Raw genomic sequence first — 144,179 nt, 5'->3', positions numbered from 1 at the left:
TCCAGCTATGCTCAGGATTTCCTTCTGTTATGGAGAAGAGCTGCAAATGCTAGGCCACTCCCTGCTCTTGGTATGGTTTTCCATAAACCAAAACTTTGGTCCATCATGTGCAGATTATGAGGGGCTCTGTGGAGAAGCAATGCTTGTTTTGTTTCTCAGGGAAGAGGCTCATCTCCCAGTTAGTTGACTTCTTTTTGTTTTCTAACATAGAAGTTGTTTTAACCAAAAAATTCTTGAGGAGCACAGCAGTACTGGATAAAGAAAACCCAATCCCCATTGCTCCTTTTTTTTGGGTAAAATTTCTCTCCTCAGTATTTTCACAAGAATTGGGAGACTTAAAGCATTATCCCAACTAAATTCTCTTTTGAAGCAAATTTTACGTTAGCTATCAGAGGTGGAGAGAAACATCACAGGAGGTCTACATTTGCCATGATATTTTAGCACCTTCCATTTTAGATTCTGAAAACCATGCTTCACTGGAAAGAAAAATCTCTGTTTAATTTGAGGATTCTGTCAGCAAAAGAAATGCAAGAGCTGTAAGTCTCCTTGACACCAGGATAAAATGAACTTTTAACAAAAAAGAAAAGAAAGGAAAGCCACAGACCTACAGAAGATACAGTCAATGCATTTAACTATCAAAGAATTAGTATAAATCACATGTGTTTTAAAATTCCTACAGATGTATAAGAAAAGAAACAACAGCACAGTAGAAAATGGGCAATGATCAGGAACAAGCAATTCACAGAAAAGGAAACGCATGCGGTAAAACAAACGAACAAACAAAAACCATGAAAAGACCTACTTAACAAATTGAATAATCAGAGAAATGCTGAACACATTAAACCCACTGAAGGCTTTTCAAACCTATCATACAAGCAACAATTTTAAAGCCTGATAACACTAGGTGTTGGTGAGGATGTGCAGAAACAAGAAGTCTTGCACGTTTCTGATGGAAGTACCAATTTCTGCAACCATTTCAGAGAGCAGTTTGGTGGCTCGCTAGTATCTAGTAAAGTTAAAGGTCCCCCCACTTTATACCCAGCAACCCAACCACGCACATGGAAGGAGACACACACTGAAAGGATGTTCCCTGCAGCATGGTTTGCATTCATGGAAAAAGAGGAGCAACTAAACTGCCAGCATTAGGAGAATGAGTAAATAAATTAGTAGATTTGTACAGTAAGATTATTACACCTGAGTGAAAACAGATTACCTAGACCTAGAGACAGATCAACCTCAAAATTAAAAATTTAAGTGAAAAAGCCAGTTGATACGATTTTTAAACATTTCGAACACAGACAACACAATAATCTATAAGAATACAACTTACGTGGTTAAAAAAAAAATGTTTAAAACATCCATGGGAATGATGTGTACTATCTCCAGGATAGTAGTTACCTCTATGGAAAAAGAGGGAAGAGATGAAATAGGAGAGTCTTAGCTATTAACTGGTACCTTTGATTTATTTTCAGAAAGAGAGATCTATAGCAAAATTGGTAAAATCTGTTAAATAGGAGTGGCTATCATATTGCTTTCTATACTTTTACATATGTCTGAAATATTTCATAATTTAAAATTTTTATGTTTTGTTTTAAAATTTGAGGCACTGTGCCTAGTCCCATATCAGAGCAGCAAGATGGCCTCACTGAGGTTGGGGGCTTTGAGAAAAGTCTTCCTAACAATTCATGAGAGAGTAGAGGGGGAATTCCCCGGAGGTCCAGTGGTTAGGACTCTGCACTTCCAATTCAGGGGGTACAGGTTCGATCCCTGGTCGGGGAAATAAGATCCTGCATGCCCCGCAGTGCGGCCATTGTCAAAGAAAAGAATTCTCAAGTCCCAAGAGAAAATAATTTTTAAAAAAAGAGAGAGGGGAATTTTGGAGGTCACAGTCCTACAGAGAGAGATGAGGGATGAGACCATCAGGTACCCCAGGCAGGGCTCTCGCACACCTTGACTAGCCCAGTCCGATCCGTGTTTGTTTCTTCAGAGACTGGAGATCCCAGCAGCTACAGCCACAGGTGCTGTGTCATGGAAGGAAGCTCCTGGTCCCAGTGAATGACTCAGCCTGGCCAGAAAGTTGGCAGAGACTGAGCTGGTCCTTCTCACCTCTGAAATGCCAGTGGACTGAAAGGGTTCAGTTCGATTTGGTTGTTAATTACACACTGTGTGAGACTGGAATCTCACCTAATAAAGCCAACCATAGTCTGGCCTCCCAAATTCAAGAGGGGAGGGGGGAGGGGGGGAGAAACTCCGCATGTGTCAGTTGAAACTATTTGCTTGTTTTATAGCCCAGGTATTAGAATTAGTAATTTTTAAAAAAAAATCTGTGGCATTCAGCTAGAACAGGGATTAATCAATAACCCATTCTTGAGTCAAGCAACCTAATTAGTGTTCAGGGGTGAAAAATTTTTTGCTAGAGAAAAGGAAGGAACAAAAAATTACTCTGTGAAGGCTACATCCCTTACATGAAAACAATTTTTAAACTGGTCTAATGGTAGGCATGTTAAGGTGGCAGACTATAATCTTCTTCCTACTTTCTAAATTCTTCACAATGATAGTTATCAATTTTATAGTAACAAAGTTTTTAAGAAAAAAAAGTAACATTGTATTTCTGAAATCAGAAATACAGTTCTACTGTATTTCTACTGATTGAGAGAAATAGATCTTTCTGGTACCCGGAAGAGAATCTTACAATCACTTAAGAAATCAATTTGAATTAATGACATTCCACCTTTCTAAAAGAGAAAAGAATTGCATTCTATCTTCTCCCCCTGAACAAATTTAAAAATTGAAACAACCCTGTGAAATCACTAATGTTCTGTTTCAACAGGCCCTTTATCAGCATTAATACTAGCAATTGGTAGGAACACATTAATTAGTAATTTTGTGAGGTACAAGTTTAGAAAGCACTATATGTCACTTGTGGTTTTTATGAAACAGACTTTCATGCAACGAGACTCCTATATAAACCTCCCAGGGCCGTCATTTAGCCAGGCAGTTACTAGCATGAAAATCAACAGTTCCCCAGAGGAAAACATAATTCAAAAAAACACATGCACCCCAATGTTCACTGCAGCACTATTTACAATAGCCAGGTCATGGAAGCAACCCAAACGCCCATTGACAGATGAATGGATAAAGAAGATGTGGTACATATATATAATGGAATATTACTCAGCCATAAAAAGGAACAAAATTGGGTCATTTGTAGAGATGTGGATGGACCTAGAGACTGTCATACAGAATGAAGTCAGTCAGAAAGAGAAAAACAAATATCACATATTAATGCATATATGTGGAATCTAGAAAAATGGTACAGATGAACCTGTCTGCAAGGCAGAAATAGAGATACAGACGTAGAGAACAAACATATGGACACCAAGGGGGGAAAGGGGGAGTGGGATGAATTGGGAGATAGGGATTGACATATATATACTAATATGTATAAAATAGATAACTAATGAGAACCTGCTGTATAGCACAGGGAACTCTAGTTCACTTCACTGTACAGTAGAAACTAACACAGCACTGTAAAACAACTATACCCCAATAAAAAAGAAAATCAAAGCTCACATCCTTTAGCTGAACAGGGCCACACACAGGGAGAACTATTTATATCAGGACTAAGCACTATTATAACAGGAAGGAATTGCCACCCCTTCTGCTTAGGTGTAAGGAGAAGATTAAACAAGCCATTCTTATACTATAACCTTATATTTATAGCCAGTGAACAAGCCCAGTCATTGAAATCCAACTTTGTAATTCTCCGTTGAGAATGACATTATAAGAAAAACATCATGTTTAACTCTGTCATTTGACATTTTCCATACCAAGTGGGTGTGTGCCCTATATGAATTTCAGCCACACAGTCTTATTACTGAGCTACTCACATCTACCATGGTGATCTGAAAATAAAACTGGCTATTTGCCCAGATACCTCAGTGTGCAAAACACAGCAAGTTAGAAGTAGAATGGGGATTTAGAACTTGAGAATTGTAAACCTGAAAGGGAATGTAAACAGTTAATCCCTCCCACCCTGCCTTTTTATTTTCTAAATTGAGAATACCAAGGTTCCCAGCAGTTCTGCCTGAATTGGGTTGGTGCAGTTTCCCAGTGACTTGAGCACAGGACAAGGTAATATGATATGCCCTAGGGGAGCTTCTCCCTGTATTCCAGACTTATCCGTCTTGCCCCCATTGTGTAGTACAACCCAATTTCCCCTTGGCTGTCAGGACCAATCAGCCCAGCCAACACAGTAACCCCCTTCCTTCCCTTTTGATTCAGAGACATGAATATTACCCAAGATTATAAAACTATTCAGTGGGAAAGAGAGGACAAGAATTCAGAATTCACTCTTGTCTCTCAACAGATAGTAATTAAACAACATTTACTGATGCTTACTCTAAGTCCTGCATTTTCTAAGCAAGTTCCATGGAGCATCTCATCTAATCCCTACAATAGCACTTTTAGGGAAGATGCTATTATTACCCCCATATTACAAAAGGAAAAACTCAAACCGAGATGTGGAGAGCTCAAGTTACAAGGTCACACAGCTGATCACCGACAGAGCTGGGATTTGAATGGAGGTGGTCAGATGCCAGGTCTCCACTCTTATCCACTAGGTCTTACTACTTCCTTCCCACCTATGTCTTCCAACCCAAGGCCACTTCCACTACACGGGCTCAAAGGGTCCCACCGCTTCATTTCCGGCCTCAGCACCCAGCACGGAGTCTGACACAGAATAGGCGCTTGGTTAGAGTTTGATAAATAGGATTGAACTATTCTAGGTAACAAAATTAGGCAACTCCAGAGGCACTGTTCTTAAAATCAATATGGAATTACATAACTCAGGAACAGTGACAAATTAAGGCTGATTGAAAACTTCCTGGCCTGAAGCCATGATATGATAAATCATAAAAGGTTTGGTTTGGGGGTTTGTTTCTTTTTTGTTTCTTTCTTTTTTAATTAATTTATTTGTTTTTGGCTGCATTGGGTTTTCGTTGCTGCGTGCAGGCTTTCTCTAGTTGTGGGGAGTTGCTCCGCGGCATGTGGGATCTTCCCAGAGGAGGGCTCGAACCTGTGTCCCCTGCATTGGCAGGTGCATTCTTAACCACTGCGCCACCAGGGAAGTCCCTGGGTTTGTTTCTTTAGTACTTCCAATGTGCCTGGACTGTACTAAGCACTTCACGTACATCATTTTATAGAATTGCTCACAACAACCCTGTAACGTAGGTGCTGTGATTATCCCCAGTTTGCACAGCTTGGCGGGCTGGAGTAACTTGCCCAAGACCATGCACTAGTATGGGGTAGAGACAAACTTTTAACACAGAAATGTTTCATTCCAAAGTGTGCACTTTTCTACTATAAATATAAAATGTGTGTTAATCCAGCCATTTTGACTATTTTTTCCCATGTGGTGACTCACCATTTACTGCGCTTATGTTGAAAAAGAGGGTTAATGTCTTCCTTGAAGAGCAACCCTGTTATATCAAACTTGTGTGGCATCATCAGGGCACTAAGTGATTCACTGAAATGTGTATTACAAAAATAGCATGACAATTAAAACCCACCCCTACAAGGAGCCCTACATACATTATCCCTTTTGGTCCTCACATCCAAGTAGGGATGATTAATAGTGTTTACAAAAGAAGATCTGAAATCCAGAGAGGCAAAGGTGCTTTGCCCAAGGGCACCCAGATGAGCAACGGAAGCCAGAACTAAGGGAATGCAATCCTGCGGACTTCCCAACTTGCCATACTGCCTCCCGGCATCTAACCCCAGTCCTTATACAGCCTGCAGGCTGTCCTGAGCCCCATGGGACATTAGTTATCTATATGAGAAATGGGCTGTGATCCCAACTATTTATGAATATCATATCTTAACTATATGTTATTAGCTAAAGTCTGAAGGTACAGAAACTTTCGAATGGCATGCCTTAAAATAATATAATTCAATGCTTCCATTTTACAAATGAAGAAACTGAGATCCAGGAAGGTGAACTGTCTTTTAATTCAACCAACAGTTATAGTACACCCACTTCAGGCAGAACTTTGTGCCAGCTCGCACAGGGTAGACACATGTTAGTAAAGGAGATAAAACAAATACGCCAATTATTAAAGTAATAGGCAGAAGAGTTATAAGTTGCCATCCTCTAGGAATCTCTTCTGAGCAAATATAAAAAATGTGGTCAATAATGTATATGCAAGCAAGTTCATTTTGCATTATTTATAAGAGTAAAAACTTGACAGAAACCTAAATGCCTAACAGTACCAACAACAGATGAATGATTATGTTAATGATGGTACAACTATATCATGAGACACTGAATAACCATTCAAATCATATTTTATAAGACTATTTAATGATCTGAGCAAATGTCCGTAACATAATAAGAGGTGAAAACAGCAGAATCCTATATTGTATGTACAGTTTGAGCATAACTTGGAACATTTTGCACCAAAATGTTAACAGTGGCTAATTCTAGGCAGTGGGATATGGGCAATGATTCTTTTCCTCTTTATTCCTTACATTTTCAAAATTGTCTACAATGAGCAGTTATTACTTTCATAATTAGCTAAACAAGCAATATTTTTTCAAAGTGCTTGGCAGCCTCTTCCAAGATTACTTTCCACTGGAGCCATCTGAGAGTAACAGAATAGTAGGCTGGAAAGGCAGACTTGGGCAAATAACCTGCTAAGGGCCTGAACTTCATTCCTTCTGCATCAGGACCCTGTTAAAGGTTTCTGAGCAAAAATGTAATAACTAGGGCTGGGCTTTAGGAGCAGCATCCGCCGTGGGGCAGAAGATAGAGAGGAAGGAATTGGAAGCAGAAGCCAGTCGGCTGTCAGAAGTGGTTAGGGCAGCCGTAGCTCATGAAGGCTGAAGTGCATGAGGAAGGAGGGGAGCTGTGCCAGAGACATTGCACAGGCTTAGTGCTGCCCGTTTGTGGAGAGGAAATTGCTGAATGTCAGTTAAAATGCGGTTTCAACATGGTCCTTTGGACTTCGTACTAAACAAACGAAACACAGGCATAGAAGAGAAAATACCGAATCAATAAACCCCGACAAAAATCATTTCTCCTTAGCTTAAAAAGCCAGGAGCTGCCATCTGACTCATGGTTAATTTCGTTCTGGTCATTCTGAATTGTGTTGCTGACGTCACGGCTGCGCAGTGCAACATGTAATACAATCAATACTCTAATCACTCCTAGCCATGCCCAGCACAATCCTTGGACAGAGGAGAAGAGTTTATCCTCTTCTTGCTCTTGTCCTCTTTTTTTTTTTCTTTTTTAGCTCTGAAATCTGCAGTTTTCCCCAATGACTGACTATCAAAGTCACACCACAGAGGGGTTAAAAACACCGGAGGGAAAGTTACTGGAAGCATGTGCACCAGAATGTTCACAGTGCCGTCTGTAGGCAGTGGAATTCATGGTGATGGATGTTGTTTCTTTTTATTTAACCATATTTCTTATGATTTTTCCAACTAGTGTGTGTTAATTTTGGAATGAAAAACATCATTTAAAAATGTCAAATCATGCAAAAAAAAAAAAAAACTTTTATCAGTGGCTTGGGCATCAGAGCAGTAGCAGGAGAATTGGTGTCCAGGGTTGACTCTAGTGCCAATGTCTGCAAATAAGTAATTTAAACACAGCAGCTGCCACTTCAGACAAACTTATTCTTCCTACTGTTCCCTGCACTCTGGCTGCTTTTAGTTCCCCAGAGCTTCCTCATCTCTCCATAGCTTCTAATCATTTTCTATCAGACATTTCCACTTTCCTTGAATATATCACATGGGGCATTTGGGTATTAAACCGCCTCTTTCCTTATGGAACAAAAAGGCTTTGCCCCATCATAGAATTTCTAGCATTTGGAAGACTTTACACATACAAGACCCCTGCCTGTCTTCTCAAATAAAGGTATATGTGTAAATAAGTGATAATAAATCTTTATGAGCTGCAAAGCTAATCAATGCCTCAGGAGAAACAGAGCAGTTAGTTTCCTGAGGCATAAGAACTTAGGGGAGTACCCTGAGAAAACCATAATTCAAAAAGAATCATGTACCAAAATGTTCATTGCAGCTCTATTTACAATAGCCAGGACATGGAAGCAACCTAAGTGTCCATCAACAGATGAATGGATAAAGAAGATGTGGCACATATATACAATGGAATATTACTCAGCCATAAAAAGAAATGAAATTGAGTTATTTGTAGTGAGGTGGATGGACCTAGAGTCTGTCATACAGAGTGAACTAACTCAAAAAAAAAAAGGTCATGAAGAACCTAGGCGCAAGACACAAACCTACTAGAGAATGGCCTTGAGGACATGGGGAGGGGGAAGGGTAAGCTGGGATGAAGTGAGAGAGTGGCATGGACATATATACACTACCAAATATAAAATAGATAGCTAGTGGGAAGCAGCCGCATAGCACAGGGAGATCAGCTCGGTGCTCTGTGACCACCTAGAGGGGTGGGATTGGGGGGCGGGAGGGTGGCAGGGAGATACAAGAGGGTGGAGATATGGGGACATATGTATATGTATAACTGATTCACTTTGTTATAAAGCAGAAACTAACACACCATTGTAAAGCAATCATACTTGAATAAAGATGTTAAAAAAAAAAAAACTTACGGGAGTACTGAGGATTCACTCTTGCAACAAAATTCACTGATCCCAACAGTGTACCAGGCAGTGTGCTTCGGACTGAAGTGGAACCAGAGATGCCAAGATGAACAAAGCCCAAAGTCTAAGCATGTTCCTTGGGAACTCAAGGAAGGGCACTGCCAGCTGGAGAGGGGACCCACAAGGCTTCCAGAGGAGCTGATAGAGCTGGTTCTGGAAAATGAATGTGATTTCCTAAGAGCTGTCAGTGTGCGCAATGGAGGGGCAGCGAGTGGTGGCAAGGCCAGTTCCGTAGGCCAGGTGGCGTGCAGGACAGGGATCTGGAGGGTAATCGAGCAGATGAGCTATGCTGGAAGGCTTGAACTTCATTTCACAGAGCATGAGGAGCTATTAAAAGCTTTTGAGCAAGGAATAACCTGGAAAGACTCATATTTTAGCCATGTGGGAGATGGGATGGAGAGGCAGAGAAGGAAAAAGGCTGAAGGTACAGAAGGTGCCTTTAGAGAAGTGGTTCTCAATGGGAATATTGCTTCCTGAGGGATACTCTAGAAAGTTATGAGACATTTTAACTGTCAAAATGACTGGAGGGCGCACTGGCATGTAGTTGGCAGGGGCTAATAATGCTAGATGTACTGCAATGGGCAGCATAGTCTCACAGAAGGAAGAATTGCCCTGCCTCTCACATGACTTGCAAATGCCCCACTGGACAAACATGCAGGTGAAAAACCTGTTGACAATTGTCTGAGCCCAGAACATAATACCATTTTACATGGAAATACTATGCATAAATTTTATATATGCCATAAAGACAGGCATACAGATCAATGGAACAGAATTGAGAGCCCAGAATTAAACTCTTACATTTATGGGCAAATGATTTTGACAAGGGTATCAAGACAACTCAATGAGGAAAGTATAGTCTTTTCAACAAACGGTGCCGGGGCAGCTGGATATATCCGTATATAAAAGAATCTTATCTCAAACCATATACAAAAATTAACTCAGAATGGATCAAAAAAAAGACCTAAATGTAAGAGTTAAGACTATAAAAGTCTTAGACAAAAACATAAGTATAAATGTTCATGACCTTGGATTAGGCAATAGTTTCTTAGATATGACAACAAAAGCATAAGGAATAAAAGAAAAAATAGATAAATTAGACTACATCAAACCCAAAATTTTTGCATTGTAAATGATACCATCAAGAAAGTAAAAGGACAGTCCACAGGATAGGAGGAAATATTTGCAAATTATATATCTGATAAAGATCTAGTATTCCGAATACATAAAGAACTCTTAGGTCTCAATAATAAAAAGACAAATATTCAATTTTAAAATGGACAAAGGATTTGAGTAGACATTTCTCTAAAGGAGATATGCAAACAGATAATAAGCACATGAAAAGATGTGCATTAGTTATTAAGGAAATGCAAATCAAAACCACAATGAAATATCAATTTATACTCACTAGGATGGTGGTAGTAAAAACGATGGACAGGGTCTTCCCTGGTGGCTCAGTGGTTGAGAGTCCGTCTGCCGATGCAGGGGACATAGGTTCGTGCCCCGGTCCGGGAAGGTCCCACATGCTGCGGAGCAGCTGGGCCCATGAGCCATGGCCGCTAAGCCTGCGTGTCCGGAGCCTGTGCTCTGCAACGGGAGAGGCCACAACAATGAGAGGCCCGCGTATCACAAAAAAAAAAAAAAAAAAAAAAAAGATGGACTATAACAAGTACTGATGAAGATGTGGAGAAACTGGAAACTTCCTATGTGCTGGTGGGAAAGTAGAATGCTGCTGCTGCCTTGGAACACAGTCTGGCAGTTCCTCAAAATGTTAAACATAGAGTTGCCATATGACCCAGCAATTCCACTCCTAGTATATACCCAACAGACTTGAAAGCATATGTCCAGACAAAAATTTGTGCACAAATGTTCACAGCAACATTATTCATAATAGCCAAAGAGTGTAAACAACCAAAATGGCATCAACCAATGAGTGGATAAACAAAATGTGGCATATCCATACCATGGACTATTATTCAACCACAAAAATAAATGAAGTTCTGATACATGATACAACATGGATGAACTCTGAAAACATCATAAGTGAAATTTATGACAGAAAAGGCCACATATATTATTGCATTTATATGAAATACTTGAAAAAGGCAAATCCATGGAGACAGAAGGTAGATTCGTGGTTTCCAGGAGTTGGGGGAAGAGGCAATGAGGAGTTACTGCTCATGGGTATGCGTTTCTTTTGGAGGTGATAAAATGTTCTGAAATTAGACAACTGTGATGGGTATGCAACTAAAAACCACTGAATCATACATTTTAAAAATGAATTGTATGACAGGTGAGTTATACCTCAATTTTAAAAATTTATATGTGCTGAATTTTTCAGAAAGGCAACTAACATACAAATCAAGGGCAAGTGGTATTAGGTTTAATTTGGAAGTTTTCAGAAAATCGCTTCACTCACAAACCCTCATCGGTAGTATTTGGATCACCAACAGCCCACAACTTCGTTACTTGTGGCTGCTGAGATCACCCTGGGCATAGATGCAAGTGTGCTTCATTATACTGTGCTTGAGCATTTACAGTCTGAAGAGCATTTTTATTATAAATTAATTGCCTTCTAGTTCTTCATACTGTGAGGGCATTATATTGATTTTTCTTAAATAATGTTTGTGGGTTAATTATATGACCTATGAATTTCATGTCAGTATAGGAATGGGTATGATTCCCCATCACATTAATAATGTAATGTGTGCTATAAAAAAGCTGGCACTGAGGCTAATGGAATTGAGGACCTTGACCTATTTTCAAATCAACCCCTCATTACACACATACCCAGTCACAACCATCATTTAATTATAACCCAAGATCTTCCTCTTTTCTTCATTGAAGCCTTCACCCATTAGGCCTCTGCCCTTGCAATTAAAAGATTTCCTGCAAAAAGCTTAAATTGCTTTTCTATCTTGGCTCTCATTCAGACTCCCCATGCCTCCGTGGGTTTGGGGTAAGGTGATTTTTCCTGATTGATCTACATATGCTTTCTCCCCTGCTCATGTTTTAAAGTATAGTGTGGAAGTGACCACAGGCACCATTGTTTATTCTCAAAGGATGCAATCTTCATGTCACTGTTCAAGCCAAGTGCCCCTCTGTAGGATGTCAGGTGGGGATAACTGTTAGTTTTCTTAATTTCTGAGATCCTAAATAAGTGTCACATTGGGGACATTTAAACAAATTTCCTCAGCTCTGGCTGAGTATAAAACCTGTAGAGGAACAGCCTGGAGAGGCAGAGAAGGGACAGAAAGCCAATGTCCAAATCTGGACCTAAGCTGTGTCATCATTAACAAGTCACTTTATGTCTCTAAACCTCTTTTTTTCATTTTTAGTTTAGGGCTATTAATGCCTTACTTCCTGCCTTACGGACTTACGACAATTGAATGTGAAAATATTTACAAAGTGTTTTGCAAGGAATGTCAACTCATGTATCCATTCCTGTGTTGCCAGAAGTCCTGGCTTGGTGCTGGGGACACTACAGTGCCCAAGACAGACACAGCTCTGCCTTCATGGAACTCAGAGACTAAAAGGGACAAACTCTAATGAATAATGACACAATTAATTCATTTACTCCATGGAGTGTTCAAAAGGAGAAGTGTGGGGTGCTATAACAGCTTATAGAGGTGGGGGATAGGACCAAACTCATTCATAGATCAGAAATGATGCTCAGGTGAGGCCTGGGGGTCAGTAGGAGCAACCTAACCAGAAGTTTCAAGAGTCTGGTCTGTGATTTTGTTTAAAATACGGATTCTTAGACCCCACTCCCAGAGATGTGGAAAAGCCTGAGGAGCTGTGTTTGTGCTTTTGGTTTTTTGAGTTTCCTGGGTGATTTCTCATGTGCAGCCAGATGTGGGAACAACTGACCTCAGCAAAGAGTGGGGAGGATCAAAGCAGGTAAATAGAACAGCTACTGCAAAGGTCCAGAGGTGGGATTGAGTCTTGCTGCTAGACGCAGACCAACTGCACAGGCAGAGGCATTTTCTGAAAGCTTCTAAGAAATGCAGAATCTCGGGCCCCATCTCAGACCTACCGAGGCAGAAACTGCATTTTAACAGGATGCCCAGGTGATACTTACATACATGTATGTACCCAGGAGCACTGGGTAGGAGAAGGCAAGAACTCTGGCTTATATATCTTGGTATTGTTAGCACCCAGTACACATTAGACACTCTGTAAATGCAGCCTGAATCAAGTTTTACTGATGCAAATTTTTATTTTATGGGAACTGCCAATTTCAGAAGCTGTTAATACTGGCGGGAAATGGGTACAGGCATATGATACTGAGGAGTGTGTAAAGTGCCACAATCTTTTGAAAGGACAATCTGGCAAAGGCATCAGAACGTAAAAGATGCATACCTAATTAACTTGGCAACTCCACTTCTAGGAACTTAGGGTAAGGGATTATATGGAAATGTCTGCAAAATATATGTCCACTGTGGCATTGCTTATGAGAGGAAAATAATGAGAAGAGCTTCAATTTCTATTAAAAGAAGATTAAACTAATTGTTGAATATAGATGTTCCTCTATGATAGAATTACATCCCAAGAAACCCATCATAGTCAAAAATGCATTTAATACACCTAACCTACCAAAAAATCACAGCTTAGCCTAGCGTAGCTTAAATGTGCTCAGAACACTAGACTTCCCTGGTGGCACAGTGGTTAAGAATCCGCCTGCCAGTGCAGGGAACACGGGTTCGTGCCCTGGTCCGGGAAGATCCCACATGCCGCAGAGCAACTAAGCCTGTGCGCCACAACTACTGAGCCTGCGCTCTAGAGCCCGCGAGCCACAACTACTGAAGCCCGTGTGCCACAACTACTGAAGCCTGCACACCTAGAGCCCATGCTCTGCAACAAGAGGAGCCACCACAATGAGAGGCCCGCGCACCTCAACGAAGAGTAACCCCCACTCACCACAACTAGGGAAAGCCTGTGTGCAGCAACGAAGACCCAATGCAGCCAACGAAGACCCAACGCAGCCAAAAAAAAAAAGTGCTCAGAACCCTTATATTAGCCTACAGTTGGGCAAAATCATCTAACACAAAGCCTAGTTTGTTATAAAGTGTTGAATATCTCATGTAATTTATTGAGTACTGTACTAAAAGTGAAAAATAGAATGGTTATGTGGGTTCAGAATGGTTGTAAGTGTATCAGTTGTTTACATAGCGGCTGACTGCCACTGCCCAGCATCAAGAGACAGTGTTGTACCACATACCGCTAACCCAGGAAAAGATCAAAATTCAAAAGTTGAAGTATGATTTCTACTGAATGTGTATCGCTTTCACACCATCATAAGTCAAACCATTGTAAGTTGGGGAATGTCTGTACACACAAAATGAGCAAATCTTTGCAGCTCTTTAAAATGATGTACATCTACATTAACCGTCTCGATATCTCTGATACACTAAGTGAAAGAAGATCATAAAATAGTGTCTCAATTTTGTAAAAATATATACATATGTGTGCATGCATGTGTGTGTGGTTAAAAAGAAATAGTAGTAGTTTTAACTTTCTTTTTTAGATCTCTCTAAATTGAAATTATAATAGGTATATATTGTTTTGTTTCCAGGAGATGGAAAATATTATCACGTTCATAAAAGAAAACAAAATCCTCCACTTCAGAAAGTGGAACCAACTCTATCTGGCTTGTTGAGTCACCGCAGGAGATAGAAGAAGGAGCAGGACAGGGTTCTGATGTCTTGAGGTTGCTAGTTGCTCCATCCAGGGTCTTAGTGCATTGGAATCACCAGGGATCCCCCCCATATCACTGATGCCAGGTTCCCAACTCAGACCAATTAAATAGAAATCTCTTGGGAGTGGAACTGACTATTGTTAGTTTTTGAAGCTCCCCAGGTGACTCAAATTGTTCTAAAAGATTCTAAGGCTGAGAATGTCTGGGGGTCTAACATGAAAGGCCAGGGAGATGTGTGTATCATCCACCTGCATGTGGTATTATTCATGGTGCTACAGCTCTCACCAACAATACTAGTTCAAGTCCAGCCTTTAGGCAGAAAAAAATGATTTGACAAGTAAAAGCCTGAACCAAATCACCTTCTAGAGCCAGCTGAGTATCGGTGTGAGGGGGCCCCCCTCTGATTGCCTTATTGGTGGACACACCAGGAAACAGCATGGTTTGACAGCGGAATTGCTCCCGGAGGTGGCTTGGAGGTCTGACTGGGAATAGAAAAAGCTTCTGTTTCAAAGGACAATGCCAGATTTCATATCTTGAGAAGTTATAAAATGCCTTATCCCTTTCTCCTTCTCTATTTGCACTACCACGTGAATTTGTTCCCTCTAAAGCAGTCAGTGGAAATGAGGACACTAATTGACGTCATCGCTCTGAATTTTTAAGTACCATCAGGTTGGCTGTAGTTGCATAACTCAGTCATCATTTGAGATCCACCGAGTCCAGGGTATGTCACAGGGGAACAGGAAGCAGCAAGGAGACTCAAACACAGATGCCCTTCCTCCCCGTACCTCAATGTCCTAAAAGAGTCCTCCTCAGTCTCTTCTCAAGCTGCTTTCCAACGAACTCCTACTTTCCAGGTCATTGGAAATACTGGCTTCCCCCTCCCCACCAGGAAACATTAGATTCTGCCTCCTGTCTGGGAGTTGGATGAGTCTTGTCTCCAGATAAGACAGCGATCGCATTTTGTGATCAGATGGGCAGACTGTTATCTGAAGAAGTCACAGCATTTCTTCTCTTCTGGTGCCAGAAAGGATTGCCTGGGTGCTTGAGACCTGGGTGCACTAGTATTTGAATTTGGGCTTTCTTTATTGAATAGAGTTCTGTTTTCTCTGTTCATGCCCAATAGTTAAAGTGGGGTTTCCTATTCACATAAGTCCTAAGTCACTAAGGTAACGTAGAGGAAGGCAAATCAATGAAATGTTATTAGTTATTGAGAGGTTACTGGGTACAAGACACGGTGCTTGGCTCACCATGGGTCAACATAAAGTTGGTTTATTCAAAACTATGCTTTAGAAACATGACTGTCTCCCAAATCATACATGATTGTCTATCTTTTCTTTAATAATACTATTAGCTAATGGGAACCTAATCGAAAGAAGTCTTTGTTCTGTTTTGTTTTGGGGTGTTTTTCTTCGTGGGTGGGTGAGGAGTTCAAATTAAAGAGCAAAGCTGGAGGTTAATATAACTTTAGTACTTTTAACCAAAGGCTGTTTTGATTTAGGGGCATATATTTTGTTACCAATGGTAAAAGAATTAGGGGGGGTTGAAAGGAGGAATAACCAAGAAGAAAGAGACAACAAAATAATAATTTGAGGTAAGCCCTTACGAATGTTAAGAATGAGTACATACTTATTACCAAGCTGCTCCAGTTTAGTCAGTGAAACTCTACAGGGCCATCCACATCCCCCAAACACGTAGCATGACGTTCTGTCTCAAAGTGCCGTTCTACTGTTACGGCATTAATAATGAAGGAAGGGAAAGAGAGACTCTTTGATAAGGGTGGAGGAAGAAAGATAGGCTTTCTGATCCGGTTTGGAAAGAGATGAAGAGCCAGGAGAGTGGATGGGGGTCAGAGGTGGGGGTGTATCTCTGGTGACCGCAGCACGTGGTTTTAGGGGCTGGCGGCCTGGCTCTTCCACGTTCCGGCTTCAGAACCTCAGATAAATCCTCAGCTTTACTGACACTCACTGTCCTCTTCTGGAAGGGATACCACCACCTTTCTGATGTTTTTTGGAAGTTATTAAACACAGGTTCTACAGCTATGTTTTCCAGTATAATAGCCACTAACCACATGTGGCTATCTAAATTTAAATCATTAAAATGAAATAAAATTTTAAATTCAGTCCTTCAGCTGTACTAGCCACATTTCAAACGCCCAATAGCCACGTGAGGTTATAGCTACCATACCGGACATCACAAAGAACACTTCACCACCACAGGACTCTGCTGGACATTGCTGCTCTAGATGGGCCACTGCTCTGGAGATACAAATCCTGGGTTCAAATCCCATAACTGCCACTTAGTAGCTGTGTCACTTTGAATAAATGCCTTAACTGTTCTGTACCTCAGTTTCCTCATCTTTCATTTAGAGATGGTTAAAAATAAATTTCCCTCACAGGGCTGTTGTAAGAATAATATACACACACATATATATATATATATATATATATATATAAATCAGTTACAATTGTGCCTGGTACATAGTAAGCATCATATAAGTGGTGCTATTCTATAAGTGAATTGTCACCCAAGATAGGATATGGGCAGCATCTGGCACATAGAAGGAGATGGGCAAATATTTCTACCGGACATGTGATGAACAGAAAAAGCAGAGAGGGAAGACCCTCTTTTTTAAGCACTATGACTTGCATTTTAGACATATAACCATATGACCTCCCCGTTTTTAGCCTCACAATAAAAGACTCTCTTTTTTGTCTATTTTACCCTATATCCATTTGCAACAGAATGAAATCCAGAGTTCAAAATAACAAGGGGGCTGTTTTAATCCTTTTATGTGTCCCAAGGGGAGCTCACCCCTTTTTACTTGGAGATTTTCACTAACTAAATAGAATGGGGTCCTAGTCAGATGCAAACCACAGACAGGAAGGAATTACACTCTCAGCCCTTGCCTATGACAGGTGAGACCAACTAAGTGTTCTCAATACCTGGCTCTGAACACAGAGGCTCATCTGTTGGGATACTCATCAGTTGTCAAAATATGACACAGTTTGACCCACCCTACCCGGCTTGGTGCTAGGGAGACTGTACTTCTTTATGTATCTCACTGATGCAGAATATAGTGAAATGGGTCTTCTGGGGCTGGGTCTGAACACCAGACACCATGGCCTTCTCTTCTGGGGCAGACAGAGAAGAGAGTAGGTCACATCTGGGCTGGCGTCTTCCGGGGAAAGGGGAGAGGTCAAAGGCTCCAGGGCAGCAGGTCCACCAGCCTAGCTTGGAAAAGGGACTTTACACTTTCTACCAAGCTTCAGATCTCAGAGAGGGCAACAGTCTCAGACACATTAGTTCCAAGTACAGGTCAAGGTGCATGGATGACCAATAGCCCAGATGGACCTGAAAGTTTGTAAACCATCTAATCCTCTACCTCAAGGAATATTTTTATTCTTGTTTATATTTGTTAAGTAGATTCTCCCATTTCTTTGTCCTGTTGAATGAAAGGTGTCTTTTCCCCTTCTAAATCATTCTTTCAGCCAAGACATTCCAGCATGATGGCATAATGGTTTCTTGATGTTGACTCACACTGACCAATACATGGTTACTTGTAAATATCATTCTATGATTCCATTTAACAGTAGACCCCATATTAAGGACTAAAAATGTACCAGCAGTGAAGATCTTCTAGAGGATGCGTTCTTCCTTTTAAAATCCCATTACACTAAAGAAGAAGAAAATCACAATAGCTTATTCCTAATAGGAGGTCACCATCAAGCTTGCACACTACTACACTCAACCCATGGCTCTCACTGCTATAAGATGAAATAAGAGTGTTTGAGGAGGACGTGAACAACAGTGTTGAATGCCTCTGACAGGCCAAGGGAGGGAGATGAGGGCTAGAATATGTCCATTGGATTTAGCAACACAGAAGCCACTGATTATTTCAGCAATGCACTTTTGGTGGCAGGGAACATACAGAAGGCAGAACAGAGAAGGCCAACGACTGACAAGATATGAAGAAGTGGAGACAGCCTGGAGGACAATAGCTGAAGTGTGGCAATACCTAAAGAGGGCACGGCAGTTTGGGGGAGGAGGGGTGTTTTTACTTGTTTCTTTTGTAAGATGAAACTATCGAGAATAATTCGAATTCTTAGAACCGTCCAAGAAATTATCAGAATTAGCTGCCTTTGGGGGATGGGGGATGGTCAACCTGGAAAGAAAGAAAACCAATCTAAGAGAAGCCAGGGTCATAGGACTGAGGTATTTGCTTTGGGGGCAGATTCTATCTTCCTGTATTGGCCTGAGCTTTGTGTAGCAACTGGGAGAATCCTGACTCCAGGCTCCTGGTAATTCCAATCTGCTGTGTAAGGATGATTCTGTAACCAAGTCAGAGCTTTCCTTGGAAATTCTCTGAAAATTCTATCTCCAAAGTGAAAAGAGTGATAATGATAATATTGGCTAATCTAATTCCATGAAGGAAACAGATCCTAAAACAGTTCCCCATAACGGAGATACATGGAGACATAACTACAAAAACCAAGGATATATCTTCATTGCCAGGAACAGAAGCAGGCTGTTTTGATTTTCAATTAAACATTTTTTCCTGATTTAAAAAAAAAGATACATGCTGACCACAGAAAAGATGAAAATAGAAATCATTCCTAATTCTACCACCTACTGATCCCTCCTTTTAACATTTTAACACTCTGCCTTCAGAAGAGAATGAAATTAAATCGTACACTGTACAGTTTATATCCTTTATTATTGTTATAGTTGTTTTAAATTAATATATTCTGAGTAATTTGTTATGTCATTAAATATTATTTTAGAAAATATTTTATTGGATGCTTAAAATTTTATTCTTTGAATGCCTCATAATCCATTTAACTCTGTCCCTATTTTTGGCATTTACATTGTTTCCAATTTTTACCACGATAAATGATACTGCAATGGCCCTTGAAAAAAAAAAAAAAGAACTTTTTTGCACCTGATTATTTTCACATGATAGATTTATTTTCCAAAAACATTTATGTCAGTTCACACTCCCACCGTCAGTGTACTGAAGTATCATTTCTTTGACCCATTTCTTTGATCCATATTATTGAATATTTGTATTTGCATTAACAGTTGCTATTTAATGTGCTCTATGAGGAATACATTTGAATTCAAGAACTTGCAGTTTACAAAAATTTTAACTCAACAGCTTGGAAGCAAGCACTTTTAAGTCAAATAGCTTGTAGGTTGTAAATTCATTTAAAAGTCCCCAAATGGAATCTGGCGCTCCTCTGTGAGTTAAGTGCTGTTGGCATTGAAATGTGCTCTCCCAGCTTTCAGATTTCCTAATGAACAGACATGCTGATAGTCAGGAAAGAAACCTGCGTCCAGAGAGGAGGTCTCTGGGTTGTGGATCCAGAGTATACCCCAAGGGCCTGCAGATCCACGAACCCTGAGTGGGTGCTATCTTCCAAGTAGACTCAGAAGCTAGAAATGAACAGTATACCCACAGGGCAAAGTGATCTCCATTTTTCAAAAACATATTAAATTCCAGGCTGTCAAAATGCTCAACTATTTTCCTCCCAGATGAAGGAAAAAAAAAAAAAAAAGCAATGAAGCAAACTAAAAATTATACCTTCTCTTCTATGGTGCATACTCTATATGTATGAGATATTCACTGCTCTGATTGGGTAAAAGACTGAAGTCTCCAAGGAGCTATTGTACATGAACCATCTATACCAAAAAGTACAACTGTAACCTTAACTAGACGTTAATGTTTTAATGTTAAATTTTTTTTTTTTTTTTTGCGGTACGCAGGCCTCTCACTGTTGTGGCCTCTCCCGTTGCGGAGCACGGGCTCCGGACGCGCAGGCTCAGCGGCCATGGCTCACGGGCCCAGCCGCTCCGCAGCATGTGGGATCTTCCCGGACCGGGGCACGAACCCGGGTCCCCTGCATCGGCAGGCGGACTCTCAACCACTGCGCCACCAGGGAAGCCCATGTTAAATATTTTAATATTATAATATTGTGGATTTTTAATTCAGTCTTCCCTTGACTTAATTAATATTAAAGGATCGAAAACACAGAAATATAATTTATTTATAACTAGGTAATATAGATAATTTGGTTTTCCAAAGGGATTTGTGAAGGCAGTCAATGAGTTTAATCATTTGTAAAATCTGAGACTTGAATTAAATGGTTTCTGAGGTTTTGTGTTCTTTGATGTTATGCACAAAGGGTACTCAACAAAGGAAGTCATCTTACACTGTAATAGATGTCTCAAGAGAACACAGATTATTACAAACTCCTATTGTAAATTATATCTTTTATAAAGAAATATTTTATGCCAAATATTCTTTTTAGCTGTGGAAAAATCTTCATTCTACAAACAACTGTTGATTACCTACTGTTTGCCAGTCCCTGCTATGGTCCCTGGGGATTCGAGAAAGAACGACACAGACAGATCCATACCTTCAAGGGGTTTACAGTCTAGAGAAAGGATACAGACAATGAAAACATAAGTAAATAAATGTCAAGTAGGGATAAATTACTCAAAAATAAATGGATGGATAAATACATAAGTAGAGGACAGAAAGACAGATAGAGAGATAGACGATAGAACTTGAGAGAAAGAGTCTGAAAGACCAGGGCTACTTTTAGCCCAGATGATCCTGGAGGGCTTCTCTCTGCAGAGGTGACATTTCAGCTAAGACTGGAATCAGGAGAAAAAGAAAGCCATGCAAAGACCTGAGATAGGAAATTCCAGATAGGGGAAATAAGTGCAAAGGCCCTGAAGCAACAGAGAATTTAGTGTGTTTCAAGAACCGAGAGGAGGTCAGTGGACCAAAAGGGAGGGTGGCAGGCAATGAACTCTGAGAGGAAGTAGACACCAGGCCGCTTACGGCCCTATAGGCCATTGTAAGGAACTTGGATTTTATTTTCTTTCCAAGACAAAACCATCTGGGGGGCTTTAAAGAGATCCAAGCCTTCAGGTGTATAACAATCTGTGGCAAGACACAACTTAACATATGCTGAGTTGGGGGAAATCAGAGAAGAGGAGCCAAGTGGTTAACATACATTTAATGACAGATGAGATATGAGCTGAGTGCCAAAAGAACATGAAAATATGGATAGCTTTGGGGAGGCAAAGATGGGGAAAGAAGCAAGAAGCAAAGGCTAAGAAGTAAAATCTTGGTAGTCAGTGTTTACTTCGTCGTCAGGCCTGTCTTCCTGGCCAGCCTGGGAGCTCCGAGAACAAGGGGGGCAGCTTCCTCCTCTTTCTGTCTCTGCATCTTGCACACACGATGCCAGACATTTAGTAGGTGCTCTGAACCCATTAAAGCAGATGATGTGTATTGAAAACAGTACAAACCGAGAATAAAGAGGGGTTGGGTATGTGGTGTCAGGCTTTGCTGAGAACCGAAAGTTCATGAGGCGTGTATAATAACCTACATCGATAAAATTAAGATCTGTCCACTTGTCTGTTTATTGTTCTATCACATACAAGTGGCCATTATCAAGATTTGAAGGATCTGCCTGAAATTATCTGACTTAAAATGCAGACTCTTTAGAATAGTAGAAATTTCCTTTGGGGGCACTGGAAGGAATCTCAGAGACAAGAATCTACAGAATAACTGAATCAAAGTACAAAGAGGCCTGGCTATGGGTTAAGACACAGTGAATAGGGAACACAAAAGGATTTCAAATATGGGCTCCAACCCCAAAGGCACAAAGGTATCCAAATTGCAGTTATGGATTTGTGAGGGAGCTTCTCATGTGGGCAACTCTATTTAGCATATGCAGGGAGAGAAGCTGCAGGGATGTATCTACTTAAGGATTTTCCTGGGCGATACTGAGGAAGCCAGCTGGTTAATAAGGAAAAGTGTTGATTAGACTCCTACAAGACTCTTGCTTCTCCAAATTAGGATGAAGAAATTCCCACTGAAGCCAAGTCAATAGGAAAAGTTTTGAGGAACATTAAACACCCTCAGCTCCTTTAAAGGAACATTACCACATAGACAACTAGGTAAATGCCTCGTTTTCCTTTGGGGATCACCCCAAGCCTGGCATGACTGTGATATCATACAAAGAAAATGGAGGCAGCTCTGTCCACCTTCTTAAATATGGAGCAGTAGGAAGAGCACTGGCGTGACGTCAGGGGGAGGAAGGAGGGGAAGATGATGTCAGGTGGGGATATCCTCCCTGCCTGGGTGTTGGAGGAGAAAGTGACATATGTGTGTGTATATATATATATATATATATATATGTACAACCGAATCACTTTGCTGTACACCTGAAACTAACACAACGTTGTAAATCAATTTAAAAGAATAAATATATATTTTAAAATATGTATCAGAAAAAAGATAGATGTCATTGTTTTAACACATTGAAATTTAAGACTGCTTATTACTGCAGCAAAAGCTGATTAACACAGTCAATAACTTTTTAGAAACAGAAAAAGAAATAGCAAGCTTTGTAAAGGAAGCCAAAATGGTACCACCTCTTTTGCATAGCTATTCAGCTGTCATAGATTCAAACTCTCCTTTAAAAAGCATTCCAAGCAAAACAAAGCCAGCTGTGTCTGAGATCTCAATCAAACACTTAGCAAAGACATAATTGGGAAAGTTGGCAATCTGAAAATCAGGAACCCTGGTTTTAAAGCCAGTTGTACATCTGAGTGAATTTGTCAGGCACCAGCACTGTATGATTTAGGAGGTTCATGCATGTGCGCGCGCGCACACACACACACACACACACACACACACACACACACACACACACACAGGGCCAGACTGATCAAAAACATCTCCCTTACCACTCTTTTATGGTCCAAAACTGTCACCATGATAAACTGCAGCCTGCCCAAGAAGTACAAATCAGAATGTGATTGATCTAGAAACCATACCATGTGAGACACTGCTGATCACTGAAGAAATTGAAGATGTTTAGTCCGGGGAAGATAAGACTCCAAGAGATATGTTAGTTGCCTTCAAAAACTTGAAGACTTTCCTATAAACAGATTAGCCCTGTTAATCAGTACAGATACAGAGAACAAAACTGGGGACAACAGGAGAAATTTACCAGGACATAGATCTCAATCCAATTTACTAGGGTGTTCTGTTTGGACGCCGCAGACCCTGGGATTCACATATATCTGACCTGTGTCTGGCCACCCCGTGTAAAATCATAGTGACTGACAGGCAAGTGACTCCACAGTTGGGATACGAACTTAGAGCCATAAGCGGCAAGTTTGGAAGAAATAGAAGAGCAACGGAAGCCAGGACCTCAGCAGAGAATCTGCCATCAAAGGCTCCGGCTAAGTGAGCCACCGTAAGCCACAAGCAAGAAAGTCAAAAGGAGCTCGTGCTTTCAGGGGTAGGGTGGTGACTACAGGTGAATCCACCATGCCCTAGCCACCTTTGTGTGTGTGCATTTGGAGCAGAAAAGTCAAGGGTGTAAAGGAATGAGAGCAGATATAACATCCAAAGGTCCAAGCAAATCGGCTGAGGATACCCCTTTAGATAACAAAACACGGGAAAGGAGAAAGCCCTTCCCTAAAAGCATGAAAAAGGCAAGCATGGACACCTAGGAGTGAAATACCAGAGTGTACAGTCTGCAGCCATAGAATCCAGGGGAGCTTCAGCAGAGAAGAGCCCTGGTTAAGGGCTGGGCAGCAGGCCAAGGACCCTCTTAGAGCTGCCTAGGGAGGTGGGAGGGAGTGTCAGCAGTCAGGGACAAAAAGACCTGGTCATCGGCCAGAGGAGGGTGATGCTAGCAGGCTGCCACTTCCTGGCAGTCATGTATGCCAGACACTGTGCTAAAAGCTCCACACACGTTAACTCCTTCACTCCTAACTAGCCCTGTGAGCTAGTTAGCGCCCTTATTTTCCCATTTTATAGATGGCAAAACTGAAGCATGGAGAGGCTCTTAGCGAGTAAGGGCAGAGCCAGACTTTGAACCCAGGGGACCTGGCTCCTGAATTAGGTTCTTAACCAGGAGCCAGGAGCTCAGCCCAGAGGAGAAGCAGCGGGGCTGGTGGGGAGGAGGGCTAGCACACGACACAGGGTACAGGAGTTGGGGGCGGGGCCTCAGAAGGCTCCTTCAGATCCTGCAGTCACCTGGAAGGGCTCATCAAACCTGGCACTCTCAACTGCAACCTCCTTTTGCCTAGGGACATCGATTAGAAGAATTTTGTTGCAATCCTAACTGTTCAACCACGTGAAGGGGCAGCTTCCACCAGCCAATGTTCCTGCTGCTCCAGATGTTCCAGCAAAGGCCGGACACCAGCTCATGGGAAGTGTCAGGAAGGGATTTTTGTAATCCCTTAGCGTATTTGCAAAATCAGGCAGGAATGATTTGAGGCTGTTTACTGTTTTGTTAGCCTTCGTTTCCTTCCTGTCTTCGCCTCCGAACGCAGGCTCCAACCTAATTCAACAATCCTACCTAGACGGTGAACTTCCAAGCCATAATTATTTTCATCCTCACACAAACCTGCTCTTTCTGTCATTATACTTGGAGCCCACAGAACCCTCAAGCATGTCGGCAAACACCACAATGATGACTCCCTTCTCCCAGGGGCCCTGCAAGCCTTCCTTAGCTATAGCTGTGAAGTATTTTGAGAAACTTGAATTAAAGTGCTAGAGAAAGCACAACACACATTTATTGCTCATCTTGGAAAGACAACAGCAATAAGCTTCCAAAACTCTCTTTGATTAACATAATCTGGGGGTAATGAATATGGATATTGTCAATAGTCACTTAGAAGCATGTTTTCTTTTGTACATTTTGTTCTCTCCAGTAAATTTCCAACCAAGGAAGGAAATGCCCCAAGCCCCTGTTTGCATCAATAAAGCAAGCACTCAGAGGAATTACATGGAGGGAATGGAGCCAGGAAGGAATTCTACCACCTTCAACTTTTATTCTAGTTGATTCTCTATGTTTTCACCATGATTTCTAATTATCTACCAAAGTGAAACTGTCACGTCCCTAACCAGCCTGGTTCTTTTCTCAGTGTCTCTGTGACAGTTTCTGATGAAGGGCTGATCAGGACAAATATCCCAAAGGGTATCTCCAGATCCACAGTCACCGCCTGCAGAAGACTGCTGCTGAAAGGCCCAGTTACCTGCCCAGGAAGAGAAACAGGAAGTACCTGTCGGCCTTGGGACCCCACGTGGAAAATGGCAATGGCTCAGTCAAAGTTGTCCAGAGAAAGAGAACCAATAGGATTTATACAGATACATATGAGGGGATTTCTTACATGAGGAATTGGCTCACATGTTATGGAGGCTAAGAAGTCCCATGATCAGCTGTCTGCAACTCGGAGAACCAGGAAAGCTGGTGGTATCATTCAGTCTGAGTCGGAAGGCCTGAAAATCGGGAGGGGCAGGTGGTGTGAGTCCCGGTTTGAGTCTGAAAGCTCAAGAACCAGAAGCACCAGTGTCCGAGGAGAGGAGAAGACGGGTATCTCAGCTCAAGCAGAATCAGTGAATTCACTCTTCCTCTGCCTTTTTGTTCTATTCAGGCCCTCAACGGATCAGATGATGCCCACCCATGCTGATGAGGGGATCTTCTCTACTCAGTCCACCGATTCAGATGCTAATCTCTTCCAGAGACACTCTCACAGACACTCCCAGAAATAATGTTTCACCAGCTATTTAGCATCACTTAGCCCAGTCAGGTTGACAAGTAAAATTAACCATCACAGGCAGTATCTGGTTTTCTACACCAGCACGTTAGTCATTACTCACAGGGCAGTGGACCCTAACCCTGCTGTGCTAGAATCACCTGGGGAGCTCTAAGGATCTAAGGAATCCCTATATCTAGGCCACACCTCAGACCAATTAAATTGGGATTTCTGGGGCTGAGGCCAGGCAGTATTGTTCCTGAAAGATCCCCAGGTAATTCCCCCGTGCAGCCAAGTTGGAGAACCATGGCTGCCCTCAGCAGCAGGTCCACACCTCACTCCCCTCTGTACTGATACATCTGTCCTGGCACTGACTCATCATCGGGCACGAGTCTTCAGTTAACTGCGCAGCAGCTACAATGAGCCTTTAAAAATGTAAATCATATCATGTTGCCCACCTGAATAAAACCCTCCCATGGCTTCTCATGGCTCTTAGAGTAAACACAAACCCCTTGTCTTGGCTTGAGAGATGCTCAGCAGTCTGACCCTGTGCCCCTCAGGCAGGAAAGCCAGGAATAACAGCTTGGCAAGTGGAGCCAAGGCCCAGCTCTGCACTTATGGGCTCCATGACTTTGGAGAAGTTACTAGACCTCCCCGGCCTTCTCTGCCTCACCTGTAAATGCGGATTTAACTAGTTGACACATGTAAAGCTCTCACGTGGTACCTGAATCCTCCTCGTCACACTGTCCCAGTGTCACTCAGTTCCCAGAGCAGGCCACCCCGTCTCCCCTCTGGCCCAGCTCTGCAAGACCCTCTCCCCTGACACCTGGCATGACCGGCTGCTTCCCGTCACTCAGGAGCCAATGCTGTGACCACAGAGACCCTCTCGCCCCTTCATCACCCTGTCTGACTTCCTTTATAGCCTGTATTCATTTGCTAGGGCTGCTATAACAAAGTATCACAAACTGCAAGGCTTAAATAACAGAAATTTATTGTCTCACAGTTCTGGAAGTCTGAGATCAAGGTGTCAGCAGGGTTGGTCCCTTCTGAGGGCTGTGAGGAAGGATCTGTTCCAGGGCTCTTTCCTAGCTTCTGGTGGTTTGCTGGCAATCCTTGGTATTCTCTAGCTTGCAGATGCATCACCCTGATCTCTGCCTTCATCTTCACAGCTCGTTCTCCCTGTGTGTGTGGCTCTGTGTCCAAATTTCCTCTTTTTATAAGGACACCAGTTGTATTGGGTTAGGGCCCCATCCTACTGCAATGTGACTTCATCTTAGTTAATTATTCAGTACATCTGCAACGACTCTATTTCCAAATAAGGTCACGTTCTGAGGTACTGAGGATTAGAGCTTCAACATATAAATTTTGGGGGGACACTAGAACATACCCCTTATCCCTCTCTAGAATGATCTGGTTTTTATTTTTCTGTCTGTGTGTTGAATTGTCTTATCTATCTTCACTGAATGTTATTGTTGATACTGTCTGATTTTTCTGCAATGGCCATGCTATATACATTTGTAATATGAAAAATAAGTAAAGACAAGGTTTTCAGAAAAAAAAAAAAAAACCTTCTCCCTTGCATTGTGATTTGGGTGACCATCATCTCCAGTTCTAGACTGGAAACTCCACGAGAGCAGGGACCATGTCTTTGCATCCCTGAGCCTAACATCATGCCTGGCACATAACGGCTGTTCAGTACATGCTGGCTGGGTTGAAATTAAATAGATATGTACACTGATTTCCCCACAAGAGCTCAAGAGCTCCAGTAGAGCAGTTGTTCTTGCAGCCTTCCTGGTATACATTTTCTCACAAATCTGGAAATCTTAAAAAAAAAAATGCTGGCACTCTAGGCTTTTGAATGACTCTGGTACATACAGTGGCACTATCTAAATGTACTGATATCTAAGATGTCAAGAATTAACACATAGCAGGAAGCAACGCTGCCAAATTTAGGAGGAAATTAAACCAGTAGGTCCATCACCCAACCCCTGTGAGCCAAACTGCTACATTTCACCTGATTCTTCTAATTAGGTTGTATCTACAAAGCTTTTAGAAGTGGACAAGTGTTACATTAAGTGCTAAGTCGTATTAATTAATAATATGGGTAGATTACACGGGCTGGAACTTGCTGTAAATGTAAATGTCCTAGGCTTATCAGCACAGTACTTGGAATCAATGTTCCAGATGTACTTTAAAAATTCTTTATAGAATTTTATGAAGCTTCTGGCTTCCAAAGAAAGTAACTTCATATAATCTTGGCATTTTCTAACTTGACAAAACTTTAGAAATCATCTAGTACAGTAATTCTCAAGTCTATCAGACCCAGCACCTCTTTTTTGTAATACATGTCTTGATACACCCCTCTTTAATATCCTAAAGCAAAATTCATGGGTAACCTGCCTGTATATAACATATTTCAGTATTTAAACACTCAGGCAAGTACAGCCGTCATCATGAGATGCTTGCACTCTATGAAAAAGTACTGTAAACGTGCCAGTTTCAAATGGCAGGCTGGTACAGGTGTGCTGAACGGGTGATGCAACACCATGGGTTGCACTGAAAGGGTGTCTTGGTTTTCTAAAACAGTGATGAACTCCACTTAAGTTCAAAACTAAAGAATTTACAATCTTCCTTCAATTTATTCTATAATTGCCTTCCTGGAAAAGCCAAGGTACTTGTCTATTAAAACCATCCAAAATAATCTCATGTGCTTATATGTAAAACAGTTAGGTTTTAGCTTCAGATCATCATAACCAGAATTTTCAGCTACAAGAATGTCCGGGGCTTCCCTGGTGGCGCAGTGGTTAAGAATCTGCCTGCCGATGCAGGGGACACGGGTTCGATCCCTGGTCCGGGAAGATCCCACATGCCGCGGAGCAACTAAGTGCATGCGCCACAACTACTGAAGCCTGCGTGCCTAGAGCCCATGCTCCGCAACAAGAGAAGCCACTGCAATGAGAAGCCCATGCACCGCAATGAAGAGTAGCCCCCGCTCACCACAACCAGAGAAAAGCCTGTGCGCAGCAACGAAGACCCAACGCAGCCAAAAATAAAATTAATTAATTAAAAAAAAATGTCCGATATCCGAAAATGGTATGACACCATCCCACGCGTTTAACATCTCTGGGGCCCACCAACCAAATGCCATGAACACTCCCCCTACCCCAACCTCTGAGAGCGAAAGATTTCTCAAAACATTTTCATTTCATTTGAGAACAAAGTTCGAAGACAATCCCGTGGGGTGGCACTGCCCCTCTTGAGAGTCACAGATCCAATTTTACATCCTTATATAAAAAATGAGGACTTGTGTCCCCAGAGATTATGCCCAAGAATCACAGACCAGGTCTCGGCAGAGCCAGGTAAGAAGCACTTGGAGTCTGACAGAAGAGCATTCTCCACAGGCCAGGCATTGTCTTAAGCTCTTTTTAGACAAACACTAATTTAATTCTCACATCGACACAAGGCAGGAGGCTTGATTATCCCCACTATGCAGTAGAAACTGAAGCACAGAGACATGAAGTAACGTTTCTAAGTTCCCAGAACCGTAAGTAGCAGAGCCCTGACTCAGACCACCCTCTTCATAACCACTATGCCACACAGTGCAAACTACGGACTGTCATTTAGGACTGGAGGCAAGACAAAGGGGGAAATGCAACCCTCCTGCATTATAAAAACACAGGTTAGATCAGTTCTACCAGTTCAGTACACTGACCTCCATCAATGCCTTCAAGCCATAGTTTGTTTCCCACTTGGTCTCATCTTCCTTTTTCTTGTGTTTTTCCTGCAGACATTCATTCCCAGGAGAAGTCTGCCCTGGGGACCTCTCGACCTTTCCTAAAAGGGAGATCCCTGGTCACTAGATGAGCATCCACTAAGGCTTCTGCAGCCCTCTGCCATCAGTTGATCTTCACCACAACCCATCTCGCTCAGGATGAGTGGCTTCCTCGCCTCCCTGGACCCCCGGCGAGTGCAGTGGGGGGCTGCCTGGTACGCCATGCACTCCAGGATCCTGCGCACCAAACCGGTGGAGTCCATGCTAGAGGGAACTGGGGCCACCACAGCACATGGCACCAAGCTAGCCCAGGTGCTCACCACCGTGGACCTCATCTCGCTCGGAGTTGGCAGCTGCGTGGGCACTGGGATGTACGTGGTATCTGGCCTGGTGGCCAAGGAAATGGCAGGACCCGGCGTCATCGTGTCCTTCATCATTGCAGCCGTTGCATCCATACTGTCGGGTAAGCATCTTGTGCAGGTGCAGGCCTGTGGAGAGTGTGCCTGCAGGCCTGTTACTGTTCGTCCCGCTCTCCTAGAGTATTTAGTGGTGAGATGAGCAAAGTGGTCATCATGCCCCCTTTTTGCCTTGACTATCAGGGAGTTCAGCGCTAGGTTTGGGCTCATTGTAGTAGCTTCCTTTTTCTTTGGTTTTTCGATCCAAATAAATATTCTGGTGCCTAGCCATTGCCCAACTGCTCATTCCCTGTCATGTCCTAATGGCTCTATTTTTATTCTGTCTCCCTTTCAGGAGAAGAAAGGTCAGTTCTTTCGTGGGGGGTGGATAGAGCCAGGATATAAATAATAAATACTGGATCGGCAGAGTAGCAAAATGACAAGTCAGTAAATCTGATATGATTGGGATTTTATGAGCCTCAAACTGGCATTGTGATCTCCAAGCAGGAGGAAAGCAAGCTAGGAAATAAAGCCATCGTGAGAATCACAAAGCACCATCTGCCACAGCACTGCAACAGACTGATGTTCTGCAGAGGTAGCTCAGCCAGCGCCTTCTCTCTCCTTGAGAAAGAATCATAAAACGCGTTTGCTTTTTTTAATGAAGTACCAGGACTTACACGTTGATAGTTTGTGAAATAGCTCTATTTCCTTTTTCTCCTTCCTCCTCTTCTCTTGAGTTGGAATCCACAGTATCTTCCCAGATGCTGGGGACGGGTCAATGGATACCCTGAAAAAGAAAGAAAAGGAAAACTTACTGCTTCTTGATGGTTATACTGCAAAAGCATGAGGCTTTGCTGGGTTTGGGATTGGCAGATCACGTGGGTCAACTCATGTCTTGGCAGTGAATGTTGTGGCCTCTTCAAATGTTTCTGGAGAAGTAAAGATGCTAACCTACACTGGGAGTTCTGTGTACTAATGCACACCATCACAAGAAGGGTCTACGTTAGTATCGTACATCCAGACTAAACAGTCTCCATCCATGTGGGATGCACAGACTAGGGAAACGCCATCAGAAAGTGCACTGTTTATATCTGACATCGTTTTAATGTGATGAGGAAAATATTTCCAGGACCGATTTGATTTATCTCCTGTCATGCCTTATATCCTTGTTGGTCTTACCACTATCTTTTCCTGAAGTCATTCTCTAATATGCATGAATATCCTAATATTTGAGATTCCTGCAGAATAGAGGAGTTTTTCCTTATATATGAATAAATTCTGTGGATGCTTGAAATTCTATTAATATTAACCTGATTGCAATCATTTTCAAACTTGTTTGGCAAGGAAATTATTTGGGGGAAGGTGCCAGATTCTTACACACCATAAATTTATAAATCTAAAAATGTTAGCACATAGAACAGAAGAGCAGTGGTAAGACAAAAGGCAGGCATGTAACCAGGGAGTCCTACAGAGGACGTAGGGCAGACGGTTCAGAGTCCTGCCTGGTCAATGCAGACTGCACAGTCTCCTCTAGATCCCATCCTATTAAGGCCCAGTCCCCCAAACCATGACAATTCCCACAAATGAATCCTTCCTTCCTATCCTTCAAGGTGCTTCATTACATTTAGAAATTAGAACAAGGCCCAGTCACATTCTGGTAGCCTGTCCCCCTGACAGCGTGCTCATGGGCACTGTGTAACCTAGACTGGGGCTATGGAGGGAGTATTTACACCACAGAAATTTGCAAATGCTACAAATCAGAGTTTGTTTGTTTGCTGTTTGTTTTCAGAGAGTGAGTTGTTAAACTTTTACCAGCACATCACTGAACCAGCTCCACCGAAGGCTCCAGTACTGGCCAGTAATTGGTGCCTTCACCACGGCACCAGGCACCAAAAGAAAGCCCTGCTTCTGTCCCAGTAGGGATGCCCCTCTCTGCACATGGCCTCGTCCATAACACTTCTCTACACTTTGTAACTGACATCTCCCAGCTGAGGCCAGCCAGAATCCTCCTAGAGCCCCCAGCCAGGGACAGGACCAAAATAACTGTGCCAAAGTTAGCATTTTTATATCAGGTTTCTTCAACCAGGCCTCTCACTCTATGATCCTTTGCCATTAAACCAAGGAAAGCCTCCCTCCACCCTCTTCTTTCCACTCTCCCACCATCATCTCCATATAGCTTCTCTCTGGACCGAACTTCCCACTGCTTCTCCATATCTGCATCTATCTTCAGCAATAACTGCTGCTTGGTTGCAAGAGTAGAATAAAGAAAACGTTGGGATTGACTAGATTTAGCTTTTCCTAGGCAGAGAGAGAGGGGGAAAAAAGCCATGGGGCTAGGAATACTAGAAAAGGAAGAGGAACTACTGCTGGACCACACAACTTAGGTTGGATGAGAAGGGAAGTGAGAACATGAAGGTAGTGGTGATTTACGAGAAGTGGTAGGATCGATGAAGACTGGTGTTCTCAATGAGGTCAGGAAATCACTGAAGTAAAAACACCGAGAAAGTGAATTAGAAGACAGAAGTGAAGTTGAAGAGTAGGATGCTTGAAATTAAGATTTCAGAGTGGTAAAGTAATCAGTAACGATAACTTTAGACTTGGAACCTGCCTCAGCCACTGACCAGCTGTGAGACTCTGAGCAAGTTCCATAACTTCTCTGAGCCTCAGTTTCTCCACCCTGAAAATGGTGACAATAATACCTACTTCATAGAGCTGTTGTAAAGACTAAATGAGGTATCTGTAAAATGCCCATACAACACCTGGCACGTAGCACCTATTAAGTGGTTATTATTATTTTGTGCCAAACCCTATATTAGGAGTTTGCCATATATCATCACGTTTAAGATTCATAATATCTCTTCAAAGTAGGTTTTATTATCTCCAGTTTTACATATGAGGAAACTGAAGTTTAAATAACAGAAACTAGATTTGAATGTATTACGCCAGCAATATCTCTCAACCCTGACTATGAACTTAAATTGGGGAATTTGCTTCTGAATAATGGATTGGGGAAGGGAGGCTCAGCTTTACTGAGTTATAAGTACATACAGTAAAGTTGACCCTTTTAAATATACAATTCTATGAGTTTTGACCAATACATACAATTGTGTAACCTCCACTACAATCAAGATACAGAAGAGTTCCATCATCCCCCAAATAATTCCTTCATGTTACCTCTTTGTGATTTTCCCCTCCTGCCACCCCCAACCCCAGGCAACCAGAGACGTTTTCTGTCTCTATACTTTCGTCTTTTCCAGAATGTTATATAAATGGACTCATTCAGTATGTAACCTTTTGAGTTTAGTTTCTTTCACTTAGTATGATGCATCTAAGATTCATTCATGTTGTGTGTTATCAATGAGACATTACACTTTATTTCTGAGTAGTATCCCACCATATGGATATTCCACAGTTTGTTTTTTTTCTTTTCAATTTATTTTATTTTTTATTTTTATTTTCTGGCTGTGTTGGGTCTTCGTTGCTGCGCACAGGCTTTTTCTAGTTGCGGTGAGCGACGGCTACTCTTTGTTGCTGTGCGCGGGCTTCTCATTGCGGTGGCTTCTCTTGTTGCAGAGCAGGGGCTCTAGGCATGCGGGTTTCAGTAGTTGTGCCAGGCGGGCTCAGTAGTTGTGGCTGGCGGGCTCTAGAGCACAGGCTCAGTAGTTGCGGCGCACAGGTTTAGTTGCTCCACGGCATGTGGGATCTTCCCAGACCAGGGATCAAACCCGTGTCCCCTGCATTGGCAGGTGGATTCTTAACCACTGCGCCACCAGGGAAAGCCCCACACAGTTTATTCATTTACTAGTTGAAGGACAACTGGGTTGATCCAGTCTGGGACCATTATGAATTAAGCCATTATAAATATCTGTGTACAGGTTTTTGTGTGAACACAAGTTGTCATTTCTCTTGAGTAAATACCTAGGAGTGGAATTGCTGGGTTTTGTGGCAAGTATATGTTTAACTTTATAATGAACTGCCAGACATTTTCCCAAAGTAGCTATCTTATTTTTGATTCTCACCAGCTATACATGAGAGTTCCAGCTGCTCTGTTCTTTGCCAGCACTAAGAATTGTCAGGTGTGTTTTTTTGTGGTTGTTTTGTTTGTTTGCCATTTTGGACGGGGTATAGTGATATTTCAGTACAGTTGAAATTTGCATTTCCCTAATTACGAATATTTTGAGCATCTTTTTATGTATTTATTTGCCATGCAAATATATTCTTTGGTAAAGTGTTCACATATTTTTTTCATTATTTAATTGGAGTCTTCATTTTCTTATTAACTTTTAAGACTTCTTTATATATTTTGGATACAAGTTCTTTATTAGATATATGGTTTTGCAAATATTTTCTCTCAGTTTGTGACTCATTTTAAAATTTTCTTTTAACTTCTGTTTATTCCTTTTTTAAAATACCGATGCTCAGGCTCTACGCCCTAGAGATTCTAATTCAGTTAGACTGGGGTAGAGCCCAGGAACTGGCATTTAAAAAAAATTCCCCAGGGAATTCTAATGTGCAGCCAGGGTTAAGGACTACTCCACTATAGGAACCAGGAGCTACCTCTGGAATAGCCATGACCTACAAGAAGAGGAAATGTATGTTAAGATAGGAACTACTTGGCCAGCAGATTCTTAAGAGACTTTTGCCCTTGTGGCATCATCTCCCATGAGATGCAAACCAGCTTATAACATGAAGCAAATCTAAGAGAGAGAGCCACTTTCTCTATAATTTGACAAGACCCAAAGTTACAAAAACTTCCCAGGGACTTCCCTGGTGGCGCAATGGTTAAGAATCCGCCTACCAATGCAGGGAACACGGGTTCAATCCCTGGTCCGGGAAGATGCCACATGCCGCGAAGCAACTAAGCCCCATGCACCACAAAAACTGAGCTCTGTGCTCTAGAGCCCGTGCGCCACAACTACTGAAGCCCACGCGCCTAGAGCCTGTGCTCCACGACAAGAGGAGCCACCGCAATGAGAAGCCCACGCACTGCAACCAAGAGTAGCCCCCGCTCGCCACAACTAGAGAAAAGCCTGCGTGCAGCAACAAAGACCCAACGCAGCCAAAAATATATAAAATTTAAAAAAGAAAAAAAACTTCCCAGGCTCCTCCTACTGTTCCTGCCCCAACACCATAACTGCCCACAGCCCTATCACAGGTAGAGGGAAATTTATCAGAGGAAGCAGCTTGTGCTGTAACCTTTACCCTTGTCCAAAAGGTCTTATCTACTCTTGAATAGCTCAGCAGCCCACAACCAGACCCCGTGCCCATGCCAAACCTTAAAACCCTTTTGTATATACCAGACTGTATAAACCAGATAGGGGAAACAGTTTTTCTTCCTGGTTCCCACTGACAGCTTTGTTGCAAGATGAGGGATGGAAGGAGGGTAGTTTATAGAGGTTCTTTAGTTCACTGGCTTGGGATGAAACACAAAGTAAAGCCTCCGTGTCAGCGACACCTGGCCATTAAAAATAATCTGCCCCAAGAGGCTCCTATGCATGGAACGTGAGTGGAGAAATAAAACTTATTTCCAGTTCTTTTAATATTAATGAAATTGAACCTCAAACAGAGTGTAGGTCTGAATGACTCCTAAGCTCTTGCACTGTCTACAACTACCGTTTCAGCCCATTTCTCAGGTGGTTTTGGTAAGGATTAAATGACAGTAAGCATGCATAGTATCAGTCCCCTGCCCGGTACACTATACCAGTAATTTTTATCACCTGCTCATGAGAAATAGTAGCAAAAATCTAATAAGATATGGTTTGGGAAAGCTGTATTGGGTATCTACCATATGCCAGTCCTGAAGCAATACCAAAAATAAATAAGAAATTGTCTCTACCCTAAAGTACCCATCATCTCCATTAATGGAGATGAATACTAAACCTGATAAGTAATTATGGCAATAATAGTCATGATAATAATAATGATAGCAGCAGCTACCATTGAGCACTTACTGTGTACCTAAAGAGTTCTAATTGCTTTACACATTATTTTACTCAATCTTCACAACAACCCCATGTGTAAGTGGTGTTATTTTCCTCATATTACAGATGAGAAAAAGGAGGCTTCTGAAACCTTTGGTAATTGGTTTAAGGCTCTTGTTTAAGAGGTGACAGAGCAAGGAACAGAGTGAAAGCAGTCTGACTCCAGAGCCCTCTCATAATCACTCTGTTATTCTGCTACTGTATTAGCAGACTAGGATTAGGTTCAGTTGATACAGCAGAAAACTAAAAATGAAAGATAATTTCACTTCTCTCTTGTATAACAGAAGTCTGGAGGGAGGCTGCTACTGTGGCTCTGCAGTCATGGGTAATCAGGCCCCTTGATCTTTCTGGTCTACCATCTGGATACTTGGCTTCCATCCTCAAGGTGACTGCAAGACCCACGATGGCTGCTGTAGCTCCGGTCAATTTGTCTGAGTTTTGGAAGGAGGAAGGAAACAGGAAGTTGAGGCAGGTCATTTCCCACATTTCTGCCCCTTTTTAAAGAAGCTTTCTCATAAATCCTTTCCTATAACTTCCATTTATATTGCTTAAAACCTGCACACTTAAGATACAGCAAGTGAGATTGAGAAATGTAGTCTTCTGACTGGGTACATTGCCAACCCAAGTATTACAGGGGTTCTATTGGTGGTAAAGAAAAGGAAAACTAGCTGTCACTGCCACATCTATAATCGATGCATAGCCCCTAAGCCCTCCAGTTTGCTGAGGTCAAGTTGTTCTGAAACATTTAAGTAAAATTTGTTCTGATTCCCAGTAACGTACAATCAGAAAATCTAGAGTCTCCCTCAATAAACCTAGAGAGTTGTGAAGCTTACTTCCTCCAGCTCTGAATCTCTGCTTCCATAGAGTCTCTGTCTCCACTCCATGTTTCATTGGCTTCTTCCCTTTTCTTCACTTCATCATCCAACTAGATGATACCCCAGTCCCTCCTGTCCTCCAAGTAACAGCAAGGTAAAGCTGTATGTGCAGTGAACTTTATGGAAAGTTTGGGCCAGAGATAGGAGATATAATGCAGTCCGTCCCAGCAGACAGCAAGCTTACGATGGAATATAGGCTACTCCAATTCTCCCTGGCTTTAGAGAATGTCCACAAACCCTCTGTTCTTCTTGACTTCGGCCTCCAGCCCCATTGATGGGCAGCCTTCCTCCTTTAAACTGACCTTCTACTCCCTCACCTGCTCACTGTCAAGCCCTAAAACTCTTGTTCGTATCTTATCCAGAGCAGTCTACATATCTTTCTATTGCCCTCCAAGTTCATCCTGGCCATTCTCCAAAGACTATCATCCCCTAATCAAAATGGTCCACCAGGATCATTCATTTAAACAAAGTGAGTTCTAGAAGGAGGGATTTGGGGGCCAGGGCAGGAAGGTTAGACATCATTCTGTAGTCATTGAGAAGTTCGGTGGCGTGACCAGATCTGTATTTTAGTAACACAGTGGGGAGAGAACAGAGGTGGGAATCTGGCTGTGTGCATATTGTACAGAACAGGCAAGAGACCACGGGGCTCTAGGCCCTGAAGTGGAGGCTGACAGGAAGCCTGGGATGGAGAAGAGTATTTGGGCATGGCTGGATGACGGAGGGTGAGGGAGAAGGATAAATGCTCTTTCTAGCTGAGAAAAGGCACATAACAAATGAGAACGTTTTTGAGATAATGTCATTTGAACAATGGATTTACAATACCATCCTGGTGAAAGAAAGTGAAGGCAGAAACAGAAAACTCTAGTAAACAGCCCCGCCACAGAACACCACGAGGTACAGTAAACTAATCTTTGTGTTCAGAACACTGCATACGATGCTCTAGTGTAGCGCCTCCTCTCCATCCCCACCAAGCCAGTGCAGGGAGGGGTGATTTTAGTTCTGCCCTCAGATGAGAAGCCAGGGGGTCAGAGGTTAAAGTAACTTCCTGAGAAGCAGGCAGATATTTACTGGCAGAGCCAGAACTCAAATCTAAGATTGCAGGACTCCAAAACACACAGTCCTCCATTTCAGCAAGCTGCCTCTGATATCTTTAAAGCAAAACACTTTTCGCATTAGATGGGGATTAATAAATTGCAATAGATGAAACGGTCTAAAAGGCAATAAAGGCCCGTCACACCGAGTAGTACATTTCTTGGCACTCTAAGCTTATGGTTCAGCACTAGGGTTGATCATTGTATTTCCTGCCACCCTCACTTGTTCTTTAGCATCTTCTCAACCAACATTAGGTGAACCCTGGTAACTGAATCCCTGGAGAGGCGGTAAGGGGAACAGAGCTCTTTCCCATAGACGAGGCTTCCAACCGCCTCCCTGGGCTCGTTCTGCAGACCTTCGCAAAGTTTAAGCAGAGTCTCCTCGTTCCAGTGTTCATCTCAGGTTGGATAGTCATGCCGAGGAAGATCGCTAAATATTTAGGATCTATTTAGATAGCCTAGTGAGTTTCTTTGTTTTGTTTTTCAGAACAGACCATTTTCCCCTCCCCAAATTGAAGCCAGACCTGAGAGGTGACCACCAGAAGGGTTGGCCCTTCTGCAACCTATTTTCAATGACCTAAGATCACTCATTCATTCCACAAACTTGCATTTATTTGTTCCCCCAAACATATCTGAGAACTGCTCTTAACCACACTGCGGGGTGGGAGAGGCAGAAATGCAAAGTGGGTGAGAGGGTAGAGAGGAAATGCAAAGATGAACAAATTCAGGGCAGTCTCCAAGCTTATTGAAGACTAGCTCTCCAAAATACTGTCTAAATACACAGCTGTAGGTTGAAATCTTAATGATAGCAGCTGCCCCTGATGTTTTAAAGTCTCTAAGACAGAAGTTAGTAAACACTCAGTAAATGTTAGTCATTTCTATTATTATTACTATTGTTTTTATTATCATTAGGCAAATTCTGTGCCCTGGGCACCATGCATATACTACCTCATTTAATCCTCTCAGCCTCCCTGGTAGGTGATAGTAGCTTTCCTGTAGTATGCCCGATCATAATAGCTAAGCCACTGAGCACTGATAACATGCCTGGCACTAGCTGAACACCAGCTGCACAATCTTCTCAACAAATCCTACAAAATAAGTACCATTGTCAGATCCATTTTGCAGATGACAAAACTGAGGCTTGTGGGGGATGGGTGACTTGTCCGGGGCAACGAAGCAGTCAGCGGCAAAAGGCAAGTCTAAATTTGATTCTGCCTGCTCCAGAGACTGTTACCACCATGTTGCTCCATGCAGACACACCCCCTCAAAAAATTAAAAAACTCGCCAGAGAGAATCGAACGAATCAAGGAAACCCTCATTCTTATTAGGGTTTCAAAAGAGCCTGTAGCTCATTCTATTCCATTGATTAGGAGAACACTTTTCTAGCTCAAAACTTCTGTAACCCAGGTCATGAAAATGACTTCTAAGCTCCGCGGCTTTCTGTCACCTGTCAGCCATGAGAAGGGTGTTGTGAAGTGCATGTAGCTCTTCTATGTGGGGCTGGATTGACAGCCCTGTAGGAAGGATGTCAGTTACCAGTTCAGAAAAGGTGAGCACAATTTAATAGAAGTATGCAAGTTTCTCAAACTGCTGATTGTGAAAATGAGTTTCCTCCAGCAAACCCAGGAGAAACTGGGTTTCTTTGACATCTTCTCCAGCACTTGCTGGGGCGGACAGTGCATACCGAGAGCCCCTAGCACGGCTGTGAGAGGGACTGGCCGCCGGCTCTGGGCTCAGCGTGGCAGGGTGCCGCAGAAGACAGGAAAGAACTCCGAGACAAAGGGCTTGGCATCAATCGATGCAAAGAAACAAGACAGGCACACGTGAAATAGTCATGAGAGCTGCAAGAGACAAAGGGCCTGGGTCAGGAGTCAGGACACCTGGGATCTAGTTCCAGCTCTGTCCCTCAGCAGCTCAGGACCCTGGAACAAGTCATTCACGTCTCTCGACTTCAATTTCCTCCTATGCACAATGAAGAGTTCAGATTAGATTGCCTGTGTGAGTTAGGGTGAAAAAGAGAACTTAGGGAGTGGAAAGATTTGTAAAGAAAGGTCCAATGCCTCAACTCCCCACACACACATCCCAACACCACGTAGCAGAGGAGCACCAGGAAGCATCAGAGCAATTAGTCCCAGAGCTGATCTACCTCACTTCAAGCCCTGCTCAGCCATTTACTACTTGTGCAACTTGAAAAATGTACTTAACCTAGAGCTTCCCAAGCAGGTTGCCAAAAATTATAGGCGTGCCAAGGTATTGCTCCCTCAGCCCTCAGGGCAGCAGGAGGTGGGAGAGGCCCAAGGCTACTCACTGCTACCTGTGAACAGCCTCGTCCCTTTACACATGACCTCCTTCCCACATCCGTACAAACGTCATTTTCTAGGTGTATTCTGTCAAGTGGAAAATACTGGGAAGTCCAGAGAACCTGTCTAGATCCTGGACTCATTCTCTGTAAATGGAATAATGATGGCCTCAGCATCCTTTCTATCTTGTGAGATTAAGATCGAGTATGTAAAGTGCTCAGTAGAGCTGGTGCACACAGTAAATGTTTAGTAATGTTTGCTCTTATTTTTATCCCTACTACCACTACTGCTGGCCAGATCTTCAACCTAACAAGGCTAGGTTCGTTCTTAGTGCAAATGAGCAGGCCTTGGTTCAGATTCTGAACCCCTCAGCGCACACCTGGTAAAAGACTCAGACCCGCCTACTACTCAGCCTTTCTCCAGATAAACCTTGGGCAAAAAGCATACTTTTGTTCCTGAAGGTATTTGCCCAAGAGGAACTCTCATCTCTACAGGGACAGTCCCCTTTAAACAAGCTGTGCTGCAAAACATACAAAAAAGCTGTGCCTCAGAAAACAAGTAAATAAGTACATAAGAGAATTACAAATTGTGGTGAGGGCTCCATGGAAACTAAACAGGGTACCAGTGCAGCAAAGTACTCCCTCTCTCTGAACAAGTGATATTTAAGCAGCCTCCATTCTGTACACTGAAACAGGGGCTAGAGGTGAGTCAGGAACAACAAGCAAGGATAAGCACCTGAGACAGGAGCGCTCATGGAAACTCATAGAGGAGCTACTCCTAGCACCAGCTCCTGCCCTTGGGGCTCTGGGGAAAGGCAGACTACGTGCAGAGTCTAACTGGCTGGGCACAGCAGCTCAGGAGCTCTGCATGCGCCAGCCATCAGCTCTGAACACCCTGCCCCACTCGGGGCCCCTCCTCACACTGCCGGGTCACAGAGGCTGGTGCTAAGGGCCCATGGCCAGTTGAGTGAATCAGGGAGGTCACTGCCCCGACCCCAGCAAATTCCACCAGCCCTGGCAAGGGGGTGAGATCACCCAAGCAAAGGGGGTATGAAGAGAAAAGAACAAAGGGCAGAACTTCGTTAAATGGCTACAATCAGATGGAGATGGAGAGATCAAAAGCAATAATGGAGAAAGAAAAATGTAGGCAGAGGTGGAGGAGTGAAACTGAAGGAAGAATATATTCTTCCACATGGAACCGAAGAAGGTGTAAGCACTGGCATCCCAAGCTGCAGGGACGCTGGTAAACGGCCTTTCCAGTTGACAGCCTGAGGATCGGAGCTGCCAATTTCTGGGGTACAGCATAGACAAACACCGTAATACAAAGGGTAGAGCTGGCATGGAGAAGACAGAACAGCAAGCAGTACAGTGAAACTTTGATTTAACAACCCAAGAAATGCATTCATCCTAGACACAGTCTGTGCCTGTGCTTTATTGAGTGTCCATGGGTAGCTGTATGTGCGTGAAAAGCAATGATTTGCTAGCACGCATCACAAACATTTCATACTCTACTTCACCACTGGCCATTTACATAGACCTGATCCTCAAAGTCCCGTGCAAAGTAGTTGAAAACATATAACTATATGTATACATTTACATAAATATGTATGTATACACATGCACACATAAATATATCTTTATATCCTATCAACTCTTCAGGAATTTCCTATTCTGTAATAAATTCAATAGTCCTTGGTTATTTATCTTGAGACTTTATTTACAAATACCCCAGTTTATAATTTCTGAGGCTTTTTAAAGAAAATAAACAATGCAATGAATTTCTCTTACGTATAAAACATAGATACAAATGCCTGCTCCTTTGCAAACACCTCTAAGCATGTTTTAATTATGAGAGCACTCTACACAATAAATCATGTCAAAAGCAATCAGTGTTTTCCTTGGAGGGCATGCCTCTGTCAAGAAGCCACCAACATATCCAAGCGATTCACTGTTCCATTTACCAGAGTTGTCTTGTAGAAAAGTCAGCTAAAATCCCACCATTGCTATTGCATTTGGTAGGGGCTGTCCAGTTGGAAGCAATCCATTAGGACCATCTAGGTGAGAATCTAGGAAAAACAGTTACCCCAGATCCTGGTCAGCTGTGCCCCAGTACTGTTTACCATGCACTCCATCCTTCCATCCTCATTGACCAGCAGGCAGCAACACTCACTCCTTAAAATACAAACTTCATACTTATGCCCTACAGAAGGCCAAATTCTTCTAGAGTTTGTGGGCTGGAGAGTAGAAAGGGCAAAGGAGAGGGAGGGAGGTGAAAGTGGTACGTGTTTGTACCCCAGGAGGGAGAACTATACTAGAAAGAATTAGGAGCTGTCACCAAATGCCCACACCCAGAAGATTCTCTCTAACAACTTCCTGAGTCCTGAGTCTCTGGTCCTCCCTCTCTGCATGTGGCCCACTTTGGAAAAAAGTCAAGATGGCACCCCTTTTCGGAGGGGCTTCTCATGTCTCTGGGAAGGTCCTCCACTGAGAGCAGATCCAGGCCCACGAGAGATTCTCTGGGTCTCACCCTCCTGGGCGTCTGCCAAGAACGCAGCCTGTCCTGGGGGAACCTGGTCCCACGTGATTGTCAGATGGGCTGAGGAGGCCACGCAAGGGCTCAGGTGTGTTCTCTTAGCATCTCTTTTAGTCCTGCCCACTAAATTCTCAGGGCAAGGGGGTGATGGCCTGGTCCCCTCACAGAAGCTTCTTAGGACTGTCATCTCTGTCAGCGGGGGCACTGCCTACTCCTGGAGAGATGAGCTGGAAAATCTTTGACTGGCTGTCACTTCAGTGCCTGCCCTCCTTGCCTTTCCGCACAAAGCCTTTATGGCTCAGTCATCAGAGTCATCTGGACGAGGGGCAGTAGGTCTCATAAAGAAAGGTTGAACAAGAAACTGGGAACTTTCTCTTCACCCTCACAATTTCTAACAGGATTTGTGGAAAAGAACAGATGTTTCTAGATTAAAGATTAAGAACCTAAAAAGAAAATTTTCCAGGTTTTGACTTAGAAGTGAATCAAGCACACATAGGGCTTGGTCTAGATTCTAGATAACTTCTCTGCCAATGCTGAGTCTCTAAAACCATCAGCCGACAATACTTGTTTCTAACCTCTTTTATCCCATCTACGAGGCAAAGGCTCCTGCACAAACACTCCAGAAGCTACTGCTAAGTAAAGCTCTCTGATATCCTTTTCCTCAACTGTAGTAACAGCCATAACTCCCGCTGGAGGAGTGCCTGCCCATGACAACCTGCACAGTAGGCATCGCCATCGCCAGTTTCCAGATGGAGAAACTAAGGGTCAGTGAATTGGGTGAGTTGCTCAAAGCCACAGTTCGTAATAGTTCTCGTTGCCATTTACCAAGCACTCACTTTGTGCGATGCACTGGGCAAAGTGATCTGTGTGCATTATCTCACTTAATTGTTATAAGCACTCTCTGGGTCTCTCTCCAGAGGCTGTGTCTCTTCTATGACACCTCACGGCTTCTCCTAAAGCAAAGAGGGGCTGCTGATGGAGGCCCCAACATTCCCGCGCAGCTTACCTGAGCATCAGATGAGGAACCATGTACAATGGGCCTACCACAGGTAGATGCTCCAACACATGTCTTTCCGTTTTGTAACAGCTTTTCCCCTGCAAGGCTCTCTTTGATGTTAACCCAAGGTCACCTACATAAAAATGTTATGAGCAGAAAAAAGGGCAGTTCTAGCCCACCTGCCATCTCAGCAATGAAGAGGGACCAATCTGGGCCAGAAGATGGACTCAGGAAAAGCTAACCCTGTGAATTTTTCAGTTGAAAGCAACCATATGATCTTTATTATTATTATTACCATCTTCATTATCACTGATAAAGCAATACAATTAATGTACACTAATGATGATATTAACAATAGCATGACCAGACAATATGATACTGGAATTCATCATGTTATGAAAACTGTACCTTCCAATAACCTCTAAAATATTTTCAAACGGGAGATCTAGACAAGAGAGTAAACACATAGTCTGGTCTTATTTCATAAGTAAATTAATTAACTTCCTTGACCTATTTTGGGAGTCACTTCTCTGACTATGAGGACAGCTTCTTTCCTTCCTGTTTGTATGTTGATATATTGGTGCAGCAGGTTGGGGAATTTTCCAGTTCTCTGCTTCCTACCCAACTTTAATTGGAGGCCTGTCAGGTTCAGTAAGTAATAGTGTCACACACACCCTGATTGAAGATGCCACCCATTCCCTAAACACAGGCTCTTACTGTCCACCTGGGACCCGCTTTGGCAGAAAAATTATGGCATCCCCAGACAGACTGCTTTTCTTCCAGATGCATTTGTAAACATTGCCTGGGCTTCGCTGACAGGTGATGGAGTGACCAAGGTTACTCAGGTAGAAGAGACGGTCGAAGTGGGAGGGAGAGAGAGCCTGATGGATTACTCCCTGAAAAAGAAACCCACAATTTTCTTGGCTGATCAAGAGCATTGGGAAGAGGACATTGGTGCAGGGTCACAGGGGGCTGAATAGATGTTTCTCAGAATCCAGCAACGTGCTTCTCAAGGGGGACAGTGATGATGGGGATACTTCATTACCACCATCTGGAATTCAGTGCTGCAGAGAACACAAATGTTTCCAAGAGAACTCACACTCTACTTCTCTCTAGGGTCCTGTGATTTCTCCTTATACCCCACTCCCAACCTACTAGCAGTACTAGCAACCATATCAGTATACACAACACGTATAGCCCTGCTGTGAATTGATTAATGGAACAGAGATATTTTAAGAAGACTAAGAAAATGAGAAGGAAATGGGTAACAACGATCTCAGCAAAATGCCGTCTTTGGTGAGGACTTCCTTAAAGACATGTTTGGATCTAAGCGGTGAGTTGCACTGGTGTCATCCAACAGCTGATTCCTTCCTGGGTCTATGAGACAGAGGATAATTGGCACTCAGGAGGAACTGACTTCATGGACAAGGCATCGCTGACCAATACAACACGTTCAAAACAACCAATCAGGCCTGTTATCTGTGGCCTGTGGCCAGTCACCCCAGGCAGGCTCCTCTGAGCAACACACAGGCTGGGACTGATCCCAGAGGCCTGAATGAAACTGCAGAGCTGGCTAATTGTTTTCCTGGATGCTCCTCTCCACTCCTTCTCGTACCTCCTGACGCCCTTTTCTCTATGGACAGTCCTTCTGGCTCTCTGAACACCTCACTTCAGAACTCAGGGTTGCAGTTCTTTAAAGCAGCCCATGCACTTTCCCCCACTCCCTACAACTAATATCTCCTTTCTTGTTTTCTTGTAATTGTTGCTCTTCTGGTCTGTCCTCGCCACTAGACTATAAGACCCACAGAAAAGGAACTGTATTCTTCCTATTCACCTTTAAGTCCCTAAAATCTAACGTAGATGCATCAAGATGGAACCTTATAAATGGTTCAGATAAATGAATGAATGAATTGGAAAGCTCCTAGAACTGGCTATCAGGAGACTTCCATTCTAGCCCCTGCTCTGTCATTACCTGAATATGCAGCTTCAGGTCTGGGGCTCGGCTGCATCCTCTATCAAGTAAGAAAACCACCTAGATGAGCAGCTGATACCCCTCCCCCACCCCGCGCTCAGTACAGCCTGTGGGTCCTCAGAGGATAGTCAAAAGCTCTGGGGAGGCGTGGGATGCGGGAGATCCCGGGCAGACCAGCCTCAGGTCTCCTACTCTCTCCTCAGACAGAGCACCCTGCTTTCACTTATTTATGTATTAAGCTCTCAAATAAGACTCTGTGGGCAGAGTGGGTTTTACAACCCAGAGAAAGCTTTACGACTATAGTAGATGAACCATACGGTCCTTTTCTGCTAGATTCTCCCAACCTATTAACCAGGTCCCGCTCCCTCAACACTTGACCCCAGGCTATCTCTGCCGACTCATCATCTTCAATCCCCAAAGCAGCCTATACGTCATTCCAGCTGTGTCCTTTCATCTGCCTGAGACCCCCCCCCCTTTCCCATTTTGTTCTGCCTGGGAAAGCCCAGCTCACCCTTCAAGATGCAACTCAATAGCCTCCCCACTTCATTTCCCCACTTCTCCGGCAACCAGAGAACCATGCTCCCTCAGAACCACACTCGCCCCACGGGGCTCCCAGAGCACCTCATAAATACCCTACAACGTTATGTACCAGCCGCGTGGAATCTTCCGGTTATTAAGCTCTTTCCCGATTAGAATATAGACGCTTCAACGTCAGGAGACCTGCCTTACTTTCCGTTTAAGGCTCTGATACTCACCACAGCGCCTGATTTAGCAGGCACTAAAGGAAGGAAATTTAGGAAGTCCGAAGTTATTCAGGAAATCAGTAAATACACTGATAAGTAGGTTAGGGAATTAGTCAATATGTTAAACTACATGGTAATGGGAAAACCTCTCTTTATCTGAGTAGAGTAATTGGTGTTCAGGTGTAAATAACCACTAGATTTAATCTTCCCAGGCCCAAGTACACTTTTAAAAAGTACTTATTTGTCTGATGGCTTTCTTTGGTGGAAGGAAGAGGGAAATGTATTTCTCGAGTGGAGAAACCCTTCTCTACCTTTCACCTACCGCCAGCGGGATCTCTCTCCTTTACACCCTCTTAGGGTGGAGAATCTTTGCTTCCTGGTCCTGAGAAGGTACTAAAGAATCAGGGTGGGCAGGCTGTGAATGACAGGATGACATTAGACAGGGAGGAACATGTAGTGATCATCTTAACACTTGGGCAGCGCTGTCTTAGGTACAAGTTTAGAAAGTTCAATATTGTTCGTAGGCTCCCTGGGAGTATCTAACTAAAGCCTGGCCTATTATACCTATATATGATAGGACCATAGACTCTTGGAGTTAAAAAGAAATTCACACTGAAAGGAACCAAACTTTTCTGAACCTCAAATCACACATTTGGGGTACTCACAAAGGGACTGATCGAGAATGTTTCAAATATGGAATCTTCTGGTATCTTGTCCCAACCCACTTTTCAATGTGTAAATCCTAAGTTTGACTGCTCTTCAGGCTGGGAATTACTCAATTTAAGCAAAAGTAGTTCTAGGTATGGAAATAAAACAGAACACTAGGGATATTACAAAATGAGAACAGGGGTATGTTTACAATATACTTAAAAGGTAGATAACCGAAAAGGATATCAGAGTTGCAGGCTGTGAGGAACCATTCCTATTCTCTCTAGTCCTGCAGAAATGAATCCTCCATACTGCTCGAGGACCTGCCATCTCTGAACAACCCTAATGGGAGAACTTCCATCATGTTCTCTGCAGCACGCTGTCGCTCGCTGATGGCCATTTGCACCCCGACATTGTACTCTCTATTGATTTTCTCCACCTACACGGTTATACTTTTGGAATCAATATGCCTCTCCCTTTCCAACCACTTGAATAGCCAAGGAATGCAAAGTCACTTCGATAACAGCATAAGGCAAATATGACTGGGAAGGTAACTCTGGGGCAAGAAATTTTTGAAATGCCTTACTAAATTGAGTAGAGATTGTTTATAGACTTCTCTCATGTTTAGAATAGTGATTCTCCATCCTAGTACACCAAATCAACTTTAGATAATAAATACACTGCAATTCTTTTTCTACTGTTCTGCAAAGCAAACTAGAGATAATGTTACCTTCCTAAACACTAACTTTTTTTAAAAAAATCACCATGCCCTCTGTATAGAAGATAAATGAAAGAAGAGTAATTTCTGATAAAAATAATATATCAGCATGTGAATGCTGGGGCATAAGTACATTAGGGGACACAACAGAGTCGTCGGTTGCCTGCCATCATTTGTAGAACCACTATGAATGCAACTGCTACAAATGTACCTTCACATAAGTGTGCTGTTTGGTGCTCAAAGACCATGAGTCTTGAGCTGCTGCTGATGTGGTTTTCCCAAATGATGAGCAGCTCCTGGTAAATTCTGAGACAAAACAAATTACAACTGTCCCTCAATTTACCCAGTCGTTGCATCCCAGGAAAATTCAATGTACATAAAACCATACCAAAAAAATGCTTTGTGTTAATATGTAAAATGAAGATAGATTCAAGCTTAGAAATCATAAACAGGTTTTGTCTTACACGAATGTCCACTGGGACCTTCGGAATCATATAAGACACAGGACAATGCCTCACTCGGTGGGACAGTCCCACACACTGCAGAATGTCTAACACCCCAGGCTCCCACCCATTTAATGCCATGAGTGCCCACAATAATCATGTGAACCACAGACACCCTCACAGATTTCCAAAATTTCCCCTAGGAGGCAGTACTACCTTTCCCGAGACTACTGGCTTGCAGTATTTCCTACAGGGTTTCCCCCATTGACCCAAATGATTAAGAGTTGCTTCTAGCTGTAAAACCAAAGAACAATAGCATGAGAAGGTAGCCTGAAGCTCATCTAGTTGACCCCCTCGTTTTACCCATGTGAGGTAAGTAACTTGCCTTTGGACACTCGGTTACCACATAATCTAGGATGAAAAACAAGGCTTCCCTTTCCGTGGTTTTTATTTCTCATAGAAATTAGAAAGATACCCTTGAATGTGTCTCTCTTACACATGAGATAGTTGAAACAAATGTTGAATGACCGACAACATTTTCCAGTTTTTTTCCAGGATACTTGGGGTTGAAATCACTCACTCCTCACCACTGAGCTTCAGTGACAAGCTGTAAACTTTCTAGTGTCCACCAAAAGCTTGGATTCCTGCATACAAATAAATCAGAAGGTTTCAAAAATAAAACCCCTCACAATGTGTTCAAAATGAGAATGTGTCCCAAAGAATGATTTATGGTAGCAGAAATTGTCTTACATGGTTAGTGGCTAATTGATTGTCCCACTGTTCTCCCCAAACTCTAGTCATCAGGATCCAATCAGGTTTGGGGAAATGAGTGACTAAGATTCTATATGTTCCTGCACCGTGCACAGCATAGGGCCTCTTCCTCCAATCCAGGAGATCAAGGGGCGGGTCCCTTCACAAGACCTAAAGAAGACTTGACTCTTTGCTAATTACTCTTGGTCAGTGGGTTCTGATGGTGAATTGGATGCTTTTTAATTTAATTTGTCAGATCAAATATTAAGGAGAGAACTTTGACTACCCAAACTTCATAATACTGGCTCTCCAAATTAAATTTGCATCAAACTGATGTCCATTTCAAAAGCATTCCTTGCACAAATTCTACTTATAAGCCTTGTACATTATCAGGTGGTAAAGAAGGATGGAGAGAAGAAGCCCGTAGAATATAAGAATTATTAGGTATACAGAGATCGGTTCAAGATGGCGGAGTAGAAGACCATGCTCTCACTCCCTCTATCGAGAACACTGGAATCACAACTAACTGCTGAACAATCGACAGGAAGACACTGGAACTCACCAGAGAAGATACCCTACATGCAAAGACAAAGGAGAAGCTGCAATGAGACAGTAGGAGGGGCACTATCACAATAAAATCAAATCCCATAACCGCCGGGTGGGTGACTCACAAACTGGAGAACACTTATACCACAGAAGTCCACCCACTGGAGTGAAGGTTCTGAGCCACATGTCAGGCTTCCCAACCTGGGGGCCTGGCAACGGGAGGAGGAATTCCTAGAGAATCAGACTTTGAAGGCTAGTGGGATTTGACTGCGGGACTTCGTCAGGACTGGTGCAAACAGAGACTCTACTCTTGGAGGGCACACACAAAGTAGTGTGCATATCGGGACCCAGAGGAAGGAGCAGTGACCCCAAAGGAGACTGAACCAGACCTACCTGCTAGTGTTGGAGGGTCTCCTGCAGAGGCAGGGGGCAGCTGTGGCTCACCAAGGGACAAGGACACTGGCAGCAGAAGTTCTGGGAAGTACTCCTTAGCGTGAGCCCTCCCAGAGTCCGCCATTAGCCCCACCAAAGAGCCCGGTAGGCTCCAGTGTTGGGTCGCCTCAGGCCAAACAACCAACAGGGAGGGAATCCAGCCCCACCGATCAGCAGACAAGCGGATTAAAGTTTTACTGAGCTCTGCCCACCAGAGCAACAGCCAGCTCTACCCACCACAAGTCCCTCCCAAGGAAACTTGCACAAGCTTCTTAGATAGCCTCATCCACCAGAGGGCAGACAGCAGAAGCAAGAAGAACTACAATCCTGCAGCCTGTGGAACAAAAATCACATTCACAGAAAGATAGACAAAATGAAAAGGCAGAGGGCTATGTACCAGATGAAGGGACAAGATAAAACCCCAGAAAAAGAACTAAATGAAATGGGAGTAGGCAACCTTCCAGAAAAAGAATTCAGAATAATGATAGTGAAGATGATCCAGGACCTCGGAAAAAGCATGGAGGCAAAGATTGAGAAGATGCAAGAATTCTTTAACAAAGATCTAGAAGAATTAAAGAACAAACAAACAGAGATGAACAATACAATAACTGAAAAAAATACACTAGAAGGAATCAACAGCAGAATAACTCAGGCAGAAGAACAGATAAGTGACCTGGAAGACAGAATGGTAGAATTCACTGCTGCAGAACAGAATAAAGAAAAAAGAATGAAAAGAAATGAAGACAGCCTAAGAGACCTCTGGGACAACATTAAACACAACAACATTCACATTATAGGGGTCCCAGAAGGAGAAGAGAGAGAGAAAGGACCCGAGAAAATATTTGAAAACATTATAGTCAAAAACTTCCCTAACATGGGAAAGGAAATAGCCACCCAAGTCCAGGAAGTGCAGAGAGTCCCATACAGGATAAACCCAAAGAGAAACATGTCGAGACACATAGTAATCAAATTGGCAAAAATTAAAGACAAAGAAAAATTATTGAAAGCAGCAAGGGAAAAACGACAAATAACATAGAAGGGAACTCCCATAAGGTTAACAGCTGATTTCTCAGCAGAAGCTCTACAAACCAGAAGAGATTGACATGATATGCTTAAAGTGATGAAAGGGAAGAACCTACAACCAAGATTACTCTATCCAGCAAGGATCTCATTCAAATTTGATGGAGAAATCAAAAGCTTTACAGACAAGCAAAAGCTAAGAGAATTCAGCACCACCAAACCAGCTCTACAACAAATGCTAAAGGAACTTCTCTAAGTGGGAAACACAAGAGAAGAAAAGGACCTACAAAAAAAAAAACCCAAATTAAGAAAATGGTCATAGGAACATACATATCGATAATTACCTTAAACGTGAAGAGATTAAATGCTCCAACCAAAAGACACAGGCTTGCTGGATGGATACAAAAACAAGACCCATATATATGCTGTCTACAGAGACCCATTTCAGACCTAGGGACACATACAGACTGAAAGTGAAGGGATGGAAAAAGATATTCCATGCAAATGGAAATCAAAAGAAAGCTGGAGTAGCAAATCTCCTATCCAATAAAATAGACTTTAAAATAAAGAATGTTACAAGAGACAAGGAAGGACACTACGTAATGATCAAGGGATCAATCCAGGAAGAAGATATAACAATTATAAATATATATGCACCCAACATAGGAGCACCTCAATACAGAAGGCAACTGCTAAAAGCTATAAAAGAGGAAATCGACAGTAACACAATAATAGTGGGGGACTTTAACACCTCACTTACACCAATGGAAATCATCCAGAGAGAATATTAATAAGGAAACACAAGCTTTAAATGGCACAATAGACCAGATAGGTTTAATTGCTATTTATAGGACATTCCATCCAGAAACAGCAGATTACACTTTCTTCTCAAGTGCGCACGGAACATTCTCCAGAACGATCACATCTTGGGTCACAAATCAAGCCTCAGTAAATATAAGAAAATTGAAATCATATCATCTTTTCTGACCAAAACGCTATGAGATTAGAAATCAATTACAGGGAAAAAACTGTAAAAAACACAAACACATGGAGGCTAAACAATACATTACTAAATAACCAAGACATCACTGAAGAAATCAGAGAAGAAATCAAAAAATACCTAGAGACAAATGACAATGAAAACACGATGATCCAACACCTATGACATGCAGCAAAAGCAGTTCTAAGAGGGAAGTTTATAGCTATACAAGCCTACCTCAAGAAACAAGAAAAACCTCAAATAAACAATCTAACCTTACACCTAAAGGAACTAGAGAAAGAAGAACAAACAAAACCCAAAGTTAGTAGAAGGAAAGAAATCATAAAGATCACAGCAGAAATAAATGAAATAGAAACAAAGAAAACAATAGCAAAGAACAATAAAACTAAAAGCTGGTTCTTTGAGAAGACAAACAAAATTGATAAACCATTAGCCAGACTCGTCAAGAAAAAGAGGGCGAGGACTCAAATCAATAAAATTAGAAATGAAAAAGGAGAAGTGACAACAGACACCACAGAAATACAAAGCATCCTAAGAGACTACTACAAGCAACTCTATGCCAATAAAATGGACAACCTGGAAGAAATGGACAAATTCTTAGAAAACTATAGCCTTCCAAGACTGAACCAGGAAGAAATAGAAAATATGAACAGACCAATCACAAGTAATGAAATTGAAACTGTGATTGAAGATCTTCTAACAAACAAAAGTCCAGGACCAGATGGCTTCACAGGTGAATTCTATCACACATTTAGAGAAGAGCTAACACCCATCCTTCTCAAACTCTTCCAAAAAATCGTGGCCGAAGGAACACTCCCAAACTCATTCTATGAGGCCACCATCACCCTGATACCAAAACAAGACAAAGATACTACAAAAAAAGAAAATTACAGACCAATATCACTGATGATTATAGATGCAAAAATCCTCAACAAACTACTATCAAACAGAATCCAACAACACATTAAAAGGATCATACACCATGATCAAGTGGGATTTATCCCAGAGAGCAAGGATTCTTCAATATACGCAAATCAAACAATGTGATACACCATATTAACAAACTGAAGAATAAAAACCATATGATCATCTCAATAGATGCAGAAAAAGCTTTTGACAAAATTCAACACCCATTTATGATAAAAACTCTCCAGAAAGTGGGCATAGAGGGAACCTACTTCAACATAATAAAGGCCATATACAACAAACCCACAGCAAACATCATTCTCAATGGTGAAAAACTGAAAGCATTTCCTCTAAGATCAGGAACAAGACAAGGTTGTTCACTCTCACCACTGTTATTCAACATAGTTTTGGAAGTCCTAGCCACAGCAATCAGAGAAGAAAAAGAAATAAAAGGAATACAAATTGGAAAAGAAGAAGTAAAACTGTCACTGTTTGCAGATCACATGATACTATACATAGAGAATCCTAAAGATGTCACCAGAAAACTACTAGAGCTAATCAATGGATATGGTAAAGTTTCAGGATACAAAATTAATGCACAGAAATCACTTGCATTCCTATACACTAACAATGAAAACTCAGAAAGAGAAATCAAGGAAACACTCCCATTTACCACTGAAACCAAAATAAAATACCTAGGAATAAACCTACCTAGGGAGACAAAAGACCTGTATGCAGAAAACTATAGGACACTGGTGAAAGAAATCAAAGATGATACCAACAAATGGAGAGATATACCATGTTCTTGGATTGGAAGAATCAATATTGTGAACTGACTATACTACCCAAAGCAATCTACAGATTCAATGCAATCTCTATCAAATTACCAATGGCATTTTTTATGGAACTAGAACAAAAAATCTTAAAATTTGTATGGAGACACAAAAGACCCCGAATAGCCAAAGCAGTCTTGAGGGAAAAAAAAACGGAGCGGGAGGAATCAGACTCCCTGACTTCAGACTATACTACAGAGCTACAGTAATCAAGACAATATGGTACTGGCACAAAAACAGAAATATAGATCAATGGAACAGGGTAGAAAGTCCAGAGATAAAGCCACGCACCTATGGTCAACTAATCTATGACAAAGGAGGCAAGGATATACAATGGAGAAAAGACAGTCTCTTCAATAAGTTGTGCTGGGAAAACTGGAGGGCTACATGTGAAAGAATGAAATTAGAACACTCCCTAACACCATACACAAAAATAAACTCAAAATGGATTACAGACCTAAATGTAAGACTGGGCACTATAAAACTATTAGAGGAAGACATAGGAAGAACACTCTTTGACATAAATCACAGCAAGATATTTTTTGATCCACCTCCTAGAGTAATGGAAATAAAAATAAACAAATGGGACCTAATGAAATTTAAAAGCTTTTGCAAAGCAAAGGAAACTGCAAACAAGACGAAAAGACAACCCTCAGAATGGGAGAAAATATTTGCAAATGAATCAATGGACAAAGGATTAATCTCCAAAATATATAAACAGCTCATGCAGCTCAATATTAAAAAAGCAAACAACCCAATCCAAAAATGGGCAGAAGACCTAAACAGACATGTCTCCAAAGAAGACATACAGATGGCCAAGAGGCACATGAAAAGCTGCTCAACATCACTAATTATTAGAGGAATGCAAATCAAAACTACAATGAGGTATCACCTCACACCAGTTAGAATGGGCATCATCGGAAAATCTACAAACAACAAATGCTGGAGAGGGTGTGGAGAAAAGGGAACCCTCTTGCACTGTTGGTAGGAATGTAAATTGATACAGCCACTATGGAGAACAGTATGGAGGTTCCTTAAAGAACTAAAAATAGAATTACCATATGACCCAGCAATCCCACTACTGGGCATATACCCAGAAAAACCATAATTCAAAAAGACATATGCACCCCAATGTTCATTGCAGCACTATTTACAATAGCCAGGTCGTGGTAGCAACCTAAATGCCCATCGACAGACGAATGGATAAAGAAGATGTGCTACATATATACAATGGAATATTACTCAGCCATAAAAAGGAACAAAATTGGGTCATTTGTAGAGATGTGGATGGATCTAGAGACTGTCATACAGAGTGAAGTAAGTGAGAAAGAGAAAAATAAATATCGTATATTAATGCATATATGTGGAACCTAGAAAATGGTACAGATGAACCGGTTTGCAGGGCAGAAATAGGGACAGAGATGTAGAGAACAAACGTATGGACACCAAGGGGGGAATGTGGCGGGGGTGGGGTTGTGTGCTGAATGGGAGATTGGGATTGACATGTATACACTGATGTGTATAAAATGGATGACTAATAAGAAAAAATAAATAAACATAAAAAAAGAATTATTGGGTAAAAATGTGGATCCTGCACTACAGAGATTAAGTTAGTTACCTCCTAAGCCCTTCCTTACACTGCACTTAAAAAGAAACCTACTCTATGTGCAAACTCACCTCCCTTCAGGAGAAAAGAACACTTAAGTTACACAAGTCCGCCAAGCATCCAAGAAAATATCACCAGGTCTCACACTCAGCACTTACACACTCTATATTTTCCTTATAGAGTTCCCCAGGCCTTCCTTCTGACACCACTTCCTCTTAATTTTAGACTCACCCTAACAATTTAAACATCAGGTGTTGGAGGCAGCAATTTAGAATAGGAGGAGGTCAGACTGCTCCATGTAAGCCTTGTGACAGCAACAAGAAGAAACAACTGAGAGTCTGACCTCCAGGAAGTGGATGAAAACTATTTTACAAAGTGGAGGGAAGGGGGATGACATAGAAACTCAAACTCAAAATGGCCTAGGCCATTCAAGGTAGGGACAAACAGCTTTGCTAGCCTTGAGAGCATCTCCATAATACAGGACAATACAGTAACTAATGTAAAAGAAAATTATGTTCAATATATTTTGTAGCAAAATTCCATATAACAATAGAATCTTAGATTGTCAGAATAGAAAGACACTTAAGACAGCATCCCAGCCTAATTCCTTTACTTTACAAGGAAGGAAACAACGTACAGGGGTACACAGGTCCAAGGTAGAGTCAAGACAAGAGGGCAGCCCAGCTGGTCCAGTGCTCCTTCCACATGGACGCCCTGACACTGATGCCACTGAGTGGACGGAAAAGAGACAGTGCATCACATTTAATCATTCATTGTGTCCATGTTTTTGACATCTCTCTTTTTGCTTCCTTGCATTGATTTTACTCCCTTCAAAAGGAGAAGAGGGCTTCCCTGGTGGCGCAGTGGTTGAGAGTCCGCCTGCCGATGCAGGGGACATGGGTTCGTGCCCCAGTCCGGGAAGATCCCACATGCCACGGAGCGGCTGGGCCCGTGAGCCATGGCCGCTGAGCCTGCGCGTCCGGAGCCTGTGCTCCGCAACGGGAGAGGCCACAGCAGTGAGAGGCCCGCGTACCGCCAAAAAAAAAAAAAAAAGGAAAAGAAACTTGTTCTCTTTAGTCACAAAAGAGTGAACAACTTTTCCCTGATTTGTGATGAGAGAACCCCAAGGTTGGCTCTTAACAAATTTGGGACTGAAAGTAAAGTTTACTTTGAGTTCCCTTCTACCTCCTCCTATATCCCATTCCTGGTGTGTTTCCTCCAAGCTGTCTTATGTCTGTCCTTCCACTTGGTACCCCACCCACTGGCCCCAAATCCAGAGTTCCTAGTACAGTGTAGAATAGTCTCCCAACTTCCAGAAGTTTGGTGTATTCCCTGTCTCTTTCTAATTTGATCTCTAATTCTATAAAACAAAAAAATAAGGCAATATACCAGTGTTTCTCAAATATAAGTGGGGAGCTTGTTAAAATGCAGATTCCTGGTCTCCATCTCCCGAAACTACAATTCAACAGATGACTCTGGTGGAAGGTGGCCCTGACCCACTTTGGAAAACACATGACTTCTGCTTGCCTCTCCAGCCTCGGACCCTCCCAGTCCCCCCAGGCACATCCCACTCCACCCAAAGCTTCATACTGTCTCTCCCCACCATGTCTTTGCCTCATGTTCCACCTTCTGAGTGCAGTTAATTCCTCCGTATACCTCAGAAACAGCTGAGGCACATGTATCTCTGCTCCCCTTGTTCCTGTACGTCTCTGGATTGTTGAGCTTATACAGCCTACGACGTGAGCTGATTTCCTGGTATAGCTCCCCTTGAAGGCAGGGCCCTGCCTTACTTGTCTTTTTTTAGTCCCAGCACTTGGCACCTTCCCAAGCACACAGTAGGCACTCTAAAAGTGTTCATTAAATTATCTTTTGTATGTGCTAAATTTCCTAGCTAATAACTAGTCAGTTATTTATATTTGCATTGTTATCACCCACCCACCCGCCAGTATAGTACAGGATTTTCGAGGGTCGCTTGAGGCATCACTCTCAAATGAGGAACACCTTTTGTAACAGGTAAAAATGAAAGAGAAGAATGCTAGCATAACCTAACCCTGCTGCCATCAATTGTGGGGTCATAATGAGTTAGATCCATGTTCACTCGGGATATCTTGACACCTAAGGAACAACGACAGAGGCACATACAATAACCGGGAGTTTTCCTAATGAAAAAGATCAGCTTCTAATAGTTCCTTAGAATTAGTTCTGGCATTCATTCAGGTTAAAAAGTTTTCCAGAAGTGAAGCTGGAACACATTAGAACTTTGAATTGATTCATTTATATAAAATTTTGCCTATTTGTTCTAAGATCCCAGAGATTTCCAGTATTTTCTACCCAAGATGGTTAACCACCAGAAGTTTAGCTCATCTCCTGAAATCCATCATCCATGTGTGTGTCCCATGCAGGTGTCTGCTATGCAGAGTTTGGAGTCCGCGTCCCCAAGACCACCGGGTCGGCCTACACCTACAGCTATGTCACCGTCGGGGAGTTTGTGGCGTTTTTCATCGGCTGGAACCTGATCCTGGAGTACCTGATTGGCACCGCGGCCGGCGCCAGCGCTCTGAGCAGCATGTTTGACTCACTGGCCAACCACACGGTCAGCCGCCGGATGGCAGACAGCGTGGGGACCCTCAACGGCCTGGGTGAGACTGCCACAGACTCTAACCCCAACATGCAAACTTGCTGAGCCAAATAAATGGGTTCCTCTTTCAGGATGCAATTTGGCAAAATGTATCCAGGGCCTTAATACATCTTTTGCCAAGTAATTCCCCTCTGAATCTATCCTAAGGAAATTATTCTAGCTTCCATAAAAGCTTTATATGAAAAGATGTTCATCACAGCCTTATTTATAATAACAAAACATTAGAAACAGCTTAAATATTCTACAGTGATTACATGAACTAGGGCAGCATATTATAGAGCTAGCAATTAAAAGGAAGACCAGGAAGACTGCTGTAATAGCATGGAGTATGTTTTTGATGCGATGCTGTATGACAAAGGATACAAACTGGACGTGCATCATGTTAATAACTATATAAAAATAAAACTAATATAGGAAAAAGAACTATAAGGAACTTCTCCAGTGGTTTCCTTAGAACATTTTAAAAATTTTTCATAAATAAGCAGGCATTAATTTTTAAATAAGAAAATATATTTCTAAAAGAAACAGAATGGATGAGTAACCGAAATGAGTGAATACTAAATAATCAGAAGCTCATGTAACAAATACCTTGACACTTCAGGCTCTGAGCCCCACTTACCACACACTTTCCATCCTGATGTCTGACTATTCCTTTACATTCAAGGGAAGCTAAACAGTAGTTGAGGAGGCTTTGGGGTCTTGCCCCAGAACTTCCAGGGACTAATTCAGGGGCTGCATGCAAGTCATTTGACTTTCGTGCCCCTATCTCAGAAGAACTGACCAAAATGCTGAGCACCTAGATACCAGGAGAAGATAAAAAATATGAAGACCACATTTTCTCAGTATAATGATTTCATAGAATCTTAGGTCTGAAAGTGTCCTCCAAAATCAGGTAGCCCGCCCTTTCACTTTACAGATGAGGTCCGGAGAAAGGACGCACTTGCCCAAGGCCACACAGCTGGTCACAGGCAAGAGTTCAGCTGAAATCCAGGAGCGTGACTGCGGAGGCAGTGCCGTCTCCATTCTATAGAGGGCAGGAGTCCACTAGCCAACAGACAAGACCAAAAAAGGCGGGGCATGTTCCCCGGCCATCTTCTCCGCAACCACATTCACTCAAATGGAAAGAACACCCTTCTTCCAATAAGTTTCAAAGACACGTATTTCTAAATTTGCTAACAAAGAGAAATTTATGGACTATAAACTAAACAACAATGAAGATAAAACAGTTCAAATAACATGTCAGATCCATATATACATCTGAATGTCCTGGGACAGTCCTGACTTTGGATGTTTCATGCGATGGTTCCATAGGCACTGCTGTAATTGTCATATCATGTGTCCCAATTTTTGGTTCAGGATATTAGGCCGGGACAGTCCTGACTTTGGATGTTTCATGCGATGGTTCCATAGGCACTGCTGTAATTGTCATATCATGTGTCCCAATTTTTGGTTCAGGATATTAGGCCGCCTCACCTATATACCAAAACCTTCCCATTTGCAAATAGACACCTGTGGACCACAGTGGAGGCGAACACACACACACACACACACACACACACACACACACACACACACACACACACACACACACACACACACACACACACACACACACACACACACACACACACACACACACACACACACACAGAGTTCCTTCTCCCTCCGTAACAAACTGACCACCTTTCTCTGAGCTGAGTGCAGATGCACCGGGGTAGGCCTGGGATTTTTTCTCCCTGGACAATATTAGCTCATGTCTTTCCACTCTAGGGAAAGGAAAACAATCATACCCGGACCTTCTGGCTTTGGTGATCGCAGTCATCGTCACCATCATTGTCGCACTGGGGGTGAAGAATTCTGTGGGCTTCAACAACGTACTCAATGTGCTGAACCTGGCAGTGTGGGTGTTCATCATGATTGCAGGCTTCTTCTTCATCAATGGGAAATACTGGTCTGAGGGCCAGTTCTTGCCCCACGGCTGGTCAGGGGTGAGTTCATTCCTAAATCCCAGTGTACCTGTTGCACGCTCTGCCTTCCACCCTGTGACAGTCTGAGACATACTTTCAAGAAAATGCTGCTTGTCTCATAACCTTCATGGCACTCTTTTCATCACCTTTTATCTGAATTTAATTGGAATGCTCTGAAGAAGAGGTTCTTTTTATTTATTTGTTTCACAAACATTTGAGATCCTATTTTATGTGGAAAACAATAATAGACTTGAAGTTTTGGTCACTTGCAATATACCTAATATTACGTTAAGTGCTCTGCATATAATATCTCATTTAACCTTCCTAATAACCTTGCAAGGAGGATATTTACATTCTGGTCTTACAGATGGAAAAAACTCGCACTCAGAGGGGTCAAATGACTTGCTATTAAGCACACAGTGTAAGTGCCCAAGTCAGGACCCAAAGCCAGGACTGTCTGACTCCATAGCCTGTACATAAACAGCTCAGTCCTACAGAATCTCTCTACAGTCTATTCAGACAGTCCGTAAATATACAAGGCAGTAAAGGAGGCCGGGAGAGTGGGCAGGTGAGGAAAGCATGAGTGTTGCCTGTATGGAAAAAGAAAAGAACAGTTTTCAAATCTAATCCCAACATTTGACCCAAGGTGGAGAGCTCTGCTGGGGTCTGAGAGCAGAGAAGCCCACCTGGTGTGGTCTGTGGGTTGGCAAGAGAGTGCGCTGGACCAAAAGGACATTTTCAGATCTTATCCCTGTGACCTGATGGTGTGGTTTATGCTAAAGAAAGATGGGAAGGTCCGAGTGGCAAATTCTTTATACTGAGAAGTACTAGTTCTAAGTCGCACCTGGATTCTTTCTCTAGCACGACTAAAAATGCTTACTTTATGGATTTATTGGTAAAATTCACCAGCTCATTCTTCTTTTTTTCAAATAGTAGAATATAAATCAGAGAATTTTGAGTTAGAAGGGATCACAGAGGTCACCTGGTCCCATCCCCTCACTTAACAGGTAAATAAACTGAGGCTGGGAGAGGCACACCCACCTAGAATCAGTGACAGAAGCAAGTCCAGGATTCCACCAGTTTTGCTTTTGTAGATTTTGCTTACACTGGTTTTCCTCCAAGAGGTCCAGGGACCAGAAATAGCTCTTGGAGAACACTCAAAATAACTTCTGTGTATTCTAAACCATGCCACGCTGTTCAATGCAGAGAAACAAGCAAGGAAGCAATTTAAGCCAAGATTTCTAGTCTTCTGCTTATCAGTAAGAATTCTGCAGAGTTCATCCCTCCCTCTTGAAGTGAATAAATCCTAAAACTGGTTAAAACCAGAAGAAGAGACAAAGAAACACTGTTAACCCCATTCTGGATTCCCAAGTCTATATTTTCTTATGATACAAATCGTTCCCTTCCTATCAAATAAGAAAACAACAAATTGTAATAATGAAAAACAAAGAATGTTTTCCCAGAACTCAACTGCATTTTCATCATAGCACATGAAAATGTTCTCACCATTTTCTTAACAATGTAAGAAATTACTGGGTCATGGACCTACTACAAGACTTTGGCCAACAGTTAACTTCTGTGCTTTCAGGTTTTCTCATCTATCAAGTGGTAAAACTAATGACAACCAAATGTTTGCAAAAAAAGAATAAAATCTTAGATGTTTTTAAGTGCACATTGTGAGGTTAGCAACAGCGATCATGACAGGAGGAAGGAGTTAGAATTTACCCACTACCTGCTGGGTGCCCAGCATTCTGCTCTATGAATATTATCTCACTCTTAAAACAAAACTTCAAAGCAGGTGCTGCTATCCCCAACTTACAAATAGAGAATTCAAGGCTCAGAGAAGCTGGGTAACTTGCCTAAAGTCATTTAGCTAGTCGGTGCCAGGACTGAAATTCCCACCCAGGTGTGTGGCTCCAAAGTCCCTTCTACTACACTGAGTGCCTTATGTATGATGACCCCTCCCTTCTGAGCCTTCTTTAAAAAAAAGTAAGAATGTAATTAATCTGACATGTCACATTTTCATTTCCTTTAAGCCTTCACAAAGTCTTGGGGTCTTGGAGCTAGAAGGAGCATTAAGATGGGGGTATAGTTAAGCCGGCCCAGGCCAAATGTGCATTTTTACTAAGACATCATATCAAAGCAATTTGAAAACTCTTCTTAATTACTCAGATGTTTAATTTTCAAAATCTCCCTAAGAACTTATCTAAACGGCACACACTGTAGTCTAGGCCCCATGTGAAGACTGGAAATAGTCAATATCTTCTGTGTAAATACCCTTTGCCCATGCTGAAGAAGATGAACCAGTCTTTTAGCTCTTCCTTTTGTGCTTTGTTCTGGGGGGATCTCCTCTCCCTGCTCAGGGGCTCCACATCCTTCCTCAGTCAGGAGCTGCCTCATCACGGAAGGAGCTAAGCAAGCTAGGCTTAGGGGCTTCCCATTTACCCAATCCCAGGTCTCACTAGCTTCTACAGCAAGAAAAGAAAATTGGAAATCAAGGCATAAAAAAGAAAGGAAGGATGCCATCCCTAACAATTTTTTCCTTATGACATACTCTTTCATACACACTTTTCATTTAATCTTCACCACAGCCTTGCAAGATAAGTACAATGATCTCCAGGTTTACATCAAAATAACTGAAGTTTAGAAAAGTTAAGATCACAGATCTAGACTGTTATAGAGTTGAAATTCAATCCCAGTCCTAGATGAGCCGAAGCCCTTATTTACTCCATTACGCCCAGGTTTGCACGCATCGCACCAACTGTCTTTTTTGGCACCTTTGGCCACTGACCTCACTCCAACCCAAACGTGCTACCTGAAGTAGGCTTGTCACTGGTCACCAAAAAAGCTTGGCTGGGATTTTGGATTTTTCACTGCAAATCCATATTCCCTGCAAGAAATTCAAATGTATGTCCTAGTGGCTGTGCCTAAAAACATCATCTGAGCACAAAGGACAGCCCAGTGTGAAGATGATGCTGACTCATCCTCTCTGCTGTCTGCCTGGCCTTGGATTTCTGCGTTGTACATTTCCTCCACAGCCGACTGCCCAGACCTGTTCTTTCTTGACTTTGGTTTCAGGTTGCTTTTCCAGTCCAGCAAGGCCAGTCTGAATATGGAGGCTATTTTTTAAGATCTGACACCTTCTCATGAGCATGTCATCCACCAAGTGAATAAACACACTCCCTGCTCTGTCATCTGACAATTGTCAACAAAATCGAGCTGCCTACTTGGCAGCTTCATGAACTTCTTCACTCCTTAAGGAAATTCTGACCCACCCCGACAAGGGAACTAGTGCAGAGTTCCAGTCCACTTTCTTCTTCAATCCTTTTAGGTAGGACGGGATGGAGGAAACCACTGTGGACAGAGTGGTTGATAAGGATACCATTACATGACTTGAAACACAACTTTCAAGGACTCTGAAAGAGTTAAAGAGCAATCCATCCTCTGGCCATGGACCCCTCAGAAGCCTACTCTTTCCCTGCTCCAACAACTTCCTTCCAAAGAAAATAGCATAAGGAATGGTTTACTCACTTACAGGTTCTGGGTCAAATGCTTCTTTGGTCTTGAAGAGCTTAAGAACAACAAACACTTTTTTTCCCTATATCAAGTAACTGCTGGCCCTCAGCTGAACCCCCGCTTCCATCTGTAATTCCTCAGCTCTTGAACATTGTTGGATGCGTATTCGCTATATGTTATTTGTTCTCGATGCTATCTTATGGTTTCTCTTTAACCAAATAAGACACTCTACCAGCACAAATAGCTCCCAGGAAAATGGTTCAGAGCAAGTATTTGTGGGGAATGCTGACAGCCTCCAAACAAAGGAAAACCTGTTTCCCATGTCTCCACATCTGAATCCACTTGTTGGAACGTATTAGCACATTCCACTGTTGCTGTGGACAGGCTGCTAATAGATCTGGAGCATGAGGGTGGAAGGAAATGCTGTTAAAGTTGGAGTTTTGTCTTGTGACCTTGAGAGTGAATTATAAAAATGTGCCTAATTATCTCCTAGGCACATCTGGCAGACACGCCAAGGCAGAATACAGAGAGCTGCCGCATCCTAATGCCTCTCAAATATCAGCAAGGCACGAGGGCCAGCGTTTAGGGATCCCAGACGCTGAGTAGCAGGCCAGCAATGACATTCTTTTGTCAACTAATTAAGCAGCGGCCCGCCAGCAACTGAGGGACGTGCTGTTTCCCCACAAACCTCTGTAGAGGGAAGGAGCCATCTGGATCGCCTGGCTGAGCAGCTACACCAGGTGGACTTTGGAAGACAATTTCCATTAATGTCATCAAATAAAAATCAATATTGGTTTTTTTATTTATATAAAACATTAAAGGAAAGTTAGGATAAAGTACAGATGAACCCAGAAACACACACACACACACACACACACTTCACCCACCAATTTAATTCACAGATGCTCACCCCTAGGTACCACACACATTCTTTCATGCATGGAAGTGTATCCTAATCGTAAATACCAGAGGCCGGATCTGAGATCTGGGTAGAGTGAAGTGGAAAGCAGTTTTAGTGGGTATTTGGGTAGAGACACACCCAAACACAGTTTCATTTCGTGGTTCTTTTGTATTTACCAGAAATTATTTGCTTACAAGGAAGAAAAACTTACTCAAACTAACTCAGGTAAAAAGGTGACCCTATTTGCTAATTGTGTTATCTTTTCTTACATAATCTGTTTATTTAATCTATATCTTGTTAGGCCAGAGTCTGTTTGATCTTGGCAGATGCGCTGATTTTTCCCTATTTGCCCACAGTCCCCAGATCCATTCTCTACCCCTCATGCTCTGTTCTGTGCTCCAGAAGACCCCCTGCTGGTTGCTTCCTGTTGGGTTTAGCCAATGGGAGATATCATCAGATCAGAAGGTGAGAAGAGAACAAGGCCAGGGTATTTCTTCCTCACTTCTTCCCAGCCCTGACCCCTAGAGTGCCTTCACTGAAATCATTCATTTGAACCATCTGAGTTAAATTCCGTGTCCTGCCTATCGCAGTAGAACCTCCAGATGTCCCACCTTTGATCTGTTTAGTCTTTCTTCAACCATAATTTCTTTCTAGTTCTACACATGCAAGTTCAGGCTAACAGATATTCTCTTTGCAAACTTATTCTCTCTCTTCCCAACTTGATCATAGTTAATTTTCTGGTATCTAATCATTATCAGTAATTGCCATCCATTCTTTCATTCATCTGGGAAATAGTAGCATCCGTGTTTTACAAACAATATAGATATTTATTAATCTTGTTCAGTTTGTTACCACAGTCAAGGTAGCATTTCGGATCGTGCAGTGTCCTCTAGACTCCAAGCCCCAGGAAGTCAAGCTCAGAGTGCTTTTTGCACATAACTGCATCCACATTACCAAGCACAGTTCCTGGTTCTTGGGAGCAGTTAATAAAATGTGTCAAGTTCTAAAAGAAAAAATAAGGAGGACGAGGAAGAGGAGGAGGAATTTGTGCCCTTGGTTTCATCTGTTCTAGAAAAACTTATAAAAGTAATAAAAATACTACTGATAAGAGGAATATTTATTAAGTACCTATTGTATTCTATGACTGTGGTTGACTGTATTATCTCATTTAATCCCTGGAACAATCCAACGAGCTAAACACAATTTTTATTTCCATTTAAGTGATAAAGAAAATGAGACCCCAAGGGGTTAGGAACTTGTTCTAGGTCACCAAGCTAGTACCTGGCAGAACCAACCTAAGTCCGACAGTCTACAGAATCTGCACTCCTAACCAAGTCCTATGCCACCCATTTGCATGGCTCTGTGATTCCCTCTGAAGCCTTCAAAATTGGAAGGTGTCCCTCCAATTCTGTCTGGAGGTATCTTCCATTTTTCAGTTAGACATCCCCTGGTCCTCAGTTAATCTTCATATGGCATGGTTTACAGACCTCTGACCTTTTCCAGGGTAGATTGGCCCTATAGTTCTTATTTAGGACCTTCCTACCCACCTATCCTCAGCAGGGAGCTCTTGCAGTATCTATGACCTTTCCATCCAGCACTGATCACACCAAGTGGGCATGGCACCATAGCCGTGGGACATCCTAATCGGGAGCAATGCATCTTTAGACTGATTGTCAGAGAAGGTCACTGTATGATTTACAAGAGGGGTGTGTGTGTGTATGTGCGTGTGTGTGTGTGTGTGTGTGTACGGGAAGAAAGATGTTAAAGGAAGAGAAGACAGGACTGTTTTCTGGAAGCTGTCTTAAAGCAAGGCTTTCCTTGATTGGAGCAGCTTAGCGAGCCTACAGTCCCAGTAATCATTCATCCCTGAACACCAGAGACATTTTTTAGACAAATGAAAACAAGCACGTTTCCAAACCTGTGAACCTCCACGTACGATGAGGTGAGATCTGTTTGACCTTCTTGTCTGAATGCCAAAGACACTTTCCACGTCCTCAAATGGAGGACTTCGCTGGTGTGAAATTGGGAGTTATCTCCTCTCTCAGAAAGTACCCCTCTGGTGACAACTGCTTGTTTGAGAAGTTCTTTCTATTAGAATAGATCAGGAGTTCTTAGATTTTTTTGTGTGCAGTGGACTCCTTGGCAGTCTGGTGAAGCCGATGGACCCCTTTTGAATTATGTTTATACTATGTATAAATTGTGTTTATAAATGAATAACCTAATTACATAGGAGTTCGAAAGAAATCAATTACAGTTAACCTATGAACAACACGAGTTTGAACCAAGCGGTTCCACTTAGGTGGATTTTTTTTCAAAAGTAAATACTACAGTACTACGCTGGTCAGTGGTTGGTTGAATCTGCAGATACAAAACCACAGATATGAAGGAACCGAGTACATGGGGGAACCACAGATACAGAGGGCCAGTATAAGTTATACTCAAATTTTCAGCTGTGCTGTGGTTGGCACCCCGAACCGCCATGTTGTTCAAGGGTCAATTGTATATTGAAATATAGTTATAAAAATATTTTTAAATTGTGATATAACAATGTGCTTTGTTATCAGTGCTTTAAATATTAATATCTATGTCTAATAACTGACATAAATTGGAAGTCACAATGAGCACAAGTGGTATTTCAAGATCTCTGCAACAACTAATACGATGGGAAAATAGCTGATTGCTATTGGTGACAAAGTCACAGGTACTGTTAGTCACCTACACTCATAATTGAAAGAAATGATAACATTCAGTTGAAGGGTAGTGAAAAGAAAGATGTATTTTTTTCTCTGAAAAATTCTCAGACCCTCCCCCATGCGAATTGCATGGACCCCAGAATAAGAACTTCCAGTTAGAGAACTGAAGCATTAAAGTCCTGACAGGAGAGACTGTAGAAGAGACCAACTCATTTTACAGATGAGCAAAGGTTGCTTTTGAAAGTTTGAGACAATCTTCTATTTTGTGATGTTACTTGTGGGTTCCAGGTCTCAGTATTTTGTCTTTTACCTATTGAGAAGTCAGTAGGAAAGGTAAGAGTGAAAATTTAGGGACAGGTGTCTGCCTGGCACGTGTTTAGAATTTCATCATTTATAAACCGAATATGGAGAAAAGGAAAAAATGGTCAGTCCACAATGAGCCTCACTCCTGGCCCCCTGGCTAGAGCTTGCAGGTTGCCAAATGCCCTCACCCCATACACAAAAGCCCAGAAAAATCTCTTTCATCTTCCCCAAATGGGACACCCCCAAGCATTCAAAGAGGCACATTTCTTACTTTCAGCTGATAATGAGAATGCTAAGGTGGGAAAACATAATCTAAACTTCGATAGGTTCTTTGGAAGAAAGTCACACACTCCTCAATGGAAGATTTCCACTGCTTGACTCATCAAGTCACAGCCACCCTTGGGATCACACAGGCCCCTGTCAGACAGGCATCCAGCAGATGTCACTGGGTACCACCTCCTCAGCTTCACACTGCCTCACTCCTCCTCCTGCCCCTGCCTTGTAGCCCAACAAGGCCACTCAAGCCCCCAAAAGGAACAGTAAAATCAAACTGTCTCTACCTGTCTTCCCATGAAAGACACTACACGATTTGAAGATCTGAAAATCTTTTATATCGTTTCACATCTGGAAGATGCTCTGGAAATGATCTACCAGGGTCACTAATGGTAATCTGCGCAGGACAATTTGTGCAAAAGCATCTGCGCCCCTACACTAAATGCCAGAAGCGCCCACCCCATGTCTCTGTGTCGGTCACAAGTACCTCCCTACATTTCCAAACATCTCCTAAGGGCAGTCATACGGACCCTGGCTGTGACTGAGAGCCACTGAACGAAAACAGAGCACAAAGAAGTTAATGAGTTCCCCAAGACACAGGGATAGCCAACTTGCTGATTTATTTGTAACCCCACTTACTTCCAAAAATTATTTGAATGTGTTGAATGACCTCGTTTTTATTTGGATATAATCCTTCTTATCTTCATTTTACACATGGGGGAATTTCCCAGTGTCACACAGCTAGAAAGTAGAGATCAGAACTCAAGCGTTGAGCACAAGTTCTACCACGTTACTCCTTCTACCACTCAGTACTGTTTGCCGGGCACCAGGCAATTCTGGGGACCACGTCAGGCCCTGGTGCTGCCCTGACACTTTGAGTCTGATCAATGTCTTCATCCCTACAGGTGCTGCAAGGAGCAGCCACATGTTTCTATGCGTTCATTGGCTTTGACATCATCGCCACCACTGGAGAGGAAGCCAAGAATCCCAACACATCCATCCCTTATGCTATCACTGCCTCCCTGGTCATCTGCCTGACAGCATATGTATCTGTAAGTACCAAACGCTTATGTGACCCTCCTCATGGCCTTTTCATATTTGACCTTAAAATGTGGCTCTGGGACTGGGTTTCCTTCTGTCAGGAAGTAATCCTTTACTTGTGCCTTGTAGGTGTTTGTACACATATGTTTCATGTTGCTCCCTCTTTTTACACTGTCTCAAGCTCACCCCACCCACCAATGACAAGGAGAAAATCAGGGCTCCAAACTGGAGACGGGAGAAGCCCCAGGTCCTCACTTCAGCCATGGCCCCCATCCCTGCTCCGTCCTATGCACAGGCTCTTGGTGTCCGCTGCTGCCCACGGGACAGTGTGCAGGGAGTGGGCTGCCGTCCAAGGAGCTCAGATCACAGGCTGGCAGTAACGGGTGGGTGTGCAAGCAGAGGCACTGTGGGCCTCTGCGCTCCCTCCTCAATGCCCTTCTGTCTTCTGGGAGCTTCCCGGCAGCAAAGAGACAAGGCTCTCCCAGGGTGGGGAAAGAGAATTCATCATCCTCTAGAAATGCTTCTCCCTTAAATCTGGTGGGTTGGGGGGGGGTGCAGAGTGGGAGGAGATGTAATTTCTTTCTGCCAGTTGCTCCCTCTTTTTACACTGGCTCAAGTTCGCCTCTTCAGGTTTCCCTGCCAAGGGAAGTCCTTAGAATGAAGCCTTCAGGCTGTCTCCTGAGGATCACGCCCCTCAGACACTCCTCACACTTCTGATGCGTCATCTCTCAGCTCCCATCCCAGAACTTCTATCACAGAAATAGTTCAGCCACATGCAACATCCCCCTCAGCCCCTGGCAGTGGAGAGGACCAGCTGGTAAGCCGACAGATGTGTGGTTACACAAATCCCCCCAAGTCCTGGAGGTCCAACTCACTTCAGCCACCACAATTATCATAGAAAGAGCCAGCAGCCGGGGTGCACACGTCAGCCCTGCTGCTCCTGCTGCCACGGCATGCGACAAGAACCTCTTCACAACCCCTACCAAAAAAACCGGAAGAACACCTTTAGCAACAACCAGAAGAAACCAGGCCAAGGGATCATTAAGGCAAGCTGCAAAACAGGACTGTCCTGGAAGCCAAAGGAAAACATGAGAGCAGCACTGGATGTGGTTTGCCCACCCAAACCTTTATGGATAGGTCAGTTATAACCGCCCCCCCCCCCGCCCCATGCACACACATGCAACTGGCTTCATCTTATCCAACTCTGATTAGCCCTGCAGACAGAATGTTCAGGAGCAGCTGGGGGTGGGGGAAGCAGGCAGGGGTAGCAGCAGAGGCACTCTGCTCTGCATTCCCCCTCCCTCATACCTCCCCTCTTCCAGTAGTCAACCGTTGTAGCACACGCAGTAAAATTAATAATCACAGCTCCTTCCTTAGAAGAGTGCTTTATAGACTACAGAATATGTCTACGCATCTACCAACTTTTGCCTATCCTAATCTAATGTGGGCAGGAGACACTCTGAGAGTTGCTGTAAGAATCTATCCCTCCCTCCTCAGGTCTACCCCAATGTTGCTGGGAAAGATTCCCTTTTAGAATGCGTGGGCCCTAACCATGCCTCAGGGGTTGTTTGGTCTTGTGTTGGTCAGCAGGCACCCATTCTACCACCAGGAAAAAGTCAAATTGCTGGGCTGTGGTCATTCATCCTGCTGTCCTCCCTAGTGGCGCGTGGCTTCACTGGAGGATCCTGGCTCCTGAGAAATAGGCAAAGAGGTGATCTAGAAATGAAGCACTCTCTCCTTTTCAGGCTCTGGACTCCCTCACTGATGCCAGGATTGGCCTTCACAGGCCAGGGGGCACCTGGTCTTAGGACTGGCGGCTCCATCACCTGGGGCCAATTATGACGGGAGGGATGTTACAGCAGATCTATGACATGTGAGGAGAAATAGGTCCTGGTTAAGCAAAGCCATAGTGGTCTTATAGCCCACAGGAGTACTGGATGCCATCCTGATGCCATAATTTACTTCTTGGCCTTCCTGGTTCCGGGGACTGAGCTACAGAGAGGAAATGGAAACATGAGTCCCGTCAGTTAATCGGTTGTGGATCTCCTACGTATTTATCTTTAGAGTTTTGATCTCTGGTCTTTAGGGTAAGATCTAGTACAGTTACGATCCTGTAGGACCCTGAAAGTATAAAAGAAATGAGCCTCTTGTCCATGTGGGCAGGGTGCTCATGGTCACTGCCAGGCCCTGGCTCTAGTGCCTTAGGCTGCAGCTCCTTCCATCGGATAATACCTGCCCTTCATTGAACTATCAGTGTAGCTCTGCTCTCATGGAGCTGAAATACCTGCAGACTTATCCCTCAGATACAAAAGGGTCACAGAGAGATATTACAAATGATTTGGTCTAGTCCACTAAATTCACATGTGGGGAGAAAATACTGAGACCGAGCGTTCCAAAGGCCAAATAACTGGTCTACAGTAAAGGCACGTGCCACGAAGTGGTAGATCCCAGCTCCCATGCAGGAGCAGGCCTCTTTCCTCTCCTATGGGACCTCCATCCATGCTTCAGACAGACCCCTCTACCTCCAGCCATGTTTCCTCTTGTTTTAACAGGTGAGCATGATCTTAACTCTGATGGTGCCATATTACGCGATTGACACGGAATCCCCGCTCATGGAGATGTTTGTGGCTCGTGGGTTCTATGCTGCAAAATTCATAGTGGCCATCGGGTCGGTTGCAGGACTGACAGTCAGCTTGCTGGGCTCCCTCTTCCCAATGCCAAGGATCATTTATGCCATGGCTGGCGATGGGCTCCTTTTCAGGTAAGGGCTATGCTCGGTGGCATTTATTCTATTCTTCCAGGCCTGCCCAGGGAGACTGTCACCCACTGCCAGCCTGACTGTAATTCTGATGTGAGTGCCTGTCACATAGACAATGGAACTTGTCATATATCTTGGCAAAGGGTTTGAGTGAAATTAGTTTAGGTCCTAAAACAGCCCCTCCGTTTGACTCTGGGTCCCTCAATCTAGCAACAAACTAATATGTCCCCCCAATGGCCCCCTCCCCTCTTATTTGACATTGTATAAAGATGATGAGTGCCAAAATGCTACACTGGGTGGCCTCCAGAAGGAAGAACCCATCCCAAGGGCATCTGAGGCTTGCCCTCACATTGAGGCCTGATGACTGCCCTCTCTGAAGCTGAAAAAGTTCACAGTTACAATCAAAGAGAGGATAAGACCCTCTGAACAGAGCCTAATAACAGTAGCAACAATCGCTACCATTTATTGAACATTTGTGTGTAACAGGTATATGGTATCCCATTTAGTCAGCACAATAACTCTATTTTACAGAAGAGTATACTAGATGAATATACTCAGAGAGGTTAAAAAAAAAAACTTGCCCCAAATCCCCCAGCTGCTGGGTGGCGGGGTCAGGATTTGAACCCAGGACTGTCTGATCCCAACAACCAGACTTTTAACCACACCAGTACACTGACACTTCCAGCCCCCTAAGCTGGCTATGAAGTAGCCTATCTGCCCATGGTACAAAGGGGACGTGGCCCCATCTCTTGGTTCCTAGGGTCTACTGTGTGAAGAGCTTGCAGGGAAGGCATTCTTCAAGCCCACAAAACAAGAAGTAAACCTCCAAGGAGCTCTCAGGAGTGCAGAGGGATCCAGCTCAGGGACTTTATCTCTGCCATCGGCTGTCACATTCTGCACCCTTTCCTCTGCATACCCCCTGAGGTCACCACCGAGCTGTGACCTTGGGGGAGCTGGAAAGATCAAGAAAAGGCTGACTAGCTATCTATTTTATATTTGGTAGTGTACATTATGTCCATGCCGCTCTCTCACTTCGTCCCAGCTTACCCTTCCCCTCCCCGCAGCCGCATAGCACAGGGAGATCAGCTCCGTGCTTTGTGACCACCTAGAGCGGTGGGATAGGTACGGTGGGAGGGAGGGAGACGCAAGAGGGAGTTGATATGGGGATATATGTATATGTATAACTGATTCACTTTGTTTTAAAGCAGAAACTAACACACCATTGTAAAGCAATTATGCTCCAATAAAGATGTAAAAAAAGATGTTAAAAAAAAAGAAAAGGCTGACCATAGTGGAGGTGTGACAACTTCACACACCCAAAACGTTTTTCAGCTGTCAAAGAAAACCGAGAGGAAAGATGCTGGGGCTCCGAGCACAGTTTATATTCCTGTTTCATGGACTGAAACATGGAAATAAGGGAGGAATGGAAGAGGAGGGAGCAGGGAGTGCCAGAATGAGAGAGGAGGAGGGCGGGAACCTACCTAAGCCTCCAGGAACTGCTAAAGAAGGGTGCCATTCAGTCACCCTTGTTGGTCTTCTCTATCTTCTCCAGTTAGTAAGTGGCCGGATTTAGGTTTCATCCAGGAGCACATGTTCTCAACGATTGTACTACTTTGCCAACCAAATCCCTGTACTTCTGTTGTAGAGCAAGTGCTTCTCAAGCTCTGGCATAAATCCGAATCCTCTGGAGGTTTTTTAAAGTGTAGACTTTGTTGGGCCCCACTCCCAGAGAGTCTGACATGGTAGGTCTCAGGTAAAACCTTGGAATACGTATTTCTAACGAGTTCCAAGGTGATGCTGATGCTGTTGATCCATGGACCACACTTCGGGTAACACAGGTGTAGAGGACCCCCAAGCAGATGTATGACTTTGCCAAGTATCCCTTCTTCAATTTGGATTTCTGAGAACCCCCTAGATTCAATCAACCCATCACATCACATAATGAAGTAGGAACTTTAATAGAGAAGTTTGGCTCAAACTCAAGGAATTGAAGTAAATTCTGTTTAAATTCTACTCCGGGAACCAAATCCTGGGGTAGGGAATAGCAGCTGTATTTAAAGCAGTGAATCCAGAAGTAAGCTGGAGAAACAGGACCAGGAGGTGTTAAACCATGCTGAATCAATCCCCACGTGTAGCTCACTGTGAACCCTCTGCTTGCCCCTCCCTTCAGGTTCCTGGCTCACGTGAGCTCCTACACAGAGACCCCAGTGGTGGCCTGCATTGTGTCGGGGTTCCTGGCGGCTCTCCTCTCCCTATTAGTCAGCCTGAGAGATCTGATTGAGATGATGTCCATCGGCACCCTCCTCGCCTACACCTTGGTCTCTGTCTGCGTCTTGCTCCTTCGATACCAACCAGAAAGTGACATTGACGGGTTTGTCAAGTTTTTGTCTCAGGAGCACACAAAGAAGAAGGAGGGCATTCTGGCTGACTGTGAGAAGGAAGTTGGCTCTCCTGTGAGTGAAGGGGAAGAGTTTTCCGGCCCAGCCACCAACACATGTGGGGCTAAGAACTTACCATCCTTGGGAGACAACGAGATGCTCATAGGGAAATCAGACAAGTCGACCTACAACGTCAACCACCCAAACTACGGCACCGTGGACATGACCACAGGCATAGAAGCTGATGAAACTGAAAACGTTTATCTCATCAAGTTAAAGAAGCTGATTGGGCCCCGTTACTACACCATGAGGATCCGGCTGGGCCTTCCAGGCAAAATGGACCGGCCCACAGCAGCTACAGGGCACACGGTGACCATCTGCGTGCTTCTGCTCTTCATCCTCATGTTCATCTTCTGCTCCTTCATCATCTTTGGTTCCGACTACATCTCAAAGCAGAGCTGGTGGGCCATCCTTCTGGTCATTCTGATGGTGCTGCTGATCAGCATCCTGGTGTTTGTGATCCTGCAGCAGCCAGAGAACCCCAAGAAGCTGCCCTATATGGCTCCCTGTCTCCCCTTTGTGCCTGCCTTTGCCATGCTGGTGAACATCTATCTCATGCTAAAGCTCTCCACCATCACATGGATCCGGTTTGCGGTCTGGTGCTTTGTGGGTAAGCAACTTCCTTTGAAGCCTTGAGAGTTCCCTTCTAAGACCTTGATCAGGCTTATCTCAAAATTACCTCCTAGCTGGACTGGGCATCACTATTCCAGAGAAATCTGGCTGGTTCTGTGGATCCCTACTTCCTGCTTTAGAGTCAAAAAAGCCAGTTGTGCCCTTTCTGCCTGTTATGATCTTGGTTGTGAGTTCTGAAGAATGATACTGATCAATCCATCACTTCATTGAATCCTATTACTGGATGTTCTTCTGGTGGATAATTAGTATCATAGAAAGTCCACTTAAAATGAATCCACATTTTTAAAAAGGACAAAAATAACATATAAAAATGAGGGCGGGAAAGGCTGATTGGAATTCTTAGAAACTAAAAATTATGAAAAATTTTATTTATCTTACGTTCAACAAAATTAAAATGGCAATCAATTATTTCATGTTTTTTTAAATGAGCAAACTATGAATTAAGTATGGGGTTTTAGGCACAGTTTTTTGACAAAATTGTATCATGGCACCATTTAACAGCCCTCACTTTTTGTTGACTTTGCAAAATATTCAAGTTTTTCATTTTTTCCCCAAGATCTTTCTTCATCCTTTGATATTCCAATCATTCTCTTGGGAAGTACCCATCATACCATCATCCTTGTTGCTTTTCTCTACTTCTATTGATAACTGATAGGACTCTGCTGGGTCATCAACGTCCATAGCTTTGAGTGAATTACTATTGCTCTCTCTAAACTCACTTTCACTGCCTTCAGGAAGTCCTGTATCATTCCTAAGATTTCTAGTTTTCCTTTGGGATCAATTTATATTATATTCACATTACATGTTTATCCTATATGACCGTCACTGATGTTTACGAAATTGCTGGGGACTGGTGCTCATGATAACTTGAGAGGGATGTTTAAGTGAAGACTAATTTTAAAGTTCCTTAGTTATTATTTTTATATTTCCTATACAACTTGGTAACCCTGGGGTCTCTGGCAACAAATACTTAGCTAAGGAGAGTCCTTAGGTGCTCTGAGGAATAGGAAAGTAAAGAATAAGTAACTCAGCCTTAAGGGAGGCAAGACAAATATGTGTGAATCCACCAGCCTGGGCAAGGCAGCATAGAGAGTCATTGAGTTGTAGCCCATCCACTCCTTGAGGTCAGGGCTGTGGGTGTTCAACCCGGTGACCTCTGTGCCAGAACACAGTTCGTGCTTAATAAATACCTATGATTGTAAAGCACTCTTCAGATGAGCAAAAGGAAACCTCCAGTCAGAACAGCTGGAAAGGACTTTAAGGAGGTAGAATTTGAACTGGGCCTATAAGATAGGATTTCGGTAGCGGGAAGTGGGGGGGAAACACAGGATTCAAAGGAAAGAACATATGTCTCCCAAAAGACTCCTCACATCCGAAGGCCATCCTATGCCTTCCTGTAAGCATTTTGTACCAATTTTTCACTACCCTAAGCCTCATCCCTTGTTAGACTTTAAGGGATCTCTTGAGAGGACCCCACCGACTCATGAAAATTCTAAGCATTTATATGATTCATTCACAATCTCTCTTTTCTGTTTAAACATTTTTCCACTGGAACAAGAAGCTAACCAATGGAAAGATGCTATTATGGGTAGAAATGAATGAAGTGGGTAGAAATATTAGAGTCATGTATTTGTCAAGTGAATGAAGGCACAAACACAAATACACATGAATTTATTCATCTTTTCCTGGACTATTTAAGCTAGAAGAAGCCTCCAACATCTAGTACAGTGTTACCCACAGTGTGGTGACTATTCCATTGTTAATACTTGGACTGATTTTAGAGAGTATATGAATGAACTTTTAAAAATATTATATGATTATGATTCACTTTCACAAATACTAGAAAAATATACACATTCCCATGAATCTGGTGATTATTTTTAAATTCTAAAAGTGAGTCAAGGAGATTCAAGACGGTGGAGAGTAGGTGGACATGGAGTTCATCTCTCTCCACGGATGCATCAGGAATACATCTGTAGATGCAACAATTCTCACAGAACACTAGCTGAAAACTAGCAGAAGACCTTGGACACTGGAAAGGACTATAAAGATCCCTGCATAACTGGGTAGGATGGAAAAAAAGAAGGGAGAAGGAGGAGGAGAGGAAGCAGGACAGGACCTGCACCCCAGGGAGAGGAAGCTGAAGCAGAAGGGAGAGAGAGAGAGACCTGAATTGGGGGAAACCCCCTCTCTGACAGGGAAATAGACTGGGACAGAGGGGAAGCACTAGAGGCTGTCGGAAGACGGTGAAGTGGCCAGTCTGTGGCAGACAGGGCCGAGTGAGAAACACACAGATGGTGCATACTGTGGACATACGTGCCTGGGACTGGGACATGTATTCACAGGTGTGCAAAGGGGCTGGGAGCTGGTGCGTGAGGACTGGAGAACAGGCTCAGAGCGAGAACTGCTGTTGGCTGTGGGGAGACGGACTGAGGGGATGGGAGGGAGGAAATCTGCAGCAGGGAATGCCTAGGGAGGAAGACTGGACTGCCATGGAAGCAGGGTGCTATTGATCAGTCACACACAGGGGGAGAAGCCATTACCGTAGCCTCTCTCTACCTACATGCCAGCACCTGCCAGTGACAATAAAAAAAGCCCCCTCAGGGTTGGCCCTCATGTGCCTTACGCCGGGAGGCAGAAGAGGCCCTCGCTAGGGCCATATCTCTTGCACCCGTGGCCGCCGGCTTCCCTGCACATTTGGCGCCCCTGGGGCTCCCATGATCCAAGCAGTCATACCACCTCTGTGCCTGGTCCTCACAGGGGCAGACCCAAGAGCTCCAAGGCAGACTCAGGACAAGACTCCTGTGGGTGGACCACATGTAGAGGTGGGGATAAAACCAAAGCTGAACCCCAGGGGTGGGGTGACTAAGGAAGAAGATGGAAAATCTTTCCACCAGCTGTACAAGCTGCAGATTAAATCCCCACAATCAGTTAGGTAGACCCTGCGTCTATGGAATATCTGAGTAGACACTGAGTGTTCCCACAAATGAAAACAGTCTAGGGCTTCCCTGGTGGCACAGTAGTTGAGAATCTGCCTGCCAATGCAGGGGACACGGGTTCGAGCCCTGGTCTGGGAAGATCCCACATGCCGTGGAGCAACTAAGCCCGTGCGCCACAGCTACTGAGCCTGCACGTCTGGAGCCTGTGCTCCACAACAAGAGAAGGCCGCGACAGTGAGAGGCCCACGCACCGCGATGAAGAGGGGCCCCCGCTCGCTGCAACTAGAGAAAGCCCTCACACAGAAACGAAGACCCAACACAGCCAAAAATAAATAAATAAATTTATTTTAAAAAAAACCCAACAGTCTAGCTCTGGCAGCTGTGGACTTTGGGGGCAGCACATGCAGGAACTGGGCCAGATCAGAGCCTGAGTGGTCCCCACAGTGCTCACAGCAGGTCCAGAGACCAGCCCAGAGGCAGAGGAGAGCCTCCTGGGGAGGCAGAGGGGCGCTGTGGCTCACGGCGTGTGCAAGGACACTTACATCAGACACCCCATGGAAACATAATTATTACTATTGACTTTATTATGTTTTGATTCATTCTGTTGTTGGTTCTAGCTTTTTTTTTGGTTTCTTTTTCTTTCTTTTTTTCTTTCTTGTTGTTTTGGGGGGTTTTCTTGTTTTGTTTATTTAGTCTTTTGGGATCTCTGCTGTATAACTTTTTAAAAATTTTTTTATACATTTCTATTTATACTTTGCTTTTCTGTTGTCCTGTGTTTTTTCCCTTTTTATTTTATTTTATTATCTTTTTAATCATTTTTATCACTTTGTTGTCTCCTTGCTTTCTTCTTCAGGTGGGACACTGCTTTGGTTTTGTTTTTAGGTTATGTGTTTTTGTTACTTTTAATCCTAATTGTTTGATTTCATTTTTGAGTTCTATTTGTCTTCTTGTTCTCTGGCTTTTTGTTTTATTTGGCTCTGTTTTTGTTTCTTTTATGTGTGTGTGTGTTTCCTTGTTTCTGTTTCTGTTTGATTTTGTTTTCACCATTTCTCTGGGATTTTGTTTGTCTTTTTTTTCTTTAATATATTTTCTATTTTTTTAAATATTTGTTTCTATGTTGCTTTTCTGCTCTTCTGTCTTCCTTCCCCTTTCTCTTTTTCTCTTTTTTTTAATATCATTTTTCTTGGTTTGCTTTGTTTCTTTGCTTCATTCTCCAGCTGGCACTCCGCTTTGGTTTTGTTTTTTGGTTCGGGGTTTTTGTCAGCTTTCTTCTTAATTGTTTGATTTTCTTCTTGGGTTCTTTTGTTTGTCTGGTTGTTTTGCTATTTGATTTATTTTGTTCTGTTTTTGTTTCTTTGTGTGTGTGCATGTTTCCTTGTTTCTGTTTGTATGATTTTACTTTTTACCATTTGTCTGGGACGAGCGACTTGCGGGGTCATGGTCCCTCAACCAGAAGTCGAGCCTGAGGCTCTGGAGTGGGAGCACTGAGCCCGGGATGCTGGACCACTAGAGAATTCCTGGCCCCAGGGAAGATTAATCACCAAGGGCTCTCTTGGAGGCCTCTATCTGAATCCAAGACCCAGCTCCACCCAACTGCCAGCAGCTAACAACGCTGGATGCCTCACACTAAACAACAAACAAGACAAGAACAAAAACCCATTCATCAGCACACAGACTACTTAAAGTGATAGTAAGCTCACAGACACCCCAAAACATACCACATGACATGGCCCTGCTCATCAGAGGGAAAATACTCAGTTCCACCCACCAGAACGCAGGCACCAGTCCCTCCCATCAGGAAGCTTACACAAGGCACTGGACCAACCCCACCATCGGGGGCAGAGAACAGAAGCAAGAGGAACTATGACCCTGCAGCCGAGGGAAAGAAGACCTCAAATACTGTAAATTAGACAAAATGAGAAGACAGAGAAATATCTTATAGGCAAAGGAGCAAGATAAAAACCCACAAGGCCAAATAAATGAAGAGGAAATAGGCAAACTACCTGAAAAAGAATTCAGAGTAATGATAGTAAAGATGATCAAAAATCTCGGAAAGAGAATAGAGAAAATACAAGAAACGTTTAACAAGGACTTAGAAGGACTAAAGAGCCAACAAACAGTAATGAACAACACAATAACTGAAATTAAAAATACTTTAATTTTTTTAATTAAATAAAAAATAGCGGAAAATTGAGGCAGAAGAATGGATAAGTGAGCTGGAAGATAGAAAGGTGGAAATAACTTCCAGGGAGGAGAATACAGAAAAAAGAATGAAAAGAATTGAGGACAGTCTCAGAGACCTCTGGAACAACATTAAGCGTACCAACAATGAATTATAGGCATCCCAGAAGAAGAAGAAAAAAGAAAGGGTCGGAGAAAATATTTGAAGAGATTATAGTTGAAAACTTCCCCAACATGGGAAAGGAAATAGTCAATCAAGTCCAAGACATGCAGAGAGTCCCATACAGGATAAACCCAAGGAGAAACATGCCGAGACACATATTAATCAAACTAATAGAAATTAAACACAATGAAAAAATATTAAAAGCAGCAAGGGAAAAACAACAAATAACATACAAGGGAATTCCCATAAGGTTAACAGCTGATCTTTCAGCAGAAATTCTACAGGCCAGAAGGGAGTGGCAAGATAATTTAAACTGATGAAAGGGAAAAACCTACAACGAAGATTACTCCACCCAGCAAGGATCTCATTCAGATTTGATGGAGAAATCAAAAGTTTTATAGACAAGCAAAAGTTAAGAGAATTCAGCACCACCACACCAGCTTTACAAAAAATGCTAAAGGAACTTCTCTAGGCAGGAAACGCAAGAGAAGGAAAAGACTTGCAAAAACAAATCCAAAACAGTTAAGAAAACAGTAACAGAAACATACATATCAATAATTTCCTCAAATGAAAATGGATTAAATGCCCCAGCCAAAAGACACAGACTGGCTGAATGGATACAAAAACAAGACCCATATATATGCTGTCTACAAGAGACCACCTTCAGACCTAGGGACACATACAGACTGAAAGTGAAGGGATGGAGAAAGAAATTCCGTGCAAATGGAAATCAAAAGAAAGCTGGAGTAGCAATATGCATATCAGATACAATACACTTTAAAATAAAGACTAGGGCTTCCCTGGTGGCGCAGTGGTTGAGAGTCTGCCTGCCGATGCAGGGGACACTGGTTCATGCCCCAGTCTGGGAGGATCCCACATGCCGCGGAGTGGCTGGGCCCGTGAGCCATGGCCACTGAGCTTGCGCGTCCAGAGCCTGTGCTCCGCAACGGGAGAGGCCACAACAGTGAGAGGCCCACGTACCGCAAAAAAAAATAAAATAAAATAAATAGAATAAAGACTATTACAAGAGACAAGGAAGGACACTATATAATGATCAAGGGATCAATCCAAGAAGATATAACAATCGTAAATATCTATTCACCCAACACAGGAGCACCTCAATACATAAGGCTAATGCTAACAGCCATAAACAGGGAAATGAACAGTAACACAGTAATAGTAGGTGACTTTAACAGTCCACCTACACCAATGGACAGATCATCCAAACAGAAAATAAATAAGAAAACACAAGCTTTAAATGACACATTAGACCAGATGGACTTAATTGATATTTCTAGGAAATTCCATCCAAAAACAACAGAATACACTTTCTTCTCAAGTGCACACGGAACATTCTCCAGGATAGATCACACCTTGGGTCACAAATCAAGCCTCCGTAAATTTAAGAAAATTGAAATTGTATCAAGCATCTTTTCCAACCACAACACTATGAGAGTAGATATCAATTACAGGGAAAAAAAACTGTAAAAACTACAACACATGGAGGCTAAACAATACGCTACTAAACAACCAAGGGATCACTGAGGAAATCACAGAGGAAATCGAAAAATACCTAGAAACAAATGACAATGAAAACGCGACGACCCAAAACCTATGGGATGCAGCAAAGCAGTTCTAAAAGGGAAGTTTATAGCAACACAATCCTACCTCAAGAAATAACTCAAATAAACAACCTAAACTGACACCAAAGGCAATTAGAGAAAGAACAAAAAACCCCAAAGTCAGCAGAAGGAAAGAAATCATAAAGATCAGATCAGAAATAAATGAAAAAGAAATGAAAGAAACAATACCAAAGATCAATAAAACTAAAAGCTGATTCTTTGGGAAGATAAAATTGATAAAACATTTTTCCAGACTCATCAGAAGAAAAAGGGAGAAGACTCAAAGCAACAGAATTAGAAATGAAAAAGGAGAAGTAACAACTGACACCGCAGAAATACAAAGGGTCATGAGAGATTACTACAAGCAACTCTATGCCAATAAAATGGACAACCTGGAAGAAATGGACAAATTCTTAGAAAACTACAACCTTCCAAGACTGAACCAGGAGGAAATAGAAAACATGAACAGACCAATCACAAGTCTGAAATTGAAACTGTGAATAAATATCTTCCAACAAATAAAAGCCCAGGGCCGGATGGCTTCACAGGTGAATTCTATCAAACATTTAGAAAAGAGCTAACATCTTTCCTTCTCATACTCTTCCAAAATATAGCAGAAGGAAAAACACTCCCAAACTCATCCTACGAGGCCACCATCATCCTGATACCAAAACCAGATGAGGATGTCACCAAAAAAAGAAAATTACAGGCCAATATCACTGATGAACATAGATGAAAAAATCCTCAACAAATACTAGCAAACAGAATCCAACAGCACATTAAAAGGATCATACACCATGATCAAGTGGGGTTTATCCCAGGAATGCAAGGATTCTTCAATATATGCAAATCAATCAATGTGACACACCACATTAACAAACTGAAGAATAAAAACGATATGATAATCTCAATAGATGCAGAACAAGCTTTTGATAAACTTCAACACACATTTATGATAAAAACTCTCCAAAAACAGGGCATAGAGGAAACCTACCTCAACATAACAAACTCCATATATGACAAACCCACAGCCAACGTCATTCTCAATGGTAAAAAACTGAAAGCATTTCCTCTAAGATCAGGAACAAGACAAGGGTACCCACTCTCAGCACTATTATTCAACATAGTTTGGAAGTTTTAGCCATGGCAATCAGAGAAGAAAAAGAAATAAAATGAAACCAAATTGGAAAAGAAGAAGTAAAACTGTCACTGTTTGGAGATGACATGATACTCTACATATATAACCCTAAAGATGCCACCAGAAAACTACTAGAGCTAATCAGTGAATTTGGTAAAGTAGCAGGATACAAAATTCGTGCACAGAAATCTCTTGCATTCCTATACACTAACAATGAAAACTCAGAAAGAGAAATCAAGGAAACACTCCCATTTACCACTGCAACAAAAAGAATAAAATATCTAGGAATAAACCTACCTAAGGAGGCAAAAGACCTGTAGGCAGAAAACTATAAGACACTTACAAAAGAAATCAAAGGCGATACAAACACATGGAAAGATATACCATGTTCTAGGATTGGAAGAATCAACATTGTGAAAGTGACTATACTACCCAAAGCAATCTACAGGTTCAATGCAATCCCTATCAAACTACCAATGGCATTTTTCACAGAACTAGAACAAAAAATTTCACAATTTGTATGGAACACAGAAGACCCCGAATAGCCAAAGCAATCTTGAGAACGAAAAACGGAGCTGGAGGAATCAGGCTCCGTGACTTCAGACTATACTACAAAGCTACAGTAATCAAGACAATATGGTACTGGCACAAAAACAGAAATATAGATCAATGGAACAAGCTAGAAAGCCCAGAGATAAACCCACACACATATGGTTACCTTATCTTTGACAAAGGAGGCTAGAATATACAATGGAGCAAAGACAGCCTCTTAAATATGTGGAGCTGGGAAAACTGGACAGCTACATGTAAAAGAATGAAATTAGAACACTTCCTAACACCATTCACAAAAATAAACTCAAAATGGATTAAAGACCTAAACGTAAGGCCAGACACTATAAAACTCTTAGAGGAAAACATAGGCAGAACACTCTTTGACATAAATCGCAGCAAGATCTTTTTTGACCCACCTCCTAGAGTAATGGGAATAAAATCAAAAATAAACAAATGGGACCTAATGAAATTTAAAAGCTTTTGCACAGCAAAGGAAACCATAAATGAGATGAAAAGACAACCCTCAGAATGGGACAAAATATTTGCAAATGAAGCAACGGACAAAGGATAAATCTCCAAAATATACAAGCAGCTCATGCAGCTCAATATCAAAAAAAAACAAACAACCCAATCCAAAAATGGGCAGAAGACCTAAATAGACATTTCTCCAAGGAAGACATACAGATTGCCAACAAACACATGAAAAGATGCTCAACGTCACTAATCATTAGAGAAATGCAAATCAAAACCACAGTGAGGTATCACCTCACACTGGTCAGAATGGCCATCATCACAAAATCTACAAACAATAAATGATGGAGAGGGTGTGGAGAAAAGGGAACCCTCTTGCACCCCTGGTGGGAATGTAAATTGATACAGCCACTATGGAAAACAGTATGGAGGTTCCTTAAAGAACTAAAAATAGAAGTACCATATGACCCAGCAATCCCACTACTGGGCATATACCCTGAGGCAACTATAATTCAAAAAGATACATGTACCACAATGTTCACTGCAGCACTATTTACAATTTCCAGGACATGGAGGCAACCTAAATGTCCATCGACAGATGAATGGTAAAGAAGATGTGGCACATATATACAATGGAATATTACTCAGCCGTAAAAAAGAACAAAATTGAGTTATTTATAATGAGGTGGATGGACCTAGAGTCTATCATACAGAGTGAAGTAAGTCAGAAAGAGAAAAACAAGTACCATGTTAACGCACATATATGTAATCTAAAAAAAACGGTACTGATGAACGTAGTGGCAGGGCAGGAATAAAGACGCAGACATAGAGAACAGACTTGAGGACACAGGCAGGGAAGGGGAAGCTGGGACGAAGTGAGAGAGTAGCAGTGACATATATACACTACCAAATGTAAAATGGATGGCTAGTAGGAAGCTGCAGCATAGCACAGGGCGATCAGCTCGATGCTTTGTGACGATCTAGAGGGGTGGGATAGGGAGGATGGGAGGGGGGCTCATGAGGGAGGGGATATGGGGATATATGTATACATATAGCTGATTCACTTGTTGTACAACAGAAACTAACACAACCTTGTAAAGCAATTATACTGCAATAAAAGTTTTTTAAAGAGTCAAATTGAAGAAAAAATTAGTACTAGTACATGTGCCATATGATTCAAAGTAATAATTAACACTTATGTAGCTCTTGCTACATATTAGCCATCATTCCAAGGACTTTACTTATGTTAACTTATTTAATCTGCACAGCCACCTGCATTTCACAGATGAGGAAACTGGGGCACTTGACTGAGGTCACATAGTTAGAATACAGCAAAGCCAAATTAGAACTCAGGTGTGTGGGTCCAGAGTCCATGATCATAACCGCTATACTAAAAATGTAGTATATGAATATAAATAACATATAAATAAAGTTTGAGAAACACTGACACGGTCCACCACTTCCCCACTTCTCCCTCTCTCGACCTTACAGATAAGCAAACTGAACCTCCAAGAGGTTAAATAACATGCTCAAGGTCAACAGGAATAACAGGAAGTTATTCATAGAGCTATTACTACAATCCAGAATCTCCATGCTCAGATGTGGGGCTCCTACCTCCCCACCAGGGTGCCTCTGAACAGACCTTATTTGCTCAGAATGTTTGATATGTAGTCTGTGCAGATTAACACATAACATCAGGGGTGGCTCCACAGGTGGATGCTCTGTGCAGTCACACAGGGCTCTGCACTTGGCTTAATGCTCTGCTGCTATCTTCTTGAATTCTTAACAATTTTTTAACAAGAGGCTCCATGGTTTCATTTTGCACTGGGACCTACAAATTATGTAGCCAGTCCTGCATAATATCTATGTTTCTGGACAACCAGAGGAATTTTGCAAAAGTGATGAGGTGACAGGAACCCCCTGCCTATGGTTTTGTTTTTTTGTTTTTTTGATACAAAGCTAGATTTTACTTGAAAATTTTTTTAATGTTAGCATATCTAAATTCATATAGGTAATTGGTTTACAGTTTTTGTTTTTGTTTTAATTTTTATTAGAGCATAGTTGCTTTACAGTGTTGTATTAGTTTCTACTGTACAGCAAAGTGAATCAGCTATATGTATACATATATCCCCTCTTTTTTGGATTTCCTTCCCATTTAGGTCACCACAGAACAATGAGTAGAGTTCCCTGTACTATACAGTAGGTTCATCAGTTATCTACTTTATACATAGTATCAATAGTGTATATATGTCAATACCAATCTTACAATTCATCCCACCTCCCCCTTTCCCCCTTGGTATGCATGTTTGCTCTCTACATCTGTGTCTCTATTTCTGCTTTGTAAATAAGATCATTTATGCCAATTTTTTCAGATTCCACACATATGCATTAATATACCATACTTGTTTTTCCTTCTTACTTCACTCTGAATGACAGTCTCTAGGTCCACCCACATCTCTATAAATGACCCAATTTCGTTCCTTTTTATGGCTGAGTAATATTCCATTGTATATATGTGCAATATCTTCTTTATCCATTCATCTGTCTTTGGACATTTAGGTTGCCTCCATGTCCTGGAAATTGTAAATAGTGCTGCAGTGAACATTGTGGTACATGTATCTTTTTGAATTATAGTTGCCTCAGGGTATATGCCCAGTAGTGGGATTGCTGGGTCATATGGTACTTCTATTTTTAGTTCTTTAAGGAACCTCCGTACTGTTTTCCATAGTGGCTGTATCAATTTACATTCCCACCAGGGGTGCAAGAGGGTTCCCTTTTCTCCACACCCTCTCCATCATTTATTGTTTGTAGATTTTGTGATGACGGCCTTTCTGACTGCTGTGAGGTGATGCCTCATTGTAGTTTTGATTTGCATTACTCTACTAATTAGTGACGTTGAGCATCTTTTCATGTGTTTGTTGGCAATCTGTATGTCTTCCTTGGAGAAATGTCTATTTAGGTCTTCTGCCCATTTTTGGATTGGGTTGTTTGTTTTTTTTTGATATTGAGCTGCATGAGCTGCTTATATATTTTGGAGACTAATCCTTTGTCCATTGCTTCATTTGCAAATATTTTGTCCCATTCTGAGGGTTGTCTTTTCGTCTTGTTTATGGTTTCCTTTGCTGTGCAAAAGCTTTTAAATTTCATTAGGTCCCATTTGTTTTTGTTTTTATTTCCATTTCTCTAGGAGGTGGGTCAAAAAAGATCTTGCTGCGATTTATGTCAAAGAGTGTTCTGCCTATGTTTTCCTCTAAGAGTTTTATAGTGTCTGGCCTTACGTTTAGGTCTTTAATCCATTTTGAGTTTATTTTTGTGAATGGTGTTAGGAAGTGTTCTAATTTCATTCTTTTACATGTAGCTGCCCAGTTTTCCCAGCTCCACTTACTGAAGAGGCTGTCTTTGCTCCACTGTATATTCTAGCCTCCTTTGTCAAAGATAAGGTAACCATGTGTGTGTGGGTTTATCTCTGGGCTTTCTAGCTTGCTCCACTGATCTGTATTTCTGTTTTGTGCCAGTACCATACTGTCTTGATTACTGTAGCTTTGTAGTAGAGTCTGAAATCAGGGAGCCTGATTCCTCCAGCTCTGTTTTTTTTCTTTTTTTCCTCAAGATTGCTTTTGCTATTTGAGGTCTTTTGTGTTTCCATTCAAATTGTAAAAATTTTTGCTCTAGTTCTGTGAAAAATTCCGTTGGTAATTTGATAGCAATTGCATTGAATCCGTAGATTGCTTTGGGTACTACAGTCACTTTCACAATGTTGATTCTTCCAATCCTAGAACATGGTATATCTCTCCATCTGTTTGTGTCATCTTTGATTTCTTTCATCAGTATCATAGTTTTCTGCATACAGGTCTTTTGCTTCCTTTGGTAGGTTTATTCCTAGGTATTTTATCCTTTTGTTGCAGTGGTAAATGGGATTGTTTCCTTAATTTCTCCTTCTGAATTTTCATTTTTAATGTATAGGAGTGCAAGAGATTTCTGTGTGTTAATTTTGTATCCTGTGAGTTTACTAAGTTCATTGATTAGCTCTAGTAGTTTTCTGGTGGCATCTTTAGGATTTTCTATGTATAGTATAACGTCATCTGCAAACAGTGACAGTTTTACTTCTTCTTTGCCAGTTTGGATTCCTTTTCTTTTTCTTCTCTGACTGCCATGGCTAGGACTTCCAAAACTATGTTGAATAATAGTGGTGAGAGTGGATATCCTTGTCTTGTTCCTGATTTTAGAGGAAATGCTTTCAGTTTTTCACCATTGAGAGTAATGTTTGCTGTGGGTTTGTCATACATGGCCTATATTATGTTGAGGTAGGTTCCCTCTATGCCGACTTTCTGGAGAGTTTTTATCGTAAATTGGTGTTGAATTTTATCAAAAGCTTGTTCTGCATCTATTGAGATGATCTTATGGCTTTTATTCTTCAATTTGTTAATATGGTGTATCACATCTATTGATTTGTGTATATTGCCTTTGGAGTCAGACAGCCCCAAGTTCACTCACAGCTCTGCCACTTCCTTGTGACCTTGGGAAGTTCACTTAACTCCTTTGAGCCTCAGTTTTCTCATCTGTAAAAATGCAGATAATTCTTTTAGCCTTGATCTAGTTGCTGTTTGGGGCTTAAATAAGAAAATATCAGAGAAAGCAGTAAGAAATATTGTTTTGCTGCCTTTCTTTTAAAAAGCTAGAATGATTCATTGTCTCCCAGACTAGCTATAGCTATCACATGCCAAAGTACAACATGAACCTGTTCTGACTCAGGCTGCCTTCCCAGTTATCAGGCAGAAGAAAACTCCCAGAGAACCTTCTGTAATCTTGCTGATAGCACAAACTTCAAACTAGCTCCAGGAACTGATACTCCTTGGCATGGGAGGACGCCACCCTGCAGCTTGGGCTGGCCAGACAGAGGGCAATGAAGCCTGCAGTTTAAGAAGCACCCAACTGCTAGCTATTAACTGCTTTGGTCTCATGATCTTTGAAGGCTGGAATATAAGTAAGTTTCGCCTAGAACAATGATTCTCAACCTTGACTACACAACAGAATCGTGAGAGTTGCTTCTGAAACATTCTATGACCAGGATCCCCTCACAGAGATGTTCTGATTCAATTGGTCTGGTATGGCCAACTATTGGGTATTTTTAAAACTCTTAGGTAATTTTAATGTGCAGCCAGGTTTACAATGATCTAGAACAGTGGTTCTCAAAGTGTGGTCCCAGACCAGCAGCATCAATATTATGTGGAAACTAGTTAGAAATGCGATTTCAGAGCCCATCCCGGACCTACAGATAGAATCAGAATCTCTGAGGGCAATTTAGATTTTAACAAGCCCCCCAGGTAATTCTGATGCATGCTCAAATTTGAGAGCCACTGATCTAGAGAGAAGAATAAGAAGATATTATCAAGAAGGGCAGATAATTTAATTACAAAACTCCCTATTTTGGGATATATAAAATATATCCATACCACAACCCCAAATTGGCTTGTAAAATTTTTAACTATCTTGTAGAATAAATATCCTATCTTGTAGGATAAATATCCTATCTCTAAACATCTGAGCCTCCAAAATGTCAGATTATTCTTCTTAATCTCTCTATTCATAATATAAGTTTCCTGGGGAGAACAGTAGAGAGGTCTCTAAATGGAGCTTCTTATGAAACTTCTGATACTTTTTTAAAAGATTTACATGGTTAGGCTGAGTCATAACTTGATAATCTTCTTAAACACATTTTTTTACCCAAATTTCTCTAAATGAATCTTAATTACAGCATTCTTGTAACAATGTTTTGCTAAGCTTTTGAGAGCACAACTCACAGCGAGAAACGAGGCACAGTCCTAACTAGACACCCAGTACTTGTTTATTTTCCTTTTGACAAGAGAAATAACACAAATAGCAAATGTTTAATAATCCCCAACAAAATGACCACAAAGCGGCCTTCATATACCTTTTCTCTTCGATGATGCAGTTTTGTAAAGGAATACCTCAGGAGTTGGGCAGGGGCTCAGGGAATATGAAACTAGGAGGGACCAGTAAGAACACTATACAATGGTATTTTCCAGGCATGTGTCAGGTCTACTGGTCCCTGTGGGCCTTTACTGTAAATGAATCATCTGTTAGACCAGCTGTGGGCGCCCTTACTCTGGAGTCTGTCAAGTTTTCATCTGGAATTTTTTCAGTCCCTCTGAGGAAAACAAATTACCGTCTATAGCTTTAGAGAACAGATAGGACTTGTGATTTGCGCAATGGCCCTCATAAATCCTGTACTAAACCATCACTATCCCAGAGAGAAGGCATACTTTACGGTCTTCGCCTGAGCTCTCATCTGAAATCCTATTGGAAACTGACCCAAAGCAGCCACTGTGATGAAGGGAAGAGGAGGGAGAGAAGGGGGCCATGAATTCGACCTGACAGGGCACCAAGATAAACAAATTCCTGATGATATGTCCCATAAATAAGTTTGACATTCTCCTTGAAGGAAACAAGAAAACAACTGGCAGCTTCAACATCAAAATCATGCTCAGAAGAGCAAGAAAAATCACGGAGGCCAGAGTGAGGATGGCCACAGGGCCAGGGCAATTCCAAGAGGGAGGGAGGGAGAAGGTGAATCGTTCAGCAGCTGACGCTGCCTGCTGGCAGAGGTGCTGGGATACACAGGGAGACACCTGGCTGAGAATGAAGGGAGAGGAGACCATGGCAGTAGAAGGCCCTGGAGCGGGTGTGTGCCGTGCACCCTTAACAGACAGCGCTGTGAAAGAGTGGGTGATGGGCTTCTTTCCCTCAGCATTCCATTTGTGAGATGCATCCGACTTGTGCTTCTAGTTTTAGTTTGTTCATGCTCCTTGCTGTCTAACATTCCACTGTGTTGATACACCACAATGTATTTATCCATCCTGGTGTCCATGGATATTTAGCGTGTTTCCAGTCAGGGCCATTAGGAGCAGAGCTGCTACGAACATTCCTGTGCATGTTTTCAGTGGACACTCAGACACATTTCCCTTGGGCTTCTGTTGAGTTAGAGGTGGAACTGTTGGCTTGGATTACTGGGCTTCTTAATATGTCTTTAGACAAGATTGCATTCTGTCTCACAGCCATTATACTCAACAAATAACATGAGGGTCTCCAGCTCCATTTTGCAGGTGGGAAACTGAGGCATAAAGAATGTGACTTTACGTTAGATCAGCTGCAGGGCCAGAAGAGAAGCTCCCCCGGTCCCCATTCCATCCTGAGCCTGCTCTTCCTGGCCACACCATGTTAAACAAACCTTACTGTTATTACAATCAACAGGGCTTGTGAGTATTTAAAAAATAACCAGCAAAGTGGGAGCTGGCGGGGACTGTGCTGGATGGGAGGCCACCTTCTCATTACCATCTTCATTTCTGCATTGGCAAGTGTCTGTTTGGGAAAGTTGATTCCAGAGTAGTAAAAATAAAAAAGCCTCCTGGCATAACAAAGCGCCTGGTTACCTTCAGCGGGCAGGGCTTCCTGCTGGAAAACGTGCCCCAGGAAGAGGCTGTTCCACCCAGCCTGAGGGCAGATGGCCCGCCTCTTTTGGCCCTGAGCGTGGAGCCATGTTCAGAGGACAGGCAGCTCCTGGGGGACCCCAGAGGTCAGGGACCTTCTTCATAACCTGAGCTTGTTCCTGCAGGATTGGAAATCTGTCTAGACCCAGGTCACCCGGGCTCTTTTCAGCATTGAGCTTTTGTCCTGGATTTCTCCCATATGATTCAGAGGACCCCCTACCCCTACCCCTCTCACTTGTAGGTTTGAGGTCATTTGCTTAATTTGCACAGGATGGACTGAGACAAGTGGAGTAAGTAGGTGTTTCGCCAGCTGACACTGAGGTGCCCTGATCTCGTGAAGGCAACCTGACATCCCGTAAAGCTCTCTGGAGGCCCCTGGGTAGGATGGGAGCGGCCCTCCATTTAGATTCAAGAGATGTGAGTTCTGGTGCCATTTCAATCCCTGCATATTGCACACTTCTTAACTTCTCTGGGATGATGGACGAGGAACTGTGTTTGTATAAAGGGCCTTCTGATCACAAGGTACTGTTACATAAAGAAAGCCCGTTCAATTGCTGAAGGCATGATTCTTCATCTTGTCTAGCCCGAACCTCTCAGGCTAGACAAGATGAAGACAATATGGCAGGCATATTCTCCACCCGGGAACTTCTGTCCGGAAAAGAAGCCAGAGCCTCCCTTTGAATATGTCCCTTCAGCGCAAACAGCCTCTCACGGGACTCACTGCCATTACTGGGTGGCCAGTACAGCCGTGTCTGCTGTTAAAATACTGAAACACGTCTGTGCCTGCTGCTAACTAGTCACTGCCTTGAGTGGTCCCTCCCCTCCACGATCCAGCAACTAAAAAAATAACTCCAGCCCAGCAGGGGGGCCTCCAAGACCCTGCTGCAACACAAAAGCTGACTCCCTTCTGATTTTTAACATCACGCCTGCCTTTCATTCATTCAGGTATCAGATGTATAACTACAAAGCAGTGGATCTAAGTTTTTATGGAACTGGAGAATTAAGTACCCAAATAGAATAAGTAATATTATTTATCAATCAGCCATCTTCTTCTTGAGGCTTGGTTCCAAATGACTTCTGGCTTATGCTAAAAGCAAATCTACTTTCAAAAGATAAAACTTTGCCATCTGTAAGGGTTTACAAAAGAGTAAACCCAATCCCAGTGACAACCTAAATGACAGGACCCAAAAACTATTTCAAGCAATGATAGCAAGCAATCATTGAAATAAGTGTATAGCTTCAATAAATGAAGAGTTTATCCAAACATAATAATTTGGGGAAATTTTAATGCTGCTGGATATCAGATGATATTAAGGAATTTTTCAAATAAATTTTTTTTTAATAAATTTATTTCTTTATGTATTTTTGGCTGCATTGGGTCTTCGTTGCTGCACGCGGGCTTTCTTTTTAGTTGTGGCGAGCGGGGGCTACTCTTTGCTGTGGTGCACGGGCTTCACATTGCGGTGGCTTCTCGCTGCAGAGCATGGGCTCTAGGCACACGGGCTTCAGTAGTTGTGGTGTGAGGGCTTCAGTAGCTGTGGCTCACGGGCTCTAGAGCGCAGGCTCAGTAGCTGTGGCGTACGTGCTTAGTTGCTCCACACCGTGTGGGATCTTCCCAGACCAGGGCCCCGTGTCCCCTGAATTGGTAGGCAGATTCTCAACCACTGCACCACCAGGGAAGCTCCATATTAAGGAATTATTATCAGTTTTTAGATGTGATAATGATACTAAGTTAAGGTTTTTGAAGGAGTCTATTTTACAGATACATACTGAAACATTTACAGATGAAACAGGATGAAAGGGATTTGTTTCAAAATAATCTAAAGACAAAGTAGTAGGGGGGAGGGAGCGGGCTAGCAATGAATACATAGGCTTTTTTATACTATTCTCTCCACTTCTGTATGTTTTAAATTCTTCAAAAGTAAAGTTCAGCAAAATTGCTTCCAATTAGTCTATACCTCCCAGCCACCCCTGGTAGGTGGGAGAAATAACAATTGAAAGCAGCCTGGATTATGACATGGAGGACCCGGAAGGATCCACAGTCTGAACACTACCTAAACACTGACTGTGTAGCTGTGGAAAGTCCTGTATTTCGCCTTGTGCCGCAGTTTCCAGCCTGTGAAACGCACATAACCTTAACCCCCCACACACACACACACACACCATTCTGAAACAGGCCAGGAGGAGTCTAAACAAGACAACATTTGTAAAACATTTTGTGTTCCTTGGGAGAAAGGTGTGACATAAAGGATGCATCACTGTAGGACCTCAGCACCCAGAGGGGTTGTGTGAAGTTTTGTTCAGATGATTCAGGATTCCCAGAAGCTCCCCACAGATTTTTCAGAAACGACCTCATGCTTCCCTCTCTAGGCCAACTGAAAAAAGGAGCAGAAACAAAACACCCTGCTTCTACACAGGAGGCTTTTAGCAGCTCTGTTTACTCCTCCAACACAAAGCCCTTGTTTATGTGTGACAGATGGTAATACATGTTTCTCTCTTCTCTCCGCCCCCGCTCATTTGTTCCCCTCTGTTCCTTTGTCCTCCTCCATTCTTCCTTTTCTCCAGTCCTTCTCTGCCTCACACCACTTTTCCTGAACTGATTCAAGGGCCAGGGAGAAGGATAACGGCAGACAGAACGCCAAGCCCTAGGAGAACGCATGTGCCCAAGCCGGCTGTTCATGCTGTCAGGCCGATACACACAGTCGATTCTTGGTTCACAGCACTCATATTTGAAATGTATTTTTGAAGACAGAGTGACACACCTTTGAAACTGTAGGGGGCTCAGAGCAAACATTAGAAGGCCCATAAATATTTATGTGGTAGGTTTCCATGGATTGCTTTCCCAAAGTAATCACAGTCGACACATTTGCGTACAGACACACACACACACACACACACACACACACACACACACTCATGTTCCTTCCAGACCCAGCCACTCCCCAGATAGAACCTAACTTGTACCAAATATTTTTGCGCTAGGCACAGTCTATAACGCAGCAGTGGAGGGGGTGTGAAGGGCTGAATAAGCTAGAGCCTTCTCTCTATCCTCATGGAATGCTACTGCTGTGACTCAGTCTTTCCCAGCCTCCATTTCTTCGTCTGTAAAATGAAGGTATTCAAACAGGTAAATGACATAGACTCTTTTCCAGCTCTAAATATCTATGATCCTATGAGTAATCACACCAAGGCTCCCAGAGAATTCCCATTAACCGATCTACCTGACACCCCAATACTTGGTGGGGACAGCGGAAGGTCTGTCAGAATAGATGTCAAACCAGTGCTCGAATGATGACCCGTATAGTACAGAAGAGAGAAGCTAGGGGCAAAGGGGGAAAGAAAAAATGGTATTAAGTTTAGTAGGGAAATAACATGCTTATAAATAGGATCCGAGAAGGGGATCAAAGAGGAAAGAATTGATGTAATAGATACCAAGCTGAAGGAGAAGACAAGCTTTGGCACCTGCCTGTATGTCTAAGAGAAAAGATAGCAAGAAAAAAAAACTGGGCATAAGGAGGTGTGTGCCTGACGATAAACCTAGTCTCCTGAAACAAACATGCTTCCAACAGAGGCATTCTCCAAGCAGCAGCATGTTGGCCCTTTTAAGAGAGGCCTCAGTTTGGCGCCTTGTTCTACACAAGGATAATAACTATCCCCCATGGCCACACCCACCCCAGACAAGAAAGAGTAAAGAGCCATGCTCAGAACAAATGAAGTCGCTATTTCAGAACAGCTACATCTGCAAATGATTAACTCCAGGATTTATTACCAATTAGGACTATAAATCTCTGCTTTGGCTCCCGGAAAGTTGATTTCACTGGGGGATGGCGGGGGGGAAATCCAAGCTTAAAAAGACACACTGCAAATTCAAAAGGAAGCAGGATACCTCAAGCACCAGAGCGGAAAGCAGGCCTCACCTTGTGGTTCTAAGCAAACAGCCCAGCAGATGCCCACAGGGTTAGCAAAGTCAAAGAGGCTAGTGCCACCGAGAAGAGGGTGTTGGGGCCTGGAAGGAGGGTGCATAACCGAGGGGCCCCCAGCGGCCAGGCCACAAAATGGCCAAAGTTGGCAGTGAAGCATGTGCATCAGGAGTTGTTTTTTTGTTTGTTCGTTTTCTGGCCACACCACGCAGTTTGTGGGATCTTAGTTCCCTGACCAGGGATCGAACCCGGGCCCATGACAGTGAAAGTAACCACTGGACCACCAGGGAATTCCCACATCACGAGCTTTAATGTTCCTGATCTCAGGGGTTCTCAGCCTTGGCTGACCACTGGAATCACCTGTGAAGCTTTAAAAACACCTATGCTTGGGTCACACTGCAGACCAATTAAATCAGAATCTCTATAGAGGATGAGGCTCAGGTATCAGGATTATGCAAAAACTCCCCAGGTGACCCTCCAGGTGCAGCCAGGGTTGAGAACCACTGCTTATCTCGTTTCCTCCTCACAGCAACCCCAAGGTATAGGTACAGTAGTACTCTCATGGTTTCCTAGAAGAGAAAGCTGAGGCGCAAAGAGGCTCAGTAACTGGTCCAGGGTTACACAGCTAATAGTGATAGAGGCATGATTTGAACCCAGACCTCGCACTCTTAACCATCATGCCCCATGGCCTCCAAGGCTACAGTTCTCAGCGCTCCAGGCCCTGAGCCTTCATGGGCTTTTCAAGGTAGAAAATGGGGTCTCTCAAACTATTTTCATATATCTTTTCCTAAAAATTCTAATAGAAATGAAACATTAGCCCATATTAATGCTACGTATTAACTAGGAAGGCAGGTTTCTTTCCTTCGCTTGGAATGAGAAGGTTGCACTGGACACTGCATGCGTATCAGGAGTTCTCATTCATTCCTTCAACAAACATTAAGTGCCAGTTTTCTGCAGAGTCTATACAACAGAACCACCCTGTGCAGATAAGCACACAACAGACACCCTAAGGGCCGAAACAGTGGCATGCACTAGACACTGTGAGAGTCCACAGATGAAAGTGGACAGCTGAGTGGCAGTAATGTATTATGACCTTGGTGAGTGAAAAACGGCAAAGTAAATCGTAGGATCATATATGCATGTTGCTACGTGGTGAAATAAAAGATGGAGTCCCTAAGTGCAGGTATGGGATAATAAGATGCTATGAGAAGGTTGGGAATACACTGCTGGTGATCCATAACTATTTAATCCAGAGTAGAAAATGCACATTTCCTGGCGAGCACCTACATGAGTACAGTGAGCTAGATGTCAACAGGGGAGGGGGGACTGAGGTGACCTCAAGAGCCCATATCCTAACTAAAGAGGCAGCCAGTTCTCACCTCAGCCAAACGTTTCCATATCGGAATGTGGGTACAGTGTTGTCAGTCCCTCTGACTTTTTTAGGGGAAGCTGTAAATATGGGTTGCTTATGCAAGATCTCCCAATTTTTAAACAGCATCTAATTCGAGTCTTTTCAGTACACTGTATAGACCAAAGAAAACACAACCAGCACCAGCTCTGCTTTCACGATTGAGAGTGAGCTCCCTGCTTGACCCACAGATCCCAAAGCAACTGCTTATCCCACTTGTGCTTCCCCCCACCTCCCACCTACAGGTATGCTCATTTATTTTGGGTACGGCATCTGGAACAGCACCCTGGAAATCAGCGCCCGAGAAGAAGCCCTGCACCAAAGCACGTACCAGCGTTATGACGTGGACGACCCCTTCTCGGTGGAAGAAGGTTTCTCCTATGCCACAGAGGGCGAGAGCCAGGAGAACTGGGGCGGGCCTGCCGAAGACAAAGGCTTCTATTACCAGCAGATGTCAGATGCACAGGCAAACACCCAGACGAGCAGCAAGGCGAAGAGCAAAAGCAAACACAAACAGAACTCAGAGGCCCTGATTGCCAATGATGAGTTAGATTACTCTCCAGAGTAGGAGCAAACACGCAAGAAATGTGTAGAAATGATGGTGATTTATTTTCAGTAACTTAACCTGTGGGCTAGAAGGTGGAAACGTCTTTGGCTCTCATTGCAAAAACCCAGCCTTCCCCAAAGTCAGTCCCCAGTCATAGCCTGTCATTTGCCACTTCTGCTCTTCAGGATGGTTCTGTCGAAGGGCTTAACCCAGGTCCCATAGCTGGTCCCCTTGTAAGAAACAAAAACAAAAAAGCTAAACAAGAAGCTACAAGAAGTTCTACCTTAGGTGCAACCATCAGAGCTGATGGCAGCAAACGTTTCCCAGGCCTTCGCTTTGCTGGTTGAATCTTTTCGCTTCTAAGGCCCCAAGAAGCAGGGAGTAAACTTCCTGGACCACACTGAGGCTGCAGCTCCTCCTGGAGATGTGCCAAAGCAGGCAGGGGTGGGCACAAGGCAGCATGTCAGCCACCTGAGACCACAAGGGCAAAGCTCTGTTTCAGCGTGCTGGGCTGAGAGCTGCTCCCTGAGGCCAGGTGGCACGTGGCACTTCCTCAGCAAGCCACATTGTGTCCTGCAATCTCACAAAAACAAATTCATGGAGATGCATGCCTCTTGTCCTTTGCCAAGGTTCTCACAATCTCCCAACTAGAACTTTAGGACACAGCAAAGGTCAGGGACTCTGAGACCATGACCCCAAAGATTTCAGACGCACCATAAAGCAGTCATGCAGACCCAATAATATGGTGAGAAGCACCATCAAAGCTCTACTTAAATGCCCAGAAAAAAAAAAAAACTGAATAACCATCTCTTGCAGTGAAGGCCAGAAGGGCATTGGCAAAAATTAACTCTCTGTCATGCCTTCTCTTATACCAGACTCTAAGCTCCTGGTGATATGATGAAAGCGGGCAAAGTAGGAGCATGATTTCATGGCACTAGTATGCCTTGAAGAAGTAGGCTGTTTGTCTTACAATCAGATAAAAAAGCTTTACAAGGCAAAGTGACCCAGCCACTGAGATCACATTGCAAACTTTACTTCAGATTTCTAAAATTATAAATTCTGTAGTTTTGTGAGATATGCAACCACTTGATTGGTGGGTGCTGCTCTGAAAACAAAAATATTGAAGCACAGCTACTTAGTAACTGCATTCCATGAGGTCACATTTCACTTCTGAACCTTATTCCTCTGGAGTAGCTCACTTTTAGATGTGTATTTTTCCTGTTATTTCCCAAAGTAGTTTCACTGAGGCCCAGAGAAAAATCTGGTAAGGTCTAAATCTGGGCCATAGAGGGGGCTCTTAAAGGTATTTTCTCTGAAACAAGCTGGAAGAGAACATTTGCAACAAGAAAAAAAACACATGGTCTATGCATTCTAGTCCTGGGTTACAGGGATTCCAACACTGCCTTGAGATGTGCACGCATGTATGTGAAGGCACAATTTGGATCAAGCTAAAATCTTTGTGAGAATTTCCCGAAAGGGAGGCGCAACAGCAAATTCTTTGCTCTCTCTGTCTCCTGGATCTAGAGTTATGCCAAAAGTTTTCCAGAACATCAACTAATGTTTAAGTCTATTCTTTCTTAAAGGTTGAAGTTTGTGCCACCTTGGCATGTTTCAGGATTATAAACAGGAGGCAAAAGCACATTTTTATGCAAAACTAACACTGATCAAGAATGTATCAAGTCTTAAGCAATGCGAATAAAAAGAAATGTAACATCTGTCCTTGGAGGCTCACAGCCCAGGGAACAAGCAGCACCAGAGCCTGATAAATGTAGATAAAACAACCGAACCTGACAAGTCCTCTTGGTTGATGCCCTGGGCTTTAACATAATATTGTTTAAAAGATCAACTGACACTAGTTTTTTTTTTTTAATAAACTGCATATCCCACCCATAGCCAATGTATGCCATTTAAATTCAAATAATTACTGTTTCCAGATCTTCTTTTTCATTCCTCTATATTAAGTGTTTAGAGCTCTGGTTTCCTGAGGTCATTTTTTCATTTTAATTTAAGGCTTGGCAATGCCATTTTTCTCTCGCCTAAGATTAACCATAAAGATACAGTGCCTGGTGTGTGAAATACATCCTTGGGGATTAAATTCGCTATCAGTAATTTTTGTGAAAACGAAGTTTCGAACTGGTCTTAGGACTCAACAAATCTGCCTAGTTTAAATATAACCTGTTAAACCTGAGACACATCCAGACAGACGGGATGGGGCTGTATTCCTTAAAAGCGTTCAAAGAGAAATATGAATACAAAAATAACAAAATCCTAACGTGAGTGAAAGAGCTTCCTTTTGCTAGTAAGGTGTAGGTACTAGCGTAACCATTGTCTGGTGGCAGATGTATGCAGTTTCTGCAGCACGAGAAGAGAGAAGGCATGCTTTGGTAAACCCCGTTGGTACTGATTTCTTGAAGGCCTTCTCTAAATCGTTCTCATTTCAGGAGTCATTTCTCACCAGTAGCACCTCTATATTTTTTTAAGCTTTGCTCTCCTTATTGCTCTAAAGTTGATTAGTCATTTCACCAGTGACCTTGGCTTTTAAAAAAAGTTAGTCAATATGATAGAAAAAGTTTTTCAAGATAAATAGACATGTTTTTCCCTCATGTTTCCCAGCCTCTGTGAAACAGTCCTAGATTTCACAATGCAGTTTTCAAATACCAGAAGCCACCAGAATGATTATAGTAGCGTTTCCTAATTAATTTCCTTAAGACCATATTTGTGGGACCACATTATAAGTAAGATCACCCTATAGTTACCTCAGAAACTTAGCCCCTTGAACAGAGTCCAAGAAAGACCTCTATTTTACTGACTCCTCTGTAGCAAGAGCTCTTTCAGTGAGATTTCATCATGTGGATTTATGATTTGGAGGCAAGTACTTGATTTTTTTTAATTGTATGCTCTTTATTAGCACTCTGCTTCATTTCAAGAGGACTTCAGGTGGCTATAAAAATACATACAATACAGAAAGATTAAGTGAGGAACTGAGGCAAATAAAAATAGAAATAGAAAGGATAAGACAAGGCTAGACGTGTATTTAGTGCACAAATGCAGAACTTTGACATGCACTGCTAGATTTGCCAATGAGGAGGCAACTTAAGACATAATGGAATTGTTGGTAATGACAACAAGAAGTGTTCCTGGATGATAAGAATATATCCTTCCCCACGAGGGCAGAGAACTGCAATACCATAATAAGCTTCAGAGCCAGATTTTACCAACTGCATGCGCTTGGCATATAGTGGATGTTCAATAAATATCTGATCAGATGGATGGGTGGATGGATGAATGAAGGGAAAAGGAAATATCATTTATTCAACAATTTTTTGTGGAGAGCTTATTATGTGCTGTAGGGGTTCAAATATCGATAAGACCTCCCTCCATCGGAAAGATCATAGAGAATGCAGCCCTTGTGTTGAGGCTTGTGGGGTGGGGAGACTTTTGCCAGGTAGAAATGAAGGAGATGCTCGCCAGCTGGGGGATCAGCATGAGTAAGGTGTAGACTGTGGCTAACAGCTGTCTCCTGACTAATCATTTGTACCGTGCCTCCTTCAAGGAAAAGCAAGAAGCTAGTTTGACAGGAGCACATGATTTGTATTTAGAACTGTAGAAAATAATGCTGAGAAGGCAAGTCAGGGCTCACGCACAGATAGATGTGAATGTTGAACTGAGCTGGCTGGCTCTCCTTGGGTGGGGCGGCAATGAGGAAATGATGAAAGTATGAATCAGGGAAGGCTGGACTTTAAGAAGCTGGGGCAGTGGCTTCCTCTGCCTAGCAAGGAGCTGAGAATTACATACACACTCCAAGTTGATTTAACATACCTAAAGGGGGAAAATATCCATACTTAAAACAATGTATGATTCTTCCTTTGAAATCCTGTCTGATTTCATCAACTTAGGAGAAGTATAGTCATTTAACATGTGGACAGACAACACAAAGTTATTCCCAGCCACTTTAAAATTTTCAACAGTAAATTTAAACCACCAAACCTAACAACATTTTATATCTATCTAACCTGAACAGTGAAAGCGCAGCTCAAGATTTTACTCAACTTGAGTGTAAAGCCACTTTGTGAAAGGAAAGGAATGATAGAATTAGGTCAAGAATCCAGTTCTCCTTCTTAGTAACAAACTAATAGCTAATCAAATGTCAACATAATGGTCATGATGTGCCTGTTTAATAAAAAGGGGGGGAAGGTTGTTGAATTTAATGATCCATCTTTCTCTAGAACCTGTGGGTTGGTCAGGATATAAACCTAGTAATATCGGGGAAACAAAGCACAAACTCCTTCAAAGAAATGTCTTTCCCCCATTCTGAAAAGAGTTGATGAACCTGAACTCCTTTACATCCCACTTGTGAATCTACTTTACAAGGGGCTACCTCTTCTCCGCATTATAAAGAGAAGCTACAGGAGTTTGAGAATCTGTCTAAAAGACTAGAGGAAATTGCTGTCCCCTTTCGCACTAGATTTTAGCAGGGCCGAGATATCAGTGGAAGCCCACTGAGGGTCAGCCGCACGTTTACTAATTCTGTGTCTCAGATTAAAATGTCTTGCTGGGTGGAGATGTCAGAATGTGTCTGAAGCCACAGTTGGGGTCAACTCACCAAGTCCTGGCGGCGGTTAACAGTCCACGCTGGGATTTAAGCCCTCGGGCTAGTGCGCACTCCGAAGGTCAGCTTAATTTCTTATGCTGGAGGAAAGGGCGGAGCAAATTCGCCGCCCTCCAAATTCGCCACGTCGAATTCGCACTCCATGGTGTTTAGAACAAGACTTGTCCAGGAAGGTTTTTCTATCTCAAATTTCCACGGAGCCTCAGTTTCTCCCATATGCACGCACCTTCCGCACGCTGAGGACCCCCCGGCCTACTGGCAAAGACAGGCGCCAACTGGTAACCAGTGATGGCGCCGCCGTGAGACAGCCAATAATGTGTAAGTAAACAACGCGCAAGCGCAGGACAGCGTCCCAACCCGCAGGTCCCGCCCCAAGCGGGAACTTGGATGCTGTTTCCGCAAAGGAGTTTGCGTTTCTCAACTGGAAGGGTGATGGCTAGCAGAAACCCCCTTTCGTGGGCTTAGTCCTGTGTCTACTCTTATTGTCTCTAAGACTTTTGAGGAGCGGCTCTTGTAATTTTCCCCCCTCAGGAGCAACTTTGTTTCTTAAAGGCTTTCCTCTTCTTGCCCGGCTTGAGTAACTCACTTGTCGTTCTGAAATACCTAGGCACTTGCCTTGTGCCATAACTACTTCTCTGAGAAAATGTTTTCGTTTTTTAGGACTTAACGCCCAAAAAGGATTAGTGGAAGTTTTGAAGACCATCAAAAGTGAACATATATTCTTTAGCATCAACTAAAATAGTGTTAGAAATCATTAAACAGTATGCTACGTGCATGGAGTTACAAAATTCACATAGGACCGTCACAAAGACAGCTTTGGGCTTGAAGTCTTCTGAAGGCAGGTAGCTGTAATTTCTTATTCTGTGAGAACGTTTAGTGCATTTTGATACAATAAGGAAAGAAAATGGCTTGATATTAGAACTAGGAAACGGGCAGCCTGGATTTTTTCATTAGGGACTCCCTCTGTGCTCTTTTTTCCCGTTTTCCTGACATTGACATTGGTGGCATTGAGTAACGGGAATTGTGTGTCATGTGAATTTCCCAGGAAGTGCAGACTATGAAGGACTGTATTCATTCTGAGAAGGCTGTTCCTTGTACATCTCCTACTAATTGGTCGTGGCAGTTGCAGGTACTTTGTCTCACTCACTCACGCTTCCAGAGGCTAGACTCTACCCTGGAAATCAAACACCCACCTTCCAAAGCAAAAACACAGTTAATGCTATGATGGCGCATAAATACCTCAACCATCTGGGCTGATAGAAGGGGCTGCAGGTCTTTTAAAGAGCAGCTATAGTCCTCATCCCATATAGGCACACCATCTAACCAGGACTCACATTCTAGCTTTTCTCACTGTGGAAAAGAAATGTTACTGTTTAATTCATATCCAAAGTTATACATACAGCTTGTAAATTTTACTAACGTGTTTCATTTTTGTTTGGTCCTTGAGAGCTACAACTTGCTTTTTTGCAGATGGTAACTTCTGGGTGTTGTTCTCTGCTTTTTTTTTTTTTTCCTGGTATGAACTTGCTGTATTTGTTAAAGTTTGTCTTGTGGTTTCTAATTCCCATTGGTGCACTGTACAATGGGGTGTGTAGTGTCATGAAGAAAGAAATAATATGCAGCTATGTTATGAAGTGTGTTTTATTTTTAAATGACTGTGATGTTGACAATATATTGATTTATCAAGACACTAAGGGAAAATTCTAAATTTACCAAAATGTGTATATTTTAATAAATGCATAAAGCTTTATTGTGTGCCTTTAAATTTAAAAATGCATTTATAAAGAAAGTCAGAAACAAGTGTCTTACTATAAAATATTCATAATAATGTAAAGCTCTTACACAGGAGATGACCAATAGAAAAAAGAAAAGAAAAAGGAGCTTTCCCATAGTTTGTTACCTTGACCAATATCTGAAGTCTGCTACTTTCTTTCTATCCTAAAATGGAGATGAATAAGTGAATCTTGCCTTAAATGTTTCAATTGTCCTTTGTAGAAAAGCCAGATAAATGAGCTCAGTTTTTGGAACTAATTGCATTATTGTGGAAAATTCGTTTTCAGAATAAAAATATTTTAAAAATTACAGGAAATCGACTATTAAAACTTAAATTAGAAGAAAATGCCATCCTACCTTATAAAGTTCACTTTACTTCTGTGAAGAAACTAAAATTCCACTTTAGCAGACTCTTGGGGGAACGTGACGTGATTCCATCTCCCTCTCACCGTTTTCCTCCAACAAGGTACAGGGCTCTCTCCCTGGGACCCTGCTCACTACGCTGCCTCATGAGTTACCCCATTCCCAGTTCCAACTCCCAGACACAGCCGCACACCACTCCACCCTCAGCACCATGGAACATTCGAGTCATTGCCCTCCTTCATTTTTTGGACAAATTGCAGGAACATTACCTGCCTATAGTCTCAAACCCAATTCATGACAGTAGCATTCATTTATTTTACTTTTTGATGGTACAGGTAGTGACACCTGGAGAAAATGTAGAGGGGCGTACCAGGGTCACATATTGCCCACACCACATGAGATGCGAAGAACCTGCCATGTCTTTATCCTACAACTCCTTAATCTCCCTTGCAAAGGTTCACCCCCCTAGGTGGCAAGGGAGAGAAAAACAAACTTTAAATATATTAATTTATGGAATCACAGTTGCCTTCCAGTTTGGCCTCTTTTTAGATGACCTAGTCTCTTTGGGATAAATTCTCCATCTTCTGGATTCCCTCCCTTCCTCCCCCTTGCTTCTCTCCAAAATGGCATCTGGGAACAGAGCTTATGAGATCTCCTAAGAGGGGGGGAGTTGGGGTACAGATGAGAACTAGGGTGTTCTGGACCCTTAATGGACGCTGCTGAAGAATGGTTACCAGGATGGCTCCCTGGACAGATGACCACTGAAGAACGACTGGCCAGGGGGGGTTCATGATGGCATTCATTTCCAAAGTCCATAGGCCTGGCGTTTAACTCCAGAAAAGTTCCTGCACATTGATGCCTCTTCATACGGACTCCAGGCCTTTGCTGGTCCACTGAAGCCTCAGCATTTCCACATTAGAACCTGCTGCATCGCACCCCACATACCCTCTGGGCCTGGGGAACCAGGAGCACGACCTGGGGCTCAAGTAGCAGCCACTCCCTTCACTAATGACGCACTATCATTTCTGGGCTGTGTTCACGGAGGCTTACAGCAGCAGCCTGCACATACGAATGATTAACGTTCCGTGACTTTTGTGAGTCAGTTCCTGAAACAACCATTATTATTTTATTTTGAATTTTATTTTATTTATTTTTTTATACAGCAGGTTCTTATTAGTTATCCATTTTATACATATTAGTGTATATATGTCAATCCCAATCTCCCAATTCATCCCACCACCACCACCCCAGCCCCGCCTGCGCTTTCCCCCTTGGTGTCCATACGTTTGTTCTCTACATCTCTGTCTCTAGTTCTGCCCTGAAAACCGGTTCATCTGTACCATTTTTCTAGGTTCCACGTATATGCATTAATATACGATATTTGTTTTTCTCTTTCTGACTTACTTCACTCTGTATGACGGTCTCTAGATCCATCCACGTCTCTACAAATGTCTCAATTTCATTCCTTTATATGGCTGAGTAATATTCCATTGTATATATATGTGCCACATCTTCTTTATCCATTCACCTGTTGATGAGCATTTAGGTTGCTTCCATGTCCTGGCTATTGTAAACAGTGCTGCAATGAACATTGGGGTGCATGTGTCTTCTTGAATTATGGTTTTCTCTGGGTATATGCCCAGTAGTGGGATTGCTGGGTCGTATGGTAATTCTATTTTTAGTGTTTTAAGAAACCTCCATACTGTTCTCCATAGTGGCTGTATCAATTTACATTCCCACCAGCAGTGCAAGAGGGTTCCCTTTTCTCCACACCCTCTCCAGCATTTTATTGTTTGTAGATTTTCTGAAGATGCCCATTCTAACTGGTGTGAGGTGATACCTCATTGTAGTTTTGATTTGCATTTCTCTAATAATTAGTGATGCTGAGCAGCTTTTCATGTGCCTCTTGGCCATCTGTATGTCTTCTTTGGAGAAATGTCTATTTAGGTCTTCTGCCCATTTTTGGATTGGGTTGTTTTTTTTTTTAATATTGAGCTGCATGAGCTGTTTATATATTTTGGAGATTAATCCTTTGTCCATTGATTCATTTGCAAATATTTTCTCCCATTCTGAGAGTTGTCTTTTCGTCTTGTTTATAGTTTCCTTTGCTGTGCAAAGCTTTTAAGGTTCATTAGGTCCCATTTGTTTATTTTTGTTTTTATTTCCATTACTCTAGGAGGTGGATCAAAAAAGATCTTGCTGTGATTTATGTCAAAGAGTGTTCTTCCTATGTTTTCCTCTCTGAAACAACCATTATTAACACTTAACTTCTACAAACTTACAATTAGTTATATTAAAAATAAATGTGATACTCAAAACTAATTATTTTATTACATGTAACCATTATCTATGCTCTTGAGGTTATTTACAACTGTTACATGTGTATGGGGGAAAGACTATATAATGATATGCTATTACACATTTCTTCCCAGCTCCATGTTCAATGAGTTCACATTGATAGATTGAAATCAGCCATGGTGGAAGTACTTACACTGTGCAAATTGGCACATGCTGCAAAATCAGGGTTGGTTTTGTTTTTTGGTTTTGTTTTTCCAGAGAGCTGTTAAACATTTATAAGCATACCATGGCTTATATCCTTTCCAGCTAAGTATACCATAACCCTTCTGATGTTTTCAGGTGTTCTCACTCCTATCACACCCCTGCACACAGAGCGGGGAAAGCCTGCACAGGTATTTTTCCCTCTCCGTCTTATCTCTATTTCTCCTCCTCTCTCCACCATCCAGCAAGACCATCAGGGGCTGGCTTTCCACTCTTTTTTCCATCTGACAAGGATTCCCCTACATATTATCCTCCTTCCTGGGGGGAATAAGCCTTGTAATTTACTCTTACCGGTGGGAGGGTTGTTCATTTGCCTGTTTACAAATAGTATCCAAGAAGAGCCACAGGGCAACCCGGAACTAAGGATTATCAGGATCAAAAATAATTGAGTTGGGCTTCCCTGGTGGCGCAGTGGTTGGGAGTCCGCCTGCCAATGCAGGGGACACGGGTTCGTGCCCCGATCCGGGAAGATCCCACATGCCGCGGAGCGGCTGGGCCCGTGAGCCATGGCCGCCGAGCCCGCGCGTCCGGAGCCTGTGCTCCGCAACGGGAGAGGCCACAACAGCGAGAGGCCCGCGTACCGCAAAAAAAAAAAAAAATAATTGAGTTGATATACCAAAATACAACCTCATTACATGGGTCTTAAAGTTGAAATGTTATTTAATAACAACTACTGGCGACTATGTGGGGAAAACGGAACCCTTGTGTACTGTTAGTGAGAAAGTAAAATGATGCAGCTGCTGTGGAAAACAGCTTGGCAATTCCCCAAAGTATTAAAGATAGAACTACCATATGATCCAACAAGTCCACTTTTAGGCATATATCCAAAAATAATGAAAGTAGATTCTCGAAGGTATTTGTTCATAGCAGCATTACTCACCATGGCTAAAACATGAAGGGAACCCAAATGTCCATCAATGAATGAATGAATAAAGAAAATGTGGTCTCTACATACTATAGAATATTATTCAGCCTTAAAAAGGAATACAATTCTGACACATGCTGCAACATGGAGGACATTATGCTAAGTGAAGTGAACCGGTCACAGAGAGACAGATACTATATGACTCCACGTATATGAGGTACCTAGAGTAGTCAAAATCATAGAGACAGTAAGAAGAATGGAGGTTGCCAGGGGCTGTGGGAGGGGAGAGTGCAAAGTTATTGTTTAATGGATATAGAGTTTCTGTTTGAGTTCGGGAGAGGATGGGGTTGATATTTGCACAACAATATGAACGTACTTAATACCACGGAACTGTACTCCTAAAAGTGGCTAATACAGTAAATTTTGTTATGTATATTTTACCATAATTCTAAAAATTGAAAAAAAAATGAAAAGGTTATTCTAGAGGCATCTTCTCCTTGGTCTGTAACTCAAAACCATTTTAAAAATTAAACACCCCATTAGAAATTTAAGAAATCCCTATATCCCAAACATTAAGTTGACAAACATTAAATTGACAGATTTTCCACATGTTATTTCCAACTATTAGCAGTTCACTGACTGGCAATGAGAGTATCTTCCTCCCCTTAGCCCTCATGCATCTACCTGAGGATAAGTTCCTTGCATTCTCATATTGGCCTCAATCAAATCGAGAAAAACTCTAAGCTATGATGCTCAGAGAGGAAAAAAAAAACGCACACCCGCATTTCTATGACCTAGAAATTTGAATTCTCCAAGCTTTTATTTCATATATGTGTAAGCCTGATGCTTACCCATCAGAGCCATTTAGGGTGCTTTCAGGAAGGGATGAGCCCTCTGGAAGTCAATTAACTGGACAGGATAAGCACTGTGGCAGGCTTTCCTCCAGAGAAGGGAAATACAGATGATTTGTGACACTAATTAACTTCAAACCCAGCAACAGGAATACAATTTGGAACAGAATCCAAAGAGGAAATAGTCCATCCAAATTCAATTCTGGTGACTGGAAGACTGTAATTGAATTTCCTTCCTAGAGGAGACACTCCTCACAGGGCAGGTGGGGAGGGGGAAGGGGGTTTCCTAGCAATGAGTTTCCCTGTTCTCTGAAGCTCTGTGTTCGAAGCAGCCCCTCTAATATGCTGGAAATAAATTCAAGGTGTGGATACAATGTCCTCAGCTTTCTTGCCCAGCCGCGTTGACCTTGTACTTAAGGAGGAGGAGATTGGGCTAAGCAGCTATGGAGGAAATGGTGTGCAGGAAGGTGCACTGTGAGCTTTGAGGACCAGCGGAGGACCCTGTGTGCTCCCTGATTGCCCAAAATGCTCCACTGGAAACCAAGTCTGGCATTCCTCAAGAAGAAAGAGATCTTCAGATGCCTTCAGAGTTAACGCCCCTTGCAAGAAAAAACACAGTGTCTTAATTCATCCACATTGACATATGAGTGACTGATATCCGTTCCTTCCCAGAAAGCAGGTTTTCACAAGTCATAAGAAAAGATTATGAGGTCTCTGGATGCCTGAGAAAGGGCAGGGAAGGGAAATGGCACAGAAGGGGGAGGCCAGGGCCCCAAAGACACACATGGCCCCATTCACTTGACAACCTTGCCAAGAGTTAGATCTAAATACAGAAGATACCATAAACCAGCCCTGATCTGATGCCCTCAAGATCACACTGAGGGGAGAGATGGCTGGTGTGGGGCAAAGAGGCTTGAACTTCAAGAGAGAAACCTATATTCCAATCCTGGCTCTCCACAGCCGGCTAGGTAAAACTGGGCAAGCTGCTTCCCCTGTTTCCTCATCTGTAAAACAAGAAGTTGACCCGCGATTTCTAACTTTCCAGATCGCTGCCATGAGCACAGTGAACACATCTTTCTTGCTTCCTGCTGCACCTTGGCACCTAGTGCAGAGCCTGGGATTAGGAGGCATTCAATGAATACTTGTTGAAGGAATGGATGAATAGAAGTATTCTCTCATCATTCAGAGGCCCTCCCTATGATTTTGCCAAAGTAGAGAACAATTTCAATCACCCTGTTTAAATATTCGACAGTTCACTTCTCTGACAGATTTCAGATCTTTTCAGAAATTGAGCCCACAAAAATAAATAATCAGAGATACGGTCAAAGATCTATGCCAAAGAATACCTCTGTAATTACAAGAAAAAATAACAAAAAATTGGAATCAACCTCATGTCTCAAACTGCAAGTTGTTTAAATAAATTATAGTGTAACTTTAGAACTCAGTACTGTGCAGTCATATAAAAATGTCTTCAAAGAATGTTTCATGCCATGAAAATATTCACTAATTACATTAAATTTTTAAAGTAAGATGCAAAGATTACATACAATGTCTTTCGTTCTGAGAATGTATATATTTTATATATGCATAGAAAAAATATTTAGGAGATTATATAAAGTATTAACCATTGTTACCTCTGAGAAGTCTGACTTGGGGTGGCTTTGCATATTCTTCTTTATGATTTTCTGTTTTTTGCAAATGTTCTTCAAAATATATTTTACTTTTATTTTCAAAGATACAATGTAATTAATGTTTATTCCTTATGACATAAGGGCCTTTTCAAATATTTTCCACATCCTAAATGGCAAACCAACAAGGCACCTTGGCATGTCTTCCCAACCAACGACACAAATAATAGAATCTCAAAGCCATACCGTAGACAGATTTCTCTCTCTACGTTGGCACGTGTAAATGTTGGATGCTTACATTTCTTCAGCAGAAGGAATCCATACTCAAGTGGAGCTCATAAGCTTGGATACTTGGCTCACATATGTATTGTTAAGTTTTAAATACCAGTGTTAATTTGTTCCGAAGGTCAAGGGTATCAAAGAGACATCACCATGCTAAAGGATAAATGCAGATACGTGTCTATTTAGTTGTAAATATTCAGTTTAATCCTTCTACCAAGTAAACTATGCGCCATTATACCTTTGTGTTGCCTTGGGGATACTGCCTGTCACACAGAATATGGTCAATAAGTATTTGTTAAATTAGATTAGATTTCTCCACATCTGCCAAAAGTGTAATTATTTTCAAAATGTGCATATTGTTCATGATTTATAAATGAAATACATCCTTCACTGAGGTCATTCCTCTACTTCAAATCTCCAGTGGCTCCCACTCGCCAACAGAACGAAACCCTTCGCTGCCTGAACCCCGTCCATCTCTCCAGTCGCATGTCTAACTCTCCCCCACGCCCGATATTCAGACCACAGCGGACTCCTCGGGGTTTCCTGGGCACACTCTCCTGTCTTCGTGTATCTTCTTGAATGTCCTTTACCCCCTTGTCCACTCAGCAATCTCCCATTCATCCTTCAAGTTCCTCTCAAATGTATCTCCTCTCTGAGTTTCTGGAATTTAACCTCTGCCCTACCCTCTCCGCCCCGACCACATGATCCCATAGCATTTTTATTATTTCATTTACGTGTTGAATACAGTTATTTGTTTATATGTCTCTCTCCTGCTATAGATCAGAAGCCTCCAAAAAATACAAAAAAAAAATATGAGAACTATTTTTCTAAAATATTTTTAGTCTAAAAATTAAGAACAAAGTTAAGCCTTATATTCAGTATATTATATAATATTAATATATAGTATAATGTATTGAGTATAGTATATATTAAAGTATTAATATAATATGTTCATTAAAATATATTAACATTGTTATAATAATATTTTCAGTGTTAAGTACAATGCATAATTTGATTTGTATTGTATTGTATTGTATTATGGAGTTTATTATGGATCTATTGAGCCACATATTCATCAGACCATTCCTCTGAGGGTCTAATGATCATCTGGGTCTTCAAGAGCTCCTGAGGCCAGAGGACACTCTTTAGTGAGGGAGGGTAGGGCTTCCCCGGTGGCGCAGTGGTTGAGAGTCCGCCTGCCGATGCAGGGGACACGGGTTCGTGCCCCAGTCCGGGAAGATCCCACATGCCGCGGAGCGGCTGGGCCCGTGAGCCATGGCCGCTGAGCCTGCGCGTCCGGAGCCTGTGCTCCGCAACAGGAGAGGCCACAGCAGTGAGAGGCCCGCGTACAGCAAAAAAAAAAAAAAAAAAAAAAAAAAGAGGGAGGGTAGACAGCACCAGCCTTACTATTTCATTCAAGTTATTATAGTTTGTATCATACAAATACCTATTTAAGTGGATTTATAGATTGCATTATCTGTTTTTACCAAACTAACCTCACAAAAAGAGCTAGTCATCTAAAAAGACTCCTGCCAAGAAACCATAAAACAGCCTTTGCAGCAAAAACAGTGAAGCTAAAAAGTACAAAAGTTTGCTATCTGACAAGGATTTAAAACAAAATAGACATTGTTAATCTATGATCTTATACAATTCATGAGAAAGCAATTTCTTTTTGAAGGAAATGAGTGCAATGGAGAAGTCATTTTGAAAAAAGATGTTTGGACATGTGTGTGATTTTCTTACTGAAAATAATATGTAACAAATATAAAAACAGGTCTACTGTATGTACAGAAAATTTTTAATTTTAAAATCTGATTAAGAAATTTTACGGAGAGTCTCTATGGGTTTTCAAACAATTTTTTAGAAATAAAAACATGCAACCTACCTGATTAGTTTGAAAAAACAACTGAAAGGCATCAAGGAAGATGGAGAACAGCCGAATTTTAATACAAATCTTTGCAAACTTTGTGGAGGAGGTTGACACGAGAGTATAATGATTGAGGAAGACAGTCAATGATGTACTTCTTCTATATGGTTCTATGTATTCATATGAAGTATCTTTTTTCAGCCAAAGCAGCTATTAAAACCAAGTAGTATAATTAACTGAACTAAGAATCAGACTTCTGAATATTTTTATCCCAGTATTAAATAATGAAGTAGGTTCAAACTCATGGCTCTCATTAAAATATTATTACTAGTAAAAAGAAAAAGAGTTTGTATCATTAATAAATTAATAAATAATGTGAAATCAAATTAAAATGTTTCATTTTTCCCATTCTTTCAACTTTTTGTACATTTTGTACTGTACATAATACATTAATACAGTTGTTCATCTATAGAGATAAGTAAATAAACATACATAGGTATATCTAGAGACAGAAGAGATAGTTAATAAAAGTTTGCAGAGTGCAAATCTTCTAAGATTTAATAGCAGAGACATAAAAAGTGCCCATGGAGCCTGTGCATAAAATGTGAAAAAAACATAAAATGGGGGGGGGAATACTTTTAGGTAGGCCATGGTCTATTTACTTTGTAATAATCAAGAGGAGAGAAATCCTCTCTAAAAATTTGGGTGTCCTAGAATTTAAACTATAGCACTGAGTAAAAGATTAGAATGTAAACTACAGCACTGTGTACAAGAATGTGAAACCGTATATTCAGCTAAGAAAATGTATCAGAGAGGAATTAAATATTGAAGTTTAGTGGCATTTTCTGACAAACTCTCAAGATCTCATCATTAAATAAATTCACTTGACCAAACAAAGACACATTCTAGTATCTTTCCTCAGAGCACACTAATTTGAATTCATGAATATAATGAAAGTCTGTTTCCAGAAAATGCCCAGAGGGAAATAAGAGGCATTTTTATCACTTATCATTATATAGCAATACAGTGCTTTGAAAATGAGATTCAAGCATGTTTTGTTTTCTTTTCTTAAACTCTGTGGAGTTTTGGTTCCATTTAACAGATTAGAAGATGCCTGCATTTGAAGCTAATTCACTTATTGCTGTGCCCAGATCTTCAATCGCTGCAGAATATTTACCGCCTCTTCCTCCCCAAAGTTGCATCTCAAAAGCTGCTCAGTTGCTGAGATCAGCTTATTGATCTATGAAAGGAGGTGAGCAAACTTAGTGGCAACCAAATGAACTCTTGTTGAGACAAAAGCAGCCAGCTTACTGGAGACAATTTGAGGACAAATAAAAGGAATAACTACTTTCACCATGGGTGGTAAACATATGGAACTTGTTAACTCCAAGTGACAGTGCTAACTCAAGCATAAATGGGTTCAAGGAGGGTTCAGATGCATTCTGAGAGAATAACTCTCCAAAGGGTTATTAAATGAAAATTAAGTTTGTTCGGGGAGAACTCCATGCTCTGGAGATGGACCTCAAGGAGAACATGAATCCCGCTCCTCTGTCCATCAAAAGCACTGCGGCTACTCCGGCCTGACACAGAGCAAAGTTCTTTTGTTCTTACCATGACATCAGAAATAAATTCCAGATCCTATTACACAGAGGGCGTCTTTGATAGCCTCCCAGGTCTTGGCACTGCCCACCCTCCTTGGGCTGGGGAGGAAAGTACGTGACTAAGAAATCAGAACTGTTGCTCTCTCTTTCCCATCCTGAAGCCAAATACACTTTTTAAGCAAAATCAAGACCCTACTTCCCTTCAAGGGGCCTTTTGGAATTGAAAGTAGCTCAGAAAGACCTCCTGACCAACAGTGCTCTTTTTTTTATTTTATTTTCAAATTTTAAGCCAAAATTGGTTAACTTCAAAGAGGCTCTGTGCAAAAATCACAGCATTGTTTTCCTAAGGAGACCTTATTGAATGATTGATATTTTTAGGGTTTTCCAGCCCAATGATCTCTTTGCTAAAAACAGCATGTACTGACTCATCTTGGCATTTGTTTGCAAACAAAACCCACAGTCTGAACTCTGTTTATCAACCCCCAACACTGGAGTTGCTAACAAGTAGTGATCACAGTGGCCCATGCCTAGCAAAAGGTGCTCCCCTGTGACTTTGCTTTTTACATACAGATTATAATCTCTGTCCTTCATTGGAACTTCAAAGCCTACGAGAGACTATACTCCCTTCAATAGCTAATTCCCCTTATTTCCTGAAAATCTGTTTGCGGAGAATATGAGTCTACATTTCCTCTTTCACAGATATAAATATTCACTAGCCCTTATACTATAGAGAAGTTTGAGCTTCCTCTACTTTCCAGGTGACCACAGATAAATGATCCATTTCTAAGAACATTTGTTTTGAAGACTAACAGGTCCAGAATTTAAACCTACCCCTAAACTAACATTTTCAATTGGGAGAATATTTATGTTAAAGAATCTTAAGCTAATTTTGAATCTGTCCTTTCATTAAATGGCTTTCTGTAGTAATTCATTCCCCTTTCTTTTTTTTTAATTTACTTATTTTTATTTGTTTTTGGCTGCATTGGGTTTTCGTTGCTGAGCGCGGGCTTTATCTAGCTGCGGCAAGCGCGGGCTACTCTTCATTGCAGTGCATGGGCTCATTGCAGTGGCTTCTCTTGTTGCAGAGCATGGCCTTTAGGCACGCAGGCTTCAGTCGTTGGGGCGCATGGCTTAGTTGCTCTGTGGCATGTGGGATCTTCCTGGACCGGGACTCGAACCCGTGTCCCCTGCAGCGGCAGCCAGATTCTTAACCACTGCACCGCCAGGGAAGTCCCATTCCCCTTTCTTAGGGAATAAATTCCACTTGAAGGCTAGAGCAGTGGTCAGTACTTCAGGCTTTACAGTCAGGCTTGCAAGGCTGTGGAACCTTAGGTAATCTACTTAACCTCTCCATACCTCTGTTTTCTCATCTGTAAAATGGGTATACGATAGCCATTAACTCATGAAATTGTTGTAAGAATTAAATGAACAAATACATGTATGGTGCACTCTATGCTACTATCGACATTTCAAGTAAAATTTATGCTTATCTTTAATAGCCTATGAGAAAGAGGCATACTTCTGACATTTTTATTCTACTGTATTTTGTTAAACGTAATTTAGTTTCATTTCATAAATTGCAAGTATGCTGTAGCAGTATGAGAACTGGCCTTAGCATTGGAAGACATGGGTTCAAATCCTGACCTGATACTTACTAGCTTGTGGCCTAGACTCATTACTTCACCTCCCTGAGCCCCAGTTTCTTCACATAGATAAAAGGGATGATACTGATGGCTGAATGGACTGAATGCTTGTGTGCTCCCCAAAATTCATATGCTGAAGCCCTAATCCTCAATGTGATGATATTTGGAGGTGGGCCCTTTAGGAAGTAATAAGTTTAGATGAGGTCATGAGGGTGGGAGCCCCTGTGATGGAATTTGGGTCCTTGTAAGAGGAAGAAGAAAGACTAGAGCCCCCCGCCCCCGCTCTTTCTCTCCCCACCAAGTGAGGACACAAGAAGGTAGCTGTCTGCAAACCAGGAAGAGTCCTCCCCAGACACCAGATCTGCCGACACCTTGATCTTGGACTTCCCAGCCTCCAGAACCATGAGAAATAAATGTTGACTGTTTAAGCCACCCAATCTATGGTATTTTGTTATAGCAGTCTGAACTGACTAAAACAGATGCCCTCTTCATAGAATGTCAGAAGGTATGACATAGGCTACAAGTTTCCCTCAAAATTCACTCTTTTCTTCTTACAGACTTAAACAATTAGCCAGGCACATAGCCAGATAGAACAAAGGCCACGTCCAGCTTCACGGACATGCCACCTGTATAGTCTCACAAGCCCCACAAGCAGAAGGACCATTAAACCCTGGCTTAATTCTCTGCTGTTGGCATCTCGGATTCTTAATAATTTTATCATTGAACTTGTGTTTTGTAAGTGAAGTCTAATGGGACCATGGAGCATGCGTGTGAGCTGAGAAAATATGTGCAATGCATGTGTACATCACTTCTTGCCACCTTATCTGTGTTCGTGATTCCCACGAGCACAGATTTCTGATGGACCCATGATGTATGGGAGCTCAGCAGGACTCAAAGCAAGTTCAGAGGTAAGTGTTTGTTATGCCTATGACTGAGTGCCATGGTTTGAATGTTTGTATCCTCCCAAAATTCATATGTTGAAATCCCAACACCCACAAATGATGGTATTAGGAGGTGGGGCCTTTGGGAGATACTTAGGTCATGAGAGTGGAGCACTCATGAATGGGATTAGTGATTTTATAAAGGAGGCCCCACAGAGCACCCTCACCCCTTCTACCATGTGAGGACACAGGGAGAGGGTCCTCATTAGGTGACCATGCTGGTGTCTTGATCTTGGACTTCCCAGAACTGTGAGAAATAAATTTCTGTTGTTTATAAGCTTCCGGTCTGTGGTATTTTATTATAGCAGCCTGAACAGACTAAAACTAGGTACACAGGTACACGGACAGTCCCCAGAGGCCACACTTACCATTCAAACAACAACTTTCTTCAAATAGAGAAAGAAGACAATGAAATTCTAAGAGACATGAATGACCAAGGAACATTATCTTTGTATTAATTCCCTGTATTCACCAACCACTTTACACTGAAAATGATGACATAGAAGGAAAGGGAAAAAAAAAAAAGAAGGAAAGGGAAAGATAGGGCAACTTATGGGTCGTATTCATTTCAATCCTTCCTTACTCATCAGTAAGCTGAAGGTAGAGCATGTTGGCAGAATGTGTGCATATCAAGAAGTAAAATTAAAAATGAGTTACTTCTGTGCAATGTTTCCACCGTTCTAATAAGAAATACTAATATGTGTACATGCTACCAAATAGAAATTGTGGAATTTTAGTGTTTCCATGTAAAAGTGAACTGTTCTTTTATTTGCATTTAAAACAGACATTGCACAACAGAAATAAGAATGGTAAAATTCAGGCTTTTAATTTAAAATTTTAATTTTTCTTTACTTAGAACAGCATTAAACAGCAAAAAAAAAAAAAAAAAAATCCACCATGACAACTCAAGAGAGAGACCACAAAAAAAAGGAAAAAGCTTTATGTTATAAGTATTTTTAACCACACTTTTCCCCTGCTTTTTGTAAAAGGAGCTACATATTTCCATTTTATCCTGGGCACTGCAGCTTATGTAGCCAATCTTGATAAAGACCATACTTCCCAGCCTCTCTTGCAGCTACATGTGGCCATGTGACTTACTGCAAGCAGATTCCTGCAGCAGCTTCAGGGAACTATCTTAGGAGATGGTGGGCATGAGCCTTTGGCCCTTTTCTTTGATCCTTTCTCCAGCTGCAATGTAGATGCTACCATCTTGCACCATGAGTTCAAGAGTCACCTCCTGGGGCTAGCAAAGCGGTGAGTTGGAAGGAGCCAGGTCCCTGAGGACTTTGTGAAGAAGAACCATCTAATAGGCCAAGACTGTGAATTGCTCAACTTTTACCGTGCGTAGAATGGATTTCATGAAATGACTTGGTAATAGTGTGTGCCTGTATTAGTCACTCGGTGAATGCCTAGATTTTTATTTTTATTGTTTGTTTTTTAGTCAGCTAAAAAAAGAAATATTATTCTTCATGTTTTTCTTGGGAACAGTTCAGCACCCTTGGATCATCTACAATCCCCAGCATGGGGTCACTGCTTCAAGTTTCCACTTTGCTCACTATACCTGGCCGAGCCTTCTACGACAAGTCAGTGGCAGCTGACTTCACTGTTCCTGTTGCACCTATCGTAATAAAAGCTGAGCCCTGGCACCTGGAGAGGAAGTTCTTATATCATTCAAACAAGAAAAGATTGACACCTTCAACTAAATTCCACCCCTAAAAAACAGCATGCTCCTCTGTGGAAGGTCTCAGCAGGACACGGCGCAGAAACCTGGAGAAGGCCTTCTCTGCCCATTCCTCAGTCTTCTGTGCGTAATTAAATCAACAGAGTTTGGGGATTGGCTGACTTTCAACACCCATAAAAAAGGTGCAAAGTTGGGAGAAGATCTAGTCAATATGCCTTTATATATCAAATATTCTGTAAACTCTTATCTGTGCACTAAAGTGCTTCTGCTGGTATTTTATTTTCTCCTCTCAGTCAGGGTGTAAATTTCCAAAGTAGATCAAAGATGGCAATGATAAGAGCCAATGGCATCATGACGTTCCTGACTACACCACTAGGCTGTGAGTTAACTGAGGGCTGGGATTGACTTTGAGATTCTTTTTCATATCTGGTGGCTAATGCATGGCTGGCACATAACAAGTACTCATCAAATGTTTGCTTAATTAATTAACAAATGAATCAATTAATGAATAAATAAATACTTTCAACAGATGCTCTTAAAATCCATTTTAGGATGACTAAAGTTCTAAGAGCTTGTGACTTGTCTTTTTCTAGTGTTCAAATTTTCTTTAATGAGTGTATACGACTCCAGGTATGAGTCTAGACCAAAAGCATCAGCATCCCCTGAGAGCTGGTTAGAGATGCAGAGTCCCAGGCCCCACCCCAGACCTGCTGAATCAGAAGCTGCATTTTAACCAGACCCCTAGGTGATAGGTATGAACACCACAGTTTGAAAAGCAAAGTTGAACGTAACTTGACATAACGTTTTAATTAAAGAAAGCCCCAGACTGTGACAACTAGGTGCCCTTTGCCATTTGGAAGGTAATTTTGCTATAAAGCAGAAGCAATTCTTACCTTCTACAATCCTCTAGAAATGGCTTACGGTTTCCATGTTTTTCATTTCAACAATGTGGCATGGAGCAGTGACAAGTCCCTCCATCTCCACACCCTCCCCCAGCCCCAGGGCCACAAAGCCTGAGCTCTGAGATTCTGCGTGAGGTAAAGAAATATAGATTCCTCAAGAGCTGCTATTCAAGCCATAAGCAGCATGTGCCAATGTTCCACCCACAATTCTCGTTTAGTCTCCTTTAAGCTGCACATCTGGCTGTCACACACTCTTTTGTGGGGACATCTCAATGGCAGCACTGATGCTGCCTTTGCCCAAAGCCAGCCCTACAGTGGCCTCCCTGTCCTCCCAGCATGTGATGTCATGAGCATGAATGTCCTGCCAAACATTTAAGATGTTGCAGTTCACATTGTGTACATTGTATAGAGAAACACTGAAACGCAGATTTGAAATTAAACAAAAACAAAACTACAGGGCAAGATACAACCAAACCTTGTTCTATTGTTATCCCTAACCACCAGTTCAGCACAAATATGTAACTTGTATTCTTAAAGTAGACAATCTTCTCTCTCTCTCTCTCTCTCTCTCTTTTCTTTTTTTTTCTGTCATTGTAACTAGCATCTGTAGATTCAGAGATTTCCTTGAAACATTCTTTCTCTAATGTGGTTTCTATCAAATTCTTGGAAAGCTTGAGCAGAACTGGTTCATTTCAAACCAAAGGTCCCCTGCATGTGGTCCCTTCAGAACAGGCCAAAGAGTTGGAGGGAAGCTGCGTATAACTGTTAGAGTAATCTTGCCTCCGAGGACCATCTAAGAGGGATGAAGGATGGGATTAGCTGCACTACAAAAAGGCATGAGGAACAGGTCCTTCCCTTCACTGTTTAACAAAGTGTGGCATGGGAACCACCTCTTCAGAATCACTGGGGATGTACAATAAAAATGCAGCTTCTTGGGAAACAACCCATATCTATTGAGTCAGTGTCCAAGGTGAGTGCAATTTACCTGACCTCCTGTAGTGATCCTTATCTTGGAGAACAAGGGCTTTAGAGCTAGACTTGAATCCAATTTTAGTGCTCTACAGGGGCGATCTGACCTTGACAAATAACCTAAACTCTCTACATGTTCTTTTCCTCATCTATACAACAGGGAAGGATTGAGTGTGTGAAGTTCCTGGCACAAACAGGTCTCAGGAGCAGGACTTCCCTTTTCCCTGTTATTCAGGTAGAGCTCTTTGGGTCTGCCTTTTTACCTGTGAACAGGGGTCACTGTCTTCCCCTGAGTGACAATTACTATATGTGCCAGGTTTTAACAGAGCTCTAATGAAGGCAGCGAAAATCATCAAGACTGAATCCCCTTTTGTTGTTAAGGGAGAACTGCTGTTCTCTAGCTGTGCTGTCCAATCCAATAGCCATTAGCCATAATTAGCACTTGCAGTATGGCCGGGACAAATGGAGAGGTGCTGTAAGTATAAAAGCCACACTGGAATCCAAGACTTAATACAAAAAGAAGAGCATGAGATATCCCATTAATAATTGGTTACAGGGAATCCCCTGGTGGTCCAGTAGTTAGGACTCCGGCTCTCACACTGCCAAGGGCCCGGGTTCAATCCCTTGTCGGGGAACTAAGATCCCACCAGCCGCGTGGCACAGCCACAGATAATAATAATAATAATGGATTACATAATGAAATGATAGTATTTTTGAGGCATTGGATTAAAATAGAATATATTAAAATTAATTTTGCTTGTTTACTTTTAGCTTTTTAATGTGGCCCCTAGAAAATTTTAAATTACACACGTGGCTCATATTACATTTCTACTGGACAGTGTTGTTCTGGAGGAACAGCTATACCCCCCCCTCCCTCCCTCACACTGATAATAAAACCCAACACCGGAGTTATGACCTACAATATGGGATTCCCTAACTAGGCGGGCAACGATCACCTTGGAGAGACTGGGGTATCTCTTCTCCTGCTGTAGGGAAAAGGGGGGCTCCTAAAGCATACCCCCTCACGAGAGAAAGCAAGCAGCAGTCTCAGGGAGGGGTGTGGGTCAGTGAGCGCATGCATCCATAAGAGGACACTTCTGATTCAAGCCGGTGGTTGTGACGAGGGGGACAAGGGCCTTCCTTGTCCACGCCCCCTGAGAGCATCCTGCTTTATCCATGTTCCCAATCATTACTCCCTGGCAAGTTTTCATGAGGTAGGGAGCATCCTCCAATACAATCACACCACTTGTGTCCTTACGAGACTGTATCATAGGGCTTCCCTGGTGGCGCAGTGGTTGAGAGTCCGCCTGCCGATGCAGGGGACACGGGTTCGTGCCCCGGTCCGGGAAGATCCCACATGCCGCGGAGCGGCTGGGCCCGTGAGCCATGGCCACTGAGCCTGCGCATCCAGAGCCTGTGCTCCGCAACGGGAGAGGCCACAACAGTGAGAGGCCCACGTACCACAAAAAAACAAAAAAGACTGTATCATAACTAAGCAAATATTTTGGTCAACAAGAAGATAATCTTTTCTCCATAGGTAATTTAGAAATAGTTTCCACCAGGTTATAATCTGATGTACACAGATCTCTACAAAAATGAATAGCCCAAGTGGATATTTCCAAAGAGGAAATGTTTGCCGATCATTATACTATCAGCTAATGAGATTAGTATTTTTGGAAAAATACGGCCAAAATAGACTGCAATCTGTTTTTTTAGAGCAGACTTGTAACTTGACAGAGTTTCTGGTATAGAAAACACACATAAATCAATTCAATGTATTTGTCTTTGTTCAAAATTACCAAATATATACATTCATATGTTTGAATGAAATACATTTAGATATTATGACCTAAAGATCCAATAAAATGGGATTGTTTTATAGTTCCCTTTATACCTAGCCAATTCCTTTACTAAGCACTCAACGTAGATAAAGGAGTTTAACTGTGTGATACTTGGCACTTGATATCTGATGGCTGCCTATTTATATATGACTTAAAGAAGCCATAACATCCCCACTTAAGAGACCTAGAGATCATCTAGGTTACATTTTTACTACCACACATTACCACCACAATGACTGGTTCTTGAATCCCTGACCAGGTTCCCTATAAACTACTAGCAGAGATTAATGAAAAATTTTTCAATTGATGGATGAATACCTCTGGATACAACAGAATATTAAAGGCCAGTTTTGCAGACAGTCCGTTATTTTATTGCACAGATTTCATTTAAAGAATAAAATGCACCATCAATGTTTGGAGAGTTTGGGGTCCAGATACTGATACACCATCAGTATTTGCACCCATAAAGCCAAATTCAACAGTACAATTTATGTTAAACAATATTGCTTCAAGGCAGCTAACAGAATGAAAATAGAGAGAAATGGGGAAAAGCTTCTAAAATGTGTTAAATGGAAGCACATGCAGGTGTAGGATTCAAAACTACATCATACAAACCTGGAAATCAAAAACGTTTTGGGGAATGTCAGTTCGAGTTATACTCACTTGTACTGTTATTTATGGTATCATTAAAGTCTACCTGGTTCATTTCCTTCATACTGATGAACTGAGAATTTCAGGAAAACCATGGTTATAAAAATGAGCAATCTTGAAAAAGTATGTACAGATAAATGTAAAATCACAAACTAAAAAATATCTCCACCCCTTGCCCTCAACTTACAAAAGGGAAACTTTCCCATGGAGGGAAAGTGCCACAATTCCCCTCCCTTCCCCACCCCGTGTTCCCAATTCTATCTTTTTCTATTGGTTATAACTAAGTGACCTTGGAGCTGAGAGAGGAGGGAGGGAACAGAGAGGCATGTTTATGAGGCTCCCATTGTCATCTGTAACAGTTTGAAAGTGTCTTTTATTTCTCTCCCCACACCCAACTCAGCAATGTTTGCAAGATATTTAAAAGTTAAAGAGAGGGGGAAATTTTTTTTCCCATATATATGTGTGTGTGTGTGTGTGTGTGTGTGTGTGTGTATATATATATATATATATATATATATATATGACAAAGGAATGCCCAGAAAAGAGCTAATAGTGGGCAAAACCATGGAAAAAATGTGTGGCATCTGAGCTAAAGATTTCTCTTAAGGCAACAAAAGGAGAGGAGGTGTTAAGACTACAAAATGCCAGACAGGATGCTTTTCTAGACCGTTGGCTTTGGAGCCTGGCAGAGGAGTGGGCTTCCCACCCCCTCACTGTGGCAAGCAAACCTAGGGCCATGGGCCCAGCATCTATAGCACCTCCATGGGCAGGCTGGTAGCTCTCTTATACATGGGCGCTCTTGGCATGAGTGGGGGAACTGGAGCCCGAAGAGTAGTAGAAACGGTTTTCACCAAACGACTGGGCATCTCCGGCGCAGCAGATGATGACACAGCCACCCACAAGGCACAGCACAGCACCGATCCAGCCCGCGTACAGGGAGTAGCCAAAGCTCACGATGGTGGTCTCACGGTGGGCGCACACAGGAAACCAGATGGTGGCGACCATGGCACAGAGAGCTGGGGAGACATGGAGAGGGCTGTGACTGGGCATCCCCATCACACACCAGCAGCGGGCAGGCTCCCCTTCACTCCACATACACACCCCCCTGGCTTCCAACCAACTCCAAAAACTCAATACACTCAGCTCTGCTCCCGCAGGGGCAATCAGAACTTAAAGGTTTGAATCTATGGAATAAGCTGATCAAAAGCTTGTACCAAACTGCTAGGTCCTAATTTTTTCAACAGGTGGTGGAGACAAAAGAACTCTGATGTAAAAACCTAAAAATAAATCATTTAAGTCCAAAAAATATGTATTTGTATTTATTTATATATCTTGACTTTATATACCTATAATTATAATTCTACTCTTACACGTACCTAATTGCATTATAATTATCTCTTTACATGTCTACTTCCCATTCCAAGTTCTGAGTTCCTTGAAGGCAGGGCCCATGTCTTATGTTTGTAAAGTCAGAGTTTAGCTCAGTACAAAGCACAGAGTATGTGCTCAGTGTATACCAGTTGAATGACTGGATGACCTGAGCTATTCAAAAATGAGAAACAAGACAGTGCCCACTCCAATTTCCACTCTATTCTTTCAGTTTGGTCAATTCATAGTACAAAGACCAGAAGAAGCTATGAAAATTCTCTTGCTGTGGTGAATACTGCCAGACCTCAGCGGAGTATCGGCTAAGAGTCTGAGTTTGTATTGTGCTGTTTCACAGTCACAAAATCTCCATACACACATGAACACTTCTCAGAGTAAAAGAAGCTACCCATTCAAGGGTTGTGACCCATCACAACAAATGTCATCACCATAAGAAATAGCCTCTACATCATTTAGTGCTTCCCCTCCTCCCAAGCAAAGTAACAAAACAGGGCAGGCAGGAGCCTATAAAGACTTGAAAAAACATTTTAAACCTCTACACTAGCAAGTCAAATAGGGTAGCTACAAGCTACATGGGCTATTGAACATTTCTTATGAGGGTAGTGAGACTGAAAACCAAATTTTGAATTTTAATTAGTTTAAATGAACACATGTAGCTAGTGGCTAACGTACTACATAACAATGCTCTAGACAAAGTAACTCCATTCTTCTTTTGGTATCATCTGATCTCTCACAACTACAGCAGCACAGAAATTTTAGTTAAAGATGTAGGTTGAGATGGCACATGAAAGTTGACAGACCAAAAAGTAATAATAATAATAATGTTTCTAATTGTTAGTCATAAAGCCTTTGATACGTTCACGGCAGGGCATTGCACTGTTTGCTACAAGGGGTACCCTTGTCACTTTCAACTCAGCAAGCTTTTTTCTGCTTATACAGAGTAATTTTCTAACTTACTTCTATGCCCACAGAGAAAACAATGTAATTTTTCTTTAACATAGCACTCAAATCTAACAGCCCTGTACATTAGTTCTAAACTGAAGAAAAGATTTAAGTCTTACGCATTTTGAAAGACCTTTTAGACTATCTCATTGCACTTGTGTAGATTGTAACATAGGGTTTTGTTGACAACACTGTAAGCCCATCCCCACAAGGTGTGTATAGATATATATAAATAGATGTGATTCCTGTCCTAAAAAAGTATAGATCCCAAGTGGAAGTCAGAAGTAAGAAAGTGAACTTGGGGGCTTTGAATTGCTCCAACTGGCTTTCTAACAGCCTAAATTCATTCCGTTAACTGTGAACTATTCATATATTTAAGCAGTTTATATATTGATAGATTATCTAAGAAGCTAAAATCTGTCCATATGTTAATAGCTTCACTTAAAGAGTAAAGCACCATCATGCCAGCTTCTGTAATAGTTTTATATGCGATACCATAAGAAGATGTATTTTCCTTCTGTGAATAGAGTATTCTCAAGAACACCAGTTGATCTGGTTGATGGAACCTTCCCTTTCCAATGCAGGGCTTTGAATACTTAAGATACAATTTTTTTCTTTCTCTTCCTCTGGCCACAGGTTCCAAATCTGGTACTCTTGGAGAACTGCTTGGCTATTGTCATAGTTATACTCTCAGTGAGGCACAGAGAAAAGCCTTTTCTGTATCATGAAAGGGGCACAAGCTTTTTCTAGAGTGTTTGAGCCAGAAAGAATTGCTCTAGATTCTTCATATCAAGACACAATCCAGCTACACACCCCTAGATGCCAAAAAGGGGCATTCGTTCTGATATGGGCAAAAACAGCAACCTAGCAAGGGCTTCCAAACACCCAAGCTTGATCAGAGGGAAAGGTGGGGAGGGAAAAGCCGAATTCCATAGGGAAAAAAAAAAGATTTGATTCCCAGTTGATTTGGTTCAATCCAATTGATCTTTCCTATAAACTATTAACTGGATTCAAAACAGGTTATGGTTCAAATTAAGTTTTATGTTTTTCAATTACTTTGTATGTATATATACCACACACACACACACACACACACACACACACACACAAACAAAAGCATTCTCCACATTTCATTTAAACCTCACTTAACTTGCAAGTTGGTTTAGATTTTATAGAATAAGATTTAAAGTTTGCCTCTAATTTCACTGAATTCTTTCCCTTTTCCTAAGCAAAGGTTATCTTCACGTAGGGAAAGAATCAGCCTCGCTATTCAAAAGTAATTATCACTCTTGATTTTGAATGTTTTAGAGATTTTGTTAGATTTCATTCCTATATAATTCACCAGAAAAAGGAAAAATCATTAAAATGTCTGAACATTTAAATAATGAACTTATAGGACTGGGTGAGTGAATGGGTGGATGGATGGACAGACAGATGGAGAGATGAGAGGTAGATTCATTTCCAGTCTATTCTCCACCTCATCCACACCAAAACTGACTTCCAAAATTATAAAACTTGAATGTGACTTTAACACACTCAAAGCTACAAGCTCATGATTTACCTCATTAAAGATGTCCTTCTTTTACAGTCCATGCAAAACAAAGCAAATGAGCACCAGCAGGCTCTTTATTTCCTAGTAGATAATTGAACCCTGGGTGGAATTCCTGTGGCTCTCAAAGATGGACCACATCAAAAACCACTAGAAGATGACAGACTGCCACACAACATAAAGGGAATGAGAGGTTCACTGTGACCTTCAACTGAACTCACAACGAAGAATGTTTAAAAACTAAAAAAAGAAGTTTACTCAATTTCAGCATGGTTTGAAGGGAAAGGAGATTTACTGATTTACTAGTTTTAATCAGTAAAGTTAAAAATGCAAGTCATATCATACTCAGCTGAAAGATGTGACACATTAATAGAACTGGCAGTAATTTTTGGCTTTCTTAAAGACATAGGAGGCCTGCTAGAATTATTGCTATTTGCAGACACACACACACATACAAAGAGTTTGTAATGATTCTCTCCATATTTGGGGAAAATAAAGAAAATGTTTTTCTTAAAAAGTCACAGTTACCCATAAGGTAAAGAGCATTGAAGGAAGGTAAAGGGAATTTTCATTTCTTTTTATGTCACCAGAATTTATTTTAAAATTAAGTCTTAAAAATAGGACGGGGGAATTTTTTTTTTTTTTTTTTTTTTTTGCGGTACGCGGGCCTCTCACTGTTGTGGCCTCTCCCGTTGCGGAGCACAGGCTCCGGACGCGCAGGCTCAGCGGCCATGGCTCACAGGCCCAGCCGCTCCGTGGCATGTGGGATCCTCCCGGACCAGGCACGAGCCCGCGTCCCCTGCATCGGCAGGCGGACTCTCAACCACTGCGCCACCAGGGAAGCCCAGGACGGGGAATTTTAACACTTAGATTTTTCAATTTGTTCCTCCTCTTCTAACTTCAGAAGATGCAATAATTAACTGCACAAGAGGAAAAAAATTCTGCCACTTGTGGGGGACTAGAAAGTGAAAATTAGGGATATCTTGATCTGAAAAAACAAAAGAAGGAGAAGGGGAGAAGAAGGCTTCACAGTGTAGATATAGATTCATCTGGACTTGGTCCTCTCACAAGCAGAAATCCTTGCTCCTCATAGAATAAAATTGTTTGCCCTTTTGGATAAATTTCAAATAATTTAATACAATCAGTTCTTTAGTTGATAGGAAATACCCTTATTAAAAGTTAGCAATGATCTTGATGTAGCCAAACACAGAAAATACTGGGGAAGGCAGTTTAAGAGCAAAAATGAAATGTAAGTGTAGCTTTTCATCTATTTAGGGATTAGATGACACAGGGTAATACATGGAGTTAAATAAATGTGATGAAGTTAAATAAAATTGGTACAGGTGTGTTTGGCTTTGGAGGTAACAACTTAGAGAGAGAGAGAGAAGGACAGACAGACAAAGAAGCCCAGAAGGACAGAAGAGCAGCAGACCCTGACATTTCTTCCTTCCTCCAATGAGCACCTCTGTTTTCAGGCTTCGTCACTTTCAGTACTAAGCATTGAAACAACTTTTAAAGGCATCGCTTACAGCACAAAGCAATATTTGCATTAAAATAACTTAAATTACTCTGACTTACATTAGTAATACTGGAAAAAATCTCCCTTGATCTGATATCTGAGATTTGCTTCCAAAAAATCTGGGGACTGGGAGAAAAGTAGACGTACAGAGACGAAGCAGATTGAAGGTGAGTTGATCATTATTGGGAATGAGTTTGGGTTCATTACACTAGCCTCTACTTTTGCGTATGCTTCAAATTTTCCACAACACCTTTTTTTAAAATCCCCTTCCATTTAACATTTTACAGTGCACCGAACGCCATCTTCCGCAATTGATGCTATTATCTCATATGATCTAACTAGCAATTCTCTTTAGCTTTTCACAAAGAAGCCGGTTAACTCAAGACAGCAAGTAATCAGATTTCTAACCAGCTGTTGGTTGGAGTCATACGTATTTGTTGTTTCCTTATAATTTGAAACCACAAAATGTTTCGTCTTTCCTTTTTCCATTTGTCACTGTATAAAGTTTGACTTAAGAAAACAGCCGCCAGAGGACACAGGCCTCTATGCAATGACTTTTATGAAGATCTAATGTTTACAACAATCATCAAGTCAATGGAATATCTGAGTACATTATTTTCCTGGCGGGCTTTCAGCCCTTTTTCCCCTTTATTTCTATTCCACACATCGTTATCTCTTTTTTCCTACAACCTTTTTTAAAAGCCAGCTTCGTGGTTATTTGTTAAGTTTTTAAAAAACACTGAAGTTAGAGACAGGAAAGACCCCATAAAGCAGTTAATTCCTCCAATTTTACTAATAAGGTCATTTTAAGCCACAACCATACTAAGATGCTACATCCTTTCTTCTACCCACATGAAATTTGATTTAGATTAGGAACTTTGTGTAAAGTTAATGAGTTTGAAAGAAGACTTTTTCTATTATCTCAGTACTCCGGGATTAAGGGCATCACTGTTTATTTCACACCCAAGGATTCCCAATCCCCCTAGGACATCCGATTCTCTGTGTGTGACAAGCTCAATTTTTCCCACATTTGCATATACCCTTTACTTTACGGCACTTTCATTATTAGCCTATAAGTTCCAAGTTGCAAATTTTTTTCCAATACAAATATTGGATTCCTGAGGCCATACTTTTGAAAACTTTTTTCCAATACAAATATTGGATTCCTGAGGCCATACTTTTGAAAAGGAGGAGAGAAGACGAAGGATTCCACTTAGTAAGGAAAATACATTTCCTTTCCTTCCATTCCCTACCCCATCTCCCCAATAAACACCCAAATCAAGGACTTTGTAACTTATAGTGAGATGAGAAGTAGACTGAATCAGAACTAAGCTTGAGCATTTTCAGTTGGGTAGCTTATCATGACTTTTCATAATGGAATAAGTCCAAAACTCAAACTATTGATCCCTACACTCTGGTTTTTACAAAGTAAGCAAAGAAAATATTTCCATTAGACCAGGATGTGACCTGGTGTTTCCAGGAACAGCTCGTCATCTCTCCTTACCAGTTTCACATGTGGAGATGACCCTGCAGAAATTAGATGTGATGGAAGGAATACCCAGTTACCTTCTAGGTTAGCTCTCTATTTCCTCTAAACAACAACATCTATAAGGTAGCAACCAGTTGTTGAGCACCTACTAGGTGCCAGACACCATGCACGTTAAATAACTTGCATACATCATTTCACTATTCTTACCAACCTCAGAAGTAGGCAGTATGTCCCCATTTTATATAAAGCCTCAGAGACATTAAGTAACTGGCCCCATTCACACAGCTAGAAAGCGGTAGGTCCAAGATTTAGTACAGTTGGTCTGACTCCACACGATAAGATGCAGCATCCCAGGGCATAGATACCTCCTGCCTCAGCAGGGGTTCTTGAAAAGCCATAGGTTAGAATTAGATTTGCCTCTGCTCCATCCTGGATCTGAGGCGCCCACTGCGCCTTGAACTACTCATCTAGCTTAAGAAGTTGGCAGTTTCAGGCTCCCATTCCTTCCCCCACAGCAGGAACCAAATCCTCACAACACTGAACTCAGACTCCTGAGAAGATAAGCTGTTGTACCACAGACATAATTTTGTTTAAGCTTTCTGAAAAATAAAGGTTTTCAGAGTCAGGAAGAACTGATTTTCATTAAAAGTGCTTAGAGTTTTCATCCCAAGATTAGCTTTGACACTGTTTCCGGTTCCCAGGCTCCCACACCCCAGTGTGCCTGGCCCCCGTTGGAAGGGGACCACACCTCAACTGGAGCACCTCTGGTGACCCCTAGGACAGAAGCCCATCCTGAGCCACACAAAGGGAGGCTTCACTCTCTCTTGTTCCTCCCACCCACTGCCCAGCAGGGGAAACAAGGCACATGGGCTCCCTGCCGAGGAGACCTAGGGGAGGCCAGCAGGTACCACACTTGAGACAATGAGCTTTACATTTCCAGATCTAGCAAGCAAGGGAGCTTGTTCCAGTCTAAACAACATCCAACCCAAAGGCAAGCCGCGACCCACTGAGAAACAAATCCGGACAGGAGCCATCAAAGAGGACGCAAGTACCACTGGAGATGCAAGGCTACAAGAGGGCAAGGGGCAGCCTCCCTGGGGGAAGGGGTGTCAGATCACTCAATGCCCCCTCCATCGTCTCCCTCTGGGCAGCAAACAAGGACTGAGGAGCTCACACCCATACCTGCCCACCCCTCTCACTCTCCTCTCTATGATTCTGTCTGCATCCACCAACCCACTTGAAAAAGATGAAGAAAAACAGTATTTAATTCGTCTAGGAAGTTTCAAACGACGGGTTGTTATTTTTTAATAATCATTATATTCAACTGGACAATTAAGTTGTTTTCAGGGGGTTTTTAAATACCAATTTGTCTCTGTGACTTTGCTTTAATATCTTTATTTTCTACGGGGTTTGGGTTTGGGGTTTTCTCATGTATTCTCTTACTTGTGGATATTCTGTGACTCTCATATGGAAGGCTAGGATTTCTAAAGATGAACACTCAACACAACGGACCCATCCTTTGGTTTGGGGATCCTCAGAGCTAACGAGAAAGCCTTCTGGGGCTTCTGTAAGAATGTGAGGAAAGTTACAAACAACCGCAAATATCTAGGATGAGAAGGGTTTCATCTGGATTCTGCAAACCAGTTTAATTGTAGAGCTTTTGTCAACCTACTGGAAAGGGAGTTCAGATGCAAAGATCTGGCCGTCGAAAAGCACTACAAGGAAGGATGCTGTGAGTTGATTGAAGCACATGATGCTGATTTTGTGTTCCGTGTGGCACTCCCACACAAATTCTTTGTAGCGGGAACCAAAATGTCCACGCCCAAATTCTTCTCTGGAAATTACAGAGGTTTTCTGGTCTTTTCACTCCTATTAACACACACACACGCACACACACACACACACACACACATACGCACATGCACATGCACACGCAAGCCCCTCCTCTGCATTCTCCGTGCCTTCACAAGGCTCTAAAAACCTCCAACCCTTTGCAATCAAGGGAAACCTCACCCCTATGCCTCATGTCTCCTCACCTCACCAGTGTCACTGTGGGTGACCGTCATTAAGTGGCACTGATCCACACAGAACCCTGGCTCCTTACCTTTCCCCCTCAAACACATGGTCTGATACCAGTTTGGGGATGGGAATTTCCTGTCCCAGGAGAACATGATATATATCGAACTCATATCCAAACCAATGTCTCCTCACAATGTCTCGGGACACTTGGCAACAAGAGCTGCTGTTCTTAAAATGCATGTCAGAGAGTAGAGCTAGAAGGACCCTCCCTAGGCTGTTAAATCAAGACCCTCGTGTGCAGGTGTAATCAGGAACACTGAACAAGCACATGGCGTGTCTTCGGCCTGAGCTGTCCCTCTCTCCAATCCATGACCTGATCACCTTCTATCCAGCTCTCAAAATTCATCGCCAGGGCCCTCTGCTCTGGAAAACTCCTCCAATCTGATCAATCTGCCTTCCTATGTGTGTGCACAGCCTGTGTACCTTTTTTAGATGAGCAAGTATACCAAGTACATCAAGATGTCCAAGTACACTCAAAGCACAGACTATCTTCTTTTCTCCAGTATCCCCAGTGCCTACCATACTGCCCAGCACTCAGCGGGTGCTCAGTGAATGCTTACTGAATAAAAGATGGAATCATCACCTGGTGATCTACCACCCTCAGCATCTTACTTTTATCTTGCCCTCCTCTTTCTCTGGTCTTTCTTTATATGTTAACTGAAGTTCTCAATTCTGGTTGCACTCAAGAGTCACCTGGGAAGCTTTCAAAAAATATCTTTGCCTGGTCTAATGCCCAGAAATTCTGACTCAATGGACCTGCAGTGGGACCTGGACACAGGTGTTTCCAAAAAGGGATTTTTATCATGAGGCCTGAGTGGAGATCTGCCCTGTAACTCTTCTGCCTTCTGTTCTCTCTCTTAGGCACACCCTCAAAATCCTTTTTGTTTGTTTTCTTTAACTCTTTTTTTCCTTGGCAGCACCGAACGGCCTGTGGGATCTCAGTTCCCGGACCAGGGATCAAACCTGCACCCCCTGCAGTGGACGTGCAGAGCCCTGACCACTGGACAGCCAGGGAAGTCCCTTAACTTACTTTTATGTTCAGTGATTCCCACAGACATTACTTATCCCTCTGCATCAACCGACCAAGAAACATAAAGGGATACACATTGTGGGGGGCTTTTCCCCCAGTGGATTCACATGCCTTCCTTGCACACGTCTCTTGAACTCGATGAAGCAGCAGCAAGACCCGAGACTCTTCAGGTTCGCTGGGAGTTGGGGTGCTCTACAGAAAGCTGTCTTACCCACAAGAATGAGCATGACGCCAGCCAGCTGGGCCCGCCTGTACTTGGCCACGCCAGGCTCATGGCCCGTTCGGATGCAGGGGAGAACGGTCAGCAGCAGGAGAATGGCCGGCAGACCCAGGACTGAGGCAGCGATCATCAAGGCTCGGCAAGCCTGCACGTAGCCTGGGAACAAGAGTGCAGACAGGGTGGGTTAGGCCATGGGTCCCCGTGGATCCTCAATCCTGCCTCATGGGAATCCAGCACCATCTACCTCTTCCTCCCTCTTGTCCCACTCCAGGACTTATAATATGTTAAATGTTGTCCAAGATCACTTTGCATGTTCAATTTTTAACGTGATTCAGTGACAAAAAAAAAGGAAGGTTGGGGGCTGGAGAGACTGAATGGGGATCCCTGGTTTAGACCACTCATCCAAGCTTCCGAGATGAAGAGGCCAAGAGTACAATTACACTGTTACATCACCTTGTGAAAAATTCAGATTAAAATTCAAATCTTTGAAGAATTCTTCTGTGATGGTCTGTGTTGATCCCAGCCTGCTGTTGATATGTTCTACCTGTGTGACCTTGGGCAAGTGTCTTGACACTTTCCTCACCTACAGAGTAAAAATAATAATGGTACCTACATCTCTTCAATGGAATTCAACTAAGATTAAATTCGTTAATTCATGAAGTGCTCAGAACAGTGCCTAGCGTATGCTAAGTACTGCAAAAAGGGTCAGCTATTATTACTGGTATTCCTAATTTTATTCTGTGTCAAGGCAGTACTTTTATCTCCAGGTGTACTAGGTGATTTTGTCCCTTAATCATGTGCTTTTAATTCACATTGTATATAAACAGTATGTGGCCCTAACTAGACTAAGCTAAGACTCAGGCTTCCTCTCTTGATCTCTCCCCAGATACTGCTTGCTCATGAATCCTGTCCCCTATAGATGGTCAGGCTCCATCTCCTGCCTCCCCGACTGTGCCCTGGGCATGCTTCCACAATGGTCCATTTTCCATAAAGGCATCTCTCCAGCCCCAGGGATTCCTAGAAGACAGACACCTGCCTTGGTCTTCATGGAGTTAACACAGTGCCCACAACAGATGATGTAAACATACAATTATGAATGAAGGAATTAACGAGTTGAATAATAAGAGTGGAGCAAAGCTACCTGAACTTTATACTGTCAAATAAAATGCCAGGTAACTACTTTATTAAGAAACAGATTATAATATGTGCAATATTTATGTAAAATAAATCTGACAAGATGCTGGGAGAATATGACACACTTAAATGTATCGTTTCTCACTAAAACACTCTCCCTCTTTCAAAAAAGGGGGTGGGGGAGTTATAACTCTCCCTCTTGACTCAGAGGAAAGTAGAGCTAATGACCTGGGGGAAGCAGAGTTAATGGCAAACCCAAAAACAAGCCCCAGCTTCTGCCTCATGTGGCAGGACCCTCACACCAAATGTGACCAGCCTACCCGTGCACCAAGACCCGACCGCAAGATTGCCTCTTAGCAAGTTGTGTTTTGCCAAAATTCGACTCCACAAGGGCACGCTCCCAGCAATTGCCCAACTCAGTTTCTTCTGAATTAAGGGTAATAAATCAATCAAGTATCTGTTGACTTGAAGACCCCCAGATAGGAGCCACAGGAGGTCTGAGGCAAGACCTCTGACCTCAGCCCTAAGCCCCTGCGACTGGTCAGAGAACCAGGGCTGACATAAAGGAGAGTCAGCTAGCCACCCGGATTCTGAAATTCATGGCACGGTCTGTGAACATGCTAGGTGTCCAGGCCACATTTGAGAATCTAAAGATGGAGACTGAGATCTGTCCCTGTCCCCACCTACAGTGTGAGGGAGGGGACCACAGGAAGGATTAGGCCCTCCCTAAAGTGTACTCCATCTGTAGGATGGTCTATGTTCTCTAAAAACAAACCACTTGTCACTGAATGCTCAGCAAACTTAATTTCAGGAGGAAGGAAGCAGAGAGTAATTTTATGCTTCAAGTCGGATTCTTAAAAATACCATGCCCGGCTTTTAATAAAAAATATAGCTACCATTTACGGAGCCTCTGCTACATCTAAGGAGGCTTACATTTCTCATCTCATTTAATCCCCAAAACAACTCTGAAAGATAGGGGGTTGGTTTCATTTTAATTTTTAAAAGAAGACGACTGGGGTTCATAGAGGTTAGGAACTTGTCCCAAATCACTCAGATTGTGAGCACTGCATCCCAGAGTCTGATCCAGGTCGACCAACGGCAGCTTTAACTGAAGGTGGGTCCACATCTGGGTTCCCCAGACCTCTGTCATTCTGAAAGCCCAAAATGGAGGGCAGGACTGGCATGCACTGTGCGCACCTGCTGTGTGTTGGGGGCAGTGCCCGGTGCAGGGGAAGATGCAAAGAGGGTAGGATGCTATCTATATCTTTGAGGAATTTAAAATGTGCTAGGAGAACTTGACTCACAAACAAGGCACAGAAGAGTCAAAACGTGCACTGACGGGGATAGGGGTCAAATACCAGGGTGGCAAGGAGGAAGGGCGGATAGATTCCGACTACAAGGACCTGGAAATAGGAAGCACTTCAGGTGAGGCTTAAAGAGGGACAGTCTTCGGGAGAGAAAAGCTCATCCAGCAGAAGGCCAAAGCCAAAGTCTCCCAGACTGGCGGCCTCGGGGGCCAGTTACTCCGGCCGACCGCCCAGTTACTCCACTTGTTAAGGAAACCGGGATAGGCCTTTAAAGGCGCACCATCCTCAAAGGCTAGCGAGACAGTCGTGCTTAGGCCTGGGCCGGGATAAGCCAAGATACCGAGCAGAAAACCTGAAGGGGCTCCGAAGGGGCATCCAACTGGCTCGAGGTTTAAATCTGAATTGAAACTTGCCCAGAATTTTTCAACGGGGCAGCAAGTTAAGATTCGGCACCGGCTGGCACCGGGGAAGGTGGAAACTAGGCAACTCTTCCCTCCCCTCCCCACTCTGAGGCACAGCCGTAGGGGAGGGGGCGACCCGCGGAGTTGCTCCTTTTCCCAAGGTGAGTGGGCCCTCCCAGGGGCGCCCGTTCTTCCCTCTCTGACCCCAGGGTGCGGAGACTGGGAGGGGAATCTCGGCAGGCCCGAGGACCGACGCCCTTCACTGCGGGGGCAAGGGGTAGGGGAAATGGGACAGGCCCCGGGGCCTGTGGGAACCGACTGGGCGCAGGTAGGAGGGCCCTAACTTGGCCAGGACACCTCGGCCGTCCCACAAGGACTGGGAAACTCAGCCTGCGCCTGTTCGGATAGCTGGAATGCTTTTGTTTCTCTCTTTCCTCCTCCAGCCTCTTCGGGTGGATTCTAACAGGGAAAGCGGGGCGCCTGAAGGAGGAGGCCAGGGGATGAAGTACTTCTGATCCACCCACAGTGGGAGCACGCGGCAGGTGAGGCTACGGTAATTAATATGTAGGGAGTTTCAACTATGTGTCTATGTCTCAGTTCATTACCTTCTCAGGGTGACTCGGCCAGTGGCCACCACTGTCATCCCAAATTCCAGATAAGAAAACTGAGGCTGAGAGAGGTTAAGTTCAGGGCTACCTAATTCCTCCTCAACAAAGTAGGACTGAAGGTGTCAAAAGATGCCCCAAAGTCTTCAAGCCCCCAGATGATTCTGTGAACGCTGCCTAATGCTCCCCTCCCCCGTCTGCCCGGAAGGAAAGGGTTTATTTAGGACAGCCACTTGCAAGGCAGGGTCCTTACCCGGCAGGATGAGGATGTCCACCAGGGGCTTGCAGTGGTATAGCCCCGTGGCCAGGACGCAGTCGGCCCACAGCCCCTTGGAGCCCAGCTCGTCCAGCTTGCGGCAGGTGGGGATAGTGTAGCCGCAGGTCACCACCCAGTCATTGGTGGACGTGGTGACGATGATGCCGATCCAACCCACGAAGCTCGTGACGAAACCCACTATCTGCAGGAATGTGGCCACCATCGTGGCCGCCCTGGAGTCCCTGCGCCTCTCCCCTCACTAGCTGTGCCCGCGCCCGGGCTCGACGGCGCCTGACCCGGCCCTCCTTCTCCCGCGCTGGCGAGCCGTTGGCCTGCGACGGCGAGATGCGGGATGCTGGAGGAGGCGGGAAGCCACGAGACGCAGCGAGCCCAGCTGCACGACGGGCGCGCGGCGAGGACAGCAGCGCGGCTGGGCAGCGCGCCCCCGCCCCCCTCTTTAAACCCCGCAGACCCGGCCGGCGAGCTCCAATCCGCGACGGCCCCGGGTCCAGCAGACCAATCGCCGGGCGGGGTCAGGAGTGGGATGTGGAGGGAAGCAGAGTTAGGGAGGGGGTGATCCCGCCGCCCCGCCGGCGAGCGTCGCACGGTTAGTGTTGGAAATAATAAAATTTCGAAAGAAAATAATTCGATCCAGGTCCAAGTAATGGACAGTGACAAGAGGGCCTGCGTCAGGCGCGAGTTCTATTTTGCTGCGAATTCTTTCTCTTCTTGCTGCCCCTCTCTCATCCTATCTCTGGGTCTCTCGCTCCATCCCTCCTCAGCTTCTCCCTGTTCCTTCCCAGCTGAGAGCAAGGACCGTGGTACTCCCAAGAGCGCCCAGTACAGTTCCTCCTTGGCCCAGGATTGTTTTTTGTTTTTGTGTTTTAATACATCTTTATTGGAGTATAACTGCTTCACAGTACTGTGTTAGTTTCTGTTGTACAACAAAGTGAATCAGCCACACGCATACATAAATCCCCATATCCCCTCCCTCTTTAGCCTCCCTCCGCCCTCCCTATCCCACCCCTCTAGGTTTCCCAAAGCACGGAGCTGATCTCCCTGTGCTATGCGGCTGCTTCCCACTAGCTATATATATATATATATATATATATATATATATATATATATATATATATAGTGTGTGTGTGTGTGTGTGTGTGTGTGTGTGTGTGTGTGTGTGTGTCGATGCTACTCTCACTTCACCCCAGCTTCCCCCTCCCCCCCCAAGTCCATTCTCTATGTCTGTGTCTTTATTCCTGCCCTGCCACTAGGTTCATCAGTACCTTTTTTTTTTTTTTTAGATTCCATATATATGTGTTAGCATACGGTATTTGTTTTTCTCTTTCGGACTTACTTCACTCTGTATGACAGACTCTAGGTCCATCTACCTCACTACAAATAACTCAATTTCGTTTCTTTCTATGGCTGAGTAATATTCCATTGTCAGCCCAGGATGGCAACTGATGAGCTGAGAATTGCCCTAAGAAACAGACTTGAAGCATTCAGCATACCATAGTTACTGGTAGAAAGAAAATGATCCTTTGCCAGTGGTCAAAAATCATCAGAGGTGGCCGTGGCCAGAGTAATGATAACAACACCAGTAGCAACTCACATTTATGCAGCTGTCATGTACCATGTGCATGCGTTTATATTTTATAAATTATCTCATTTAATTCTCTTAGCAGCCCTTTATGGTAGGAATGATTCTTTACACATAATACTCACGAAGAAACAGCATGAGAGAGGCTAAGTTGCCCAAGTTCACATAACAAGGAAGGGGTAGCCTGCATCCCACCTCACTAACCATTCCTGGGAACCTGTCCTGATTGTCACTTTCTGAAAATTCCTAAAGGGCTCGTGTCTCTCTCTCTTTTTTTTTTTTTTTTGCGGTACGCAGGCGTCTCACTGTTGTGGCCTCTCCCGTTGCGGAGCACAGGCTCCGGACACGCAGGCTCAGCGGCCATGGCTCACGGGCCCAGCCGCTCCGCGGCATGTGGGATCCTCCCAGACCGGGGCACGAACCCGTGTCCCCTGCATCGGCAGGCGGACTCTCAACCACTGCGCCACCAGGGAAGCCCTCGTGTCTCATTTTTGACATTAAAAGCTAGGCTGACAGCTCCTGCTCACTGTAGATAAGTTAGTATCTGCACTCCACCGAGAACACTGCCTAGCCTAGAGTGAGTGTTCTGCAAGTGTAAGCTGTCATCATCATCATCATCATCATCACCACCGTCATCAACATCATCAAGCCACCTTCTCTCCATGCATTCAAGTAAGACCTATTATATGTACTTTTCTATCATGTAGAGAAGTTGTCCTTGGGCTAGATTTACATTAAACAGTTTTAACTCCCTTTGATACATTTGGCTTATTATATTCCTCTATCAACAATCATGAGATTTAAAGATGAGAAGGATTTCAGTAAGCACAAGACTTCCTACTCAACACTCCAAGATATAGATCATAAGTCACAGGTAGTAAGCTTTCCCATATCTCTGCTGGGCAAATCACCATGTCTTCTAGAGAAGACTTGCCTCAAGGAGACCCCAAAGGAATCAACTGCAAGACAGAAAAGGCTCTGTAAGAGATGAGTGTCAATTAAAAAGCTGCAATAACCACCCAGGAGAGCACAGTGGGTAAGAATGCAGGCTGCCTGTCCTCGAATCCTGTCTCCACCATTTCCTAGCTGTGGATTCAAGTTACCTCACTTCTCTGGGCCTCAGTTTTCTCATGTGTAAAATGAGGGTTAAAATAGTGCCTAACTCATAGGTTTCTTGATGATTATGTGAGTTAATATACATACTGAGCTTTAACCAATGTCTGGTACAAGGTAAGGCCTCAGGGAACCTGGGCTGCTATTATATATGATATACATAATATGATTTTATATATATATATACATACATACACATATATTTATATATAATTCAGAACCCTTGCTTTTGTACTCTTATGTGTTCTCCTTGAACTCATACAAGTTTTGTTTGTAGGAAATACTATATTATAGGAATATGTCCCTTTTTTGAGTGAGTCATTGTGTTTGGGGCATTTCATCACCAGGGTCTACTGACCTGGATGTTTTCAGATATTTCCTTATAACATAAAAAAGAGCTTTTGTAAGAAGTAAAACATAAAACCCAAGCAACATCAATTCATTAAAAAAGAAGTTATGCAATCTGCACTCTTGCGACTCCATGAGCATTTGACATTCTAACAATAAAAATTCAACCAATCATAATTCAACAATGCCCAGATCACCCAAAGTTCTCACAGACACACAGAGGCACCTGTAAAGGCAGATTTCAGAACTCAGGCTCTAACTGGTAGACGGAGTTGTGCAGTTAAGATCTTGGAATGGAACTTCCTGAGTTCATATTCCAACTTGATTACTTGAGCTGTCCCTTATCCTATGCGACTCTCAGGTTTTTCATCTATAAAGTGAGACTAGCAGATGCCCCAATGCAGTTATTGTGAGGATTAAGTGAGATAACTTTTACGAAGTACATAGCACAGTGCCCGGCACTGATGGGCACTCATAAATGTTAGCTACTTTTAGTATTATTCACAGGCAATATTGATCGATTGGAAATATGAATTGCCTTTGATAAAGACTAAAACTAAAATAATTAGGTTATTGCTATTGTTATCTATTAATGGGAGAAAAAAAATCTTAAAATGAATGTTTAAATGATCACAGCACAGATGTACAAAAGGCCACTCAAGGGAGGCCAGCAAAATATAACCTATTTGAACGAATTAGCCATAAATAAAGAGTGTGTCCCTTGAAAAGAAAGTTGGGCAGCCATGGAAGAATAGAGACCTGGGAACCCAGAGGCAGAGAGAGGCCGTGAGAATCCCCCACTATCCACAGGAGATGGAAATGGCATGGTGGCCGCAGAATCCGAGGGTGCGGTCCCTTTGGCAAGGCTCTCTGTAAAGGGGGGAAGTCCCTCAAGCTATCTTGGCCAAGGTACTTTTCCTAAAATCATCTGCATTCTTTGGCTGTGACTCTACTCCCCGAGCCCTCCTCTTCATTAGAATCTGCCTTCCTACATAGCATAACTTAATAAACTGACATTCCAGGTCTACCACAGTCCCAGGTACCCTTTGAGTTGTGAGAAGCAGTCTCTCAGGGTCCAGTCACCCCAGATAAGTGAGAACAATGGATCCCCAGACCTCCCAGATGGAGGTTTTTCCAGTTAATTTTCTCCCAGAAAATTTTGCCATGCCATCTCTTCACATTTCTATAGTATGTAACAGAACTGGTAAGGTATAGCTGAAATCTGATTCCAGGTCTTCTGACCCTAAGTCCAATATTCTATCCATTATGAAAAATGTAAGAGTCTTTCCTATGGTCTGAGCATAAGTTCCTCAACTTATTCGAAGATATTTAAAGGGGAGGATTAAAGAGATGGTCAGTGCCCTAAATCCCAGATGTGTACTGAACAAAGGAAGCAGCCTGGTTAACTGTTCTTCTGTCATTTATACCTAAAAGTAGTTAATTAAACTAAGTGTGATTCAGTTAGAGTACAAATGCATATCGTACTGGCAAATGTATTTGTTGACAAGCATCGAAAGCCCACATTGAATGCAAAGCTTGGGCCAAAGGAGTGGGCTCGCGGCACCTACTAGTGGTTGTTCTTTATCATTGCATAGCTGGTAAAAACATTTTCTGTGTAAAGGAGCCTATGACTCGTAGGGAAACATGATTAACCGCAAATTCCAAATGTGTGATCATTAGATCCAAGTGGAATGTACACTTATTTGTGAAAGCTTTCCTCATATATTAAAATGTATCTCTTTAGGAAACCAAACATGAAAACATAGGACATATATGAAATTACTTAAGTGAGATTATTCATTTAAAAATACTTTTAATAAGACCCCTTTTTAAAAGGAGAAATTTCTCTGGTGGATTTCGCTATTTGGTAATGCAAAAATTCCACATACACACACATTTTTAGAAACACTGTAGTACCAATTCATAGTGTAAAATAATGTGTCAGACATAAGCTTTAAAAAATGAAATGCCATTTACAATAGCTAAGATATGGAAACAAGCTACGTGTCCATCAGCAGGTGAATGGATAAAGATGTGGTATATATACAGTGAAATACTACTCAGCCATAAAAGAAGATGACACCTTGCCATTTGTGACAACATGAATGGACCTTGAGGGTATTATGCTAAGTGAAATACGTCAGACAGAGAGACAAATACTGTATTATTTCCCTCATATGTGGAATATAACAAACAAACAAAATAAATGAACAAACCAAACAAAAACAAACATGTAGAGAATAGAGTAGTGATTATCAGAGGGGAAGAAGCAGAAGGAAGGCAAAATGGGTAAAGGGAATCAACTGTGTAGTGATGGATAGAAACTAAATTTTTGGTGGGGAGCATGCTGTAGGGTATACAGAAATAGAAATATGATGTCATACACATGAAACTTATATAAATCCAAGATCAGGACACCAACTAGCAGATTCGTGTCAGGTGAGAGTCCTCCTCCTGGTTCACCGATAGCAGTCTTCTCACTGTGTCCTCTTAAGGTGGAAGGCACAAGGGAGTTCTCTGGGGTCTCTTTTTATAAGGGCACTAATCCCATTAATGAAGGCTCCGTCCTCATGACTTAATCACCTCCCAAAGACCCCAACTCCAAACATCATCACATTGGAGATTAGGTTTCAACATATGAATTTTGGTAGGACACAAATATGCAGTCCATGACAGATGGGAATCTGAAGACAGCACAGAAGAAATCAGGAGATGGGGATTATAACTGGTCTAGGGAGTGGGCAAGAGGCAGAGTGAAGGCCTAAAGTGGAACTCTCTCCAGTAGGAGGACGGGATGTGTGCTACTCAGGTCTCAAGCAGGAAAATCTCTGATTATCGAGAGATGCTGGCCTCAGTCAAGGTTTCTCCATCAAGAGAAGAGCAGCACCTTCACAAATTACTTCCATCTAGAATTTCAAATTCAACTAAGGAAAAATTTGCATTTTCAGGGTCCCATTTCTTGGCCTTCGTGGTGCAATTAAAATACTGTTCCTTCAGAAGCCATTTATTCCAAATTTCCCCTTTGTCCACTTGGAGATAAAGCAAAATAATGAAAAGCTTGTACCTGGAGTATAAGGTTTGAGTCCTTTCCAAAATGTTTTCTCTCTTCTGCTTTCTAACAGCCAATTCTATTTATCTGCTTCTCTACCAGAAGTTTCAGAATACATTGGATGAAATCACTTCTAATTCAACCAATGAGATCATACTTCCTGAAGAGCAGTAAAAGTCCTTTGTTTTAGCTCTAACTGGGGATCACACTTACTAAAATATAATAGTAATAAAGTATGGAAGTATGGAAAGGGAAAATAAGAAAATTAACTAGAAAGCCACACTATTAAATTTGCTTAGAAATTAAGAGCAGGGGACTTCCCTGGTGGTGCAGTGGTTGAGAGTCCGCCTGCCGATGCAGGGTACACGGGTTTGTGCCCCGGGCTGCGAAGATCCCACATGCCGCAGAGTGGCTGGGCCCGTGAGCCATGGCCACTGAGCCTGCGTGTCCGACCTGTGCTCCGCAACGGGAGAGGCCACAACAGTGAGAGGCCTGCGTACTGCAAAAAAAAAAAAAAAGAGCAGGTGTTTGCATTTAGCTACCTAAGGCAACAAAGTACAGAGCAATTTGTCAAACTTTGTCTTTTACTGAAAATGTATGAACTATAAAGTGATCAAAACTATCATGTGTCATTACTCATTTAATATATAATATAAAGTCATCGATTATGTTATCAATACTATACTGTTCCAATTTAAAAAATGGCTAGAAGAGAAGCTTATGTCTCAATCTTACTAATAGTTTTTGTTGTTTGTTTCTTACATAAATAAAGATCCTATTTTATGAAATTATTCTGAATGGGAACATTCTTGGACACCAAAGTCCCAGGGAGACATTAGAGCAGGGAGGTTAAGGGCCCTGGTTGGAATCTTGGCTCCAATACTTACTAGCTGTGTGGCCTTGGGCAAGTTATTTAAACTTTCTGATAAGTAACTCTGGTTAGAAACTAATATTCTATTTCCTGCCAGTAAAATGGTATTTAAAATAGTAATTATTTCATAATAGCCATGAGAATTAAATGCATTGCTACATGTAAAATGCTTGGAGCACTAACACATAGTAAGTACTCAATAAATATTAGCTTTAACACCAAAAAATAATCAGTTGATATTAAACCTGTTTGAAATTGCATAATCTTCTTTAAATTTTTTATTTTATTTTTTGCTGCATTGGGTCTTCATTGCTGCTCACGGACTTTTCTCTAGTTGCAGAGAGGGGGGCCACTCTTCGTTGAGGTGCGCGAGCTTCTCATTGTGGCGGCTTCTCTTGTTGTGGAGCACAGGCTCTAGGGGTGCGGGCTTCAGTAGTTGTGGCACTCAGGTTCAGTAGTTGTGGCTCATGGGCTCTAGATCACAGGCTTAGTAACTGTGGCGCTAAGTAGTTGCTCCACGACATATGGGATCTTCCCAGACTGGGGCTCAAGCCCGTGTCCCCTGCATTGGCAGGCGGATTCTTAACCACTGCACTACCAGGGAAACCCTGAAATTAACATAATCTTAACCTTCATATTACACAGCAGTGAAATTCAAAACATTTCGTAGTCTGATGAACAAGAATTTGAAAGGAAAGCAAATTGCACCTCTTCTCTAACTATAGGATAAGGCTTTTAAAACAGCTAAGATATTTCTAGCCACTCCCCTCTTTTTGCCATTAAGATTTAACAACTAGATACAATTCCTTTTTAATCAACTGATAATATTTTTGCAGAAATTAGCTTGGCCACTGGGGGGCTCTCACAGGCTCTCATTAATGCTATTTAAAAGTGATTCAATAAAAATAACTAACACAAAGAATGAACATCACCAAATACCAATAACACAACTGATAAATCCCGTTTCAAAAGTAATTCAGCAATATATATCAAATAGAATAAAATATGCATGTTCTTTGATCCAGCTTCTAAAAGTCTATCTAAAAAATTATGATGATGATATCACTTATACGTGGAATCTAAAATACAACACAAATGAACCTGTCTACAAAAGAGAAACAGACTCTCAGACATA

At 42.5% G+C, this 144,179-nt stretch overlaps 2 protein-coding genes across 2 annotated transcripts; one reads left to right on the top strand and one right to left on the bottom strand.

Annotated features, from left to right (window-relative positions):
* The first annotated feature begins 29,881 nt into the window (after window positions 1-29,881).
* On the top strand, window positions 29,882-97,141 carry SLC7A14 (solute carrier family 7 member 14). Its single transcript, XM_060149226.1, has 7 exons — window positions 29,882-30,185; window positions 57,913-58,149; window positions 59,919-60,136; window positions 68,707-68,853; window positions 71,395-71,603; window positions 73,771-74,648; window positions 96,819-97,141. The coding sequence occupies exons 1-7, from the start codon at window positions 29,882-29,884 to the stop codon at window positions 97,139-97,141; spliced, it is 2,316 nt and encodes a 771-aa protein (XP_060005209.1).
* Window positions 97,142-122,909: 25,768 nt separating this feature from the next.
* CLDN11 (claudin 11) lies at window positions 122,910-136,286 on the bottom strand. The gene is made up of 3 exons (XM_060149225.1): window positions 136,061-136,286; window positions 132,352-132,516; window positions 122,910-123,162 (listed from the first exon to the last, which is right to left on the bottom strand). Exons 1-3 carry the CDS (start codon window positions 136,284-136,286, stop codon window positions 122,930-122,932), a joined length of 624 nt encoding a protein of 207 aa, XP_060005208.1. The 3' UTR covers window positions 122,910-122,929.
* Window positions 136,287-144,179: the final 7,893 nt, after the last annotated feature.

This window comes from Lagenorhynchus albirostris, chromosome 5 (assembly GCF_949774975.1).
Source record: "Lagenorhynchus albirostris chromosome 5, mLagAlb1.1, whole genome shotgun sequence".
Classification (NCBI taxonomy): Eukaryota; Metazoa; Chordata; class Mammalia; order Artiodactyla; family Delphinidae; genus Lagenorhynchus; species Lagenorhynchus albirostris.
The sequence above is the reverse complement of the archived record's forward strand: the minus strand, read 5'-3'. Positions and strand labels throughout refer to the sequence as shown.

Coding starts and splice junctions, on each gene's coding strand:
- SLC7A14 (XM_060149226.1), top strand. CDS start 29,882: ATGAGTGGCTTCCTCGCCTCCCTGGACCCCCGGCGAGTGCAGTGGGGG. Junction 30,186..57,912: donor CGTTGCATCCATACTGTCGG/GTAAGCATCTTG, acceptor TGTCCCATGCAG/GTGTCTGCTATGCAGAGTTT. Junction 60,137..68,706: donor TGCCCCACGGCTGGTCAGGG/GTGAGTTCATTC, acceptor TCATCCCTACAG/GTGCTGCAAGGAGCAGCCAC.
- CLDN11 (XM_060149225.1), bottom strand. CDS start 136,286: ATGGTGGCCACATTCCTGCAGATAGTGGGTTTCGTCACGAGCTTCGTG. Junction 132,517..136,060: donor GGACATCCTCATCCTGCCGG/GTAAGGACCCTG, acceptor TCTTGTTCCCAG/GCTACGTGCAGGCTTGCCGA. Junction 123,163..132,351: donor CGTCATGCTCATTCTTGTGG/GTAAGACAGCTT, acceptor ATGTCTCCCCAG/CTCTCTGTGCCATGGTCGCC.